Source organism: Rhincodon typus, chromosome 19 (assembly GCF_021869965.1).
Source record: "Rhincodon typus isolate 14 chromosome 19, sRhiTyp1.1, whole genome shotgun sequence".
NCBI lineage: Eukaryota > Metazoa > Chordata > Chondrichthyes > Orectolobiformes > Rhincodontidae > Rhincodon > Rhincodon typus.
In genome coordinates this window covers 26,917,566-27,061,744 of record NC_063350.1, presented here as the reverse complement: position 1 = coordinate 27,061,744, position 144,179 = coordinate 26,917,566, and the positions used below count along the sequence as shown (strand labels likewise).

At 39.2% G+C, this 144,179-nt stretch overlaps 2 protein-coding genes across 2 annotated transcripts in view; one reads left to right on the top strand and one right to left on the bottom strand.

The window, feature by feature from the left end:
- The window catches only part of LOC109930785 (sodium/potassium-transporting ATPase subunit beta-1-interacting protein 3-like), a 179,394-nt gene extending 162,476 nt beyond the window's left edge, over positions 1-16,918 (bottom strand). The window contains exon 1 of the mRNA XM_020530212.2: positions 16,651-16,918. Coding sequence (XP_020385801.1) covers positions 16,651-16,704 — 54 coding nt within the window. The 5' untranslated portion in view covers positions 16,705-16,918. The remainder of the gene's footprint in view (positions 1-16,650) is intronic.
- A 17,217-nt stretch (positions 16,919-34,135) lies between these two features.
- si:dkey-70p6.1 (uncharacterized protein LOC570575 homolog) lies at positions 34,136-128,076 on the top strand. Its single transcript, XM_020530210.2, has 8 exons — positions 34,136-34,417; positions 76,270-76,445; positions 94,846-94,897; positions 95,397-95,484; positions 99,115-99,695; positions 100,944-101,087; positions 118,077-118,136; positions 127,352-128,076. The coding sequence occupies exons 2-8, from the start codon at positions 76,297-76,299 to the stop codon at positions 127,847-127,849; spliced, it is 1,572 nt and encodes a 523-aa protein (XP_020385799.2). The 5' UTR covers positions 34,136-34,417; positions 76,270-76,296; the 3' UTR covers positions 127,850-128,076.
- The last annotated feature ends 16,103 nt before the right edge of the window (positions 128,077-144,179 follow it).

Genomic DNA, 144,179 nt, shown 5'->3' with positions numbered 1-144,179 from the left:
TCTATGAATGAATATACCATATATTATTTAATATAAACAGCATGCTTATTTGATACTGTGAGTGTATCACCTAGCTGGATTGGAAGCAGCATTTTACGGATTGCAAAATTTTAGATGGATGGTAAACAAGTCCAGCTACAGGCGAGAACACATTTTACACAGCTCCTCTGAGGAAGTCTGAATGAAAATAGTATGCTTCAACTTCTAAGGTTATTTAATTAATAGTAAAAAGTACTAGAGTCTATGTCATGTCCACAACACTAAGTATAGATAATTCATTATTTTTGAAGTCCTGCGAAGGCAAACATGGTTGTCAATTTTCACACAGCAAGATCCTGCAAGTACCAAATGAAATGAATAGCCAGATAAACAGGTGTTAAATTAGCATTGATACTAATAGCGTATGTAATTATTTATGTGTAAATGATGCAGCAAGTACAAACAGATGCTAGTTGTGCAGTGAAACACAAATATCTAAACATAGACATACAAGTTGCTGTATTCTACAATTAATTTCACATAAATGGCATCTTGCTGTCCACCTCACTATCAAAATGCTTTGAATGGCATAACAAAATACAACAACTGCATATGCTGGTCATCTGAAACAAAAGCAAAAATTGCTAGAGAAACTCAGCAGATCTGGTAGCATCTGTGGAGAGAAAATAGAGTTAGTGTTTCGAGTCCAGAGTGGTTTTAACTCTGCTTTTGTCCCACAGATGCTGCCAGACTTCTGAGTTTCTCCAGCAATTTCTGTTTTTGTTTTAATGACATAATGTTGCTTTAGTTGCACCATAGATAAGAACCAAATTCACCACAGTTACATCTTACCCATTTCCATCAAAATATTCTTTTAACAATGTGGGAAGTGTTAATTACTGCCACAAAATTTCTTTGGTGCTAAGAAGTAACTAGTGCAATTCATTCCTTTAAGATTTGCATGTTAAAGACTTTAAAACATGCTTTCTTCTTTTCATTTCTTGTCTTTCACTCATAATCCAATCTTCTCTCCTTCTCTTTCTTACCTAACTTGACGTTGAATTCTCCCTCTGCAGTTTATAATTCTTTTTCTATCCTTGTGCTATTAAATTACAATCCTTCAATCTGTCTGCTTAAGGAGATCCACAGTTGCTTGCTCTGTTCACTGAGGTCCCAGATGTGCTGGTTCTTTTGCTGCAATGTTATCAGCTTGCACTTTCAGCAGGTGCCGCTCAAGTTTTTCTTTTCAATAAGTGAGAAAAAGCAAATTTAACTTAGGGTAGATGTCATTAAATTCTCTCTTGGAGCACAAACTGATCTATTGCAACCAATGAAATACTTCTGAAGTTTTAATATTGTTGTAATATAGGAAATGCAGCACCCAATTTGCATTCCACAATCAGCAGTGTGAATATGACCAGATAATCTATTTTAGTAACCTTGAACTGACAAATAAGTATTCACGAAGACACCCTGGGGAAGCTTCCTGCTTTTCTTCAAATCAATGCCATGGGATTGTTTTATATCTATGTAAGTAAAGCAGACTGTGCCTTGACTTCACACCTCATCCTAAAGACAGCACCTCTGACAGTGCAGGATTCTCTCAGTACTGTATTACGGCATCAGCCTAGACTTTTGTGGTCAAGAACTGGAGTGGGACCTAAATGTAATATAATGACATTTACATATATCATGTTGATGTAATAGATCATATAACCCCAACATCAACAAGAGGCAAGACACCAGTCTAAAAAGAACATATGACAAGAAAGGTCTCATACACTACATTAGAGAGCTGTATTTGGAAATTACTATGTACAGATGTAAATGTAGGAACATTACAGAACAGTAGAATTTGAAGAACATTACTTAAGGGTAAGGAACAATTAGTCTCAGGGATAGCATTTGTGCAAACGCCTGCAGCCCAATGCATTCTAGAACAGTGGCTCAATGTGCAAGTAGCAGTTTTGTTTTATCGAATAAGTTAAAGCACGGAATACAATCTTTTGACTCAAAACAGTAGGTGCTAAGAACTGAGCTACAGAGCCATGGGATCATGTAAATCTAATTTCAGTTTAACAAGTTTTTGAAAGCCAGCATCTTTAATGATTCATTTCATTAGGCTCTGCGATTAGGCATGAGGCAAGATTATGTGCTCAAGCACTTGATTGGTGCTTATATCTGCACCCTCCCCAGACAAGAGAATTGCCTACTGAGTCAAACGTACAATTCAATAATGATGAGCAGATGGCCAATTATGGCAGAATTTAATACTTTGGGAAATGCTATCCCAAAGCTGAGCAGAGAATCATAACAAAATATGTTTGGACTAAAATTAAATTAAATGCGAAGGCCTGGAAACTCATAAACAGGCAGCTAAGTATCCAATAAGATTGACAGAACACAAGCATTCATTAAGCATTAGAACTGTGCTGTCTACCTGGCAAAGGCAGTTGTCCAGTGTTTCACCTGAAATACACATTTGGATGTAATAGGTGATTAGGTCTTCTTAAGATCAGATTGTCCCTTACCATCATTTGATTTTATCCAACTCCTCACTTTCGTTACAAAAGAAAATTCCAGATCATCTGGACAAGGAGATGCTGAATTGTGGAATAAGTTGGGCAAGAAGCCCTTATTGCTTTTAAAAACATTGAGATATGCATTTGAGGTGTCGTAACTTATAGAGTTAGGAAAGGTGGATTAGGAAGGGTCATTACTTCTTAGCCTGCATGTACACAATGAGCCACATGGCTCCTTCTGTATTAGAAATCTTTTTGTGATTCTGCAAGAAAATGGGCCATTGTTGATAAAGTACATGTAAGTTCAAACTAATTGCAGCTTCTAAATCCCATACTTAAATGGAGTGGATGGACTCACTACAGAATTACATGAGGCTTAGAATGTCGTGGATAGCACATTTAGTAAGTTGGTCACACTACCAGTAAGGGCTTGATGGACAGGAAAGTACTGGTTGACCACCAGAAGGACTAGAAAGCATGTGCAGGCAGTGCAGGAGTCTTCTGTGGTCATTCCCCTCTCAAACAGATATTCCGTTTTGGATACTGATAGACGGGTTGGCTTCTCAAGGGGAAGCAACAGCAGCAGCCATATCCATGGCATCATGATTTGCTCTGTTGTACAGCAGGGAGGATCGAAGTGTAGACGAGTGGTAGTGATAGGGGACTCTATAGTCTGGCGCACAGAGAGGACGTGCTGCCTCCCTGGTGCCAGGGTAAAAGATGTTTCTGAGCAGGCAAAAGATATTCTGAAAGGGGAGGGGGAGCAGCCAGTGACCGTGGTCCACATTGGTACCAATTTCACAGGCAGACAAAGATGAGATCCTGCAAAGGGAATTTAGGAAGTTATGTAGGAATTTGAAAAGCAGGACCTCTAGGGTAGTAATCTCAGGATAGCTCCCTGTGTCATGTGCTAGTGAGGCCAGAAATAGGAATATAATACAGTTGGCTAAAAGGTTGGTGTAAGAGGGAGGGTTTCAGATATCTGCATCACTGGGATCTGTTCCAGGTCAGGTGGAACCTGTAAAAGAAGGATGGATAAATTGGAGGGGCACCAATATCTTGGCAGGGAGGTTTGCCACTACCACTCAGGAGGGTTTAAACTAGTGTCGTAAGGGTGTGGGAAACAGAGCAGTAGGTCAGTGTGTGGAGGGATTGAGGAGAAGTTCAATGCTAAATCAAGCAAGTCTAATAGGAAGAACAGGCAGGACCAGGTTAATGAACAGAGCAAGACTGGCAGTCTTACTTTAATGCAAGGATTATAACAGATAAAACAGATAAGCTTAGAACCTGGATTAATATATGGGGTTACAATGTGGTAGCCATTACAGAAATTTGGTTGAGAGAAGATGGGACTGGCAGCTCAACATTCCAAGGTTTAGATGTTTCAGGTGAGATAGAGAGGGATGTAAAAAGGGTGGAGGAATTACATTGCCGATTAAAGAGAATGTCACAGCAGTACTAAGAGAGGACATCTTGGAGGGCTCATCCACTGTGGCAAAAGGGTAGAACAAAAAATAAGAAAGGTGCAATCGCTATGATGCATTTATACTTTGGCTTCCCAATAGCCAGTGGATGATAGAGGAACATACATATAAGCAGATCAGGGAAAGATGTAAAAACAACAGGGTTGTTGCAATGGGTGATTTCAACTTCCTCAACATTGATTGGACTCCTTTGGTGCCAAGGGTTTAGATGAGGCAGAATTTGTTTGCTGCATCTAGGAAGGCTTCTTGAAACAACATGTATATAAATCCAACTAGCAAAGGGGCCATGTGTTGGGGAGTGAGCCAACACTCAATCGAAGTTTCAATGGGGGAGCATTTTGGGAACAGTAATCATAATTCTGTAAGTGTTAGGATGGTTATAGATAAGGCTAACACTGGTTCTCGAGTGAAAGTGCTGAACTGAGGGAAGGCTGATTACAAAAGTATTAGGCAGGAACTGGAAACATTAGATTGGCAATGACTGTTTGAGGGTGAACCTGCATCTGACGTGTGGGAATCTTTTAAAGGCGAGTTGATCAGAGTTCAAGACCAGCATATTCCTGTGACCATGAAAAATAAGGATGGTGAGATTTGGGAACCCTGGATGAAAAGATACACTGAACGTTTCGTCAAAACGATAAGGGAAGCATAGGCAAGGTTTAGGAAATCGAAATCGAACAATGCCCTTGAGGAGCATAAAGGAAACAGAAAAGAATTTAAACAAGAAATTGGGAGAGCTTAAGGAGCCACCAAATGTCCTTGGCAAGTAGGATTAATGAGAATCCCAAGGCACTTTATACATATTTTAGGAGCAAGAGGGTAACTAGGAAAAGATTCGGTCCCCTCAAAGACAAAGGAGGGAATTTATGTGTGGAGTCAGAGGAAGTGAGTGAGATGCTTAATGCGTACTTTGCATTGGTATTCACTAAGGAGAAGGTCATAGATGGCAGTTAGATTAGAGAGGGATATGTTGATATTCTAGGGAATATCAATATTAAGAAGGAGGAGGTTTGAGTGTCTTGTAAAACATTAAGAGCCTGATGGGATCTATCCCAAGAACCTGAACGAGGCAAGGCAGGATTGCTGGGGTCTTGACACAGATCTTTATATCCTCTTTAGCCACACGCAAGGTCCCAGGAGACTGGAGAATAGCCAATGTTACTCTTTAGTTCAACAAGGGCAACAGGGATAATCCAGGAAATTACAAGCCACCGAGCCTTACATCAGTGGTAGGGAAATTATTGGAGAAGATTCTTAAGGACAAAATTTACTTACATTTGGAATAGAATGAACTTATTAGGGATAGTAAGCATGGCTTTATGCAGGGGATGTCTTGTCTCAATAATTTGATTGAATTTTTTGAGGAAGCAGCAAAGATGACTCATATGAGTAAGGCAGTCGATGTGGTCTACGTGGGCTTTATTAAAGTATTTAACAAGGTAGACTGGTCCAGAATATTAAGTTGCATTGGATACATGCTAAGTTGACTAACTGGATACAAAATTGACTCAGTCATAAGAGACAGAGGGCAGTTTTGGAGGGGTGTTTTCCTGAATGGAGATCTTCAACCAGTGATGTTCCGCAAGGATCAGTGTTGGGACCTCTGCTGTTTATAACCTACATAAACAACTTAGATAAAAATGTAGGTGGCCTCAGTAGTAAGTTTTCAGTCAACACAAAATTTTGTAGAGTTGTGAATCGTGAGGAAGGTTATCAAAGAATGCAGCATGTTATGGATCAGTTGGAAAGTTGGACAGAGAAATGGCAGATGGAGCTAAACCAGACAAATGTGAGGTGATGCGTTTTGGGACGTCAAATGCAGGAGGAAAGTATACAATAAATGGCCAGACCCTTAGGAGCTTTATTATACAGAGGGATCCTGGCATTCAAGTACACTGCTCCTTGATAGTGGCAACAGAACATAAGATGGTAAAGAAGGCGTACATCATGTTTGCCTTCATCAGTCGGGGCACTGAGTATAAATGTTGGCAAGTCATATTGCAGCTGCATAAGAGTTTAGTCAGTCCACATTTGGATTATTGTGCGCAGTTCTGGTCTCTACACTATAGGAAAGATGTAGAGGGTGCAAAAGAGGTTTACCAGGATATTACTTGGATTAGAGTATATTAGCTATAATGAGAGGTTGGACAAACTGGGATGGTTTTTGCTAGAGCATCGGAGGCTGAGGGATGACATGGTCGACAAATATAAAGTTATGAGGCATGGATAGGGTGGATAATCAGAATCTTTATCGCAGGGTGCAAATGTCAAATACTCGGGGGCATAGATTAAAGTTGAGGGGGAAACATTTAAGGGAGGCATGCAAATTTTTTTTACACAGAGGGTGGTAGGTGCCTAGAATTCACTGCCAGCATATGTAGTAGGATCAGATACGATAGCATTTAGGCAGACATATGAACAGGCAGGGAACAGAGGGATACAGACCATGTGCAAGCAGATGGAATTAGTTTAGAATGGTAACATGGTCAGAACAGATATGATATACAAAGGGTGTATTTCTGTGCTGTACTGTTCTATGTTTTATGTTCTAAATCAAAATACTAATAATACAAAATGGTATAACTGATTTCAGATTAAGTTATGTGAAATTATTTGCAGCTTGACAATAGGCTAAATCTAAGCAACATATTTTAAAACATTAAACTGAGGCAAGGTCTTAACACAAAAAATGTTGATTGGCAAAACAAAATAACTGTAATAAGAGGATAACCCTTGTTCCAGCGAGTTAGCAACTGGATGGCACTACAAGAGACTGTGGCGACAGCAGATGTAATTGTGGTTTTTTCAAAATTGAATTGAATAGATACAAAGAAAGAAAAAAAGAAATAGGTTACGGGAAAAGAGTGAGAAAGTGGAACTTGATGAGTTGATCCTGCAGAGAGCCAGCTCAGACATGGCAGGCTACATGGATTCCTCGGGGGTTGCAACCATTCAATGCTTCCATGCTTCTTTTCTAAATGACCTGTTTATTTTAACTTAGGGTAACATTCCAAAAAGTAAACAGATAAAAGATTATTCTAAAACTGATTTCAGTGCATATTAATATTCATTCAATGTAATTTCAAGGCCAATGTGTTTAGCTTGTTGGGATAGTTGACAGGGCTGACCTTGCTTATTTAAATACACATTACAGGTAATGTTCAGTCATAGATTGCTCTTGCGTTGTACCTTATTACTGTAAAACTAGAAGACATAGGAGTGTAAGAGGCCATTCAACCCATCAAGTCTTTTCTACCATTCAATGAGATCATAGCTAATCTGATCATCCTCAACACACTTTCTTGCCTTATACCCATAAACCCTGATTTCCTTATTGATTAAAAACCCAACTCAGCCTTGAATATACTGAATGACACAATCTCAATAGCCATTTGCAGTAAAAAATTCCACAAATTCACAACTCTCTGAAAAAAGAAATTTCTTCTCATCTCTGTCTTAAATGGGTCACCCCTAATTCTGAGATTATGTCCCTCTGGCCCTAGACTCTCCTAAATGGGGAAGCAACCTCTTTGCATCCACACTGTGAAGCTCCCTAAGAATCTATATCGTTCAATAAAGTCTCCTCCCATTTTTCTAGATTCCATGGAGTACCAGCCCAAATTAAACAACCCATCCTCATAAAATAATATCTCCATACCCAAAATTAACTAGGGAATCTAGGAGTAGGACTAACTTCCTCTGGAAGTTAATCCTGGTCTCAATATATGATATATGAACATCGTACATACAAACAAGGAGCAGGAGTGGCCATTCAGCCCCTCGAGCCTGCTCCGCCATGGCTGAGCTGATTGTATCCTCACATATGCATTCCTGCCTACCCCTGATAACCTGCACCCCTTTGCTCAACAAGAATAAATCCACCTTTGCCTTAAACATATTCAAGAACTCAGCTTCAATCTCCTTCTCAGGAAGAGAGTTTCAAAGATTCCTGTCTGTTTGAGAGAAATATATTTTCCTCATTTCTGTTTAAAATGGCCAACCACTGATCTTTAAATAGTTGAACCATCATTCTTGATTCTCCTATAAGAGAGACATCCTCTCCACCTCTACCTTGTCAGAACCTTCTTATATGTTTCAATCAAGTCACCTTTCCTTCCTCTAGACTCCAGCGGATACAAGCCTAGCTGTCCAACCTTTCCTCACAGGAGAATCTGTTTATTCCAGGTATTCATCTAGTAGACCTTCTCTGAACTGCTTTCAATGCATTTACAACATTTCCTAATAAGATGGACAGTACTGTGCACAGTGCTCCAACACCCTGCATATCTGAAGCATAACTTCCTTACCTTTTGTGTTCAAATCCCCTCACAAGAATGGAAATATCCTATTCACTTTCCTCATTACTTGCTGCCCCTGCACACTAAGCTTTTGTGTCAATTAAAGTTATGCAAAATGAGAGGTAGTGTAAATAATTTCATGGAAAATTTCCAGGTTACTGTATTTTTTCAGACTTCCAGAACTTCTTGTTATTGCTAATTGGTTTACTTCTCAGTTCAATGGTCATGTAAAAAATGGTTTTGTATTTTGTTCTAACAGACAAGATTAAACAGATATTGCTGTCACACACAGTTTGCAACTTTGTAAATATTGCAAAGTTTATACAATACAAGATCTGTCTTGAGCTCATGGAAGCAACTATGAGATACGAAATGAAGCATTACAGCAGTCATGGAATGGAAATGTTTTATTTTATATCAATTATGCATTTTGTAAAGAAATGCTCCAACATCCCTTTATTTCATTATGAGCATTTCGACTGAATGAGATTTGAAATATGAGGACAGCTCCATATCACTTGTCACCTAATGGTCTGGCTAAAAGAGCAGTCCAAACTTCGAAGGCAGGCTTGAAGAAACAGCCTACAACCTCGTTAGATACCAAGCTATCATGGTTCTTATTTGATTGTAGGACCACCCCACATGCGACTACAGAGACAGAACTAGTAGAGTTGCTCATGAGTTGAAGACTCCACACCAGGTTAAATCTGATCTTCCTGGATCTGGAGGAGGGGGAACAGTGAAACGACATCACGAATGCCGATGCCAAACACAACACTCGGCCAAGTGAGAGAGACCGTTCGATACAGGGGACAAAGTTTAGTGTAAGAATCATGGAAATGGCCCTGCATGGACATCATCGATGTGAGGTCAGGACCAGTGACGTATAAAATGATGGTAGATATGACAGTCCGGAACAAGCACATGGGCCATACGAAAGCCACAAAGTCTCAAAAAGTGTGGGAGCAAAACATGCCCTGCTCCTCGGAATAGTCAGAAAGGCTTCTTGACAAACAGGGTGCACCCTCTCTGTCAAGCGTTAATGAGTCCTCTCCATCAGAGATGGACATGACAGAAGTAACTGCCTCGATGCCTTTGCTGCCAGAAAAAGAGACTGAAATTCTACCAAGGCGCTCCTGGCACGAGAAGCAAGCTCCCGTGCATTACATCAGAAGGCAAGTTGGAGGAATCTGACATAGTGCTAAAACGTCCCAGGAGGCTCTCCAGGAAAAAGGACCGGCCTATGTCCTTAGATTCAGAGTGATTGTAACGAGGTCAACCAGTATGGAATGAGTTCCCTGACTGGTCCAATCAGGGACCCCTGGCTGACAGACAAAAAGGGAAGTGTCAGAGATTTCAGCACTCTGAGAGCTGATGCTGAAGAGGCTTCACTAGAGTCAAAGACTGTTCATGTGTGAATAAAGGGTGACTTGTTGATGAGATACCAACCACTGTGGAGTTATTTCATTCAGAACGGATGAAAAATGACCAGTTGTGGAATTCTATTGAAGACAATGGGAAGGAAAATTGACCAAGTTGTATTACAAGTTGACAATCAACTAGCAGATGTGCATTAGGACTGGGAAGCAAAAGATTAGCCATGGTTTTATCAAATAGTAAAGTGGGCATTTTGAACCATAAAACCCACTTCTACTTATTAAGTTTCTTATGATCTTATACTGCAATTGGCTAAAGTTATAATCAGCCATGATTTTGTGGTTCTTAGTTGAGATGCAATGGTTATACTGTGTTTATCTCTCAGGAACGTTAAACAGGAGGAATTCCACCCCTAAACAAGAAAACACTGTACACTATTGGTTACTTTCTTGTTCTTTACCAATTCTTCAAGAAGTCATACTTTAGGTTTATCAAATGGGCTTGAAATGGCTCCTCAGAAAATGAAGCAGTCCATGCCTGTATGCAGCAAGGGCTTGGCATTATTCGGATTTGGGCTGGTAAGTGGCAGGTAACATTCATGCAAATGCCACCAGACAATGACAACTTTCACCATGTGTGAGTCTAACTAAGCCCATCATCCCTTTGACATTCAATGGCAGATTCCTTGACATCAAATCCTACAACTGAACATTGACCTGAAACTTAATTACACTGACCGTAATGCACCTGCAAGGTAAGGTCAGAGGCAAGGAAATCATAATCAGGTAATTCATCTCCTGACTGTCCCAAGCATTTCCATCATTTATAAGGCATAAGTTAAGAGTGTGATGGAATATGCTCCATCTTTTTGAATTAACACAGCTCAAAAGCACTCAAGGGGCTCACCAGTAGCCAAGACAATACAGCCTGCTGAGGAGTATTCCATCCACATTTATTCCCTTCACCATCAAGACAGTGGCAGTTTGTAACATCTAAAAGATACACTGAAACTACTCTCAAAGGATCCTTTGACAATACCTTCAAAAACTATAACCATTATCACCTTGGAGGGCAAAGGCAGCAGATACATGGGTGCACAAGAACTGCAAATTTTCTTCCATGTCACACAACATCTTGGTTTGAAAATATAATAGCATCACTGCATCATCTCTGGGTCAAAATCCAGAAGAAGGTCCTATCTCTTGGCACTATGGGTATACTTACAGCATATGGGCTCTAGTGGTTCATAAAAGTGGCTCTCAACAAACTACTCAAATGCAGTTAGGGGCGCCCTTGTTGGCACTGCCCACATCCCATGATTTTACAATGAAAAACATTCATGCTAATACTACCAGTATATACTTCCCTCATCATTAGACATATGATAACCATGAATAAAGTATATACATAAATATAAAAATCAAATAACAGTAATTTCACACCCAAAGTAATTCTTTGGCTGTGAAGCCTTTTGGGAATTCCTGAGGTTATGAAAGATGCTGTATGAATCCAAGCTCTTTCCTTGTTTCTTTAAATTGATTTTCCAGAATTGCATAAGTAAGAGCTGTGTGAAAGCTTCATTTTAACAACTACAGCAGTCATTTACATGGTTTTTATTCAGTGATGTTGTTGAAGCAAGTACACTCATTGTTCCTTTTAATTAAAATAAAGCCACATCTTACATTAGACAATAAACCACTGAGAGAAATGAACTATTACTGGTCTGTTCTCAGTGAAGAGATACAGCAGAAAAGACAGTAAACTGTTTAATCATAAGTCCCATGATTTCAGCCCATAACAATCAAGACCATTTCATGGTAAGTCATAATTGTAACAGAATCTGGTTTCTAAAATAGATCATAATTTATAAAAGATTAGTAAAAGTACAAATACAACATGCAGCAAGAAAGTATCTGTCAATACAAGTCTACAATTTATATTTACATCCAGCAGATAGCCTTCCCACCCTGCCATCAATTATCCTCTTAAGGACCTCAGCCCACTATTGCTGATATTCATCCAATGGCAGACAGGGCAGTCTCCAAGCTGGGAGACCACAACACAAGCCCTCTCAGGATTATTATGGACCTCCAGGGAGTTTCTCATGCAAAGGCTCTTTGCCTGATTAAGGAAACTGGCAACAGGAAGAAGAGGCTCAGCAATGGAGAGGGGAGAATTGCTGTGAGCCATCTTGCTGCCAACCACACCCTGTGATTCTCCATGATACCCCTCAGTCACCATTCACCTATGACCTGGATCCACAATGATCCTGGGCCTCCAATGGGTGGAGTTCTGGCAGAACCCAGTCCAAAACCCCCATCGACTCCATTAAATAATTACCACATTTCTTGAAAGCATGCATCTTAATTATATCAATAGTCACATAATTGCCACAGTTTGAAATATTAGTGAGACTTAACTTCGCCTATACGACATGTTATGTTTTGGACAACGATGTATGCTGACATGGATATTCACTGTGCCACACCACAATATTTACAGTGCACACTGTCACGCTTTTGTTATTTCATCAGTGAGCTTCACAGTCATTTTGAAGACTTGTGTGTGATTTACTAAAGACCACACTGTGAAGTTAAATCAACTTACAAATTATATCAAAGAACTCTCTTTGGTCATGGGCATAACCATAGGGATGCGCCTGCCCCAAATCATTCTGACATAGTTGCTTTCTCTTCCTTCCCACTGTAAATCCCAGAGATTCCCTCGATATTCCCCTGGTTACTCACATGTGGTTGCATGTCTAACAATATCAACCTATATGTTTCATCAGACAGCAATCAAACATTTATTGACTGCAAATACTTACAAATACATGTGAATGGTCAGTGAGGGCTTTCTTTTATTGGGATGCGGCATATTGTCGATTTTATTTTCTGCCATTAATAGCCTGGTAATGATTTGCAATAACAAAGGGTTTTGCAACATATAGCAACTGATTTTAGTTCTCATTCCAGAGCCCCTACCGCTGGAAGTAATGTGGTAATGGATTTAAAATTGTAACAAAGAACTTGTTGCTTTGCTTTCGATCCTTCAAAATACATCATTTTAACAGCCTTCTGAACGTTTGAGGTCAGGTGACTGCAGAGGCAGTGGACAGGAAGTAAAGGAGCTTTTCTTCAGAATCCTACAAAACATCCAATAACCCCACCTCCCAACTACAGCGATCACAACCACCAGCACTTTTACGTACCTCTATTTATCCTTTTCCTGATCATTCTTACTGCTGAGATTACCCAATGTTGAACCTGGCTGGAATGGGTGGATTACACACCCTGGACAGATTTTGTAACATTCATTAATGAGGTTTGGCTCTCAAGACAGACCAAGACATGTACATAAGGCACAGGGCTGCCAACCTGCCATCTCCACTAAAATCAGTCTGTTAGTTAAAATCCAAACTGCAATTTCTGCTCATGTAATTTAATTAGCAGGTTCAATAGTAATGAGGGGAAAGTTATATCCTTCATAAAGAGAGCAATTTTAACACAAAATATATAAAACAAATAAGATTGCATACAAACATAGAAAATAGGATATAGGAGAAGGAATAGGCCGTTCATCCCCTTAACTTGCCTTGCCATTCAATATGATCATGGCAGGTCATCCAACTCAGTATTGTGTTCTCGCTTCCTCCTCTTTGATCTGTTTAACACTAAGAACTACATCTAACTCCTTCTTGAAAATATTTAATATTTTGACCTGAACCACTTTCTGTGGCAGAGAATTCCACAGGCTCATCACTCTCTGGGTGAAGAAATTTCTCCTCATCTCAGTCCTAAATGGCCTGCCCCGTATCCTTAGAAAGTGACCCCACTAATAATGCCTGGTAATAATGCGCCAATGAATTCAACAATAATCTTTGTCGACTTTTGATCAGTTACTTTTCCACTTCTCCTCCTTCCTTTTCTTTCAGATTCCCAACATTGTGTACTATATCACTATTGATGAAAGCAGTTTGTCTGATCATAGAACATTGACAATTAAGTTTTCAGCATATATTATGAGGCTCAACAAGGCCTGGAACATTGGGAACCAAAACAGCCGTGTTCGGTTTCAATTTCAATGTTCTGTCGAGAGTCATATTGGACTCAAAATGTTAATTCTCCTTCTCTATCCACAGCTGCTGCCAGACCTACTGAGTTTTTCCAGCATTTTCTGTTTTTATTTCAGATCTCCAGTTTCCCAGTACATTGTCTTTATTTAAACATAGGGCAACAGTCAAGTTCAGAAAGGATCAATAAATTGAACATTTAAACAAATTCTAAAAGATGACTGAAGTTGAATTGAATGTATTTAATCCGTTGAATAGGAAGCATTATATCTGACAAAATTAATAAAATCTCTAACATATTAAAAGTGCAGGTATGTTTTTCTGTTAATGAAACTCATTTTTAATCCTTTAACGTGCCATGCTAAACTTCAAGAAACAAAGAATATGCTAAATAATAAGCAATATAACAATTTTGCTCACATTTGGGGTGGCACGTTGGCTCAGTGGTTAGCACTGCCATCTCATCGTACCAGGGACCTGGGTTCAATTCCACCCTCGGGCGACTGTCTGTGTGGAGTTTGCACATTGGCCCCGTGTCTGCGTGGGTTTCCTCTGGGTGCTCCAGTTTCCTCTCACAATCCAAAGATGTGCAGGCTAAGTGGATTGGCCATGCTAAATTGCCCAAAGTGTTCAGGGACATGTAGATTAGGTGGGTTATAGGAGGATGGGTCTGGGTGGGATACTCTGAGGGTCAGTGTGGACTTGTTGGGCCAAAGGGCCTGTTTCCACACTGTAGGAATTCTATGATGGCAATGTAATGTGTTTGAAATTAATCATTCAGCCCAACAAGTCCACACCACCCCTCTGAAAAGCATCCCACCCAGACCCATTATCCTACTCCTGATTTCCCATGCCTAACCCACCCAACCTAAACATCCCTGGGCACTACGGGCAATTTAGCCATCCAGGTTCAATCATAATTTCAGGACCAAAATGTTTAGGGGCTATGCATTCTTCTTTTTATTTAAATATAGCAACCAATGTCTTCTGCAGAATGAATGTTTTACGAGAAGAAAATGTTCAAAATGTCCTATATTGCAACACTACCCAGTAAAATTGTACATTAAACAATGTGAACTAAATATTAATTTACTTCCAGACCATAAGTAATATTGATACTATATCCTTAAACTAAGACTAAAATGCTACACATTTCTTTGCTGAATCGATCACACAAGGATGATGTGCAGAATACATTCGTGAATTGGTTTAGTCAATAATTCAACAAGCATGCCTCTTAATGTTCAAATAGTAAAAACAAATTGCTAAACATCAAAACAACTTCTACTTTTTGAAACAGGTGGTACCACGGAGCACTTCCAGCTCAAGGACAGCACCAGGTGTCAAGTTTCCTCTAGGCAGGACAAATAAACTCCTCACAGTGCATTCTAATAAAAGTAATGTGTGGATGTTGGAAATCTGAAAGGAAAGCAGAAAATGCGAAAGAAACTCAGCAGATCTTGCAGCATCTGTGGGGAGAAGCAGAGTAAACATTTCGACTCCAATCTGACTCTTCTTCATCTCTTTCCACAGATGCTGCTAAACCTGCTGAGTTTCTCCAGCACGTTCTGTTTTTACATCAGAGGGCAATAGTGTGATATTTTCATCTTCTACGGTAACCATCATTATGACTTCTCCAAATGAGATTGCAAATTCAGTGTTGAATTATGAGCAAATATCTCTTTGAATCTTGCTCTATTTAGGACACAAATCAAAGTGACTACTGTTGCCTCTTCTTGCGACAGACTCCCATGCCTTCCAATATATGTATCTCTCCGGACCATTGTCCATGCAGCGGGGAGCAGCATGCTTTGAAAAAACTGTTCAAAGGCCTTTCTGTTCACAAGCACTGTAGTTAAATTTGAGTGTATTTACTTTCAGTTCTTAGAATTCTTTCATCAGCTCCTCGTGATCAGTTTGATTTTGAGATATTTTAATGACTTTGAACCAGCCATTGAATGACATTCTCACTTCAAAGCGCTGGTTAGTTTTGAAGTTGTGAAATTAACCCGGGAAGGCCAAGTGGGTAAAAATAGTTTGAAACGCGACGGAGGGAGAGAACCGTGTTTTGCATCGTGCGAGGGGCAACCGTTTGAAATGCTTTTGGGTGGTTGTGGGGGGGAGGTAAATGCAGGAATTAAGTTCTCCTGCTGTTTTTGTGACAGTGATTAAAGCCCCAATACCAAACGCGTGGAACCGCATGTTATCTCACGCTGCCTGAAGTGACAAATGACCAAGTCTGCGCCGCAGACCTGTCGCCTTACGCTAGAAATGAAGGGTTCACTCTGAACGTATCCTGTGCAGAACACGCTGCCGTGTCAATTCAGGGAATTGCACGAATTTGAAATACTATGAGGTTGTTCATTAAAAACAAAGTCGGATACCGCCTTGCCAATGTTTTTTTTTCTCTCTCGCTGAAAAGGATCCTTGCGTCACCCTTTCTGTTCGCTGGAACAAAAGAGAGAAACAGCCAGCTCGATAGATGCGCCAGATCGCCCGGACAAACCCAGGACAGACACAACACAGCACTAATCCCAAATAGCTGTGCCACAATAACCCGCTGCTTCAATCATTGCTTTCCCACTGCATGATATCGATAGACAGGGGTCTACATATTGCAAAGACTCTGGTAGCACAACGCTTCGCACTGAGATACTCAGACTTTTGTATGAAGGCATGAATAAACCTGTCGGCTGTTTTCCAACCCGCTTTTGAACCTTACCATGAGTTACTGCAATTTCATCATGTTGTAAAAAGAAATTGAATTAAGTACATTGACCCAACAATTGACTGACTGGAAGTTCTGATAAATAAATCAGAAAAATATTAAAACAACCGACTTTAAAAAAAACCTACTCAAGAAGACAATGCTCCACATTGATAAGTGACATTTTTTTTTAGAATGATTTTACACTCACCAGCTGAACGATACATAGGAAGATGAGGGTACACCGCCCTGTACAACAGCTCATCCTCAAATAAAGGGAGAGTAGGACAACGGGAATGAAATAACGAATTAAAAACTCTTTTTGTTGTTGACACACAAAGCAGTCAGCGAGGCTGGTCCAGCGGCATAACGAACATGGGGAGATAAGTACAACGTGAACAGCTTTCAGTGCTGGGCTGTAAGGTGCTTTCTGTGTAGGAGACTGCAAACTCAGTGGAGGGAGCGCTTGGAGCTGCCTTGTGGATTAGAAAGTTCAGTTCAATCAATGTGCCAGGCTGACAGAGAGAGAGAGAGGGAGGGAGAAAGGGAGGGTCACTAACGGACGGAAGTTGTACACTTGAAGACAACAATCTCCTAGAGAATGAGGAGATCGCCAGGCATCCCCTTTATTATCGATATCAATCAATGTTTTGTTTCAAGCCCCCGGCACATTTTGATTTCCCACCGCCCCCCCCCCACATCAAAACTTTTCTCAACCCACGTTCCTTGAAATAAAGGAATATGCTTTCCCAACTCCTAAATTCTAACCAGCTCAGTAAATATTTCGCAGGAATTTAAACTTGATCCAGTAAATCTAAACTTCAAGGTAACTGTTAGTGGAATTAAGGCATTCCCAGTGAGAGAAGCTTTCTGCATTTGTATCCATATAAATTTGCCAGGATATTGCAGCAGTGTCCATGTCCGACCCACGTTGCTTGAAAGGTTTCCTTTGGTCGTGTATACAGCATAGGATTTCGACCAAATCTTTTCAGAAATTCGTTTGAAGGATGCAAGAATGGTTGAGCTACCAAATGCAGCCTGAAGGAACTTGAAAGTTAACATTCACCTAAGTTTCAGTGTACAAATGTGGACTTTATTTTGCAGCATCTTCCTGCTTTAGATATGAAAAGGTTTTCTTTTATACCTCTTAAAACTTTCGACATATGTAAACTGATGATTTACAAAGTTCCAGTGTTCTGCATTATTTCCTATTATTCCTAATAACAATAGTCACCGTAGCAACCGTAGCCCGGGAGGGTAAATGCATTAAAAGCAAAAGTACTTTTCCTCGTTGGTACGTCCTAAACATTGAACAATCTTGCTTCACTGCTTCTCCAAATTAGTAGATTTCATTACGTTTCTGAGACGCCGCTTTGATTATCCTTCCAAAAATATTTTAGTAATAAGGATTTTAAAAGTATACCCATGAGGCCCCCTGGTGGCTTTCATTACTCAATGATCCTACATACAGTAATGTGTAAGAATTCAGCCGAGGACTTACTGTTATCGTTTTGTAGCAATTGCCTGTTCTTATGTGGCATACTCTGTAGGCCTAAGAAGAACGATTGGCACATGTTTTGCCAGGTTTATTTGGGTCAATTATATGTCAACTTGTACGTAAGCAAGAAAGAAATCCTTGTAACACCAATCTATTATTTTGTATGATAATTATGGACATCCCATAAATCTATCAGGCGACATAAATGCTGATAGTCCCCTGTCCCACATGTCTGCCATTGACACAGCCATAGCTCATGGGATCAAGGAGAATGCCCTTAACTATCGTGCGAGGTGTGGGCCCTCTTTGGCGCACATATAAAGTGTTCACAATTGACACGCACTCAGCAGGGAGTACTGGAACAGAAAGCAGAAGCATCAGTCCTCTTCTCATCCACCCTCAAATCAGCAAGCTACTTCAAAATAAAATTATGTTCAAATCTTTGGGGTCCATGCTTTAATTCTACCCATGGGTGAACCAAAGCTAAACGAGTAGCCATAGGTGTGCAGTCAACTTGAAACCCCTGAAAATTCTGCAGCTCTGTAGAACTTGATGGCTTATTCACTTCTGTGTCACTGCCTAGTGTCAGGCTTGATGAAGTGGGCAATAGCAACTTGCCTTCTGTTCAGCAGCTTGTTTGCAATTTTTTGGTTGCCAGGCATGTTAATTTGAGAGAATAATTGGAGAGATGTTATATTTATTTGGTGTCTCCATATAAAGGAAAAATAAAATGCTGCACAGATATCATTATATTGTGGCCATTCAAAATTAATGACTTCTCAAGTGTGCTGCAGCAATCTCCTATCCTATTATGCTATACAAATACACTGATACAAGACATGTTCAGAGTTTATTCCCCCACCATTTTTTCACATCAAATTATGGACTTCACAAAACTACATGTGCGCTGTATTATGTGCATACTTATTTCAACACTGCAGTCTTACTTCAGAATATTTGTCCTACCTAAAATGTAAAATGAATATCTTCCTTTAAAAGAAAATATGTCACTATATTTTAAAGGCACTAAATACACGCAAGTTGTTGTTTGTCTGAATTAAGATACTCTACTGATCTACTCTACTATCTACTCACTAATTAAAATGACCTATGCAATGTTCATACATAAATATAGATGTCACAACTGGTGCAAAGGATGAAACTTGAGGGATTACAGAGAAATATTTAAAATAAGCCAGTGGTGGTTAATGTTGTTATATATGGATTTTAGTTTGTTACATTTTTGGTAGTTGGAATTTTGTGTATAAATTTACACTTAAGAGTAAACTAGACTTAAAGCTAAACATAATTATAATTAACTGCTAGCTAATATGGCAGTACAGTTGGGGCCCATCACATACACGTGATTTCTGTATCATCCACTATCCCTGGTTAAACAGTCTTTGCTCCACAATCTTCTGCATGAAAATATTTTTCCCAGTCCCTCCATCACTACCTTAGTGACAATTTCAGTTGAACAAGATAGCAATTCTCCAAACAAAATTGGCACTAAATACTCTGGCACTGAAATTAAATCTGGTTCAGTAGCCAGTATGTTCATCTGAAATTCCTGTCTCTGCCAATTTATTGGAGGTGTTAACCTGTCTAAAATGAATGGTTTAATGTTTTTAATAAATTAGTAGGAAGACCATTTTCAATCATGCAGACATTCTCACATTAACTTATTTCTCTTTAATTTCAGGATTTGTGTGTTCTTTTAAATAATATTTTGGAATCATTAGAATGTTTTCTGTTCAGTGCATGCAGAAAAGCTTGCATTAATAACTTTGGCATCATCAATCCTTACCCTGCACACACAGCATATTCATTACCAAAAACGAAATATTTAATTTTAAATTAAAAATACATGTAAATAAGTTACTAAGTAGTAAAATAAATTATAATCAAAGGTACATCAGAAACTTTTGCATTCTGTATATGTATCAAAAGTGTGGTCTCAATAATAGTCCAAAGATGTGCAGGTTAGCTGGCTTGGCCATGCTAAATTGTCTGTAGTGTCAAGGGATGTGCAGTCTAGGTGGATTAGCAATGGTAAATGCAAGGCTATGGAGATAGGATAAGGGGCTAGCTTTGAGTGGGATGTTCTTTAGAGACTCGGTGCAGACACAATCGGCCAAATGGCCTCTTTCCACACTGCAGGGATTCTATGATTCTTTAATAATGAACAGGCTTTTTAGACACTTCAACTGAAACTGGAATAACATTTGCAGTTAGTGGTGAGAAAAATAGTTTTCACTATCTCTCACCAATGGATACGAACAATCAGTGGTCCTCAGTGAGTGACAGCAATAGTTAATACAACAGGGAATATTGTCTGGAAAGAGAATATATCCTGGAGTAAATTGATGCATATGTTTTCGAAGGTACTTGAACATACCACACTACCTTGTATGATCAAACCGATCAAACTGTGAAAATGGGAGGTCAGTAATTTTAGTTGAAGACTTTGAAATGCAACCTATTCAACAGTCTTCCCTTCCCCCTTTCCTTCAGAACATGTTCGCCATTGTATAAAACTGAAGGCCAAAGTAAGCACTGGAGTCATAGGATCATACAGCATGGATAACACTTTCATCTCCATAATCTTCTGTTGGCTACAGCTGATCAGAGTTTAATGGTATATGTGGATTAATAACCTGTATTGTTGGTGATTGTCTTTGGGAATTGGGATAAATTTAATAAAGCAGACTTTTTTGAAAATCTTACCTGCATTTGGATTGTCTCCCTCAAGAAATCAAGTAGAATGGATAGTAGCCACAATAAAAGAAATTGTTTTAGGAAACAGGTTTGATGATCTATACAATTTTGTTTTGCTCCCTGCTTCTTTTCTTAAATTGAATGATTAAATTTACCAAATAAAAGTGAGAGTTGAAATTGGTCCTTGTTGCGTCTTGTTGTTTCTAAGTGGAAAACAAAAGCAAAACGAATAAATTTTGGGAATCATTGTTATATTTCTTTTTAATTCATTCACTTACGGAATATGGGTATTGTTAGCTGGGTCGTCAATTACCTTCTTGAACTATTGCAGTCCATTTGATGTAATACACCCACAATCGCATTTGGGAGGGATTTCTAGGATTTTGACTCATCGACACTGAAGGAACTGCAATACATTTCCAAGTCTGAGTGGTGAGAGGCTTGTAGAAGCTCTTGCAGGTTGCATTGCTCCCACATATCTGCTCCCCTTATCCTTCTAGATGGCAGCAGTTGTTGATTTTGAAGGTGCTGTCCAAGGAGCCTTGGTGAATTTCTGCAAGGCATCTTGTAGATGGTACACACTGCTGCTTCTCAGCATCGATAGTGGAGGAACTGAATGATACTTTCAGTATCTACAGTGCTCAAGTGGCTGCCACTTGGCAAAGGCTAGTTTGCAAGTATCCTCAGTACCCAGAGATAGGGCTATGCTACTTCCATGTGTAGATTTCAGATGTTAGTTTGGATTGACTGAAGTGCTGAACCTTCCTCCCCTCAGTATTCACGGGCAGTCTAAGCAGTGCGTCCACCATCCACACAATCAGCCTCTGCCCATTGCCACTTCACCCCCCCATCACTGGCTCACCATTGTGTTGGTAGGACAAGGAGAGCCAAATTTGATCTTAGTAAAGTGTTAATTTTAGCGCTATAGAGGCAGAACAGGTGCTAGCAGTCCATGCAAAAATGGCAAGGGAGGCCCAAGGGCCAATTTCAAATCAACCACACACCCTCAGCTTGGAATGTGTGTTTTTGTTTAGGGACTCAGCGTTTCTGTCCTGTATTTTTAGCACTAAACTAAATGCAATTCACATCGTTTAATGCCTATTACAGCTTTAGTTTTGCTATATATTACAACTTTAGATGGCCCAGAGATTGCAAAGCAGAGGGTTCACAGTACACAATCCACCTTAAAAGCCATCGAAATTGCTTTAGCATACTATGTATTTCATAGAACACAAATTTGCAAACATTCATAAGCAACCATGTGATTCAGGCACTTGCTTTGCCTGGGCATGAAATCTCCAGGAGCAACATGCACTTGGATGACAAATGAGGGAGATTGGTGCAATAAATCCACCACTATAATTTTAACTCTGCTATCGCACTCTTTTTGTCAAGCAAAGAAAGTTAACAGCATCCCCTATTGAGCAATAACTACTTATTCAGGGACAGCATTGCATTCCCATGAAATTGCAACTTCTACAAATGCAGATTAACATGGAGATTAAAACATAGAATGTGAGATCACTTTCGCCTGGGACTTGAACTGATAAGCATTCTTTATCACTTCTACAATTACACCATTGTAAGAACTCCTTTTCAGAGTTTCCAAAAATAATGATCCTTTTATTTATCTAATGGCTCTTGGTTTCTTATACAATTGCATTAAGTAAAGACTCTGCACCACTTGGTACAAATCAACACTTAATTGTTCTAATAAGTATGTTTCAAAATGTTAAAATGTTAATCAGTGTGAGATATATTGCGAGATTTTTAAAAATATTCATGGGTGCATTAATCTTGTAGTTTTCCGTGATCAGTAACATCTTCCTATGTTTTGCTGTACTGCTTAGAAAAACTGTTGCTTTTTAAACTGAGCAATTGACTTCCAATTCTACACACATATCATCAACATTTCAAACAGTATCTAAACTCTATATTTCAAAAGATAGATCTAAACATTTAATTGGAAGTTAAGAAATTGATTTATTAAGATGAACTTCCATACAAAGGAGCTAAGGAGCTGGTATCTGTCACAGTGCAGTTCCATTCGTTGTAGCCATGAAGAATGCAAAATAAAGTTGCAAAGTGTTTTATTTGACCGTGCACACAAATACAAACCTCAACTACCTTTAAACTATTTTTCACAAACTTTTTGTCCTTCCTGTTACCCAATTAAGCTGCAGAACAGATGGTATGATATCCAGCTGAAGAAACCCATTTTGCTTTTTTTATCTAAATGCCAGGTAGATTTTGGTCATGCTGTTATGCAGGTGGTGAAGCATACTTTAATTTATAAGCGAAGCAACAAAGCAACAGTTTTACTAGCTCTTTAAGAATTTCGGCTATTCAATGTGACAGCTGTTATTAATTGCACGTCCAATATGTTCAGTACACTGACAAAAAGGAATTCAGGCGCATGCAGACTACTCGACAAGATATTGATGACTCAGCACAGTAAGCTGGTTTTATTAACTGGTCCCTACAATAAACCTGTATCTCAATTCTACATTGTATAGGGCAGTCATTTGTAGTATATTTTTCAAGCATAATGTGGTTAATTTTGAAAAGTTGTTGCTGTATTATGCTACCAAAAGATTACACATAGCCTATCTCCCAAAGTGAGCACAGAACATGGAACTGGAGCTTTGCATTCGTGTACGCAGTTAAATAAAACAAAATCCAACTTTATTTTGTGTTTGTCATGGTGATAATGAATGGAACTGCATGATGACAGATACCAGTCCCTTAACTCCTTTGTATGGAAATAATATTTGAAGTGTTGATGATATGTGTATTTTTTAGTTGTTAATCCTGCCTGTTCGTTTATGGTTGTTACTCAGCTACTTCCTGTGGGGAAGTGGTCTAACTCGATGCATCCTGAAGTTAGAGACTATTTTTTATTCATGATGTGACTTACTGCAGAAGTACCTCTCTTAGTGATACACTTTAGCACATTCTGCAAAAGAAATAGCCACAACATTATTTTTGTCATTAAATCCAAACTACAATCATTCATTGTTATTAAGGAATAAATCAGATACCAACAGTAAGTGACCGAATATGTGCAATTAAACATGGGAATCAGGAAGTTTGTGACTGAGATATCCTGCTTGCTGCATTGATATTTCATGAGAGATAAAACATTGAAGTACGGAAAGATTGTGAAGTTGCTGGACTTGGCTACTAAATGCACAGAAATCATGCCAAGAAATATTGTTCAAATGTAAGTGAGCTATAAACATGTGGCAAGTTTTAATTACTTCCAATCAACCTCTCTGTCACTGGAAATTAACTTTTACAAATATGGAATCTCATTTATTCAAATTTTAATGAATGTTGGAGATTTTAAATAAATTAATTAAAATGAAATGTTTATTTTACAATTTTTTCCTTATATCCCTTTCTTTCTTTCCATCCTTTGTTTCACTTTCTGTACTGTATACAACTTGACATTGAATTAAATATTATAATGTACATTTTCTTTTCAAACTCTGCTTGTCTCAGTAACGATTTTTCAATCTCACTGATTAAGGAGGCACAATGTTGCCTGCTTTTCTCACAGATTCAAGATCACTTGTAGAGGGCACCACACTGTTTTGTGTCTCTAATTACTGCAAGTTACTGCAAAATAAAAAGTGTAAGGAACAACATGCATCATTTATCTGTCAATGATTGCTCAAACAAGGCCAAGATGCTGCTGTATACAAATAAGTTATTTCTTTACTTAATCTCCCTGTTAGATATTTCTGTAGCTTGGTAAATCAATGAGGTCTCCAATTAGGAAGTATAGTTGTCAGCGCGGTAAAACCAGCAGGAAATGGGTGGTATTCTTATTCTGCATATTTGTCTTTAAATATCTCTCTGTTTTGCTGGTTGTTATTTGAGGCAAAATAAACCAGACAAATAATGCATGGGGGTTTATATACACACACATTGGATTCTGATTGAGAGACCTATTCCCATTCTAAAGTCATATATGTAATGCAAGATATTGCATTTTGGTAGAACAAACAAGGGTAGGACTTATACAATTAATGGTAGGGTCTTGGGTATTGTTGAAGAACAGAGGGACCTAGCGGTTCAGGTACATAATTCTTTGAAGTTTGCATCACATATAGACAGGATGGTTAAAAAGGCATTTAGGACCTTTGCCTTAATTGCTCTGTCCTGTGAGTATAGGATTGGGAATTCATGTTGAGGTTGTACAGGACATTGGCGAGGCCTCTTCTGGAGTGCTTTGTCCAGTTCTGGTTGCTTAGTTATAGGAATGAAGACTGGATAGGCTCGGATTTTTTTTCACTGGAGCTTAGGTTGTTTAACGGCGACCTTATAGAAGTTTATAAAATAATGAGAGGTAGAGATAGGGTTAATGGCGGTTGTCTTTTCCCTGGGATGGGGGTATTCAAGACCAGGGGGAGCATTTTTAAGGTGAGAGGAGAGGGAGATTTGAAAAGACATGAGGGCGAACATTTTGTACAGAGGGTAGTTCAGGTGTGGAACAAACTTCCTGAGAAGTGGTGGATGTGGCTATAATTACAACATTTAAAAGATATTTGGATAAGTACATAAATAGGAAAGGTTTAGAGAGATATGGACCAGGAGCAGGTAGGTGTGACTAGTTTAGTTTAGGATTATGTTTGGCATGGACTGTTTGGACCGGAGGGTCTGATTCTGTGTTGTATGATTCTATGACTCTATGTTATCATTATTAATATAACACATTTATTTTATGATGTTGTTTACTTATTATTCATAGTCAAATACCAAAGTTCAGATAAATTTGGAATTAAAGAATCAGAGCTGGTTGGGAGTACACAAGCTCCTGGAAACTTAGGCTTGGTAACTGGGAGATGTGATTCTTTATACTATTGTGCTTTCACTGGTGAATGACTGTAATTACAGCTAGATCAAACAGGCAATTTTTGAACACAGAAAGAAGTTTTACCATAACGGGTACACAGAGCTGGGAGGACAAATCTGGTTGTAAACCTACTTGTTCAGGTAGGTCATTTTACATAGCTCTACATCACAGGTTTGAGGTTCGCCAAGCAATTAGAGGACGGGCAGGAAGATACACCATATATTTCAAAGGAAGCATTCCTAGTTTAAAGGACTTGTAACAGGTAACAGATTTGAACTATACATTAATTCCTGCAGCTTCACGAATCACAGGATGGAAATGAGAACCAGGGACTCTACCCCATTGGTGTTGCTGCTTCTCTTGTTCCACATCGGAGGCCTAAGGACTTTTGCATGAATTGTTCCCACACTTTAATAAAGGCTGACAGAAGGGAAATGAAGATCAGAGTGAGTAAAGTCCAAGACAGATTTGGAAAATCCATGTCAAACAGTAAATGCACACTTTGAGGAGAAGTGCTGTAATCAGCAGCCTCTCACCTAGGGGTGACAACAATTATTCAGTTTCACCATTTAAAGTCTGTCCCTTTCATTAGAATAGCACTCCCTACATTGTACTGTTGACTGGTTGGATCTGGCAAGCTCCACACAATTCAGAAAACTGATGCACTGACCCATAAAGTCCAAATGCTGAGTTAAATCCTGAGCTAATTGCCTCTTTTGAGTATTTTAATTATTTGCCTGACAGCTCCATAGGGGTTCCCCACTTTCCTGGAAAACCTCCCAGGCTATATTTGGAAGAGTGCATGGTCATGTTAGGTAACTGACTTGATGCCATTTTTGGGGCTTTAATGTCTCTACACAAACATACATCCCACCCCGCCTTGTACTTCACATTCTGTCTCCAAATACTGAACAGCATCAGTAAGTGCATTTGTAACAGACACTACAACTATGTTCATCACATGTATGCCTGTGGGCTGTATGCTGCTCCCGGTAGTCTGCAGAACAGAAAATCTTTTGCATAATATTTCCTAACAGTGCATCAACTGCTTGCATCTCACAATTGATTTATCCACCTGTGTATGCTACTGAAATATTTTTCATTTCATCACTGGGCTCATGAGATCATGTTTCACAAAGCCATTGAGGAGGACCTCTGTCACACTATGTCTCCATTCTACAACAAGTGCACAAACCTCCGCCAACGCCATTGCCTTTTCCATATCTGTGAAGAATTCCTCATTCGGTGTTTCCTATTTTAAGTCACTAAAAGTCTCCAGAGCGTATAAGTTGGGTACTTGAAATAGTGATGATGTAATGTGTGGTGGGATTGTTGCTCTCCTCACTCCATAAAGCTAAGTGAAAGGAAAGTAAAAATACACCATTTGTCATTCTTCTCTTTTCTGTTGTGCTGGCTGGTAAAGCTGAAAGTTAGAGATACAGTCAGGACCCATGCTGTTTTCAGACTTCTACATACTTAAATATATTTTCTCAGCTTTGGTTAGGGTCAACCATTTTAATTCTGCTAACATATCGTGGGTGACTATCCAGATAATAAACTCTAACACATAGCTGGAGACTTTTTCAGAGGCTTCAGGATGTGGGATAATTGATCATCGGAAGTTTAAACGTGTTGGAGTTTAAACTCCCACGGAGTCAGTGAGCAGGCCTCCTGAGGCATTCTGATATGAATCTTGCGAGATATTCTGATCTTCAACTATCCAGAGACCAGAAACTCCATCAGAGAAATCTGGGTAACTTGCATGCAAGTAAATAAGGGACATTTTAATTGCCCAACTGTCTGGTTTCTGTTCACCTGAAAGAGTTGAATCTTTTTATACTTACAGAGAAGAAATCAGGGACAGAAAAACAACCAGGATACGAAAGCATTTGTGCTCAGTACAAAAAGGAAAATATATTCACAAAGGTATCAAAAAAGTAAGGTATTTTACAAACATATCAGTAAAAGAGAATGTTAAAAGTTAGATGGGACCCATGAATGGAGATACTTGTCAATTTGAGAATGATCAAAAATAACAGAAATATCTAATAGATACTTTGCATTTTTTTTTGCTAAAAAAGGAAGGAGGTAAATTTTGAGCTGATTGAGATGAACAAAGGTCTGGTGGATTCAGATTTTTTTTAAAAATTGATAAATTAAATAAGTAAAAGGAAGACAAAGTACTGGGACCTGCTGAGGTACATCATAAGACACTGAGGGAGTTGAGGGAGAAAGTCCGGAGGCCCTAGAGGTTATAGTTCAGGGGTTAATTAAATGAACAAATATAGCAGATGTCTGAAGGGTGACTAACAAAAGACCCATATTTGAAAAGGGTGACAAAGCTAGTCCAGAGCATTTAGTTTAGTGTGGTCAAAAGAATGTTGAGTATTTAATTGAAACTGTCAATTATCTAGACAAAGAGAAGTTAGTTTGAAACAGACAGCAATGTTCAAAAGAGATGATCATGCTTCATAATGCTTATATGTTTTGAAGAGATAACTAACATAACATATATGAAAAATGTGATAGAGTGCACTAATCTCCAGGAAATCCTTATGACAAGATATGATATGAGACATTACTAGTGAAGAATTAAGGTTAATTGAATTAGGAATAAAAATTGTTCAGAAAAGTTAAACAAACAGTTTGGAGTTAAGGGCAATAGTCATTTGGAGATTGGCCTAGATGAGGTGATTTCAAAAATTTCAGATGGTGCAGATTAAGTCTATAGTTTTATGTTTTGTAAAACCACAGGAAACTGCAGAGGAACATAAATGAAGCAATGGACTTAAAAGTAACAGGTGGAATTCACATATGGTTATATTTTGCTGAAGATGAAAAATCAGCAATTATTTATTCTAAATGGAAGAAGACTTGGTGCTCTAGAAGGGCGGTGGAATTTGGAAGCACAGGGTCAATGGATATCAAATGCAGGTCCTCAGATTGGTAAAGACCTAACAAAACTGTCAGATACCTAAGCTCAACTCTAGATGTATAGAACATAAAATTTGTCAGATAATAATGAAACTTTACGAAGCCTCAATAAAACCTCAGTGAGAGTATTGTGTACAGTATTGGACCTCCTATAATAAGAAGGATATTGTGGCTTTGGAGACATCATAATATAGATTCATAAGGATACTGTCTGACATATGAAAATACAAATGTAAAGAATGACTTGAAAAACTATGTTATTTTCATTCAACCCTTGCAGGCAATGTGACTGAAATGTTCATCATTATAATAGGGTAGGCCATGGTAGACAAAAGTAGACAGTTTCCAGTGGTTGATGAGTCTTGCACAAAAGGCCATAGATTTGAGATTAAATGCAAAATATTTACGACAAAGCAAAATAAATTTCTTTACACAGAGATTTCTGAGACTTAAGGAATTGGAGATCACTGGATAATGGAACAGGATAAGTAAATGCGATTAGAACTTTATTGCATGAAAAGCAAATGCTGATACGGATTGGTTGGGCCACAAGTTCTGTTTCTTTATTGTAACTTTGACACTTTTCCACGTATTGGTCCAAAAGAGCTGAATCCAACGATACATTGTATGGCATTAACAAAACAATGCTAGCTAATCTAAGTAAATATCAGGCTAATGAAAATAGAAAATGCCAGAAATACTTGCAGGTCAGACAGCATTTGTGTAACAGAAAAATGCAGTGAATGTTTCAGATGGATGATCAGAATTGGAATTTTTTTAATGTGAAACAGGTGAAAGAGCTGAGAAAGCTGGGAAGGATGTGTAATGGAGAGGAGATTATGTCTGTAATATAGTGTAAGGTAGAAGTAATGAAATGACAAAAGGGGTGATTATGTGAGGCAATGGGGGATGGTAACGTGACAAGTAAAGAAATTTTTAAAAATCCCAAAGGTGTAAATGTAGAAACTAAATTTATCACTAACTGCTGCTTTAGTGAAGGTATAAATGGAAAAGTGACTTGTTTTTGCTTTGTTCAATCTCCTCCCCCGTACATCCATGCCTCTTCCAATATTTTTTCATAATTTTAACAGTTTCCAATTTCCTAGCCCTCACTATTTCTTTTTCACCATGTATGTCCAATCTCTCTACATCATTCGACTTCATCAGGATAGTCTGAGGACACTGCCTCTTCCTTGAACAAAAGTCCAACCAGCCTCAACTGTACTTTTCTGCTTGCCTGAACTTGTTCTCACACTTAAACAGTTGGTTATTCATAACTGGACCAAAACTCCTCTTGCCTTTCCAAGAGCAAGCATTTTGTTTGTTGTTTCTTTGACTGGCTGAATACAAAGTGAGAAAGTTTACAACTAGCTACCAATGGATACAGAATCCTAGTGAGGACTATCCCTATTGCAGCTTATGGGTCATATGAAGCTATGGTTTCTGACAATTGGTTTTCAAATCCCATGTAATTTGGTTCTACATGTGCTTAGACTTGACACTATGAATTTTGCAGGTGCAAATAGATGGAATGGTCCAGTTTTACTCCCTATTTGATCCTTCTTTTCTCAACCAGAACACCAATATCTTTTGGTATCAGCAACTTAAATTCACGAATATGAAATAAAGGTGTTTCTAACATAATCATTCTTTGATTGTAGGGAACATCTATTACCTCAACTCTCGCTGACCTGAGAAAGTTATGGTCACATTCTTAGATCACTGCAGAACATTTTTTTGGTAGCTTATTGTCGCAATTAAGAGCCTTGTGGATGACTTCAATAGCAATTAAGAGCCACACATCAATGTGAGATTGGTGAACCACAGAGATTGGATAATGATGTAGATATTAACTATTTTTAACATTTCTCTTTCATATTTGGTGAATTGGTTTCTGCTATGTTTGTATTTCTTTCTATTCATTGATGAGTGTGTCATGGCATAAATGTGGCCAACTAGTATTATGAATGCACGGGATCATATATTCATATCAAAGGCTATCGCTCAATTCAAAAATGACATCTACTCAGAATTTTGAGATTTTGCTGTGGATCTTCATGTAACTGAATAGATTGATTCCTGAACCAAAAATCACAAGATAGCAGTGTCTCAAATGCAGGATTTGCTTCCTCTTCTTTCATTCTCAGCTGCTGCCCTGCCTCATCTCTAAAGCAATTGGACTTGAAGTGTAATGCAGCTCGATAGACAGGTTGTCGCCATTTTGAATGATTCCTTGGCACAGTCTTGTTTGACACTAGTCTGGAATATGAAGGATCTGTTTCAGATTCCCCATTGAAGATTGCAGTCATATCATTATAAAGCACTTGCATGGTTGTGATGAATTTTCTTGGACACCCAAATCTCTGCAGAACAGTCTGCAGAGACTGGAGATTTATCAAATGCTTTGGACAACTCAATAAGTGCCATGAAGTGTTTATTGCCTTGTTTTCAACTATTTTCTTGGATTTGCCCAGCAACATAGGTCATAACAGAGGTTCCTCTGAAAGGTTTAAAGCCACATCTTTATCTTTTGCAGGATTTCCTCAGCCATAGAAAGTAGAATCCATGTCAAAATTTTCCTTATTTTATGGGTAGCAGGGATATGCCTTAATACTTTTGATGGCATGGTTTCTCTCCAAATTTGATGATACTCATAATTAACATAATTCTGAAGTTGAGGATAATTATTTTTTTCTTCCAAATCCATAGAATTGAGTGCGTGGAATTTTGATATAAACACCATCTTTGAAGATTGCAGCTAGAAAATCATTAGGGCTGGAGGCTTTGTTGTGTTCCATCTGTTTGATTGCTTGTGGCAGGTCCCCTATCTATGGTGGTTCGCCTGTAGATTCTACCACAGGATAATGAGGCACAATGTGAATAGTAACAACTGTCACTGTGAATTCACAGTGGAGAAATTGTTGGAATATTTTTCTAGCATTGTCAGCCTTAAGTAGGGAGACACGATTCTGCAAACAAAGTGGATTTATCCATTTGGCCTTTGTCTCTAAATGCCCTGCAGCTTCAAAAAAGCTTTACACATTGTAGTGGTCAGTATACTGTTGGAATTCTCAGACCGTCTCTTTGTACCATTTGTTTTTTTCATATTCTAGATTAGTCTTTGGCCTTCAGCTTTGAGGGATTGGAATGCTGCCTTCTTGAATTGCAACATTGGTTTGTCTCACAGGCAAAAAAGGCTGCTTGCTTCTCTTTCAGGCAGTCACACATCTCTGCATCATTTTTATCAAACAAGTCTTGGTGCAAGCAACGTTCAAACTTAATGATCTGGACACATATCCAGTACAACTCACTTCTCTTGATCCCACTGAATTGATTTGGGTGCATGAAGATCTTCCATATTAGTTGTGAGTTGCTTTAAGGCTTAACCCTGATGTTCTTCCTCTTACATTTGGCTGTTGTGATGTCTTTATGCTCAATGGATGATCTAACCAGTATGTATCAGTTCTCTGCATGAATTGAGTGATAGTGACATCACTTAGAACTTTGACAGAGAAAAAAAACACAATACAGAATATATTGGTGTTTTAATCCAGGATGTTTTACGTGGTTTCATGTTTGTCCTTCTTGCAAAAGACTAGATTGTTATAAGGAGGCCATCTTAAACAGACTTTGTCATCAGTAGGACATCATTTGTATTGGTCTTTCCCTCACCATTGTTCTCAGTACTTCCTCTTCAAATATTAGAGTCAGGGCCAACCTTGGCATTAAAGTCCACAAGAGGATGATTGCAATGAAAACTTCACCATGTTCAAAATAGAACTTTTCCTTGATACCTTCATCTGAGTCAAGGATCAGGACATAAGTGCTGATGACTGTGGCATATTGATCAGGACTAAAGTGGAGATGAGGTGTTATGAGCCTTTCATTTACGCAACTGGGGAGTCTGACAATGCACCCAAGATCCTGCTACAAAATCATCAGCATGAATATGAGGGTTACTGTCAGTATTGTCATTTCAGTAGAAGGTATATCCCACTGTCTGTTTTTTCACCTGCCCCTGCCCAGAAAGGCAGAGCTCACTAAAGGCAGTAATGTCAGTTTGGGTCTTGATAACTCACGTGATAGGATTTCAGTGCTTCTTTTCATATGGTGAGACCTGAGTCATTCACGAATGTTCTAACATTCCAAGTTTCAAAATGTAGAGTTTTATTTCTTTGACCATAAAAATCATGATCCAGCTGGAGGTAGGTTACGGGAAAAAGTGGGTCAGAGGATATGCTGAAGGGATATTCTCAATTACAGATGCTGCCACCCAGAAATTCTTCTGTCCCAACACAGGTGCTGGTGGAGAGGTTTATGTGCTCTGACACTCCTTTGAGTGTCAGGACCCCCTTGCTCCTGGTAGGGCCAGGAGAGTTACCAGATAAAGAGCAGCCCAAAGGGACTTGAATAACAGGATAGGTGTAGGAACACTGTGCGTTTTGCTGACTACAAAGACAAAGGAAGCTAGTCCTGGTCATTCTGGCTTGACATGTCACTGAAATCTGATCACCAACCTGTCAAGATTACATGCAAAATGAAGGTGCCCAAGGTCCCCATATTAAACGAATTCATATGCACGGTTGCACCAGAGTCCATTTGCCAGTCCTGTGATGATGGTGACTTGGTGACAGGGCCAGATCTGAGAACTTGACAGTTCCTGTTAGGAATCTGGACATGATTGATATATATTCACTGCTGTGTAGGGTACCATTGCCACATTTGCGTTAGTAGCTGGTGATATATGTTTATTTTTTGCATGTTGCTTATTATTATTGGAACTATTTCGCACACACTAACTGCTTGTCATACATGAGGGCTGCCTCCATTCCTCCCTGCCCATGTGTTACTCAGAAACTTTCATTCCAAAATTTCAATGCCATTTACTATAGTTTGATTCTTTCCTGTATCAAAAATATCACATCAAAGCTTGATGGGCCTTTTGTCATGATTGCTTCATTTACCTACCTAGCTGCCAATAATTGCGCTTCAAAATGATTCATTGTGCTGCTGAAACGGATACCTAGGCTATACTGTTTTTATGCCAGTCCTATTTATTTTATATCCCCCATAAAAAGTATTTTAGAGAGACATGTCACATCTTTTATATAACTGCAACTCTTTCTTCCACAGAGTTCTAATGAAGGATCATCTACCTGAAACACGACTTGTTTCATTCCACAGATGCTGCCTGGGTTGCTGAGATTTTCATGGGGTTTTTGTGTTCTATTTAATGAATCCAAATTCTCCCACACTCCAGTGTATAATTACTCTTTATCCTAAGATCTTTCAACCACTCAATGTTCTGATGGGCAAGAATTTAAACTAGGCTCAACCCCTTTAAGTAAACAGGTAATATCATCGAGTATAAAGGTTACTGACAGACTGTAAAGCATGTGTCTTTATCTCCAAGCACAATTAGCCATAGTATTATATAGACATGGATTCATTTGTCTTTCAAATGGCTCTAGAGTTATGCAATTTGATATTTTTCATATTTCTGTGCAGTGTGGTGAAGATTGATCGAAGTGAAAACATTCCCTCGCCATTTAAAAGAGCAGGTAACAAACCACCAGCAGACCTATATTTAGACGCGGCTGATTTGAATATTTTTGTCTAATTGAAATCACTGTAGGGGACGCTGCAGTTTTCTTTCAGCCGCGTTGTCGCTTCATTGCACGTCTTCCCAGGCAGAGTTTATGAGTCCTATTTGCTGAAACGAGTGAATACGCTAGCTAAAAGCTGAACATCCGTACAGCATGAAGTGATTATTACTGTCCTCGAGCGTTTAAAGAGCGTTGCAATTGTGCGTTATTTACTCCCTAACTTGAGAATGCAAAGCAATAAATGTGTTGGAACTAATACCGGACAATGCTCCTGCACTAGAAGTATTCACTTCAGGGAAAGTGAAAGCTATATGACGCTGACATCAAGAGGCGATTCATCACTTTTACAAGATTTCTTTTTGTGAGTATTCCATTTACCAGTCTTGTGTGCACTGCAATGGCCCAATTTTCTATCAATCGCATTGTCTTCGTAAGAGAACTGTTTTAGACCCTGAATTGAGAGGCGAAGTTTCCAACCTGTTAACCCTTTGATGTATCACGAGGAACTAATTCCTTGGCATCCGTTAGTTAACTGTTTTGGGAGAAATGTCCAACAGTGAGCTCGAAACATGGTCGGCAATGGACTAGTTGGGCCAGAGGGTCTGTTTCCATGCTATATGACTCTGTGACTGTATAACAACTCATTTCTCGTTTAATGGTGTGTGTTTTTAGACAGCCAGATATCCCGGTCTATTTACATATACAAAAGCGGGATAGGTAGATAGCAATGGATAGACAGTATCGTTTAGAAGTATGCAGTTCTGCATTAACCAATACAATGTGGAAATGATAGAGAACTTATTTTATGCAAATATATGTAAAGTAAGGCAGACCGTTGTCGTCAGAGTACCCAACAACGATACCACACGATTTATAACGTAGGTAACTACCCGCCAGCCGAAGCTGCTTAAAATGTAACGCTTAAAACTGATTTTTCTCGAGTATCTTCCTGAAATCTGAAGAAGCTCTCGAACATGAATCTGTCCTGTTTGTTCGGCTTGGAAGTCTTAATAAAACTGTTGCAATCGCAGCATCTCATTGAAGTCGACAATCAGCAATTCTGAGCGTTTTCATCTGCAGCTGTTTTCTGGTGTACTGTTCCTCTTCAGTATAGTTGGTCCTTCATTGTATTGTTCACTCCGTCTATTAATAACTAGCCTTTTTAAAACAAACGATCAGGTGTTGACTACAGAACGATATTTTCCGCTTCTGTGTTATTGAATGCAGTTACAGATCAAGTCATTCATTTCAATTATCTGAGATTAGGAAATGTCAACTTCTCAACTCAGTGTTAATTTCTATTTAATTAGGGAAAATCGAAGCGCTACACAAGAAATGATATCTTAACTGCACATAATTCACAACATAGGAACAGGCCAATACAGGCCAATATAGTAAAATAAAGAACTGTCCATAAAGTGATAGAGTCATACAGCATGGAAACAGACCTTTAGTTTAGGTCCGACCAGTCCATGCCAACCTGCCTGCACTTGGCCCATATCCTTCCAAACATTTCTTATTCATGCACTTATTCAAATGTCTTTTAAATGTTGTAACTGTACCTGATTCCATCACTTCCCCTGGAAGTTCATTCCACACAGGAACTACTCCCTATTTATAAAAGTTGCCCCCATGTCTTTTTAAAATCTTTTTTCTCTCACCTTAAAAATATGCCTCTTCATCTTGAAATCCCCAACCATAGAGAAAAGACACCTGTCATTCACCTTACCTATATCTCTCATTATTTTATAAACCTCTATAAGGTCACCCCTCAACCTCCAATGCTCCGGTGAAAGAAGTTCCAGCCTATCCAGCCTCTCCATATTACTCAAACCCTCCATTCTCAGCAACATCCTGGTAAATCTTTGCCAAACCCTCTCCAGCTTCATAAAAGCCTTCCTATAACAGGACGACCAGAACTGGACACAATACTCCAGAAGAGTCTGCTCCCCCTTATCGAAGACTTCGCATTCTGGATCACCCCACAAGGGAAACATCTGCTGCACATTTAATTTGTGAATCCCCTTTAGCATCTTTTATCCCTCAATTAGATCTCCTCTCATCCATCTAAACTGTAGCAATTATCGGCCTAGATTCTCAATCTCTTCTTGATAAGGCTTTCATTTTTTAAATTAATCTAGTGAGACTCCTCTGAACCTCCTCCAATACAGTTATATCCTTCCTCAAGTAAGGGAGCCAAAACTGTACACAGTATTCCAGATACAATCTCACAAATGCTGATACAAATTCCAATAATACTTGCCTATTTTTATACTCCATTCTTTGAACAATGCCAAGATTCCATTTTTACCTGTTTATTACCTGATGTACCTGCATGTTAACTTCCTGTGATTCACACATGTGGACAGCCAGATCCCTTTAAACTAAAGCATTTTGAAGTTTTTCTCCATTTAAATAATTTGCCTTTTTATTCGTCAAACTAAATTGGATAACCTCACAGTTATCCATGTTAAAGCCCAGCTAACAAATTTTGGCGCATTCACCTAACCTATCCAATACCCATTTGCAATTTACTTTCCCACCTATGTTAGTGTCATCTGCAAATTTGGCTATGGTGCATTGTATCCCTGCATCTAAGTCATTAATGTATATTGTTAATAGTTGGGGCTTGAGACCTGAGCACTGTGACACCCCACTAGTCACAGCTTGCCAACCAGAAAAAGGCCCATTTATCCTGACTATCTGCTTTCTGTTGGTAAGCCAATCCTCTTTCCAAGCAAATATATTAACCTTAACCCAAAGTGAGCTCACATTGTGAATTAACTGTTTGTGTGACACCTTATCTAATGCCATCTGAAAGTCCAGATATACCACATCTACAGGACACCCTTTATCCACTTTGTCTGTTCAATCTTCAAAGAACCATAGCAAATTAGTCAAACATAATTTACCCATCAAAGAACCATGCTGAATCTGATTAACTGAGTTTGGACTTTCCAAATGTCCTTTTACTACTGCCTTGATAATTGATTCCAACACTATCATCTAACACAGTAAAATATTATAATTTTTTCTCCCTCATCTTATTAAACTCATCCTTAATGCATCTACTTTATGTAGTGGCAAGTTCCAAGTTTAAACATGGTATATTTTATTCAATTTATTAGTAGTAATCTTATAATTGAGCCTTCTATCTTAGAATCTTCTCCAAATGGAATCATCTTTCTTACATTTACCTCTTCAAATCTTTCCATAGTCATAAAGTTTTCTCTTAGGTTACCCAACAGCTTTCTCTATTCTAAAGAAGAAGTACAGGCTGTTCTGTGGGTTTAAACATCAATGATTCACATTCACAGGAAAATAAGCCATGATTTAGAGGAACTGAGATACAAAGGCAGGTCAGTTTCATGGGAGTGAGATTGTCTTTTATGCATTGTTCACTTTGAAGATAGTTGTTACATTCATTCCAAGATGGTATAACTTGCACACAGAGACTGTTAAACTCACTTTGATATGTTACTGCAGAGCATGAGAACGAAGAGCAGAATTCAGTCCATGAATATTTGGAATTAAACGCAAGCAGGAATGTAAAATTTGTGTCTTGTTTACCCCACTTTAAAAGTTGGCTTCCTTAATTTTACAAATTTAGCAGGAGAAGAATGTGACAAATATTGGAATCTGAATGTGGACTGTAATTGCTATACATCTGAAAAATGCTAATGTTAAGGAAATACTTATATTTCAGTTCAATATAAAGAACGAAAAGTATTCTATGAAAATGTCAAACAGAGACAGAATATAAGAAGGTGGCTGAAAGCTGAGCTGTTTGGTTTAGAGGTTTGCAGCCTGGAAGGAGAAGTATGGTTTTCTGATGTATGAGTGCCTTCTGCTGAAATTCTGCCTCAGGTATGTCAGCAAAGGCATTAACCAATTCGTTAAAAATAAAATCAGGTCAACATTTTTGTTCATAAACTGGCATGCAGTCATGACTTTAATCATAAATTGTTGCTTGTGAAGCTTTTGAGGTCACGTTACATGGTGTTATTTAAAGACAGTCTTCTTCAAATTCACATACTGCAGTTTAATTTTAGTTCCATTAACTTTGTATTTATTACTAATATATTTAATTATTGTAGAGTATAAACTACATTTACATTTAGGTGTTCCATACTTTTGAGATTTTTAGAAAAAAGTGTTTGTTTTGAGGTATTTATTGAAGATTGTTACTAGAAAATGTCAGCCATTTTTAAAAAAATATCCTCACTCTCCCTCCTTACACCATTTTCTTGTGTGGTCTACTTACAGGTCAATTCTAGTTTGGCTCTTAAAATCAGCAATAAGAAGCAGCCAAGAGTGAAATTGCAGTTAGTGGGGTGCTACTGAGTTGCTAATCTCAATTGCATTTTCATAGGAATGGACTAAGCACAAACCACGGTAGATTTTAGGAACTAGATAAGAATTAGTGCTTCAACTTAATATTCCACCATGCGACTAAATAAAATATTTTTCTTACCGAATTTTACAAAATCTTGTCATCAACTCCTTACTACAGATTACCCCACTCCAGACTAGAAATTACTGTTGGTGATAAAGACAAATGAACAATTCTTTGTAAAATTCTTCTCTTAAATAAATGGCATTTTAACCGAGTTGGTGGCTTCAATATACACAGAGTGAAAGATTAGAAACAAATCTTTTAAACATTTATATAAAATCATCATCCATAACAGTTCTAGACTAGGCTTATTTTCATTTCCTTAAAATTGTTATTGAAGTTTTTGTTTCATTTATACATTGAAAAACATTTATGCTATACTAAAAATTAATGCAATCATAGATTTAGCAGAATTTCTGCAATAAGTCATAATTTGAAATGAATTTTCATGAGTAGTTTAATGGAAAACCAGATGTACTTTTGTGAGCTTCATCATGAGAAAAAGAGTGTGACCCACATCAAAGTGTAGATCTTATCAATCTCTAAATTAATGCTGAGGAGCATCAACAATTATAAAAACATACTGATCCATAATGAATGGGGCATTCAGTTAAGAATTCCACATTGAAAATCCATTGCATTAGCATTTCTTTTTGAAGATTATTTATTTGGAAAATATTATACTAATTTTGGAATTCCAGAACAGAAAAGTTGTAAGCCTATCGTGTCTGAGCTGATGTCAGCTCATCAACTGGAGTTTATCTTTCTAACTCTTCCCTGCCCTTCCTCAAATTCTGTGATACCTTTTTCTTCCAAATACTTATCCAATCGCCTTTTTAATTAATATACAATGCCTGCCTCAAAATTATTTGTGGTAAAGATTTCTATTTTCAAAACGCTAATATTTCTATAGTTTCATAAAATTCAGGATGGATCAAACAGATTATAAGAATGGTTTCTTCTTCTATCCCGGAAAATAATATGACAGAACCTTTTCTCACTACATCCTCTTCTCAGCTCTCCCATTGAATAAGGAATCACTTCTACTGTTGATTGGTAACAGTGACTTATTCATTGAACTTTTAGTTTATTAATGAGATAACGTCATTTGGGTCTGAGTTCACACAAGGTTTAAGGCTCATGGGGCAAGGGTCAGGATCTCATTTTAAACTAAACAGTAATCCGTATTCATATTACAGTTTGTGTTGGCCTTATGAAGTCCATGAGAGTGATCAGTAAATTTTCAGTAACATGCAGGAAGCTAATAGTTGCTATTTGAAGCTTTATACATTTTACAAAACATCTTTGTTAGATCTCAGAAATAGTTAGAGTTGAAAGGTTGAATTGGCTTGTGAGACAGTTGGATGTTATCTTATGTCCCTCCTTGTTTTTTTTAAAACTGAAGTACTGTAGCAGGACATTTAGTATTTTCTTTCACAAGTAAATCATCTTCCAGAATCTATTAATGTTCCTTTCAGGGAAAAACCATGCTGTTAAAATATTGGCTGAGATGTGTATGTTGTAAAGAATCAATGTTTGTCTGTATAAAGGCATTTGCTATATATTCATTCAGACCAGATGATGTTTTGTCACTTTTAATATCAACTAATTATTTTACAGAAGTGAAGTGTAATCAACTAGGTTAGTCAAAACTGAGACAGTGAATGAGAGCAATCAATGCTAAATAAGGCACCAGTTTTTCGTTGGATACAATGTGAAGCTGATTTTGGCCAATGATTATTGTAATGATGAAAAAATGCAATCATGAGGGTTTATTTTAATGAAAATCAATTGTTCTGTTCTCATTAGATAAAGAAATTGAAGATTGAATTACCTAAATACTATGTTAAAGATATGCTAGTGTTAATTACTACCAAAGAAACTTTCTGGCACTGAAAATTAACTGCTTCAACAGCTAAAACTATGTCAATTTTATGGTTCAACAAGTCTATCCGATGCTGTACGTGAAATATCTCCCATTTTAAAGAAGCCATCTCCTTTCAGTTGTCTTTTCAATAATGGCCAAGCTCCCAGCTGTCAAACAATATGTATGCAACTAATAGTGCTATTGCATTGTGCTTTGAAGATTATATAAATGATCAAGAGGGTTAGATATATTTATAGCAGGTCTATAAGTACCACTTTTCACAATGGTCCCATAGGTGTGTTTTCCACGAAAAATAATCGCACTTTTTTTCTCTTGACATAAAAGTTTTAGTTTTAGAGTACAGTTCACCTCAGCTATGCATTCACTAGACTAACTACACATGTGACTGGTAGTTTTCAGCGATGGATCACTCTTGAGTTTTAATCCATGAATAAATAGCAAACACGAATTGCAGCTAATTATGTGATACTGGCCCATAATGTATTGTCAAAATAATGGCTATGCTCATAGCATTTGCTGTTGTTAAATGCAAATGTCCAAGAATTTCTAGTGAGGGGCAGGTATGCAGTTGAACATAGATATGGAAATGCTGCTGTTGGAGTTCTGTTCCATTTTTAGCATTGTGAAAACTGAATCTTGGTGTCTGGTTCATCATGGCAACTCCTTGAATGTTATTGCTGTATTTGGAGTTGTTGGTTTGTTCGCCGAGCTGACTGGTTTTCACGCAAACATTTCATCTCCCTTCTAGATGACATCGTCAGTGAAGCTTCAGTGGAGGCTATACAGCACTGACGATGTCATCTAGAAGGGAGACAAAATATTTGTATGAAAACCAGTCAGCTCGGCGAACCAACCAACAACTCCAACTGCAACCCGAGCTACAGATCTTTGTGTGGTGGATATGAACTAAACTTGCCACTGAAAATTAATTTGGTCCATTTTAGTCTTTAATCCTATTAACAATATAACAGCTAATTATTATAAATCAACATTTCTAACACTGGAAGCTAACTATTACAAATGTAGCTTCAGTTCTTCATTACTGATATGACCTCTTAAAAATATAGAAACTAAAACAGAAAAGAAACTTTTCTGTTTTTTTCTCTGTTCCCTAATCTAATCTTTCTCTCCATCTCTTTATTTCTCTTTCTGTCACTAAATTGACACTGAATTTAACCATTCCATTTTACATGGTCCTTCTTGGTGTCTGCGCTGTTCACTTCACAGCCCTTAGATTCATTAGTAAGACATGGAGTTGCTTGATCTGTTCACTTGGTTTTCTGATGCCCTGTTTCCCTTGATGCAATGTGATCAGCTTCAACAATCAGCAATTTTATAATACAAAAAAGATTAAAACACCTAGACTAGCAAGTCAAACTAAGAAGAGACATCATTAAATTGATTCCTACAGCAATTTATAACTGATAACTAATATAACTTGTCTCACCAAAAAAATTACAACAAAAAGTACAGATGGATATTTTACTTATTTTAGTTATGCCAAGTAAAAAGATTTATACTTTTGAATCGCTACATCTAACTGTTGCATAAATATTTTGCCACTAATTTGTCTGAATGTGTATTTCAGGAGTTAACCACTCTTTAAGTGAAGAAATCCCATATCAAATCTTAAAACTGGCCTTTTACTTGATCAAAGTTTGAACTTTTAATCTTTGTTCTCCTGTGAAAGTTTAAATTCAGACAGCGCATCGCATTCACCTTCATGTCATCATGATTCCATTCCCATCTACCTAATCATTGTAAGAGAATCATCAAGGAATGGTTTATCTTCACACACTCTGATCATTATCTTTGATCTCCCACAAAGATCTGTCTTTGACCCCTGCTGTTTTTCATATGTGCTTCACCTTGCCAACATTATCCAAAAACAAAGTGTCAGCTTCAATATGTACACTCACAACACCCAATTCTATCTCACTGTCACTTGTCCCAGTTGTCTTTGTTCAACATCCTGTGGTGAATGTACAAAAATTTCCTTCAAATAAACATTGGGAAGATCAAATGACAAAGTATTCTCTAGCTATCATTCTATCCTGCTCACTAGAAACCATCTATAGCTGAACCAGGTTATTCATGTTAGCATTATAGTTGTCCCTAAGATGACCTTCTGACCATATGTAACCCCATCACAATGTCCACCTAGTTCTACCTTGGTTATGGTGGTCAAAACCGTTCTTCCCTCAGGTCACCTGCTGCTAAACTTTCAGGTTTTAATTCACAATAAGAAACGAAAGAAATGCAGATGCTAAATCAGAAACAAAAACAGACATTGCTGGAAAAGCTCAGCAGGTCTGGCAGCTTCTGTGAAGAGAAATCAAAGTTAACTTTTTGGGTACGGTGACCTGTCCTCAGAACTCAGTTGCCAGAATCCCAGTGACTTTTAAGACATAGGAATTATTTGTAAAAAAAAATTTAAACTAATTCTGGAGTGGGATGACACTCTGTGATTTTGAGGACAATTTCTTAACTTGCATTGAATATTTTCATTTTTTCAGCAATGTCCAATGTAGCTTTAACTAAATAAGGTGCAGAACACAATGACTGCACCATTGAAGCTCCCAAATGTATGCTGACAACATCCAGCTTTACCTCCCCTTTACTTTTATTGATCCTTTCACTGCCTCTGTGTTGTCAAACTGCTCAACTTTGACATCCAGAACTGCATGAACTGTGAGTCACTGCAACTAAATGTTGGAAAGATCAAAACCATAATTTTTCCTCCCTACCGTGAAGTCGTACTCTTCTAACTAATTCCAGTCCCTCCCCAGTCACTGTTTCAGACTGAAACATATGGATTTAAATCCTTATGACCCCATATCCTTGCTATCATAAATATCCACTTACTTCCAACGTGTAACATCAAAAACTTCCAATGCTGCCTCAGCCCATCTGCTACTGACACCTTTATTCATGCCTCTCTCACCCCCAGACTTGACTATTGCAATGAGCTCCTGCATCAAACTTCACTCTTGTTTAAAATGACCATCCTTTATTTAAATTCCTTCACGGCCCTGCCACTCTTTAACTTCACTTACAGCTCCATAAGCTCTCCCTTCTTCTGACTCTGGCCTCTTGTGTGTTTCCCCCATTCATCACACTGTTGATGACTGTGCAATCATCTGTCTCACCCCTATAATATGATATCCTCTCCTACACCTCACTGAGCTCTCAACATCCCCCACACTCTTTTAAGACTCCTATTAATGAAATGACCAAGTATTCTAGTACCTTCCTCTATGGTTCAGTTTCTGTTTTCTTTGATCATGCCTCTGCTTTCTTTGTTAAAGATACTGTTATCAATGCAAGCTGCTATTCATATTGTAAAACTACTTTGAATGCACACAAGGCCAGCAGGTAAATCCACCTCTGTGTGTTCTCCAATCTGAAAGATTTAGCAGCAAATATTACAATACCATTTGTCTAAGACAGAAAGAGAGCTGCAAGGTTACTGCAAACCCAAATGTGAGAGAGGCTCTTGAATCTTAATCCTGGACAGGTAATCTGATGGAATTGAGGAACAGAGATGGGACCGGAGACAATATTCTGCACGATTTCAATTTTCCACTGCCACATTAATATGAACCAGAATTGTTAATGTCAAGCATCTGGGAGTTCAATGCAGAATCAGTGTAAAGTGGTAAAATGGCAAATTAAAGCAAAACACTCAGATGAAATTTGGGAACAAAAACCATAGCTAGCATTGAGAGATGTATTTCTAACATTGTCAAATAAATATTTTGAGTTTAATTCATAAAAATGGTTGTGTAAACCTGTCATATTCTGTACTTTTTAAGTTGTAAATTAATAGGAGAAAGAATTAATGCAAAGAATAATTTGACTACATATGGTGCCAAGTTCTAATGCTTTATGTGCAACTTAATTTTATTTCATGAGTTACATTCAACCTTGGGAATCAAGGTTGGAAACAAATGCAAATTACAAAAAGAAACAATATTTTTAAGCTATTTTCAAATTGTTCTCTGCAAAGTATCATAAAGAACAGGGATACATTTTTCTAAATAATTTTGAATCTATGTTAAAGTGAAAGGGTATTGTGAACACTATGGTTGAAGTATTGTTCTACTAAACTAAAAGAATATTGATCTTCTTTATTTAAATGTAAATAGGTAATGGATTATCGTCAAATTTGGATTTTAATGACTGCTTTAATGCTTTAGAACAAGAACACCACTTAGCATAGTGCTGTCAAGCAGATATTGCCAAATAGCTATAAATGTGGCTATGGTGACACCATTTTACTGAAATACACTAATTTTGGTTAAAAATACCTCATATACATCCACACAACATAGATAAATGCATTCCATGTGTATATTTACTTCTAGCATCACTTAGAAATTAAAGAAATAAAACTCCCAATGATCAAAAGATATTCAAGTACTCCATGTTTTGGCCTACAATTCTACCAAAAAGCACACAAGAGGTTTAAAGTTCATGTACATGTGTTATGAAAATATAGGATTTGAGATCACATGCCAAATAACAGTGCGCTTTTTGATTTTTATTATTTACTAATCTGAAATGCTGTTAGCCACATCTGGATTCCCAATTAGCCACACAAGGGTTGTGGCTAACATAGTGGACAACACTGCTTTAGCATCTCTTATTTATAATGCCAGCAGATCTTTTGTAGTGTCACTTACAGGGAATCTGCAGCACAGCAGTGGAAGTAGAAATTCTGCTATAGATCAGAATATTTTAGATTGAGGAGTGGAATTTGGGGTGATGTCGCCTGCTGAACTCACTGAGAAATCACAATTCAGGGCAGTAAACAATTATGGTGAGGCTGACGGTAAAACTATCTCTTAAAGCTCTTATCCTTTGATACATGGATCAGATCAATTATGGAACAGAGAAGAATTGCAGTGTCCCAACAGAGCTAATCCATAAGAAGCAGCAAAGAGACAGAAGCTAGTCCTTGCCAGTCAATGACCTGTTTCCAAATTTCGAGGTAGGATCAAAGGTTTCATCCTTTATAGCAGCTAAGTGGAGATTCCCAGCATTCCTGGACCTATTGTGTTTAGTCACTGACACAGTTGATTCATTTTAAGGCTGTTGAACAAGTATTCTTTGTGAGAAATTGAAAAAATAAGTTAATCCATGTAACCATTGCTTTCTGTAACTGTTAGTATGAATCAGAGGGCAGCTCTTACTCTTTGTAAAGCAGAACTTGAATGTATGAAGTATGCCATAATTTCTAAAGATGTTCCAAACCACTTCACCTACAACTCATGAATATAAAATGCAGTTATTGTTGAGCAGGTAAACATAGCAAGTGGATAAGAAGTTCATTCATGCAGTAATGTGGTGAATGACCAGTCTGTTTTGGTGGTGTTCGCTGAAAAAACATCGTAACATAGACACTAGGAGAACTGGCTGTTCTTTTCCAAATGATACTATGGAGCCTTGAGTTTCAATTGAGCAGGCAGACAGAGTATGCCTCTTGAAAAAGACAGCACCTCCAACCATGCAGCAATTTCTGAAGTGTCCACCTGGATTATTTGCTCAAACCCTTGTAGGTTTCTGGGTCTTGTTCAGATAAGGAGCATCTCTCGTGGCCTATTATTTTATACTTTGCTACCATCTGTAAAATATTAAAATTAGACTTCTGCGCCATAAAATGAATTTCTGTAAGGAATTTATTAAGTGGGAAATTAAGTGAGATGTGAAAGTAATAGTATCGACTCGAAGACGTAGTGTCATACAGCATGGAAACAGACCCTTCGGTCCAACCAGTCCATGCCAATCATAATCCCAAACTCAACTAGTCCCACCTGCCCACACTAGGCCTTATCCTCCAAAAATTTCTTATTCATGTACTTATTCAAATGTCTTTTAAGTATTGTAATGGTATCTGCATCTACCACTTCCTCCTGCAGTTTATTCCACATATGAACCACCCTCTGTGTGAAAAAGTTGCCCCTCAGGTCCCTTTTAAATCATGGATGGAGTGTAACAGGTTTTCAGTGCATGAAGTCCTTATATTCTACCTCGTCCATTGGGTCTCCTGTTAGATTGCTATTTAAACTCCTATTTAGAATATAAAATTTAAAGAAATTGTGTATTATAAATTGAAAACCAAAAGAACTGTAGATGCTGGAAATCAGAAATAAAAACAGATATTGCTGGAAAAACTCAGCAGGTCTGGCAGCATCTTTAGAGATGCTTTTTCAGTCACTGAACCAAAAACATTAACTCTGATTTCCCTCCATAGATGCTGCCAGACCTGCTGTGTTTTTCCAGAAATTACTGTTTTTATTATAAATTGATATTGGAATTGGGCAGAGAGTGATTTTTCGTCATGATAATAGCAGTAAGAAGCTATCGGGGCTGATTTTGCCTTCGGTTTGGATGGTAATTGTTGTATAAGGTGAACCCTGTGAAAGGGTTAATGCTGCGGAGCACATTATGCACCACCCAATATAATGTCAAACAGATTCAAGTGGGAGAACAGCTCTGGATCTTGACGCTGAGTTGGTGGTGAGGAGGTGATGTCAATAGGTTAGTAATCCACAGCGTCAGGGAATGATCTGGGAACATGGGTTTAAATACCGCCATATCAGCAAATGGAATTTGAATTCAATCAATAAATCTGGAATATAAAGCTAACAATGAACATGAAAAACTATTATAATTTATACAAACCCATCTGGCTCACTAATGCCTCTTAGAAGGGCAAATCTGTTGGCCTTACCTGGTCTGACTGATGTGACTCCAGACCCACAGCAATGTGGTTGTCTCCTAACTACCCTCTGAATTGTCTGAGCAATCTATCAGTGGGAAATGAAGGATAGGCAGCAAATACTAACAATGTGCACATACCATGTAGCAATTACAAAGGAAAGCCAAATTGTCTCTGCTATTGAGACTGAAGGCAGCTCCCAGTCTGGGTAGCAGGAGAACAGTGAACATCCCTGGCTCCAAGAGGAAAACTTAGACAGGATCATGGCTAGCTGAGCAAGAGTGAGTGACTTCAGAATAAGAGAGAATACTAATCAAATAAATGGGAAGAAGTAAAAAGGGTTGTGCATGATCTTATTGAAGGAGATAGCCCAATTATCTAGGTCTCCCTCATAATCTTAGTAACAAGTTTGTTGTTTATCTTAATCATATAATTAAAACTTGATTGCTATTATGCAATAAACGACATCTTATTTAAGACAGGAACTGCTTGTCAATGGACTATCAAGTGTTTTCTTTCTCTGCCACATGAGACTTTTTAGGACCTTTCTGTTATCTTTCTCCAACTTGATTGGTGGTAAGGATCCATCACACAACATGGTGAGCAGTGGTACAGATTCCAGTGAGCTTTGAAGAAATCTTCAAGCACAGCAAAATATGAAATAAACACAAAGAAGTTAATGAGGTTAAACAAGTGACAACAGAAGAAAAGCCAAATGTATTCCTAGGGGAATTAGGTAATTGAAACCAAATATTTTGACAAGAAGATATTTATGTCAATAGACATCTCACTAATTTTAAATTTGATACAGGGGTGGATGTATATTAACAGACAGTAGATCAGGACCGATGAAACACTGTTAATAATTTGCATTATACACAGGCCTGAGCAGTGTGTGTGCCACTCATACCTAACACTTTTCCCACCAGGCTGTGGGAACAGGCCTATTCATATTTGGCCAAAGGACTTACCATATTGCTATTGACTATTTTTCAGAGAGGGTGGAGGTGAAAATATTATCAGCTCCCAGTATTGATGGAGTGGTCAGTGTCTTGCACGAAATGGTTACTACACAAGGGATCCCTGATCTGCATGTAGCCAATAATAGACCACGGTTTGTTAACAACTTTCAGCCATTTTGCAGTCATTTCTGGAATTGAATGTCACAAGTTCTCTAAGGTACCTCAAATGAGGAAATCAAACATGAGGTCTGAACAGCTAAGTGACTTTTGTGGAAAAATCTCGACTTTTATACAATGTTACTGAAATACCACCGCACCCCACTCCAATGTGTGGCTTATCCATGTCAGACATGCTGACGGATAGAAGCCTGAAGACTCGGTTTCGTATCGTACCAAAGAAATTGACCCTGCAGTTAAGTCCATGCGACTCTAATGATGAATGTAAGATGGAATAGTCTTATCAGGAGTAGCAGGCAACTCACTATAATGGTCCTCATCAAATTCTGTAAAAGAGATGATGCAAATCAAAAGTGAAATTTGCAACATGTTAATGTGCTAATCTTACCAAATGGAAGCATTTTATGCAAAATTAATCTGATATGATAATATTTCTTATTAGTCCTCATCATGCCCATTTGAACATTTGGCAAAGGGCATCAGATAATGGATAATGGACTTTTAATAAGAAAAGTACAGTGATTAAAGAGGCAGCAGAGGATCGTATGTCATTTGTGCAGCTGAAAGAGTTAAGAAAGAAGTTATGAACAAGACTCAGCCATTCACCCTTTTTGAGCCTGCTCTACCATTCTATATGACCTTGGCAGATCATCCTGTACCTTGTTCCTGCTTTTGCCCCATACCCTTCAATCCCTTTAGCCCCAAGAACAAAATCTAACTCCTCCTTGAAAACATTCAATGTTTTGGCCTCAGCCACTTTCTGTGGTTGAGAATTCACCACTCTCTGGATGAAGAAATTTCTCCTCATCTTAGTCCTGAGTGGCTCATCCCATATACTTATTGCTGTACAAATAAACAACAGGAACCTTATCCCATTGCAGATCAATCAGCCACAAAGACATGACTGTAACAAGCCCAACAAGGAACATCATCATATAAATGACTCACCAATAACACACTTTTAAAAACAGGACCAGGATCAACAAACTTGAAGATAAAGGACCACCAATCTTCCAAATCCTAGATGAACACATTCAAACAGAGTAGTAAAACCACCAGACCACCCATATTTCAAAATGCGGTAGTGATTAAATTCTTTTTAAAGTTTATTCTTTCAGCAAATACAGGCATCACCAGTGAGGTAGGCATTTGTTGTCCATCCATATTTGATTTTGAACTGAGTAGCTTGTTGGTCCATTTCAGAGGGCAGTTAAGTTTCAATTACATTTTTCTGTGTTTGGACTCTCAGTTAGGCCAGACCAGGTCAGGATGGCACATTTCCTTCCCTAAATGACATGAATAAACAAGATGCGGTTTACAGCAATCAATGATGGGCTCATGGTCACCTTTTATAGAGTGTAGCTTTCAATTGTAGATTTTATTCATTGAATTTCAATTCCACCAGCTGTCACATGGAATTTGAACCCATGAGCATTAGTCTGGGTCTCTGGATCACTAATCCATTGCCATTGCCACTATAGCATCAATGAAAGGCTCTGAAAAGGTTAATGCTGAGGAGTGCTTTAAACATAGCTCAAGTGATGATGTAATGTTGACTTGGGCAGGAGAATAACTCAATCTTGAAGGAGGTGGACAGATCATTTCAATCTCCCTCATAGACTCAATAACAATGTCTATCAAACCACTGTAACTTGTATCTGATTAATATCATGTAATAAATAACATCTTATTTAAGACAAGACCCTGTTCTCTCTAGGCAACAAGTGTTTTTTGTTCTCCACTGCACCAGTCAAGTCTTTTAAATCCCTACCTAAAAGGAGGGGAGGGCAACAAATTCACCTGATAGAGCTTTGTCAAACCGATTGAGGTGAGGATTTCATACAATATGAATATGACAGAAATGAGGCTAAGATAACAGTGCAGTATTTGACCACATTGTCCCTACCCAGCACAATTTTAGAATTGATCAGGAAATAGTGTATAGTGACTCCACCCAAAACAGGCAAGGCTCATTCATCTGTGCAAATCAAGGCCTAAGATTTAAAGGGATGACTGAAGGCGGCTATAAATATGCCCCATATAAACAATTTTTTAAATGACATAATGGGAAGGAGAGTATGTACATAGATGCATATTCACTTGCTGACATTACAGACTCAGTGATACAGTTTGCCCACATGGGACTTATGCTTCCAGCACTATTGCCGTTTAGACCCATAGTAATGCTGTGCTACATAGAGGCATTCTTAGCAGAAAAAAATGATAATTTTTCTGTAATTCTATCAGTTAATCTGTGGAAAAGATCTGTCATTATTCGTAACGAACTTGGAAGCAATACAGTGTTTGTTTCACTGTCCTTTAACAAAGAGTCTTTAGAAATAACATGCCCTTTACCAAACACCAACTACAAAGGGAGTGGTGCTTGTGAATGTTCAGATAAAAATTGTAATATGCCTAGCTGAAAGTTCTTGGCTTCCATACACCAAATGTTGCTCTCGTTTTTATCTGCAGCAGTAGCACCTCAGTGTGCAGTGCCTCAGAGCAGATGCATGGCCCTGTGGTTATCTGTCATCCATCGAGTTGAGTCACATATAGACACCTGGAACAAATTCTGTAAAGGACATGATGCAAATCAGAAGTGAAATTTGCAACAGGCAACGTGTTAATTTCCAATTCGTACCAAGCAGAAGGATTTTATGCAAATATAATCTGATGTGATACTCTGCTGTATGGACTTGATAGTATATGTAGAAAAATATTAGGCTGGGAAAAAAAGTTTCTTCAGGAAAGAAAGAAAGCCACTCCATTTATATAGTGCTGTGATACCCCATTATCTCAGGTGATCTGATACATGGAAACACCAGAGACCAATTTTACCTCCCTCTGCTGAAAAGAAGTGGAGCAGGAATTGCCAAAATGGCTTTGAATATTTACAAACCTGTCATTTATATTTAGTGTGCTTTATCATTGCAGTTACTTACTGCTGTTAACACTGCTGATCTAGCCACTGCCATTTCAGGTCGTGTACCATAAGAACGAGAGACCTTTGCATAAATAAGACAATGATTGTAGACTTGATGTACAAACAGATGCAAACTATGATGTCAGGCTTTAAGTTCAGTCAGTTCAACCGAATCTAATGCTAAATAAAAACCAAAAGAACTGTGGATGCTGTAAAATAGAAACGAAAGTAGAAATTGCTGGAAAAGCTGAACAGGTCTGGCAGCATCTGTGAAGAAAAATCAGAGTTAACGTTTCGGGCCAGGTGACCCCTCCTCAGAACTGATGGTAGTTAGGAAAATGTTGGTTTTTATGCAGAAGATAGGGCAGGGGAAGGGGGTAAAGAGTGAATGAGAGGTGGGGATGGAGCCCAAAGAGAGAGAAGAATAGTTGGACAGACAAAGGAGTGGATAACAATCTTGCTAAGAGGGTGAATAGCTGTTAATGGAGACTATTAGTGGTTAACAATGGGTAGTGTGTAATAGCAGACGAAGTGATCACAAGGCATGGTGTGTGGGGTAGGGGGCAAGGTCACAGGACAGTTCAAGCCCTAAAGTTATTGAACTCAATACTGATTCTAGAAGGCTGCAGGGTCCCCATGTGGAAAATGAGGTGTTGTTCTTCCAGCTTGCACTGAGCTTCGCTGGAGCACTGCAGCAAGCCTGAGACAGAAATATTGGCCAAGGAACAAGGTGGTGTGTTGAAGTAGAAGGCAACTGGAAGCTCAGGGTCATTTTTGCAGGCAGAACATAAGTATTCTGCGAAGCGATCACCCAGTCTACTGTTTCGTATGCCCAGTGTAGAGGAGACCATATTGTTAGGCAGCAAATGCAATAGACTAGATTGAGTGAAGTGCAGGTAAGATGCTGCTTCACTTGGAAGGTATGTTTGGGTCCTTGGATACTGAGGAGGGAGGAGGTAAATGAGCAAGTGTTACACCTTCGGCGATTGCAGGGGAAGGTGCTGAAAGAAGAGTGGACCAGAGTGTCCCAGTGGGAACGGTCCCTGTGGAAGGCGGACCAGGGAGGGGAGGGGAATATGTGTCTGATGGTGGCATCTCGCTGGAGGTAGTGGAAATGATTTTCTTGATCTGAATGCTGGAGGAATGCTAGGTAAGGAAAAGGGGAACCGAACAGCTATTGTGGAAGGAAAGGGAGGGGGCGAGGAACAAAGAGCAGGAAATGGGTTAGACCTGGCTGAAGGCCCTGCCATTAATGTGCTGGGGAATCCTCAGTTGAGGAAGAAAGTGGACATTTCGGAGGCTCCCTTGGCATCATCAGAACATACGCGATGGAGACGGAGGAACTGGGAGAATGGAATAGAGTTTTTACAGGAAGCAGTGTGCGAGAATGTATTGTCCAGGTAACTGTGGGAATTGGTGGGTTTATAGCAGATGTTGTGGCCAGTCTATCCTCAGAAACTGACAAACTTTTCCAATTCTGGATGAGAGAGAGAAGCAGCACTGATGATATCGATTTCACTTCCAATTTCCACCCCGCCCTCACTTTCTTCTGGTCCATCTCTGACTCCTCCTTTCCCTTCCCCACAATCTCTGTTTCTATTTTTGGGGATAGACTGGCCACTAATATCCATTATGAACCCACTGACTCCCACAGCTACCTAGACTATACACTTTCCCATCCTCCTTCCTGTAAAGACTCCATTCCATTCTCCCAGTGCGTCCGTCTCTGTCGCTTATGTTCCGATGATGCCAACTTCGACAAAGAAGTCTCCGAAATGTCCACCTTCTTCCTCAATTGAGGATTACCCAGCACTGTTGTTGACAGGTCCCTCAGCCGGGTTGACCCATCTCTCACACTTTTTGGCCCACACCCCTCTCTTCCCTTCTGCAACAGTGATAGGGTTCCCCTTGTCCTTACCTACCATCCCACCAGCATCCATATCCGGAAGATAATCTGACGCCATTTCCGCCACCTCCAGCAGAATCCCACCATCAGACACATATTTTCCTCCCCTCCTATGTCCACAGGGACCATTCCCCCGGGACACCCTAGTCCACTCTTCCTTCACTCCCAACATGACCCCACAGCCCAACAGCACCTTCCCCTGCAATCACCAAAGGTGTAACACTTGCTCATTTACCTCCTCCCTCCTCAGTAGCCAAGGGCCCAAACATACCTTCCAGGTGAATTAGCACTTGACCTGCACTTCACACAATCTAGCATACTGCATCTGCTGCTCACAATGTGGTCTCTTCTACACTGGGGAGATGAAGCATCGACTAGGTGACTGCTTTGCAGAACATCTACATTCTGCTCACAAAAAAGACCCTGAGTTTCCAGTTGCCTGCCACTTTAACACACCACCCTGTTCCCTGGCCAATATCTCTATCTCAGCCTGCTGCAATGCTCCAGTGAAGCTCAGTGCAAGCTGGAAGAACAGCACTTCATTTTCCACTTGGGGACCATGCTGTCTTCTGGACTCAATATCGAGTTCAGTAACTTTAGGGCATGAACTGTCTTGTGTCCTAGCCCCCATTTCAACAAACCATGCCTTGTCTACTATTACACATAACCCATTGTTAACCACAACAGTCTCCGCTAACACCTACTCACCTAGCAAAATCGTTATCCACTTATTTGTCCGTCCAAAAACAGAAGTTGCTGGAAAAGCTCAGCAGGTTTGGCAGCATCTGTGAAGAAAAAATCAGAGTTAACGTTTCGGGTCCGGTGACCCTTCCTCAGAACTGGCCTGTACTTTGTCGGTCCAACTGCTCTTCTCTCTCTCTGGGCTCTATCTCCACCTACCATTTACTTCTTACCCCCTCCCCGATCCTATCTTCTGCACATAAACCAACATTTTCCTAGCTACCATTAGTTCTGAGGAAGGGTCACCAGACCCAAATTACTAACTCTGATTTCTCTACACAGATGCTGCCAGGCCGACCTGCTGAGCTTTTCTAGCAACTTCTGTTTTTGAATCAAATGCCTTATGTTTTAAATAACTGCCGTAGCCCTAAAATTTCTATTTTATGTAGTTAACCTCTGTGGAAATAATTGTAAAACAGTTATATATAAAAGATATAAGTTTTTTTCTAGGTTAAAGTTGTCAAAAATCTCAAAGCATGACAGGAAGCATCAGACCATAGCATACACAAAAGTAATACATATCAGGAGTCAATGGCATAGTGGTAATGGCTCTGCATTTGTAACCCAGAACCCAGACTATTGCTCATGGCAGACAGTGACCAAATATCACCATCTTCAATGATAGGGAGCCTCATAAATTATTGAAAATGACAAGGATAAAATATTTGCATCTATCTTCAGCCAAAAGTACTGAGTGAATGGTCCATCTCTGTCTCATCCTGAGATTCCCAATATCATAGTTTCCAGTCTTCAAACAATTTGTTTCACTCCCTATGATATCAAAAAATGGCTGAAGACAATGGATATTGCAAGGGTTATGGGTCCTGACAACTTCGATGCTGAAGATTGAAGTAATGAATTGAAGGGGAACTGGACTCAAAATGTCAACACTGCTTTCTCTCCACTGAAGCTGCCAGACCTGCTGAATTTCTCCAGCAATTTCTATTTATGTTTGGTCCATTACTTGCCCATTAACTATTAGCAATAAAACAATGGAAGGCGTCATCGATACTATGATCAAGCAGCACTTGGAAAGGAATAACTTGCTGTGTGACACAGTTTGGGTTCTACCAAGGCTACTCATTTCCTGATCTCATCACAGCCTTCATCCAAATAGGGACAAAAGAGTTAGACTTTAGAGGTGCAGTGAGAGTGACTGACCTTGTCCTCAAGGATACCGAGCAAAGCTGGAGTCAATGGGAATCGGGTGGGAATACACCACAGGTTATAATCATAACTATCATTAAGGAAGATGACAGTGATTGTTGGAGATCATCAGTATCCATTATAGGGTATCTCTGCAGGAATTCCGCAGGGCAATGTTCAACCATCTTCAGCTGTTTCATCAATGACCTTACCTCCATTATAAGATCAGAAGTAAGAATGTTTGCTGATGATTGCACAGTGTTCACCACCACTCAGGTACTGAAGTTGTCTTTGTCCAAATGAAGAAAGACCTGGATAACATCCAGAGTTGGGCTGATGACTGGCAAATAACATTCACACCACATGAGAGCCAGGTAATAACCATCTTCAATTTGGGAGAATCTAACCATTGTCCCTCGATGTTCCATCACTGAATCCCTCAGAGTCAACATCCTCGGGTTACCATTGACCTGAAACTGAACTGGACCATCAATATCAATACTCTGACTTCAAGAGCAAGTCAGACACTAGGAAACCTGTGGCACACAACTCATTTCTTCTTGTTCCAATACTTGTCCACCATCTACAATGCACAAATCGCGGGTATGATGGAATACTGTCCACTTGCCTGAATGGATACAGCTCCAAAAATATTTGAGAAGCTTGACGCCATGGAGGACAATGCAACCTGCTTCATTGGCACCATGTCTACCATCTTCAAAATTCAATTCCTTCTGCACCAGTACACAATAGCAGCAATAATGCTATATACAATGTGCACAGCACAAACTTACCAAGCCTCCTCTAACAGCCTCTTCTGAGCTCATGACCTCTTCCACCTAGGATGGCAAGGGCAGCAGGTATATGGGAACACCACCATCTGCAGTCCTTATCATTTCCTCTTTAAACGTTTTGCTTATCAGATGATCTATCCTCCCATCTTTTGATCTGTTGGCATTCACCTCACCCCTTCATCCATTCCCCCTCACACTATTTCCCTCTAATCAGGTTCGTTCAGATTTCACCTTCCTTGTTTACTCCCCTGAAACTACGCCATGACAATAACTCTCTTCCAAAGATATCTCACAGCCCTAAGTGCAGATGCTTTCAACAACCATTGATCATATCACAGGCATACAACATCCATCACAGGCAGGATGCTCAACATAATTTAAATAAACATTGAAGTAGAATGCTGTAATTAGTAAAAGCAGAAATCTAATGAAGGTCCAAATTCCATCAGCGCATTTCATTTTTCTTGTGTATCTTTATATTTGCAGCAAAATAGTTATAGATGTTATCAAAATATTACAATCAACGCCTAACTGATTAGGCTTCTGAAACTTCGGAACTTAAAGACCCTGGATTTTTTTTAAACATAATTGTGGCAGTGTAAAACAGTAGTTAGCAAATCTCAATTTTCTCTCCATTGAGTTAAAGCAGTATGAAGTCAGTGTGGTTTGCTAAGTACTCATAATAAGATTTTGTGAACTAATCTTTGCGAAAACTCATGAAATTAGGTCTGAGATCTGTTAATATGATCCATGCACACCAGGGGTAAGATATCTTCCCACTGCTTCTGAAAGCAGCACAGTAAAAAAAATTAACAAGTATGAAAATTGGAACTTCAAGGATATTCAATTTTCGAACATGCAACCACTGCCCTGCCATGTGAGCAGGGCCTTGTAAAATCTTATGCCAAGTAACAGCAATTCCATTGTGATGTCCAGTTAAAAGCAGGTTTGCAAAGTTATTGTGCAGACAGAAAACAACATTTATAACCTCTAATATTGATGGTCTCATTGACAGCAGCAGTTAGTTTGTTAAGTGAGAAATGGGTGTACAGAAACAAGATATAATACATGGTGTAAATATTTATTAATACTGGAATGCAGCAGAACCCTGGGCCATTCTTGTTGTTTCACCTATTTAAAATGTCAAATCTCATTTAGCAACTGATTTCATCCATACATTGATGCAGAATGGTGCAATGTCTCAGTAGCTCAACATGAATCAAGTCAAATCAGCTTTTCTCAAAAAAAGAAAGAGGTGTAGCTGAGAAATAAATATTTAAAAAGGAATTCAAAGTCCCTTTGCCTGGATGAAAATCTCACTTTGTGCATAAAAATACATAGAAGCCAACTAATACAGTATTCAATATGATTAGTCCACGGCAGTACTTAGCATCCACACAAACCTCCATCAATTCTACTTACCTTACCACATTTTGTCTAATATTCTCCAAGTTTTCCACTTGCAACTATCAAGCCTCCCTTAAATGTAGCAATGCAGCCATGCAGCGATACCATGTAGCAATCAGCCCCACGTTGTCGTTACTCTTTGCGCAAAGAAATTTGTCCCAGGTGCTTTAAAAGATTTGCTAGTGACATCCTGTTATATATGCTCCATTGTCCTGGTCTCAGCCATAAGTTGAAATACTTTCTGTGTGTTCACTCGATTGGACCCATTGCATAATACTAAAGAATTTACCAGACCTCCTCTTAGTCAAATGGACTTCATCATTCTCAACTTTTCCTGACAGTTGCATCCTTCCAATTCTAGTAATGCTTTAAAATTTTTGTATAGTTACTCCAGTGTTTCAGTAGTCTTTACAGTGTGGTTTCACCAATGTTTTATAGAAACATCTACAAGACTGTCTATTCCTTGATTAATGAATCATACTTGCGCACTTTGTGACTTTATCAACTTGTGTTGCTACTTTTAGTGATTCATGTAACTGTTTCTCAGCCATTTAGATTATTTCTAAAGGGATAGATAGCTTCAATCTAACCTACAGAAATGGATCGACTCACATTATGTTGTATTGGGTAGTTTTAACATGGTTTCCTTCAGTTTTTAAATAGAATCTATGTGATATAAGCTGCAGTAGTGTAGAAGAATCTGTTTATTGAGTATCTGAGATCTTTAATATTGGTTTGAAAATCATTTTACCTAAAGCCAGCCCTATGAAAGAACAGCCATGCTCCCAGATTGAAAAAGTAGGAGGCACATTTCCACTGATTGTGACAATTTGTGGCAGTTTCATCCAGGCTTTTGGAATTGTGATTTTTTCACAGGTGCATAGGCACTTACAGGCTCATTTTAAAAAAATGTTTTCATATTAGAAAAGGACTTGCAAACATTTTATTTTCAAACAGTCGGCAACTCAGCTCCGTAAGCCTGCTTTGCAAATCAGTAAGATCATGGCTGACCTGATTCCTTCATTTTCTCACCTACCCCATAACCTTTCACGCCCTTGTTTATGAAGAATCCATCGACATCAGCTTTTAAAATATTTTTAGCCTCTCCTGGTTCCCCACTTTTGAGCAAGAATGTTCTGAAGACTCATTATCCACTTTGAGAAACATTTCTTCTCATTCCGTCTTCAATGAAGGGTCACTTCCAACAGTGACCCTTAGTTCTAGACTCTCCCGCAAGAGGAAACATCTTTTCCACATCCGTATTGTCAAGATGCCTCAGGATCTTGTATGTTTCAATCAAACAATTTCTTACTCTTCTAATCTCCAAAAAAGTAATATCATTGTTTAGCAGTAATGTCAATACTCTCACAAAGGCCCTGGCTAAAGCTTTGGCTGCAAATCCCACCATGACAGCTGGTGGATTTTAAATGTAAATAATACATCTGGAATATAAAATGAGTGTCTGTGTTAAGAACATATAAAATAGAAGGTCAGTATTCCCTCAAGACTGCCCTGCCATTACAATTGTAGATGATCTGTTAAAGCTTCAACCTGCCTTTCATGCCAACATCAGAATCATTGAATCATAAAGTATAGATGAGGCCCTTGGCCCATCAAGTCTGCACTGCTGAAATATACTGCTACCTACACTAGACCCATAGCCGTGAATGATATAACACTTCAATTGCTCATCCAAGTACTTTTGAAAGGTTGTGAGGTTTTCTACCTCAACTACCTGGCCGGGCAGTGCATTCCAGACACCCACCACTCTCTGGGTAAAAACGTTCCTCCTCAAATTTTCCTCCCTCTCACATTCTCATCTACACCATTATAAATATCACAAACAAGAAGAGACCCAGCGCTAATTCCTGTGGTATGCCACCGCACACCGTACTCTAGTCACACACAGCCTCCTACCACCACTCCCTACCTCCTGTCATTAAGCCAGTTCTGGATCCATCTTGCTGAGTTACCCGGGATCCCAGGAACCTTTACATCCTTTATAAGTTTCCCACACAGGACCATTGTCAAAGGCTTTGCTGAAATCCATTTAAACTCTATTAACTGCCCTATGCTCTCTTCCTGAAAAAGTTCCACCAGATTTGTGAGGCATGACTTCCCTGTGACAGAGCCATGCTGACTATCCCTGATCAAATATTGCCCCTCAAAATGGAGATTAATTTTCTCCTTCACTATTTCCTTCAATAGTTTCCCAACCACTCGTGTTAGACTTCCTGGTCAATAGCTCCCTAGTCTATCTGTACAGCCCTTCTTGTAAAGGAGAACTACATTAGCTGTCCTCCAGTCCTTTGGCACCTCCGCTGTGGCAGAGACGATTTAAAAATTTGGGTCAGGGCCTCTGCAATTTCCTTCCTCATTTCCTACAGCAGCCTGGGATTAAACTCATTCAGACCTGTGGATCTGTCGACTTTTAAATCTGCCAAAACCTCCTCACTTCTCTTATCAATCTGCTCTAGAATTTCACATTCAACTTTCTTGAGTTCTGTACTTGCATCTCCCATGTAAAGGTAGATATGAAGCACTCAGTTCCTCACAGCTCTCAACTCCCTAATTACACAAAAATATAACTCCACTTTACATACTTTCATTGACCTAGTCTCCACAACTCTCCAAGGAATGCTAGTCATAAAATACCCTCTGGGTGAAGAAATTCCTTCTTATCTTAGTTTTAAATGAATGTCCTGTTATTTAGTAACTATGCCCCCCAGTTCGAGAATCCCCCATGAGTGGAATTCCTTCTTAATATCTACCCTGTCAAGCCCCCTCCCAGAACCTTGTATGCTCCACTAATTCTTCTAATTCTCATTTCTCTAAATCTCATGAATAAAGGCCTAAACCGTTTAATCATTCATGATAAGTTAATCTGTTCATTCCAGATGGTTACCATGAAGCTGTCATTGATTGCTGTGAAAACCTATTTGGTTATTAATGTTCTTTCGGCAAGGAGATCTGCTGTCCTTTTCTGGCCTGGCCTGCATGTGACTCCAGACCCACAGCTATGTGTTTGACCTTCACCTGCCCTCTGAAATGGCTAGTTAGCCATTCAGTTTTCAAAGACAGTTACAGACGGACAACAAATGCTGGCCTTACTAATGATTCTCACGTTTCAAAAAATAATTTTCAAAAAACACAGGTGAATCCTCTGCAAACTTTCTGCCCTTTTTGAAGTCGTCAATTTACTCAGAAAATGGCTGGTGTACATGAATGAAGCTATTAAATGGTACAACACAGTGTGTTAAGTCAATTTCAGTGTTTTAAAATCATGTTATACACAAGTTGAAGGCCAGACATTAACTTATGTTTTATAGTCAACACATTCTTCAGCTTGATTGATAAAACTGCAGTAGATCAACAGTCATTAATGCTGTTAATGAATATTTTTACATAAAGAAAAGTATTATTGCGTTCTATTCTGCTGTCAGACAACACTGGCCAGTGAAAGATTTTACACTTGTGATTATGCAAATTAGTATTAGCAGAAACCTGAACTGTGTTTTAATGAACACAAGCTCCAGCCCAACTTGCACCTAGTTTCACAACTGCATTCAAAGCACTTACCCGCATCATGTCTATTACATCATTTATCCACTAAAAACATCAGTGTGGTGCCAGGTGTTAATGCATTGGTTTGTCTGTTTAGGGTTGTTCAATATGTTTAAGGCAGAGGTTGATAGATTCTTGACTAATGGTGAATTATTAAATGGCAGAGCTGATTCAATGGACCAAATGGCTCTTAACTGGTAAGTTTTCATGTGTGTAACGTGGTCTGATCCTTCATCTGGGGGAAAGCAGTCATGGGTTCAAACCACATTCCTGAGGTTTAAGGGCATCATTTAAGGTGACTTATTTGTGTTGACACCATCTCTATTTTTCTTTATTTTTCTCATTTTTTCATTTGAACTGTAAGCTGAAATTGAGTGCTGAATTTTGGACTTTGAACAGCAGCTTCTTTAAGAGCAAACAAACTGATGTTTGTTTGTGGGAACTGGCCTGGAAAGTTAATTGCAGGTTGATTATTGTTCTAAGAACGCTGTTTGGCACCTGATATGTATTACGCTCAGGGACTGGCAACCTCTTGGATGTTAGAAGGGTCAATCAAAAGGAAGCTGATGCTGGTCAGTCAAAAAAAGAAAATGTTAAAAAAAATAGAAAGAGAAATAATGAATTGGTTTGGACTGGGTTTTGGGCAGAAGGCCTTGTGGCTGCAAAAACTGCTGGATGGAGTTTTAATTGCACTCAGGATTATATCCAGTATACAAATTATTAAAAATTCTGAGGAAAGGAACCCTAGTCTGTAAGACATACGTAAGAATGTCTAGCTATCTGTGAAAGCTGTTTGCAATGACCAGTGACTTCAGAGGTATACAGTCCCATGTGTCTGTGAACAGTTCATTATCTAAACACTGCATGAGGGTTTAGCAACCATTGTTCAAAACTGCTGAAGTGAACAACACTTTTTGTTATTTATTCCTTAATTGTGTCTATATGTGAGGGTGGGGGCTGGAATCAAGGAAGATTGGGTTTAAATCATAAACATTAATTAGATTACCTTGTTGTTTAGCTTTGCTCTGCTAATATTAAGTATTAATGATAAATTGTTAATTTCTGTTTAAGCTATGAATTTGGTGTCTGATATAGTTATTCATAAAGTCTCCTTAGGAACAATTGGGCAATTTTCAGGGTCATTGAATATTTTAATTTCATTGGGTTGTGATATTCTGTGGTAGAGAGTCTGATTTAGACTGGCTTGCTGTCCCTGTGTCATAACACTGGGCAGGTGATTTTCTGTTATATGGCTACATTTGAGTTGAGCCGTTAAACTGAGGCTCCATAAGCTCTGAACTCCTGCTCCTCCGCTTCTGTTGTAAAACGGTACTTAGATCAGATGGCCCAAGGAGTGGCAGATGGAACTTAATTTAGGTAAATGTGAGGTGTGCATTTTGGTAAGGCAAACCAGGGCAGGACTTATACAGTTAATGGAAGGGCCCTGGAGAGTGTTGCCGAACAAAGAAACCTAGGGGTGCAGGTTCATAATTCCTTGAAAATGGAGTCACAGGTAGACAGGGTGGTGAAGAAGGCTTTTAGCACACTTGCCTTCATTGGTCAGTGCATTGCGTATAGGAGTGCGGAAATCGTGTTGTGACTATACAGGACATTGGTGAGACTACTTTTAGAGTACTGTGTTTAATTCTGGTCTCCCTGCTAATAGGAAAGATATTGGAGGCTTTGAGCTACAAGGAGAGGCTGAATAGACCGGGGCTTTTTTCTCTGGAGTGTCGGAGGCTGAGGGCTGACCTTATAGAGATTTATAAAATCATGAGGGGTATGGGTAGGGTGAATAGCCAAAATCTTTGCTTAGGGTGGGGGAGTCCAAAACTAGAAGACGTAGGTTTAATGAGGGAGAGGGAAGACTTAAAACGGACCTACATTTTCATGCAGAGGGTGGTGCAATTATGGAACGAGCTGCCAAAGGAAGTGGTGGAGGCTGGTACAATTACCACATTTAAAAGGCATCTGCATGGGTACATGAATAAGAAGAGATTAGAGGGATATGGGCCAAATGCTGGCAAAAGGGACTAGAACAGTTTAGGAAACCTGGTTGGTGCAGACAAGTTGGACCGAAGGGTCTATTTCCACGCTATATAATTCTATAACTAATAAGAAAGAAACAAAAGATAATAGATGCAACACATTAACAGCTGCAGATGCTAGAAATCTGAAATATAAGCAGAAAATGCTGGAAATACCCACCTGGTCCATAAAACATTAACTGTTCTCCTCCCTCTATTGATGCTGCCTGACTTGCTGAGTGTTTCCAACATTTTCTGCTTTTATTTCAGATGGGAATGGACAATGGCTATGAAATTGAGTAATGAAGTGTGTGGGTTCATTCCTCTCCTCCAAAAGGGTCTAATCACTGATTAGGGTCTGCCCAGTGACGGTGCCAAATAGATCAGCAGAGAAAATGGAGGCTATATGGCAATTTGAAACAACAGAGGAGAATCCCCATTTTGCTTGCAAAGGACATTTAGTTGTCCTGATTTATACCTTTTTTTATAAGTACACTAAAAGAAACAAACCAATTAGAGCTTAAATTTATATAATTTGCCCAAATTAAAGGCTTTCATGAATAAGTGCAACAAGGGTATTTGGGAATGGAATTCAATTCGACCATGTTTATTTTTAAGTACTTCACCTTGTTCAACAGTACAGAAAAACTAACATATTTTAGAAGACTGAGACTTTTAACAAAAGAGACAATATCAACTTAATGCTTGGATGCAAATCGTGTACAAATTGCAAGTCAATTCCTGGAGTGGTCAGTGTAGGGAAAATAATATAATTAAATATTTAAGTAGTAAGATGTTGCTGCCATTAATGCACAGAGGAGATTATTCTCCAAAGATATTTAATTTGGTGCCTGAATTGATGAAAAGGAGAAACCATTTCCCAGTGCTAATAGACTGATTGATTGGCTATGTTATAATTGTTGAATCAGTTTTCAGCCTGTTTTCAGCACAGGACAATTTATATAACAGAAAATGCCAGATTTGTTGAAAATGTGATGGACATATTACTTGATACAAAAGTCATTTAGCTTTATTTCCACAGTCAAAATAATGTGTTCTTAATTCATCTTCTCTAGATAGCACCCACAATTATCCGAAGGCTGTTAAACTATGGCTTATGCTGTGATTTCATATGGCAGGCCCCAAGTCTTGTCAGCCAGAACAGAGAGCAAACCCTGTGTTTTTGGCACAAACTAGCTAACAGCTCCATGTATTCTCAATGCTTTTGATTGAATTGGAATTTAAAGTGCAGAATGCCATTAGACCTATCATACATGAGCCTGTGCTAGCTCTTCAGGTGAAGCTATCCACTTTAACCCTATTGCACTGACCTCTCACAGTATCGAATAAACTGTGTTCTCCTCATGAATCTGACCATTCCTTCAGTATGGTACCCTAGGCAGCAAAGAAATCTGAACATTGGTTGTTGTTCCATTATGATCGATTTATTTTGAGTGAGTCTTCTTTGACAGAGGAAGTGGTTCTGTGCAAATCATCATGAAATCAACCTAGTCTTTGAAAGGGTTATGCAGAACCTAGACCACATTCATGCACATTACATTTTTTGCAGGTAGAATTTATCATGCCCTATCTGTGCAGGCATCTTGTTTTGTCCCAAATTCATAGCATTTCTAAATGCAACAAAGCGAAAACCACAGATTTGGAAAGTAGGTTGTTACAAATGTACAGCTGTCAAGATACACAGTATTTACATAGCCTGTGTCGTTTCAAGGAATTTTCCATTGTTGTGATAATTAAAAGGTGAAAGTTTTATTGTAGTGATAGTTCTTAAGTTATTCCAACAAGAGCATGGTTTAAAATCGGGTTCAGGTCTTTAGCTTTCTATCCCCTTTCTTGCCATTGCAAGGCAAGGAATATAATCATGCAAAGTGCAGACAAAGGGTGGTGGAGATTGGATGGATTGCAAACAGCACTCGAGTTACCTCACTCTGGTCAGCTATTCATTGTGCTGAAGCAAAAATACCATATTTCATGTCCGTTAATCTATTGTTATTTAGCAGATTTGCTTTAGTACTCAAATAAGTGTTTAATGCTTCTGCAGTGCTGACGCATGCTGTGAGTTAGTGCTATCCTGATGCCCACTGTAGATCCACTTCTTCTCATTCACCAATAAGGAGGCATCACATACAGGCAAGCAGTTGGACAAATCCAAACATGAGCTTTTATTCACAGAAACCAAAAACAAACACAACAAACTGAACAGAGAATAAAATCTCGCCTACAATGCAAACCAGGTTTTGGCACAATAATTAGCAATTATTTTACAGTCCATGGTTGTCTGCTGCACCCAGCTCTTATCTGTTGGAAGCATGTGTTAATGAGTTTTTGTCTGGCCTGTGGCATCAATGCATCTGCGCTCTGTCTTAGACAGTCACAGCTTCCTCCTTCCCAATGTCATCATCCTCCTCTTTGAAGACTGCTCCCATTCTCTTAGTTCCCCTGCATCCAGCACATCACATTGTTAATTGCTCGAATTGTACAGAGTACTGTATGCCACGGTGATGCAGCACAGTCTGTTCAGACTATACTGGAAGGGCCTTCTCCAGGCTAGTTCCCCATGCAGTGGAATCCTATCTTCAACAGCCCAATCATGTCCTCCACCACAGTCCAGTCAAAGCGTGTATCTGAGTTCATCATCGATCAGGAGGTTATGCAATGGTGTCAGAGGCATGATCTGTGGGTAACCTCTTCCTCCAGTAAACATCCTTGAAATCCACCAGGTACCTGAGAGTGCTCCAGAATGTAGGAGTTGTGGCAGTTTGTCAGTGTAGTGGGCACAGCCCATCAGAAATGGTAACAGTGATCACAGATTAATCAAATGGACCACTTCCTGGTGATGAATTCCACAGTGTTGTAGTACGACCCTCTCATTGCCGTGTTTGTGCAGTTGATAGCACCCTGCACCTGGTGACGATTAATGGTTCCGAATCCTATTGCCAGGTCTGCAGCACTGACCTCATCATGGGAGAATGAAATGAACTGGGGCAACCCACACAGAAAACTGCCCTGATGCAGCTGTGGGTGTATGGCTAAGAGAGAGCTCACGGGTTACACGTTACTTCCTTGCAAATTCAGTAGCTTAGACATACAAGCTGGCAATGGCTTTCGTAGCCACTGGGGGATGACAGCCTCAGCTCTAGCATCAAGTACAGTTCCATCATTGTGCCCTGGGACATACAGAGCCTGCTTTGGCATTGTGCCTCATTCATGCCCAAGAACTAGAGTGAAGTGCAGATAACTCCGAACCTCCAGTGCACTCCATACATCGTGAGACACCATGCAGTGACGACCTCTCCCTGGACAGGGTGCACTTTGTCCCCCATGGCGGCCTGTTGCTGCTCTTGAGCTTGCTGCTGACTCTGTTCCTCCCTTTGTATCCATGCTCACCTTCTTAGGAAGGCATCCACAGTGACCATCATGCACCTGTAGCAGGGCCATGACTTGGAAAGAACCAAAAATGGAAAGCAAAAGAGTTTCTCAGAACAAAAATAATTGATGGTGTACCCTCATCACTTCACCACAGTGAGACATGTCACTCCCTGATCCATCCACATTCAGGTTTGGCCTGTGCAGTAACTTGGTGAAGGTGCCACACCAGCTGAGTGACCAGCAATGTCATCAAGAAGGGAGAGCCTGCAGTGCTCTGACACCATTCCTACCCGAGAGACACATCAGTTCCTTTTTTATACATTCATGGACGTGGGTGTCACTGGCTAGGCCAGCATTATTGCCCATGCCTAATTGCCCAAAAGACAATTAAGAGTCAAACACATTGTTGTGGGTCTGGAGTTACATATAGGCCAAACTGGGTAAGGATGGCAGTTTTCCTTCCCTAAAGGGCTTTAGTGAACAAAATGGTCTATTTTTCCCAACAATTGGGCAATGGTTTCATGGTCATCATTAGACTCTTAATTCCGTATTTCTTTTTTATTGAATTCAAATTCCACCAGTTGCCATAGTAGGATTTGAACCCGAGTCTCCAAAATGTTACCTGGGTTTCTGGTCTAGCGATAATACCATTAGACCATCAGGACCCCTCAAATGCTCAACTTCCCACTGCACTTAATACAGAACTTTGTTACACATACATGATAGGTAAAGAATTGAGGTGTGGCTCATACAGGCGTTGGACGAATAGTGGTTGTCCTTCAGCCATCATTGCTGCTAACTTCAACATTATTGCGATACCCAAATTCAATTTGCAAACACCATTGGCACATTTCAAATCACCTTGGACCAGCATCTGACCCGTAAGCACCTTCAGTGTGGATACAGAGAAATGGGCAAGGAGATGATTGCAATTTAAATGTAGCTGGGCTTTGCAAATAGCTTCATTATTTATTTGTTCCTTCAATGATCTAGCAAATGTGGATCTCACACTTTCCCAGTCCATAAATCTGACATTTACTCCACCCACTTTGGTCACAGTCCCAGCCATATTCCGGTAGCACTTCACATCTGAAGAACAGAAAGTGATGGCATGGAATGCAGCTTCATAGATTGATGGAATCATACAGTATGAAAGAGGCCTTTCAGTCCATCAAATGGACCTCGGATAGTCACTAGGTAATTCTTCAGAGGTTCCCATGACCACTTTTACCTTGCAGTACCCAGACAACCCATTTGCACCCATTCTCCCCACCTCAGTTTTGGAGACCCACCACATTAAACTTTAGATCCAACTGCCCTCCCTGCCCCCGAGCACAATAATTGTACCTGATTAACAGGCAGCACAGTGGCTTAGTGGTTAGCACTGCTGCCTCACAGCACTAGGCACCCAGATTCGATTCCATTCTCTGGTGACTGTGTAGAGTTTACTCATTCTCCCCACGTCTGCATGGGTTTCTTTCGGCTGCTCTGGTTTCCTCCCATAATCCAAAGATGTGCATGTTAGGTGGATTGGCCACGTTAAATTGTCCATAATGTCGAGGGATGTGCAGGCTAGGTGGATTAGCCATGGGAGATGCAGGATTATGGGGATAGGGTGGGAGGTGGGGATGGGGTGGGAGGTGTATCTGGGTGGGATGCTCTTCGGAGGTTCGGTGTGGACTTGATGGGCCAAGTGGTCTGCTTCCACATTGTATTGATTCTATGATTAATATCCACACTGCTGGGCACTATACCCTCCCTGTGAGGGTCATGGTATGATCACTGCAACCTATGCACAGCCCCTCCTGCCCTTCTGTAACCTGCGGTGCCCTCTGATGTAGATTTCCATGCACCCAACACAGTGATTCTTCCACCATCACTGTCCTTGGCCCCACCTCTGCAACTGCTTCAGCTTCCCCTCACAGCCTTGACTCCTCCATTCCTTCTAGCAGTGATCCCCCTCCCACCCCCTACCACTGCTTCTATGCCTTCTGCCCACCCACCTCAGGAACCCCTGTGAAAGATCAGACAGATCCCCTTTATTGGACTTAGAATGAGCTCCCACCAGTTTCTGCCATGGCCATTTGTTGAATGAATGTGCAGTGTGTTTGCCATGGAGGCAACTGGCACATGCTATGGATGTTAGATTGATGCCTTGGTGTTGCGTACAGAAACATGTCCATCTCCATCTATGTCCCTGTCCTTAACCCTTCCCCTTCTTCCTTCATAGACAGATCCATACTGACAAGCAACCCATCTGCATGACTGTACTAAAGGCCACAATAAGCAACAAAGCTTTGCTTTGGCAGAAGCATGAAAGCATCAACAGATATGGTATAGCATAGCGTGGCAAGGTATAGATGCTGTTATCATGTAGGTAGGTGCTAAGTTAGTAGACACTTAGAGAGCAAACAAGCATCCTTGAGAGGCAGTCTGTGCAAAGTATCCATGCTACAGCATCTCCATGCTCGTTGCTGGTATGCCCTGCAATGAGAGGCTGATCTTCCTAAGTGGCCTGCTGGTGTATCAGAGAGTTGCCATGGTGGTTGTGATGGGTTGGCAGATCTCAGAAGCTAATGTCCATAGATGAGGTGGGTGTGTGCCTGGTGACTGTAGTTCATGCTCTGAGATGCAGCTTGATTGAAAGTAACATAGAGGTCGTTTGGAGCAAGTGGTGAGCTGCACTAGTTTCCACGTTGAGTTTTCATGATGTCCAGCTTATTTGGTGAATTCGGTAAGAAAGAAAGCTGAATGCCATTAAAGTAAGTTGGGGCATGAATTTAGCAAGCAATAATCTTCCTTAATTTGTAACTGTCCTCTACTGAGATAGAAACTTGCCAAACCACTCCTGAACAGCATAAAGGCTGGAGTGATATACTCCCAATATTGAAATTGGCCTCATCAGCTTTCTCATCCATTTCTGCCAAAAATCTTGCCATTGCCATATCACTCAGACTCCGATTAGATTCCAGCTATAGTTCTATATTGTGTAGAAACGCCTATTGAGAAAAATTTTGACTTTGTGTAATAGTTTATCTTTACAATGCTCCAGAAACTACATGGGATAAAATGACTTCAGAACATAAAAGAGATTGCAACAGCAACAAAAAAGAGAAAATCAAGCCGTTAAATATAGTGAAGCAGTGGAAAATCATTGCTCTTATTACACATCTAATCCGGTTCAGTGGTGAAGTAATCATCTAATTTCTGTCAGCATTGGTTATGCCGTTGGTCTGAGAGTGAATGGGGAGTGAGGGTGATGCAAGCTTCAGGTAGCTTCTAATCCTTGTTTGCTCCTGAGGCAATTGGTCATCTGATTTTCCTGGTGATTTGTTTGGGGAATGGGGAATGAAGTACCAATAGCCTTGATTTTAACCCTAAGCAGGTGCATGCTGTGTGACACAAACTTTCCTGATCTTAGCAGCACAAGAACCAAAATATTCTTAGACTAGAACTGCAGGCCTTTGGTATAGCATCCCAGCAAGAAGCTGCAGGAGATAATGCAATGTGAGACAGTATGGCCAACACTAGGAATGGATTCCATCTGGACAGCTTTCATTGAAGGGACTAACAGGAGGTTTCGCTTGTGAGCAAGAAATGGGGAAGCCTGGGATTGGGAAGGCATAAACTTTCCTTTTGAGATCCAAAGACTAGTTTGTTCATGTGCTGACCTCACAATGAAAGGGAAGATACTTTCTGGGCCTCACGGCCTTGACTCATTTTCGAACATAATAGTCGTGAAGAAAAGCTGCAAAAACTTTTCCACTGAAGCCAAGGTTAAAATAAAGATTGGTCCTTGCTGAAAATGATTTGTGATGAGAGAGCAGGTTTATGAACATTATATATATGTCAGGGCAGCTTTTCTTTCTTGATGCTTTTCAAGTCTGCAAGCCTGAATATATTGTCCCAGTGACAGGCATCTGAATAAGGCTTTGAAGAAGATTTTTAACAACTTCATCAGGATTCACTAAATTCAGTAATCCAGTTATCTCAATTGAAAAGACTCAAATAATTCATGAAATGTACTCTGAATAATTTCTGTTCTGTGAGGTGACCATAGATCATAAGCCCCAATCACCTAAAAACATAGTGAACTTTTAAAAGAGGACTGATAGAGTCAAAGTGACTGTAAATCCAGTGGCTGTGTGGAAAGTACCTTGGAAATATCACACCTGCAGTGTCAAGCTTCAAAGGAATAAAATGCATTACAAACTGTATTGTAATCTTTTGGAAATGATCTCAGACTGTGAACATGATAGAAAAAAAGGAGAGCAGTCTGTGAAAAGACATGTTTCAAGTATTCCCCAGTCAAGAATACACAAGAGCAGGAGTTAAAAGCCAGTACAAACTTGGTCTGCCTGTGCCAATGGAAGCAGGTGTTCTACTGGGAGATATGCTCGTGGAAGATGTGCTAGTCAGCTTGAGATACCCACATGCACTAGCCTGAGTTTGAGCAGTGGTGTGCTATGAAGGTTACATTTGAAGCACCACCAACTAGTTACCCTGTGTTGCATGTACAGAAAGAGAAGAGATGTTCTCCCCTCTGCGTGCCGCTAGCCAGCCACTGTCAAAAGAAATCTGGACAAAAGAATTTTAATCAACCTGCAAAGCCAGTAATCCCAAACTTGACTGTTGAATTACTAATATTGATGCTACCAATAACATCCACAGTAACAGCCACAACACTACTCTACCAACATGTCACAAATGACCCCAGTACTGACCAATATATATTTTACCTTTTTATCTTTTTTTTGGACTCACTTCTCATTTCTAACTTATGTGTACTTTTTTATTAATTCTTTTCATGTTCACATAAGTTAATTTGGTCTAGGAGCAAAGCATCCATTAGAAAGTGATTCCTTTTCCTTTGTAAATGAACCTTGTTATGATGGACTGAGGGAGTGGGTGAATAAAGAAAGGGAGTCAGTTCATCATTCCTAACCTGGGAGCTTGACAATGTGGGGGAGCCACATAAACTGTGGAAACTTGCCCAGGGTCTGATCATTGCATCTGTCATTAATAAACCTTTACACTGTGAGCATGCGTCAACCAGGCCATATTTAAAAATTAGCTTTAATACAATATGATGTTAGAACATCCAACAACCAAAAACATTGCATGCCCACTCTCAACCCCAGCCCATGAATTGGAATTGTCTACCAAATCTCTCTGTTGAAATTGTGAGACTGCAGGAATTCATTCAAAACTGTTCTGTGCTTGATTTTCAATTCCATTGCTTCAAAAGTCAGTTCCACGTATTTGAAAAGACTCCCAAGTTGAGAATAAAATCTAAAAGGTGCTGTTCTTCTTTCAGACCACAGGTGTCAGTATTTCTTCACATATCAAACACACGAGTGTCGGGTAAAACATAATGTTCTTTGGTACTTTGATTGAATTAGGACCGGAAGAATTGCAATTGGTACAATTTTCATCCATTAATTTTAACATGCAAGCTGCGAATCAGCTCATGGATCACATCACTTACATTCCTGATGCGTCGTTATGTTGTACAAAGTTCTGAGCGTAAAATTGAGATGGAAAAACATACACAACTAGTCTATCATTATTTGAGAAAAGAACAACCAGGTGAATACCTCGGATGTAGACATGCCACTGGGACACTTCTAATGCAATATGTTTTTTTTCCCAGCATTGTCAGGTTTTTCTTGCCAAGTCAATTACGTGTTCCAACATGAGAAACGTTGCATACACAAAAAATCTTCAGGAGTCACACAATAAGCTAGAGTGTTATCATTTATTTTAAGCATTACGCTGGCAAAATCCTGGCACAACTCTTGAAAATTGAATGACTTACATTTATATTGCATTGTTCATGACCGCAGGACGTGTCAAAGTCGTCGACACCCGATGAAACACTGTTGAGTTGGAATCATACGGTCATAGAGCTGTACAGCATGGAAACAGACCCATTGGCCCAATTTGTCTATGCCGACCAGATATCCTAGATAAATCTAGTCCCATTTGCCAGCATTTGGCCCATATCCCTCTAAACCCTTCCTATTCATATACCTATCCAGATGCCTTTTAAATGCTCTAATTGTACCAGCATCCACCACTACCTCTGGCAGCTCATTCCATACATGCACCACCCTCTGTGAAAAAGTTGCCCTTATCTCCCTTTTAAATCTTTGCCTTCTCATCTCAAACCTATGCCCTCTAGCTTTGGACTCGCCCACTCCAGGGAAAAGACCTTGGCTATTCGCCCTATCCATGCTTCTCATGATTTTAAAAACCTCTGTAAGGTCACCCCTCAGCCTCCAACGCTTCAGAGAAAATAATCCCACCCTATTCAGCCTCTCCCTTTGGTTCAAATCCTCCAACCCTGGCAATATCCTTATAAATCATTTTTGAACCCTTTCAAGTTTCACAACATCAGTCCTATAGCAGGATGACCAGAACTGAATGCAGTATTCCAAAAGTGGCCCAATTAATGTCCTGTACAGCTGCAGCATGACCTTCCAACTCCTACATCCATCGCATTGACCAATAAAGGCAAGCAAACAAAACACCTTCTTCACTAGCCTGTCTACCTGCGACTGCACTTTCAAGGAATTATGTATGAACCTACAGTCCAAGGTCTATTTGTTCAGCAACAGTCCTCAGGACCTTACCATTAAGTGTATAAGTCATGCCCTGATTTGCCTTCCCAAAATGCAGCCCTCACATTTACCTAAATTAAACTCCATCTGCCACTCCTCGGCCCATTGGCCCATCTGATCAAGATCCTATTGTACTCTGAGGTAACGTTCTTCGCTGTACACTCCACCTCCAATTTTGGTATCATCTGCAAACTTACTAACCATATCTCCCATGTTCACATCCAAATCATTTATTTAAAAGATGAAACACAGTGGACCCAGCAGTGATCCTTGTGGCACAGCATTTGTCACAGGCCTCCAGTCTGAAAACAACTCTCCACCACCACCCTGTGTCTCCTACCTTCAAGCCAGTTCTGTATCCAAATGGCTAGTTCTCCCTGTATTCCATGTGATCTAACCTTGCTAACCAGTCTACCAGAATCACTGTTGTAATGGAGGAAATGTGGAAACCAGTTTGAGTAAAATTTGAGGAAGGGTCACTCAGCTCGAAACGTTAACTCTGATTTCCCTCCACAGATGCTGCCAGACCTGCTGAGCTTTTCCAACAACTTCTGTTTTTGTTTTTGTTTTTGTTTATATAATGTTGACTGAGGGGTAAATATTAACCAAGGCATTAGGAATGATTCACATCTCTTCTTTAAAATAATAATTTGGATTTGGTTACCTTTTCCCAGTGAATTATTTACTTAATTGTGAAATCCTGTGCAATGTTATTTCTTTTTAACATATTTTGTTTTGGTTTCCAGAATGATCTTTAGCTATAGACTTGGGAGCATCACTTGGAGAGTAAAATAGGAAGATTAGGAAAATGTTTCCAAGCATGTTAGAACATCAAGTTTTTTTTTTAAAGCATGAGAGGATATTGAAGCCCATTGCTCAGGGTTTGAGTAAGTTATTGTAAAGTAAAAATGCTGAACAATATAAAATCAAGGGCATGGAATATGTTGAGAATAGACAGTTTTAAGTTGAAGAGCTGACACTGGTAATGGCACAATGAGCTGGATGGTCAATTTCAGTACTGTAATGTGTAGAGTTCCAAAAGGGCAATGATTGTCTTCAGAGATGTCAAGGTAACTCATCGATTCTGAACCCCAGCATTCAATCAGTTCAAGTTAGTTTCCTTACGTCAATGCAATTCCCTACTGCTGTTTTGTTCTGCTTCATCAGACTGCTGACCTTTATATAGCTAGACAGCTTAGTGTTGGCTTATGGCCAAGGATTACAATGCCTAATGGTTTATTTTAGCACACAGACTCCATAGTTTTCTGGACAAATTCACAAAAGTACTAATGAACTCTAGACCAAGTAGAATAAAGTGTACTAACTTTAGGATTTGCTTGATTTCTGGGAAAACCACTTAATTTTCTTTGGTGCTATTTTGATATAATGATAGCACAATGTAGCAGATTTGTCATCTTGTAATCACCACATATCTGTTGTTTTGGAATGAATTCTGATCCTTGCGTCAGAAATTTAGTAAGCTTTTAATAATACACATTTAAGCCGTCTTCACAGGATTCACTTCAGTGAACATTTATTTAGACAACAAAATCCCGTCTAATCTTGTCTGAGATGAGATTAATTTCCTATGATTTTGAAAGTGATTGACAAGAGATGGCATGGAACATACACAAAGACGACTGGTCATTAACTTTGATAATGTGATGAATGAGGAGTGTCCATATGGTGCCCCTGAATGGTAGCAAGCTGGCTACTGAAGTGCAATTCGATCTTATTTATTTGTTACATGCCTGCTTGACCTAATTTAAAATATGTACTTAGAGTTTGGAAAGATATATTCTTAGCAATCGTATCATGGGTTAGATAAATCCTAAGTCCATTCGCTAGGATTTGTTGGCATGGGTGTACAAATTAATAGACGTGTAGATTTAAAAACCGCGTGTGTAACAATGACAGCATCCATGTTGTGTACCTGCATAGCCCATAAATGCAAGAGACTGAACATTGTGTTTTTGTTAGCACTTGCTGTGTATTCAAGTTACTTTTGCCTCAACTTTATCACAACACTTTAGTATAATTAACTTCAGAAATTTGCAAATTGTTTCACATGCTGAACTTTTTAACTCTCAGCCGTAAAATTTAATAGTAACTATTGGCGATATGGCTGCAACAATATTTCTAAATTGACTATATGTGACGTAATTTGAAACAGTTTGGATAGTTACGATAAAAGGCCAGATGAGCCTTTCCTATACATGGGGATCAAGAGGTACCAAAAAGCAAGCAAGATTGCTGGAAATCTGACCCCTAGTTTTAACTATTTGGTGAAAAATGGCAAAGTGATTACCCGTGGGTACCAGGAGGCTTAGCCAATTATCTGTGAGCTTCATTAACATCAGTCAAGAAGTTGGCAAAAAGCAGCAGCCTAGAAATTAACATAAAGTAGTAGGTGGTTGCCATGCTAAACAATGGCTAACAGTACCTTTTACGAGATGAATCCAATATGAGGAGGGACCAAAGAAATGCTTGAACCCGGCCCAGAAAAATAAACTAAAATATAAAGTAAATGCACTGGATGTCTTCTGGCCTTTATTGGTTGTACTTGGCAGAAAAGGACACCTGAGTTTAGCCATTCAGGTCTATAGTTAGAATGGATGACTAGGTTCTATTAACATCATTGGAGCTCAATCTGCATCTTCAAAGAAGATTTCATCTGTTTGAAGTGGAAATGCTTATGCATGCAATTTAAAATGGCAGCTTCCTAGATTAGGCAGCAAAAGGACTGGGTAAATTCACCTTTCATTTTAATGGTTCTGTCCTGCCTGATTTCCATCAGGTTAAGGGCACTACAAAGCAGAGTTAAAAAAGATGTCAGAATAATTCAATGGATTAATTACCTAAATGCAACTTTTGAATTTGATTAAACACTGCAAATAAAATAAAGACATGCATTTATATAGAGCTTTTTATGATGACTGGACATCTCAAAAGCTTTACAGCCAATGACATACCTTTGAAGTTTAGCCTCTGTTGTCATGTGGGAAATGCAGCAGCCAATTTGGACACAGCAAACTTCCACCAACAGCAATGCGATAAAGATCGGGTCATCTGTTTTCATGTCATGATTGAAGGATAAATATTGATCAGGACACCAAGAGCAACTGCCTTGCTCTTCTTCAGAATCTTTAGCTTCACCCAAACAGGCAGATGGGGCTTTGGTTTAGCACCTCATCTGAAAGACAGTGTCTCCAACCCTGCAGGACTTCCTCAGTTCTTCACTGGAGTACCAGCCTTGACTTCTATGCTCAGTGCAGCCCTGGAACAGGACCTGAACACAAAACTTTATGACTCATAAGCATGAATGCTTCCCATAAAGCCACAGCTAACAAAACAATTAAGATGTTGCAGTGAAATCATTAATAGATCTGTAGCTTTGATATGACACTGTCTGACATTTCAGCTAGTGTTTAATTTGTGACTCAAAATAGAAATAAAGCATATAGGTCAAATGCTGATATCCCTGCAGTAATTGTAAAATGTGGCTACTTGGCAGACTCATGACATATTGGTTTATTGTTTCACAGTTAACAGAGCACAACTAAAGGAAGATCATGGCACCTTCTCCTCTGCATGTGTTTAAAAAGGAGACTGGATTTGCACAGGAAAGCCAGCCTCAAATCCTGGTCTGTGGTTTTTTAGTGGCTGGGGGAGCCTTTCTGCTACTGGTGCTGCTCGTGTTTCTCTGCAATAACTGCCAGAGGTAAGAAATAAAGATTACCTCAGCTCCACTGTACATTTATTTTTTCTCAATCTGTCTGTATTTCTGCCTTTTCCATTACTGTTCAGGATAGACAAAGTGATCCCTAGTGGGATGACTGAGTGTGGTGGTTTACACAAGATTTTGTTGGTAAATATATGTAAAAGCCAAGCTTGAGGGTTACCGGCTGCATGCAAGCAAAGAGTATGTTTCTATTGAAGCAACTTGTCTGAGATTGCTAATCGCAGTACTGGCCCCACATCAGGCAGTATCTCTTTATTTTGCCTGATACCAACAGAAATTCTCCCGATCAGGTCAGATCTACCCAATGTTCTTTACAGTTCTTCCCCCATGGTTACAATATAAGTACTTGGAATCGATGCATAAGAAAGCGCACAAGGTCAGAGGAACTCTTCTGGGATATATTACACTGGAATTGCACTGAAAATGGTGTCACGCTCAATTAGTGTGAGATTACCTGCTTTCAGGACTTCGATCACTTCTGTTCAGGATCAGGTCAGTCAGTAACTGCAGACTTATTCTGCAACTTTAACCTTGCTACAGAACATAAACCATTTCACAGAGATGAAAACCAAACATGGATGTATCCTAAGAGGAATATGAATGCAATGACCTCCATGCGATTGGAAAATGCAGCCGAAGAGATTTCAGGGTGCAGCAGAGAAATATTTTATTTCTGGATGCAGATGGTCTTGTGACCAACCACATATGCTTGGTCTGTACACTATCTGAATCCACAGTGTGGGCAGTAGGCATTTGGATTTTCATTGAGTTGGAATGACTTGGGAGCCCTTTAAAAATGGCAAGTGAAGTTGGTTAAGGACGAGAGCTGGTTTAAGTTGTGAACTCACATCATTCACTCCCGATCTGCCTGTATTTGTTGAGAGGATATGTGTGTCCTAGTCCTCTGCAATTGTCATGTAGTTAGGCCAGGTCTTCAAAACATTGTGCTCCATGGCAACTCTGAGACGTAATGAACTGTAGTCCTCCCAAGGAAACCTGTCAACAATAAGTTCAAAATGTCCTCCTCATGGACCCCAGCCCCATGCCAGACTATGACCCACTACCCAAGCCCCAGGCCGTGCATACTCCCCACACTCAGCTATGACACTAGCATGCCCATTCACCCACTACACACTGCATAAAAACAATTAACTCAAGACTGATAATAGAGTGTATTAACAGTAAGGTTTTAAAATGTCATTCCTTACCTACCCATGGTTTAAAAGAAAATTCCTTTCGCTGCAAGGTAGTAAAAGTGTCAATCATTCAGAACAAAGCTGCAAGCCCTTGAAGCCACTATGTTGTATAAATAAATTTTGTGTAATTGACAAAAAAAAGATCAGGGAGCATCAGTTGTCCATCAAGAAGTTTTTTCTATGGGTTCAGATGTTTTAACAGGCTAATGGATGGCCAGGCTCCTAGCTAAGCTTCGTTATGCATTCTTGGGTGAAAGCCCAGCTATCCATCAGAAGCTAAAACATCTGAGCTCCTGTTTGATGGACAGCTGTGGCTATCTGATGGCTGCTCTCAATTTCAAAATGTTTATTTACATGATGTTAAGTGGTTTCAAGGCACTTGAGGTTTCAGGTATTGAACTCTAAATGTCTGGATGATTGATACTTTTATTGGGACGGCAGTGAATTGATTTTGTTTTAACATGGTGGATGTTATGAATGAATTGCTTCTTTTAAAAGTGTTTTATTGCACTATGATATTTTCACTATAGGGCTCATTGCTTCTATATATGCATAATGGGTGACTGAGTATGGTAGTGCCATAGCTTGGCATGGAGGGCATGAGAAGCCATAAGGATGCATAGAGAAACATAGCTTGGCATGAGGGTGGTAACAAAGTGACTTGAGGTGGTGTGAATTTTGGCATGGGGAGTGTGCAAAGCGGGAGGAAGTGTGAGGACTTACGTCTACGGGATTTTCTTTCTCATTATAACTGGGACAAAGTAACACAGCACTAATCAATTCTTCAAAGCAGCTCACTTTGACATTCAGCAGTGATGCTCTGGAGGGCTACGTTATACTTTTCAAGGGCATTTTTTCATTCTTACTAACTTTTTGATTGGCTAATACAGTCATGTATTAATATTACCTTCTGAATGTGTTTGATCGGTCGGACATTTCAAAACAGAAGCGGAATTTGAAAATTTCACTCGATCTTCAAATAAAATTAACTTCCATCAGACTGAAAGCAACAATACACAAGAAAAGCATTAATTTCCTAGAGACAACCATATTTAAATTGGCACAAGACAACAGACATACATTAGCAATAGACAATAAAATAAAATTGACATGCTTCTGCACACAAGAAGCCATCACTCTGAAAACGTCCTCCACAGATTGGTGAAATCATTGATGATGTGTCTCCATTGTACGTGCACAAAGCTAGAATATTTTAACCAGGCAGTTAATACTTTTCTTTGTTGCAACTCAGATTCCAGTTTCAGATTTAAATTTAACAATTGACACAGACTTTATTACTTTAGCATCCATTGCATTTCCCCCCATTACAACTCTTGAACATATTCAGTCTTAGGCTAGAAGCATCAAATTCGTTCCAAATAAATCAGTACCTTAATGGTTCAGGATTTTCTATTTACCTGAATGTTCAGTTGTTGAAATTGAAACTGTTTTTTCACCTTTACATCCGCATCCTCTGTCAAACTCCTTACGGTTTCCCCATTTTCCACCAACACCCACCCGGAACCAGCAGCTTCTTCAGCTGAAAGAAGGCCCTTAACACCCCATCCTGATATCAGTAAAAAGGCTTCTCCCTAGCTTCCTATGTTTCACAACATTTTCTTGGTGCAAAATTGAGTGATTTTGTAACAGCTTCTATTTCGTTCGAGACTTCTAAATCAGGTTATTACAATCTCTTCTTAAATGTTGGGTCATGTCATTTCAGGATGAAAGCTTCAAAGCTTGCATGGAGATGAGGATGACCCTGACTAGAGTGTTCACTCTTTCTGTTAAACATTTGAAGCACCCACAAATGACAAATAATTCAACAGATTGCAGATTACTTTTCCTCAAAAAATTGTCCAAATGTATATAGTTGGGTCTAAAAATGTTAACCACGTTCAAGCAGTATAGGAATGGGGAGTTAACAAATTACACTGAAGCACTGTACAAACAACAGAAGATGTGAACAAACGATAGTAATGTTGACACGTTAAATGAACGATACAGTTAAAAAATCAGATTAATTCAAGTTGTCATTGAAATCCTGGTCCACATATTTACTGCCAAGACTATTATCAGTATTCAGAAGTCTCTTCTTTGCCATCCAAAGTGTTTGGTATTTTACATGCATTGTATTGGAGTAGCTTTTCCCTACGGTCAGGAATGTCTGCTTATTATACTTCTTAGAAAAGTTACTCAAATGTTGCCTCAGTCAGGCTTGCTTTATGAAACATAACCAGATTCTCCCTTTTCTGGACTTTGAATACTGACCTCTCTTTTCTGGTCACAATAGTCCAATTCAGAAATATGCTGAAATTCCAAAAACACAATCTTACAGTTCACAATGAGCTGATCAAAAGACATCTGTATAAAAATTTATTCATACAGTGTTAGAAAGAAGTGAAATGCGCTGTTCCAAAACACAATGGACTTATATCAATTGAAATATTTATAAACACCTAGGCACTTGGGAAGGAAGTGTTTATTTTTTTCTTTAATGGCATGTCAGTGTCACAGAGAAGACCAGCATTTGATGTCCATTCCTAATTAGAATACAATAGAATAGAATTGCCCTTAAATTGGAGAAAAGTTAATTAATTGATGATTTTAGAAGGCAAGTATCTACCATAGGCAAGTTAAATGGCAGAAAAGTCAGTTGATTGTTTGAGTTGATCTGAGGTTGCTAAAATAGAAGTCTGTTTTGTAAAATGTAAAAATGAATCAAGGGTACACAAGAGATCTGAAAGAAAAATCTGTTTTGTATTGCTATGTATAAAAACTTGGATTTTCTCCAAGGTTATTTAATAATAGTTGCATGAAAAATGACAAGTCTTTCTTCCGTTCTTAAGGTGAATGAAGGTTAGGATCTCATCAATAATTTTGATTCTGGATGTCTCAGATTTAATAAGAACTGATGATAGCCACCTGAGGGCACTGTTACATAGCATAAGAAAGGAATATCCTATCTATACCCACCTGAAATCTCTTCCGATTTTTAGATTGTTCCAGCACAAGTATCACAAATTCTTCATGTGTGGAATTTATGCAGTTAGAAGCAATGCCAAAGTAAATTTGACAGATTTGCTGACCCTAGTAGCTAAGAAAATCTCAGGTAAGCAAGTAGATAAAATCTCCAAGTACATTTTGCAGTCAGTGGAAAAGCAACAGCACTCACTGCTGCTTGTGAAGAAAACTGCCCCTGTAATGATCTAGTGATCTCTTTGGTGTGGTTTTCTTTTTCTGGTAGCAAGTTAAACCTAGCACCATGCCAAGGGGATGTCTTGACCTGCAGAAGTGGTGATATCAGCAAGCAGAGTAAAGCTCTCAATCACTGAAAAGTATTCTCACTCACTCCAAAGCAGTGAGTTAAAAGCACTTAATATTTCTTCAATTATATTTGCAATTTTCAAGTGTCAAAATAAATGATACTGGTTGAGTTAGGATGGAAGCTATAATATAGATCAATGTTAAAAGCTTTAAAAGATGTAGATTGTTTCTAAAAAAAAATTGGTGGAATAATTCTAGGTCTTGGAACAACATAGAAACCAAAACATCGTATTTTCCAAACAAGTCCTGGACGTTGAGTCAAGATTCTAGTAACTGGCAAGAATTCTCTTCTCAGAGATTATCACTCATTGCCACCCTCATTATTACTTAAACTTAGCCTCATTAACATGCAAGCTGGCACAGCGGTAGAAATGAAACACCAAGAATTCCTAACATGAAAGTTTGAGTGGGTACCTGGCAACTCCAGCTCACTGCTGGTTTCTCTGGACATCCATCTTGGTCACCTGATGCTAATATCTCAGGCACATCAATGGGCAGCGGCTGCATGTGCCCCACATCCACGGAGATTGACATCTGACCGGCACCAGCCTCACCACATCATGGCACATCACCAATCTACTGACAGTTTGCCTCTGCACTGCCATGCTGTACTTCCAGAACACACTGGCACCTTTCTTTGCAATGCTACTGCGAGGACACATTTCAGTGCAGGGATAGCTGCTCAGTTCACTGACCGGACCAGGGGAGTCTTAGGGCTGCTCACTCACTATCTTAGCACTCACCAACTTTGCACCTACTCTGATGTTCACAAGATCTCTACCTTGCCTTTTTACAATTTGCCCCTTCAGCCACAGTTTAGAAGTCCAAGAGGACTTCTGTCTTGCCATGCTGTTCAATGCAGATGCAAATCCAGGCAGCTTGTCAGCAGGGAATGGACAGTTTGATACACAGCACATGCTTTATCAACCTCACACCAATACCATGTGCCAACAGCCTATGCTGTAAACACACAACATGTACCTCAACCAAATAGCCATGTCTCAAAGTCAAAGGGGAGATGTCCTCAATCAAGTCATTCCCGTAGTGCCATTCAATGGCGCTATCCGGTATCAGTCGGCGATGTGGGCACAATCAGTCAGCTGTCCAGGATGGTCATGCTCAGGACCCTCTCCTCACGGGGTGGAGGAGCCAAACTTGGGCACCCCAGCATCTGCCTCGACTCTTTCAGCACTGCTGTGAGCCATTTTCTCCTGAAATGAGGCAACAGGAAAGATTCCGCTAGATGAAATTGGCTGACACAGCAGTTAGTGCTGGTCCAGGTGAGGAAAGGGTGTTGAAATGGCCAGGTCTTTTTGTGCGACTTTGCCACAAATCTCCCCATAACCTGTATTGTTCAGATCCCAATAAGGTTCTGTCCTGTTTGTTTCACCATCATTGCCATTGCCGAATCCAGGCCATTGTTCAAAAGTGATCATTGTTCATTATTTTTAAAAGGACAGCAGAAATATTGAAGAATGACAACATAGTATGCCATTTTGCACTCATAATTAACTCCAAGGGAATTAATGGCAGTAGTTGCTGTTTCCAAAAATCTATCTTATGAAATAATAGAAAAGATAATAATGTAAATTTCACTAATGAAGAATAGTTCATATTCTGGTCTCTTGCCAATTCTATGAAGTTTCAGTATGATCTCTGCGAGGAATATTTTCATGTTGATTTTCAATACAATGTTAAACAGTTTGATAACTGATGCTTTCAACAATTAACAAAGTTGTACAGTGATGGGTGGGGCAGAGACCTTAAGATTTCATTCCAAAGACAGCCATGAAAATGAACGGACCCGAAACGTTAACTCTTATTTTTCTTCACAGATGCTGCTAGACCTGCTGAGTTTTTCCAGCGACTTCTGTTTTTGTTCCTGATTTACAGCATCCACAGTTCTTTTGGTTTTTATTTAAATACAGCCATGAAAATGCTCAACTTGGCTGGACTGTATTTTTTACTAATCTTAAATGTCGTCCTTAACTGGTGATTTAGTTTTGTTGAATAAATATTGTGCAGTTTGCCCATTTTTCAATGAATGCCAAATTCCTTTCAGGCTGCAAACAGGTTGACTGCTTTAATCTCAGAAAAAGAACCAAGAGACTGAGAAGAGACATCTTTCAACAGAAAGTCAGAAATCTGAACATAGCCTCACTCTCACATGAATAGACAGGGTGTAGAAGTACAAGGGCAGCATAGAACCAAAAGGTTTTTCATTTAGAAAGGTGCCATGCCTTGGTGAGCTGAAAGATCTTGGTGGGGTGTATTGCTCTTTGTACAATACTATTAAACCAAGAAGGTGATTATCTGACAAATATGAAGAAACTAACCACTCATTATGCACCTTTTCTAGATCTTGTTATTTATTCTTAAGCTGCTACACAAAGCAGAAGTCAATCTGCCTTCCAAAGAACACTACATCTCAGTGCAATGCAAACACCGATTCACTCTTTCCCCTTCCTAATCCACACATTACTAGGGTGGAAAAGAGCCTTTTTTTCATTTTAGTAACCCTCCATCAAATTACCTAATTACAAGCACTACCTACCAGAAGCAATTTACCAATAAAGGGGAGGATTCAAAGGAGGTGACTGAATCAAAATGGAGTTGGTCAGCAAAGTCCCCCCACCAAATTGTCAATTCACCCAATCTACCAAATTATAACAAAATAAAACAAAGGACTGTGGATGCTGGAAATCAGAAACAAAAACAGATATAGTTGGAGAACCTCAGCAGGTCAGGCAGCATCGGAGGGAAGAAAGCAGGGTTAATGTTTTAGGTCCAGTGACCCTTCTTCAGAAGTAATGACAGCTAAGTATTTATGCTGAAGACAGATTTGGTGGAGGGGGGAACGGGATGGGAAAAGGAGTAAGTAACAGGTGGAGACAGAACGCAGAGGGAGAGAAAGACAGGCAGACAACGGGATGGATAATGGTAAGCTGAAAGAAGAGCTGCTATTGGAGACCATAAGTAGGTGAAAATGAAAGCAGCCCACGTCATTATAGGGCCTGGGGTGTGGGGGTGGGTAAAAGATATGGAAAGTGTTCAGGCTCTGAAATTATTCAACTCCAGGGTGCCCAAGCAGAAAATGAAATTTTGTCCTTCCAGCTTGCTCCAAGCCTCACTGGAGCACAGCAGCAAGCCTGAGACAGATGTTGGCCAGGGAACATGGTGGTGTGTTGAAGAGGCAGCTGAAAGTTCTGGGTCACCTTTGGAGACAGAATGTAGGTGTTCCACAAAGCAGTCACCCAGCCTGCATTTTGTCTCCGCAGTGTAGAGGAGAGCACATTGTGAGCAGTGAATACAGTAGAACAGATTGAGTGAAGTGCAGGTAAATCACTGCTTCACCTGAAAGGTGTGTCTAGGGCCTTTGATAGTGAGAAGGGAGGAAGTAAATGGGAAGGTTTTATACCTTCTGTGATTGCAATGGGTGGTGCTGTGGGGAGGTTTTTGGAGTTGGTCAAGGTGTTCCAGAGGGAACATTCCTGCGGAATGCTAACAATGGAGTGGAGCGGGCTCAGAAACTTCCATCCTTTTCCTCAACCATGAACTCCCCACGACCATGGTTGACAAGCCCCTCAGTCATGTCTGACCGATCTCCCGAACTTCTACCCTCACTCCTTCTCTTCCCTCTCACAACAGCAAAGGGTCCCCACTCCTGGCTTACCACCCTACCAGCATCCACCTCCAAAGGATCATAAGAACCATTTCTGCCACTTCCTGTAGGATGCCACCACCACCAGACATATATTCCTCTCTCTGTGAAGGGCCCAAGCAACCAAATTGCAGAACACCTCCAGCAATTTCTGTCTTGGTACCAAATTACAACCACTGTCCACCAGGGGCAGCATAACAACAAAAACAAATAGACGAAGAAACCAAGACAGGGGAATCATTGAGAAGCCAGTTTTTTTAATACTTCTAAATATCCATCACCAAATCACCCATTAACAAATAATAAACACTGCCAATGATGGACAGTGTAACAATAATAAGAAAGCTTAGGGGAAGAGGGAGAGGCTAAATCAAAATGGAGTTGGTGCAGGAAATACTAGGAAACCAGCCCTCTATTTTGAAAAGGTCCATCACCTAATTAAATTACAAATTAAACAAACAAGTTTCAAGCAGTACAACTAGAACACAGTTAGCTTGACAATAGCCATGGGAAAGATATTAGAATTGATTATTACAGGTATTATAACTGGGCACTTGGAGAAACCCAAGGTGATCGGGATGAGCAAGTGTGGTTTTGTGAAAGGGGAAATTGTGTTTAACCAATTTATAGGTATTATATAAAGGAGTAATGTACACTCTGGATAATGTTGAGCCCATTGATATGTTGTACTGGGATTTCCAAAAGGCATTTGACAAGTTTCCATATGAAAGGTTATTGTGCAAAATAGGAGTTCATGGTATAGGGGATACCAGCATCAATTGAAGTTTGACTGGCTGGCAGAAAACAGAATGTACGTAAATGAATCTTTTTCAGATTTGCAGGATGTGATGGATGCTGAATTTTTTACAAATTAGATCAATGACTTAAATGAGAGGATCAAATACATGGTGGGGCTAAATTTTGCAGATGGCACAAAGATAATTAGGAAAGTATGTAGTGAAAGAGACATAACTAGACTGCAGATGGATATAGACAGTTTATATGAGTGCACAAAAATCATTTTTGCGAAAAGAATACAAATAAGTAGAGTATTATTTAAAAGGAGAATGACTATAGAATTCTGAGGTGCAAAGGAATTTAGGTGTATGATCACAAAATGTTAGTATTCAGGTACAGTACATAATCGAGAAGACTACTGAGGTGCTGTCCTTCATTATGAGAGGGATTCAACATAAAAGTAAAGATGTTATGCATCAGTTTTCCAGAGCTTTGAGAAGATCACATTTTGAATGCTGTGCACAGTTTTGGTGTCCTTATTTAAGGAAGAATATAAATGCATTGGAGGTGGTTCAGAGAAACCTTATTTGGTTAATACCCAGAATTAGTGGGTTCCATTATGAGGAAGTATTGGACAAGCTGAACCTCTTTCCAACAGAGTTTAGAAAAATGATGGTTGATTTGATTTAAATTTATAAGATCCCAAAAAAATCTTGTCAAGGTGGACAAGGAAAGAATGTTTACTCTAGTGGGTCAGTCCAGAAGTGGGGGCACTGTTCAAAAATTAGGGGCCACTCTTTTAGGACTTACTTTTTTTAATTCATTCATGTCATGTGAGCACCATTGGCTGGGCTCGCATTTATTGCCAAACCCCTGTTGCCCTGGAGAAAGTGATGGTGAAGCATTGGTGATGATGGAATTCTTTTCTTACAAACGATTGTGTAATTTTGGAACTGTCTGTTTCAGAGGCTGAGGAGGATTGAATATTCATTGAATATTTTAAAGTTACAAGTAGAAAGGCTCTTGTTAAGCAGGAGAATGAGAAGTTGTCGAGAGTAAATTGGAATGTGAAATTCAAAACATAGATAGGTCAACGATGATCTTATTAAATGACAGAGTAGGCTTGGAGGACCAAATGGCCTACTTCTGCTCCAAATTCTTAAGGTTGTATGTTTGTATGCAATCTGAAGACTAATTTGCAGGCAAAATTTTTTACTGTGTCTATCACATGGGCCTCAAAACTTCTATTTTGTAATTATTTTAATTTCAGCAATCAGTCTAATTACTTGTTTTGGCAGCTTGTGAAACCTTTAAGGGAATGTGTGCGTTTATTAAAACAATGAAGATATCAGATCTAATTAATCTCTTGCCAGGATTTTTTGTTCTTTTATTAGTTCATGGGATGTGAGCATTACTCACTGGGCTAGCATTTATTACCTGTCCTAATTTCCTAGTTGAGAGTCAACCACATTTTTGTGGTTCTGGAGTGACATTACTTTCATTGACGTCAATTGAAGTAAAATTTTAGGAGATATATAAAGTGAACTGCCAAATTTCTACCATTCGTTTCACAGCATGTTGCAAAGTCAAAATCTGCCTCTGTGTGACAAGCCGGTTTACCACGAGAAGATCAAACCTGTGAAATTGCAGAATTAATGTAAATAATGACTGCACCCTAAACCAGTTAACAAGACCACATCTCGGTTTCAACAGAAGCCATATTATTTTGGAATTTCACTAGACAACAGAAGCAGAGGCAGACCAGTGAGATGTGCATCAGGGACATGACAATCAAAACAATATAAAGAAGTTAAGGCTTTGAGAGTAAAGGGGAAGAGAAGCATTGCCAGTGCTTTTACTTTGCATATAACATAAACACAGAACATAACAGCTGCATTTTAAGGTTGATTGATTCAGTTTTACCCACTGTGCAAAACTAAACAAATATTAATTGGCATTGAAGACACAGCTACTTTTAAAAGAGGTCCACAATTCCCAGCATCTGTTCTGTCAGCAAATCCCTCATTAATTGCTGTCTTTGATAGGGTTCCAAATGAGATATTTACTGGCTTCTTTAGTGCCACAGTTAGGTTCATACAATCTGTAGAGGCAACATTTGATTTTTACATTATCACATGGAATTCTGTTTTTATTGTAAGGAGATTATAATTGTTTCTTTCATACTTAATATGAAAATGTTCTTCGAATCCATCTGCTGCTCACTGAAGCCCCTATAATTACAGCCATTAAATAATCTACATTTCCTGTCGGCTGCAAATTTCATGAATGAGTTAACCGTTTATAAAATTGACATCACGTTTTGTGACAGTTTCAGGGGAGCAACAATGATCTTGAAGTTTATAATGAATGTAATGTCTTCTATATTGAGTGAGTTCTGCATAACGTACTGAGCCATTCTCTGCAATCACAGTAATTTGTCTCTGTCCATGTGGAACATTTATCAAACGGCATCTTGGAATTAGAAAACACAAACAAGAATCAGAAAATATATTCAAATATAACAGTGTCATTTGTACATACAGTGTCAATATGTTTATGAACTTTTTTTCAAAAGAGGTTGTGGGTTTGATAATGGTAATACAGACCTGAACCAGCAGATCCTCACAAACTCTGTTCCCAGGCTTCTGTGAACTGTCTAGAAGATAGCAGCCTCTTTTCCTATGCAGCAGTGAAGGAGAGCAATTAGAAGGCAAGTTAGTATATGCTATTCTTGTATACTACCTTGGGGTTGGCTCCAATAGCAACAGTTTTGAAGTAGATTACTTGCCCACTTCCCGAAACAGGGAATGGTTGTTACCAAAAAGGCATAGAAGATATGTTCATACCCAAGCAGTTTGATATAAGTTTTTTCTTTAGACCATTAAACATTATTACTATTAATGATTTTGCATTCCAGGAAGGTAGAAACAATATTTTTTATTGTCTGTTTTCTCCCAATTTGAACTGAGTGTTGATGTACAGAGCAGAGTTTAATGCCCCTCCTCCCAGAAATGGGACAGAAGGCATAGGTGTATTCAGTTGGATGGGCATTGCTATGGGTGGAAACCACACCGTCTTTCTGCCTCTGCCTGGAAGGATCAAGGTCTGCCGAATGCTAATTGGGCGCAACCAGATCCTTAAGTGGGCCATTGATATACAAACAGTGGCAAGTAGGAAGTTGGCTTGCATGGAGCCTGAAGCAGGCTTCCAGCAGATCCTACCGTCATTTACCTGTGACCTTGGTCCCTCATTGATACTAGGTCCTTGGCAAATGGATTACCAATAGCAGCCATCCCAGCAATGGGCAAAGGCAAAGAATATCTGCCTGGCCTCTGATCAGCTAGTACTTATTGTGGGATGAAGGCAGGAGAAATGAAACTAAGTCCTGGGAAAGGACCAGTACTGACCAGATAAGATCCAGTGAGTCTTCCCTAAGGAAAACATTGCATTCTTGCCGATTCTGCAGCCAGCTAGTGAGACTCCTACTGCCAGCATTGAATTTCATCCACAAAGTAGCTGTGAAGTGTTTGAGACTTACTGAGGTTACAAAGGTTCTGATATAATGCGTGGATATTATACGTGGAACAGTCTCTCTTCCACCGCTACACTAGCAATATCCCCCACCTCTTCCTCTGCTACATCGAAGACTGTATCTGCGCTGCCTCGTGCTCCCACAAGGATCTTGAACAGTTCATCAACTTTACTAACACCTTTCACCCCAACCTGAAGTTCACCTGGACCATCTCTGATACCTCTCTCTCCTTCCTGGACCTCTCAGTCTCCATCTCTGGTGATCGCCTCGAAATCAATATCTATTTGAAGCCCACCGACTCCCACGGCCACCTAGACTACACTTCCTTTCACCCACCTTCCTGCAAGAATGCGATCCCTTACTCCTAATTCCTCCACCTCCGCCACATCTGCTCCCAAGATGGGGCATTCCACTCCTGAAAATCCCAGGTGTCCTTGTATTTCAAGAACTGCAGCTTCCCCCCCTTCAGTGGTTGAAAATGATCTTGACCGCATCTTTTGCGTTTCCCGCACCTCTGCCTTCACATCCCCACCGCGCAACAAAAACAAAGACAGAATCTCCCTTGTCCTCACGTATCATCCCACTAACCTCTGGATTCTGCCACCTTCAATCTGACCCCACAACCAAGGATATATTTCCCTCTCCACCCCTATCTGCCTTCCGTAGGGATCGCTCTCTCCGTGACTCCCTCGTCTACTCCACACACCCCACTAGTCCACCACCCCCAGCACTTTTCCCTGCAACCGCAGGACGTGCTACACCTGCCCCTACACCTCCCACCTCACCTCCATCCAAGGAACCAAAACAACCTTTTACATCAGCCAGAGGTTTACCTGCACATCCGCTAATGTGGTCTACTGCATCCACTGTTCCCGATGTGGCCTCCTCTACATCGGTGAGACCAAGCAGAGGCTCGGAGACCGCTTTGTAGAGCACCTGCGCTCTCTTTGCAACAAACAACAACACCTTCCAGTCGCGAACCACTTCAGCTCCCCCTCCCACTCTCTGGGTGACATGTCCATCCTGGGCCTCCTCCAGTGTCACCATGACACCACCCAGAAACTGGAGGAGCAGCACCTCATATTCCGCCTGGGAACCCACAACCCGATGGTCTCAATGTAGACTTTACCAGTTTCAAAATCTCCCCACCCCCGGGTTCATCCCATGACCAACCCTCCCTCTCATCCCTACCTCTTTGACCCAAAACAACCTGACACAACCTGTCCATCTTCTCTCCCACCTATCCGCTCCTCCCACCTCACTGACCAATCCCCACCACTGCATACCTGCATTCACCTATCACCATCCTACCTACCTTCCCCAGCCCCACCCCTCCTTTCTCTATTTAATTCCCAGCTTCCTTCCCCTTCCCCGTTTCTGAAGAAGGGTCCCAACCCGAAATGTCAACTTTCCTGCTCCTTTGACGCTATCTGGCCTGTTGTGTTCCTCCAGCTCCACACTGTGTTATCTCTGACTCCAGCATCGGCAGTTCTTACTATCTCTGATATAATGCTAATTCTTTTTGCTATTCTGTATATATAGTTCAGCACTCTGTTTGTGTGGTTGATCTCTGCTCTTTATCTAATAGTAACACTCACTATTTAAGTAGTTGGACATCAAGCTTTCTAAAACTCTTTGATCTTTGATTTCATCTTCAGTTATTTTGACACAGTTTACAGTATGTATATGCTCATGTTTCCTATATGCAACACTTGACATTGAAGAATATTAACTTCTAAGAGAGACAGGTAAATGAGAGATAAGTATGGTGCAAAAGCAGTGATACAAATAATGTTAATTAAATCAATGTTGATTGTCAACTGCATCAAGAAATGAAATTACGTGATAATTAAAACAGGGCCCAAACAGCAGACTTGTTTAGAAGATAATTGATTAGCCTCTAAGATCTGTACTCTTTGTCACTCAATCTTATTCTTCAATTCTGTCTTTCTTTCTCTTTGTCTTCCTCTCTGTTTCCTTTTTAAGTTGTGTTTTTAATGGCACCAAATTGATAATTTCAAACTAGAGAGGCCAAAAGAATGTCCAAATCCTCTCCTGCAGCTGGAACATATGGAGCCGTGTAAGGGGAATATTTAGTTCAAATTCAGTCTGTGTTGTGTCGAATGCCTTCACATCCATTCCACATGTAGTTCCCAGAATTGGACGCAGCACACCAGTTGAGGTCAAACAGTGCAGCCTTTCAATCAGCCCTGCCAATGATTTATGCACATATAGTCCCAGGTCCCTCTGATGCTCCACCTCTTCTTGAATTATGCACTTTTTTAGTTCAAATAGCACCACATCAACTGCATTAATGGGGTCAGTTAGCTCAGTTGGCTGGAGAGCTAGTTTGCAATGTATAATAACACCAACAGCATGGGTTCAGGTCTCACACAAACTGAGGTCACCATGAAGGTCCTGCCTCCTCAACCTTTCATCTCACCTGAGACATGATACCCCTCCGGTTAAATCACCAGCAGGTATAGTTCGTTAATGAGAGAACAGCACTATGGTCCTCCGAAACTATGTCAACTTTACCTTTACCCTAATCAAATTCTCTCTCTGTTACCTCATCAACAAAACTGTATCAAGTTAGTTGGACACATTTTTGCCTTTATCTTTGCCTTTAGATTGTTTCCCTTAATTAATTCACATTTGGCCAAGTAACTATTAGATTTGTGCTTGATTATCTTTTCTCAAAGCTTTCCCATAATTGAGGCAAAAGTCACTGACCTGTAATTGCTGGGTGTGTCCTGTAATGTAGGGTGTGTGATTTATGTATATTTTAATATCAGTTATTCCAAGTTTGGATTTTTGAAATTTAAACTGGTGGCATATGGATTTTCTGTGTGTCTGAAGGAGTTTAATGATTAACTTGTAAGTATTTCTGTACCATGTTGAGTTCAAAAAAAAAAATTGAGAGAGATAACCTCCAAGAACTAATAGGTTTTGTTTACATTCGGAGAGTTTATGGATGAATGAAGTATACAATGGAGTACAACAGATTTTCTGAAGGCAGATTCTGGACCCTTAATTTTAAGTTGAGGAGAAACACCCAAAATTTCAAGAATAACATTTCATTTTTAGTTTCAAACTGGGGCAGTTATGCAGGGCTTTTAGCTGAAGATCGATGTGTAACGCAGTTTCTCCGAAGAAAGGGAGAAGATAGTTTAGCTTAGTTAAAAAATAGATTGTATGAAGGGTCCAGATTCTCCAAACTGGGAGTTGAAATCACAACTAAATTAAGCCTATAGAACATAAAACATAGAACATTACAGCGCAGTACAGGCCCTTCGGCCCTCGATGTTGCGCCGACCTGTGAAACCAATCTGAAGCCCATCTAACCTAAACTATTCCATTATCATCCATATGTTTATCCAATGACCATTTAAATGCCCTTAAAGTGGGCGAATCTACTATTTTTGCAGGCAGGGCATTCCACGCCCTTACTACTCTCTGAGTAAAGAACCTACCTCTGACATCTGTCCTATATCTATCACCCCTCAATTTAAAGCTATGTCCCCTCGTGCTAGCCATCACCATCCGAGGAAAAAGGCTCCCACTGTCCATCCTATCTAATCCTCTGATCATCTTGTATGTCTCTATTATGTCACCTCTTAACCTTCTTCTCTCTAACGAAAACAGCCTCAAGTCCCTCAGCCTTTCCTCATAAGACCTTCCCTGGTAAATCTCCTCTGCACCTTTTCCAATGCTTCCACATCCTTCCTATAATGCGGTGACCAGAACTGTACGCAATACTCCAAGTGCGGCCGCACCAGAGTTTTGTACAGCTGCAACATGACCTCATGGCTCCGAAACTCAATCCCTCTACCAATAAAACCTAACACACCGTATGCCTTCTTAACAACCCTATCAACCTGGGTGGCAACTTTCAGTGATCTATGCACATGGACACCGAGATCTGATAGAGGTGATAGAAAAGAGACTCTCTTTGCTATGAGTATTTCAAAGAGTGTTTTTGGGACCTGCAAAGAATGTTTTAGGGATTAGTAAAGGAGTGTTTTAGGAAGTAATGGGATTATCTTTTTACCCATGTTTCAAAACATTTAAACCTGCGTAATATGCAAATTGATCAGTTTATTCCATTTTTATCTTCATTTCTTCTTCACAATAAATCAATTTGCTTGTCAAACCCAAATCTGCAATAGTGTATGCTTCTGTTTCAGTGAGAGACTACCTCATTAAAATCAAATATAAACCAAATATAATCTATCAAGCCATTTTTCAGTTTCAGATCTGACTTCTCCAATAATAATATCTATTGGAATCATAACCCTTACGACCGTTTTTCAACAAGCTGTAATATCTACAATGCTCAAATCTCCTAACACCATCTGTATCTACGGGTGGGATCAGAGGGTCACAGCCAATGTTTCTTCAACCTTTACCCATACTATTGTTAGCCTCCTCAGATGCAGCTCATCTGACCCTAATGACTTATTAATTTTAAATATGCACTTTTCTAATATACAGTGTCCTTGTTTTCAGTCTCCCTTTTTAATGTTTCTTCACATTGAAATTGTTCCTTTTTTACATTCTCTCTCATTACTGAAAATACCATTTCCCCATTTTAATTTCCCTTATTTCTTGGTTGCTTCTGGCATCTCACATCATTCTGCCTCTTAGATCATCAAGTGAACTCATGTCATCACATCTTCAGTGAGGCTCCATGATTGTGCTGCTAGTGTTGGTACCATCGTGTCAGCACTCTGCAGTCGAAGATCTTCGTTTTCTTAAAACATTCTCTACTTGCATACTAAAAGGAGCTGCACTTTTGAATCTTTCTTTTTAAATTTCGCTGCAGTTTGTAGCCGTAGTATTAGAAGAGCTGTTGTGGACTTAGTTTTTAAAGAGAATTTTCTGTTGTACTGTCCTCTGAAGTACTTTACCCTTACAGTACAATATTAGGGGAGGTAATGGCCTAATGGTTTTATCGTTGGTCTATTAATCCAGAAATCCAGGTAATGTTCTGGGGACCAGATTCATAATTCAGCCGCAGCAAAAGGTAGAATTTGAATTCAATAAAAATCTGGAATTAAGTTTCTAATGAAACCATTGTTGATTGTCAGGGGAAAAAGCATCTGATTCACTAATGTCCGTTAGGGAAGGAAACGATCATCCTTACTTGGTCTGGCCTACATGTGACTCCAGATCCAAGCAGTTGACTGGGTGGGCAATAAATGCTGGACCTCATCCTGTCAATGAATTTAAAAAAAGTTGAGAAATGTTTACCTAACCTGTAATGTACTCTAAATTGCTATCAAGACTTCTTTGCAAGCAAAGATTTTGTTTTCTTCACTGCTACTTTCCTTGCTGTGTTTTTCAACTTATTTCAGCTAGTAATTACAATGCTACATGTTATATAACAGTATTTCAACTTTTACATTGGCTTTCTGGGCAAAAATTCTCCTTAGAAAGCTGACTGTAGCTTTGAAGTTTAACTCCTATGGAAAACCATGCTTCCACTTGGAGTTGCTACGACTAAATTTGTGATTCTCAAAAATACAAACCTAAGTGAGGAACAATATCCCTCCTCTTTGTCAATTTATGATCCATCCAGTTTCTCAAATATTGTGCCTACTTTCTGACATGACTTTGGCAGCATCTTCTTTACAGTAAAGACAGATGAAAAATGCCTACTTAGTCTCTCTGCCATGCCCTCTAGCTCCATGTTTAATTTCCCTTCGTAAGGCATGAATAAGCACAACCCATCCTTTTAATAACATTCTACAACTTAAATGCCTACCGAAGACTTTTGGATTTTCTCATAATTTTTGTTGGACAAAGTTCAATGAGACATTCAAAATGAGAAAAGAGTTCTTTGGTATTTAAATGAGGGAAAATAGGTATTCCCAAACGTTTTTGAATGCGATTAAACAAATTTCTATCTTCTATATTCAACAGAAACAACAAAGAAAAGAAAGTCAAGATTGATGGTGTGAAGTTAGTTGGTATGGTAAGTACTTTTAACTGTGAACCCAATAGAAATAAATTGTAAACTGTATTTCTCCAATTTGTTTAACCACAGTTTTAATTTGATAGCTTTTACAGCAACTCAACTCTATTAATGTTTTCCTAAGCTCAGGACGATAAATATCAGAATCACAGTTAGTCTGAATGAGAGTTAGCCCCACCTTCTGACACAGTTGAGTATTGTCTTCAACTTTTTTAAAGCAAGGTAACACCTGTAATTTGCATCATAAACTCCTGTTTCCTCAGAGGACAGCGAATTGTTTCTATGATCAAAAACTAGTGGCACTGTGTCCAGAGACAAAATAGTGGATGGTTTGCAGGAATTGAGTGGATGAACACTAAACCTAGGGTGACCACATTATGAGTTACCCATTTTTTAAGTCTGTTAAGCCTTCGTCCCCATCCTAGTTTTAGGATATGGTGAATAAAAATAATAGAGTAATTGGACCAAATATGTTTTAATTCAATTTTATTGTATTTAGTCCGTAGGGCACATGCAACAGCTTCGACCTGTTAATACACCTGAACTGGGAGTACGCAATCTTAACAGAATGTCTTACTATGGTGAAAGTAAGTAAACTACAAAATGTGTTTTATTAAAATAGAAAGAGGTAAAAGGACAAAGTCAGGAAGAAAAGTCAAAACAAACTTGAGCTCTTTATGCTTGAAAGGAGGTGAACCAGAGTAGTACATTTTACACTCATAGGAATAAAAATAAAAATGCTTATTTCTGAACACTATTTTAAATTGAATGAAGATTACAAGAGAAGGAGACATGGTAAGATACAAGTTCAAGGCTGATGTCTAAAAGCTGCTCTCCATATATGTGGAGTTGATTTTTTTTAAATTCATTTATGGATATGGGTGTCACTGGTTGGGCCAGCATTTATTGGCCATCCTTAATTGCCTTTGAGAATGTGGTAGTGAGCTGCCACATATTTGGTGTGGGCACACTGACAATGCCAGTGAGGAGGGAGTACCAGGATTTTGACTCAGCAACACTGAAGGAATAACACTGAAGGATGGTGAGTGGCTTGGAGGGGAACTTGCAGATGGTGGTATGCTACTCTTGTCCTTCTAGTGGTAGAGATTGTAGATTTGGAAGGTGCTGTTTAAGGACCCTGGAATAATTTTTGCCGTGCATCTTGTGGATGGTAAATAATGCTGTTGCTACTGAGTGTAGGTGGTGAAGGAAGTGAATTTTTGTGGATGTGGTGAAAGTCATGAGGGTTGCCTTATCCTGGATGGTGTCAAGCTTTTTGAGTGTTAATGGAATTGCACCCATCCAGGCAAATGGGGAGTATTCAATTGCACTCCTGACATTGCTTTGTAGATGATGGACATGCCATTCATCTGGAATTATTTGCGGTCCAGGGCAGTAGAAGCAAAACTTGAAAGCAAAGAAGCGATTATATTGTACTATATGAGGGTTATAGGTTTCTTTTAAAGGATTCAATTCAATGGGCTGAATTTTCCCCAGCATGTGTAATGGCGAGTCAGTTGGAAAAATATAGCAAGGTTGGAAAAATTAGATTCTCGATGATGAGCATGTAGACCTATGTAGATGCATTCCATTGTCGTTCTTATCAGAGTCCTCCATATCACACTGTTTCAAGGGCTCGGCTAAATGGTAATTTATGAGTGATGTACATGCGGAATGCTCACATTACTAAAACTGTTCTGTTTCTGGTATTTTCCCCACATTGATTCATTGGAAAAGTGACCAATGGATCCAGCCACAGCAGGGTCATTATCATGTGTCTAAGGCACAGAAATAGTGAGGAGGAGCAGATATGTCAGCAAGCCTAGGACCAGACGCAACTTTCAGTAGCTGCCCATTAGCTTCCACATGAAGAGGTTGCAATTAAAGGTCCCCTCAGGATGTGGAGGATATACAGGAGGGCAGAGTCTATTGTCCTCATTGCCCTATATCCTTGAGAACTCTTGTGATCCTGCCTCATTGCAAGGGTTGGATACCTTAAAAGGGTGGCTACATCCTGGACACAAAGGCTGCTCTCTGCATCCATAGTTAGTAGGAACTGCCGATGCTGGAGTCAGAGATAACAAGGTGTAGAGCTGGATGAACACAGCAGGCCAAGCAGCATCAGAGGAACAGGAAAGCTGACGTTTTGGGCCTAGACCCTTATTCAGAAATGGGGGAGGGGAAGGGGGCTCTGAAATAAATAGAGAAAAGTGGGGGTTGATGATACAAGTAGATAGTGGAGCGGATATTTGGGAGAGAAGACGGACAGGTCAAGGAGGCGGGGATGAAGCTAGTAAAGGTGAGTGTAGGTAGGTAGTGGGGATGGGGATTGGTCAGTGAGGAGGGAGGGGCGGATAGGGTGGGAGAGAAGATGGACAGGTGAAGGAGGCGGGGATGAAGCTAGTAAAGGTAGTGTAGGTAGGAAGTGGGGGTGGGGATTCGTCAGTGAGGAGGGAGGGACGGGTAGGGTGGGAGAAGAGTTGGATAGGTGAAGGAGGCGGGGATGAAGCTAGTGAAGGTGAGTGTAGGTCGGAAGTGGGGGATTGGCCAGTGAGGTGGGAGGAGCAGATAGGTGGGAGAGAAGACGGACAGGTCAATGAGACGGGGATGGGGGGTAGGTGCTGGTCTTGGGATGAGGTCAGGGGTGAGGAGCTTTACTAGCTTCAAATTCTATAAGGAGAGGTAGCCTGTGTAGCTGCAGTTACAGTGACAGTTGCTCAGACAGGGATAACGTTCAGTAACAATACATTTACAAAAGTATGCTTCTATTTCCAAGGAAGTGTCTTCTGCCCATCTCTGTGCCCTCAGAAGCATTTTTTTTTAAATTTCCTCGCACTACATATACTGTGAAGGGCTATTTGTGGCTGACAACAATTGAACTGGTGCATGGTTGAAAATTAAATATGACACCGGTGGCACAAATCCCCGAAAACCTGTGCACTGGTGATTACTTCCACCACCGGGATAGTATGAGAAGGGTACCAGTGAGCTGTAGTGCACACTTAATGAGGTGAGCAGCAAAGAATTGGGTGACATAATACACTAGAGCTCACGGAGAGAAACCCTCCAGGAAACTCCCCAAAATTGACTATTTTGGCAAAATTCAACCCAATGAGTTGAATGACCTCTATCATCCAGAGGTAACCTGACTTTGATTGGATGCCATAGCCAATGACAAAATTGAATGTAAATTCACATTCAACAAACGTGTATTGTTTTATTATTGATATAACTCCGCCTCCCTTTGCCCTGACTTTAATTTTCTTCACCTGAAATGGTTGAACAGTTGCTGTCAAAGAGTTTTTGGATAAAAACTGGTTATGACCTGGTTTTGGCTGCGGAACTAATGACTTGGTTCAATAGTCTGTGCTTCCCACCTCCGTGTCTGCCCTACCTTTGCCACAACATGCTCTCCCTGTCCCCTCAAACATTAGTCCTGGGGCTCTGTGGAATTTTTTCCAACATGTTGTTTCATGCCTTGTTTCAGGAAAGATGTGGAAGTGTTGGAAAAGCTGCAGAGGAGATTTACCAGGATGTTGCCTGGAATGGAGTGAAGGTCGTATGAGGAAAGGTTAAGAGAGCTAGGGCTTTTCTCTTTAGAACGACGAAGGATGAGAGGTGACTTGATAGAGGTGTACAAAATGGTCAGAGGTATAGATAGAGTAAACAGCCAGAGACTTTTTTCCTAGGGTGGAGGTAGCTATTTCGAGGGGGCATAGTTTTAAAGTGAGTGGAGGTAGATATAGGGGAGACATCAGAGGTAGGTTCTTTACTCAGAGAGTGGTCGGGGCATGGAATGCATTGCTGGAGAGGGTAGTGGAGTCAGCCTCATTAGGAGCATTTAAGCGGCTATTAGATAGGCATATGGATGATAGTATAAGGTAGGGGTGGAGGTTAGATAGACCTTAAGATTATAGTAAAAGTCCGGCACAACATCACGGGCCGAAGGGCCTGTACTGTGCTGTACTGTTCTATGTTCTACGTTCTATGTTCTATCCCTTCCTACTTTCAAAAATCTCCTCAAAATATTTCTTGAAATTTTGGATACCTACACATGCTCGCCTGCCAAACCCTGCTTGATATCCCAATGATAAATTTGCTGGATAAGCAATAATAATGTCTCGCATAAATTCTTTCCTTAAAAGATTGTAAGAAAGAATTGCTCATGGTACAATGTTTTTCGATATAATTATTTGATATTATCACTTGATGTGTAGATGGTCTCAGAAGTTGGTCAGCCAGTATGGATTACCTACATCCACTAGGAACAGAACATTTGGAGGAGGGAGCAGGTGAGGAGAGAAATTCAAGAATTCAACAGACCAGAGAGTTGCCCAGACTTCCTGAAAATAATTACAAAGATGGAAAGCTGTCTGCTTTGAGAAATACAGCTGATATGGATTGTATTTATGCCAATGCAGAAAAATATCCTTGTCAGGAGAACTCTATTGAAGACTCATTGTATGAAAGTGTTGGAACCAATCATGAAGTAGATCATAATAATCTTCAAAGTGTTAGGCAATCAAAACTTGAATATAGAGCTAATGAAATAGAAGCATCTTTAAAGTCTCAAAGACAACTGACACAACGTTTTGAGGAGTCACCTGGAAACATGGACGTACCAGAATATGCCTCAATTCGAAGAATGAAGAAGAAAGAAAGGCTGCCAAACCTGGAGGGTGTACAGGAACAACAACCAAGAACAAATGTAAAGAATGGTAATGTGGTGTTACCAGGACCTAGAAACTATGGGAAACAATTAAGGATTGAAGAAAAATCTACTTTATTACAGACTGAGGTATATCATTTTTTTCCTTACTTAAAATTACAAAGTTAATTTCACAAATTAATTAATTTTTGTTCAATGAAAGTGTACAATTGTACACCCTTTAAACAGCTGTACAAAACAAATTGTAAGGTGTCTGGTTATTTCAAGTTGGAGATATATGATGGCATCAGGATTATTTTCACAATCTTGATGTGTGTAAACATAGTATACATAATGTAACTGACACTTTGAAAGAAGTTGTATTCTCATTCTCATTCCTTGGTCAAGGGTGATATATGACACACTCATATTTAAAACATGACATTTACTATCCCAAAGCAACATATAATTGAGTTATCCATTAAATCTTTATGCCTCTGCTCTCAAAATGGTTGCATTGCAATAATCCTCAGGTAGACATATCAGATCTAGTGAATCATATGAAAGGTCTCTGAAATGCAAACAACATTCCTTTGTCATCTCACTACATGCTCACCAGGGGCTGTGTTTGCCATTTCCATTGCAATTACTTAATTGAACACCTATCAGAGGAAATCAGACAATGACATGGTCCTTTTACATTAGAACTTTCTCCCTTTAGTAAGCTATTTCCTTTACTGCCCTTCTTACTTTTTAATAGCCATTATCCATAACAAATTGGTTACAGTGATGTCTTGTTACTTCACATCGAATTAACTGAGAAGAAATGTCTTTCTTCCTCGGTTCCTGTAAAAAGGGTGAATTGGCTTACATCTTGACAAACATTTCGTTCAGAATGGAACATGATTTATTTAAAATTCTACGACAGGAATACAACTCTATAATTATGAATTAGCAAAAACACGCACATCCCTGATGGTAGGTTATCAACACTTGAATTTATTCACTCAGCAGATGGAATTCCTATTGAACTATACTGTATGAATCAACTGAAACAGAATCATTTGCCTATTCTCCTACTAACACAGAGTGGTGTGTATACTACCAGGTTGTAATTAACATGCATTTTTAGAAATGGCCAAGAGGAATTGTTTGTCTTCTGTATTTCAGAATTAGAACATCTTCTTGAATCTATTGCATTAAAACAGACAATGAAGATTATAAAGTGCAAACCAAATTGCATAGTCCTAAATTAAAGTGTGTTTATATTTTATCCCTTTTTGTTTTAAAATGCAAGCTTATTTGCAAATCTCATTTTTTCCCTTTTGGCATAACGGCTTTCTTGTTAAAATGGTAATCAGATGTTTGCAGCACCCTTCAATCTGTTTCACATTCCAGAATCACAGTTCTGCGATACAAGGCAGCCTGAAGTCTATCACAGAGTGTGAAGCAACAAAATCCCTAAAAGAATGTAGGGAGGAGAGAATTCCATGTGCCAATCTAACCGAAGGACGGCCAAGTGCTGATAGTGCCTGTTTTAAGGTATGTGCACAAATAAGACACAAACCTTTTAAGGAGTATTGCTGATCAATTAGACTTGGCTGAACTGAACAGTACAGAGCCCTTATTTTTATGTTGAAATTAATCTTTTCTTAAGATTTCTTGTGCAACCAATTTTGGTTTATTGCTTGTTATAATTTGATTTATTTCTTGTCATACTTTGTCATTTAGAAAATTTGATGAGTAACAGAATTTGGGAAGCAGTGGTAGAATGATCCCCAGCCCATACTGTTATCCATTGTTACAATTTTGATCAGTTTGGAAATGACAATCAAACTATCAACATAATTTCTCAAAATAAAATTTAAAAGCCTCATGAATCTAGAACATATTATGGATAAGATTAGTGAATGAATCTACAACCCACCACAATAATTATTTGTCACTGACCCTAACGAAAAAACTATTCCATTTTCTGTAAATTGCCTCTGCTAATATATTGGTCAGAAGGCTATCATACGAACATCATTAGTTCCCTTTGCCAATTAGCCTGTGCAGTTTCCAAACTGCTTGAAGAACATAATCTTCATTTATTAGTATTTTGTTAGTTAGATATGAAAAATCCAATATTCCAAGTCCAAGTTGCCAGCTGGGACATCAGGGAATTATGGGATTGCTATCTTTGCTTTCCACTCAATTATAGTGAGATTGCCAGAAGGGAGAAGTGAGAAAGTCAAATGCACTGACAGCAGATGAGGAACTCCAGGTGGAGATATACACAAGAATATAGATTCAAAGGAATATCAGGATGCACCTGCAAACTAGAGGTGACTATAAAAGCCCATAGAAGGTTTGTAAATGAGGGCAAGTATATTACACTGGGTAGTCCTTCACCAAGAGATGGAATAACATGGGAAATAATCGTTGTGTTGTTATCGTGTAATGGGACACCATTTAAAAAAGCAGGCGGAAAGGGTGCTCAATGATACTGTTTAAAAAGTGGGGCATCAATTAAAAGAACCTGAATAGTGAGAACAGAAGGAACCAACTTAAAAGTGCACAAGGAGTGAGAGTAAAGAAACACAATTTTAAAAAATCACAAAGGGATAAAGCAGTGGGACACCATTTAAAGGGGTGTGAGGAAAAGGAGTGGGACACCTTCAAAATGTCTGGCCAAATTATGACTCCTGAGTGAGTTGACTGAGTTTTGAGAAAGCCAACATGTAATGTCACAGAGAAACAGGTAAGTCATTAGTTAATTAGCATTTTTCTTGTTTACCTCAGGTTATTTATTAACAATTGTAAAGTTTTATTGATGGTAAAGTGTACTAGTAATAGTAAAGCTTATTAGCAATAGGATTTATTTATTGTAAGTGAGTTATGGAAAATAAATTAATCAACATATAATAAGGATAGCAGGGCAGGTGATGTGTCACAGCTGCGGTATGTTGGGGTTATTGGATGCAATATGATGCAAGGTAGCTATATGTAACTATGATACTGCAATAATAAGTATGTTTAATCGACACGCAAATTGAACAAATCAGATTGGCAAAGTAGCCTGGAAAAGGAAATCATAGTATTTTTGGAACAATTTCTTAGTGCAGTTCATTCAGCACCAATCACTGCAAGCTATTCTAGACCCAGTATTGTGCAGTGAGACAGGATTAATCAATAACCTCATGGTAAGGACCCTCTGGGCAACAGCAATTATGTTGATAGAAATTCACATTCAGTTTGAAGATGAGAAGTGTGGGTCTAACAGTAATACTTTAAACCTAAATAAAGATTTAAGTAAGACTTATGGAGCAGAATTGGCAATGTTGAACTGGGAAACCAGGTTAAAAGGCAAAATGATAGAAATACAGTGGCAATAGAAATACAGTGACAGACCTTCTAAGAAGGTACTTATAAACCTCAACAAAGATTTGGCCTAGTGAAAGAAAGGCTCTGGAAGAAAGCATCTTCCATGGCTAAATAAAGAAGTTCACAATAATATCAAATGGAAAGAAACACTGTACAAATCTAAGAATGTCCATGTTAGGTCTGAAGATTGGATAGAGTTTAAGAAAAGAATGACAATGAAAAAGTGGGAGAGAAACTAGAATATGAGGGAAAACTAGCTAGAAATATAAAATCAGATAGTAAGAGTTTCTAGAAGTTTTAAAATTGCTGGAGAAACTTAGCAAGTTTGGCAGCATCTGTGCAGAAAAAAATCAGTCAATGCTTTGAGTCCAATGTGACTCTTCTGGTTCTGAAGAAGAATCATATTGGACTTGAAATGTTAACTAATTCTTTCTTCACAGATGCTGCCAGACCTGCTTTTTCTCTCCAACAATTTCTGTTTTTATACTTAATTCATGTATTAGTTCTGCAGAGGTTGAATTTGGGGAGTGGTTATGGAAAATCAGGAAATAGTGGAAGTGTTAAACAGGTATCTTGTAGCTGTAGACAATTTAGAAAACTTCAAAGGTACTTTAAACTCAAGAGGTGTATTGAAGGCAAGAGTTTAAAAAAAAACACCTTGACCAGAAAATACAGTACTGGGAAAACTATTGGAGATACAAGCTGACTAGTTCTGAGGAGTTGATAGCTTGCATCCTAAGGTCTCAAAAGAAGTGTCTGCAGAGACAGCTGTCAAAAATTTCTTAAATTCCAGAAGAGTTGCAGCAGAGTAGAAATTTGTAAATGTAATACTTTAACTTAGAAAAGGAGAGAGACTGAAAGCCAAAGACTGTAGGTCAATGAACCTAAGACCAGGCATAAAGAAACTGGTATAAATCCACTACTAAGGAGATTTTAGAAGGACATGTAGAATACCAGAATGAAACCAAGCAGAGTCAATATAGTTTTGTGAAAGAGGAATTGTGTTTAACTAATTTATTGAAGTTCACTGAGGGCATATCAACTTATCTGGATCAGGGGAACCTCTAAATGTGGTATACTTGGATTACCAAAAAGGCATCTGTTAAAGTGCCTCATCAAAGTTTACTGCACAAAATCATGGTGTAGGTGATAACCTATAAGCATGGGGAAATGAATGGTAGTTAACAGGTAGCAAAATAGGGATAAATGGGTATTTTTTGAGTTAGGAGGCTGTATGAAGTGGAGTACCTCAGGAATTAATGCTGTAGCATTAACTAGTAACAATCTGTACTGTAGGTTGGATGAGGGGTCTGAAAGTTTGGTAGCTAAATTTATCGGTGACACCAGAATAACCTAGAGAGCAGAAGAGGCTAGGTCATTGAATATATTTAAGGTAGGCAAGCAAGACAGATTTTTAATCAACAAGGGAAGCTAGGATTATGGGAGGTTGACAATAAGTTTTCAAGAGGAAGTAAAGAACCTACAAAGGAATACAGATAAGTTAAGTAAGTGGTCAAAAATTTGGCAGATAAAATGTAGAAAATGCCTTGTCATGAATTTGTGCATTCTGGAAGGAAGAGTAGAAAGGGAGCGCATTACTTAAGACTGAGGAATTGCAGAATTCAGTGGTACAGAGGAATCTGGGTCCTGGTACATGAGCCACAAAAAGTTACTATGCAATTAAGCAAGTGATTAGGAGGTAAATGGAATGTTGTTTATTGCAAAGGGAACGGATTTTAAAACAAAGAAAATTTACTGCAATTTTACACGGTCTTCGTGAGATCACGTCTGGCGTACTGAGCTTTGATCATCTTATTAAAAAAGATGTCATTGCTCTAGATGCAGTTTGGAGAAGGTTTCACATGACTCATTCCTAGGATAGAGAACTTATCTTATGAAGGAAAAGTGAACAGGTTTGGCCTAAACCCATTTGGATTTTGAAGAATGAGGTGGTCTCATTGAAACATGTAAGATCCTCGGGAACTTGATAAAATCAGTACAGTGAGGGCCTTTCATCTTTTGGGAGATACTAGAACTAGAGGACACAGTTTAAAATTAATAGGCCTCCCCTTTATCATTAAGACAAGGGGTATTGTTGTGTCTGTAGAATTTTCTAACCTAGAGAGCAGAAGAGGCTAGGTCATTGAATATATTTAAGGTAGGCAAGCAAGACAGATTTTTGATCGACAAGGGAATCCAGGATTATGGTAGGTTGACAAGAATGTGGAGTTGAAACCACTATCAGCCATGATCTTATTGAATGGCAGAGTAGGCTCAAAGTGCTAAGCTCCTGCACCTTAATCCATTCCTGTTCCTATATTATAATGTTATAAACATGACAGAGCATTTACCAGTATTAATACATCAATAGCCCAGAACACAATAGATTGAGAATTATACAAGCTTTGAGCACGATGCAAAACATCTGCACTGAGGAAGAGAAAGTGAACCATTCAAGAGTCCACAATAATTTGGCAACATTAGAGGCTAGTTTGTTTGTTTAGCCAACCTTTTTTTTAAATTTTCCTTCATACATCTTCCAGCAGCTGGCAAATGGAGGAATAAGTTCTTAATTCCCAGGTTGAAGTGAGCAGAGAAACAAAAGAGAGAATCATAAAGAACTTGCAAATAAAATTCCTCAGCATTGTTCCCAAAGTTGTTTAAATATTAATAACTGAAAGCAATGCCAGAAATAAATGGTTCCTGAGCAATTGGAACATTTTGAAGGCCTATAAATCAAATAGCATATATTAGAGTTTGTAACGAAATAAAATAGCAACTGAAGAGAATTGGTAAATTTGAAACTGGTTGGTTTTTGTGAGAAGTCAGAGGATATGATTGCAAAATGAAGAAATCATTCATAAAATGTTTAGTAAGAACTCTTTTACATTAATGGTTGTAATCAGACTGAAAGAACACAGATTCTGCCAAGGAAGAGCTGAAATGTTGCTGGTTAAGGAAAGAGTTGATGTTACCTATAATCAAAATCTTACTTTTACATTAAATTTACTCAAAGAACTGAACCACAAAACCACAGTCATTTTTAATCAAACGTTTAATATTGAAGTATAAAGAAATATGTAAAGAGATATAAGTATTGACTTTCGGGAACTTTCTGTCTCATTAATCTCAACCGTTGCTCTTATGACAGTTCTGCATTTGTTGCCAGTTTAGCAATAGTGTGACAGTCTAATGGAGAACTGCTGATCCTTCTTGATAGGAGCAAAGGTGGTGGGCAGTGCTTGGGTTGGACGGATGACAAAGATATGACCTGAAGACTCCTTTTTCAGAGTTCATTCTGATGTTAACACATTTTCAATTTTGGACTTCAAATCCTACATTGTGTACAAGGTCGAGTGATTTATGGGCTTCCCTTAACCCTGAAAGTCCAAGATATGTCAGCGATGCAAAATTCCACAGCAAATATTAAACTCTAATTATAGGACATGTGAGAGCGCAAGTGAAAGTGTGAATGTGGGATGTGTGTGAATATAGAGTGATGCCAATCTAAGCAACTTCTGGGATATAATCAAATACCCAGCCTGTGTTCATTTTAAGTATTCTATATTTATTTACCATGCCAAAGGATATTTTTGTTGCTAGAATACAGCTGTTGTAAAATGTATTTGACAACTCTGAGTAATAATTTTGGGGGAAGGGGGGAAGTTTGCAGTAGCAACATTTACTTGTAGTTATGAAGCTATACAGATTGTATTTCAGCATTGTACCTTTGCTGTAAATAAACTTTGGCCTGTCTTTTCAAGAGTTCAAATTTGAGGAACTATAAACTAAAAAGAAAATAACATGACTTTGACTTTAGTCAGTCCAGTATCAGAAACCAAATTCACCCACTTCCATTAGAGCCCGGCTTCCTGTCCTTGTTTCCTCCCAAGGTATTTCTTTTGCAATAGTTACTTAGTGACAGAAAAGGGTTATCGTGCTGTGTGCTACGGATGGGTAGTGGAGTAAGGAGATATAGACAAGGAGGTGTGTGCGCGCGCAGAGGGGCGTTGTGTTGTTAATCGTGGGAGAGGGTACCAGAGGATGGGGATTTAGGTACCCTTGTTCTCCTTGCATGCCAGCAGCCCAAGCAGTGAGATCTATATGATTTCACAATTGACACTGATGTCCGTCCATCAAGAGAAAAATGCAGCAGAAGTAGGAAGAGGCCCTTAAATGGCCATTAATTGGCCCACAAGCAGACAGGCCACTGACATCTCACATGCTGTACTTAAGATGGCAGCAAGGTAAGGAGAAGAAGGAATGGCAATACTAACATACGATCATTTGAATTAGAAGCAGATGTAGGCCATTCAGCCCTTCAAGCCTACTTTTGTTTATGTTCGAAATTCCCCTTCATTCCTGATAATTCCTGGTTCCCCTGTCTTATAGGGTTCTATCTCAGCATTAAAAATATATTCAACAACTCAACCTCCATCATCTTCCAAGGCAGAAAGTTTCATATGAGAAAGTTTCATATGCATACAACCCTGTGAGAGAGAAGAAAAAGTTCCCTTCCCTCTGTATAGAAAGGACCGCTCCCTATTTTTATGTGCACCCTAGTTTTGGACCCACTTGCAAGAGTAAACATCCTCTTCATGCCCACTCGTCAAGATGAATCAAGATGTCATAAAATTAAATAAAATCACTCCTTGCTCTTCTAACCTGTAGTGAAAACAGGCCCAGCCTGTCCAAATTTCCTTATGGGTGGCACAATGGCACGGTGGTTAGCGCTGCTGCCTCACAGTGCCAAGGACCTCAGTTCAGTTCCACCCTCGGGTGACTGTCTGTGTGGGGTTTCCACCAGGTGCACCAGTTTCCTCCCCTTGTTCAAAGATGTGCAGGCTATGTGAATTGGTCATGCTAAATTGCTCATAGTGTTCAGGGATGTGTAGGTTCGGTGTGTTAGCAGGGGAATCCTGGGAATGCAGGGTTACAGAGAAAAGGTAGGGGATGGGTCTAGGTGGAACCCTCTTTAGAGGGCCAGTGTGGACTTGTTGGGTCGAATGGCCTGTTTCCATACTGTAGGGATTCTGTGGTTCTAAGCCAACCTGTTCAGTCCAGGTGTTAGCCTAGTAAACCTCCATTGAACTCTGTCCAATATATTTGCATCCTTCCTTAAGTAAGGAGAGACAAGAAGCCAAAGCTTTTTGTCTTACACTCATCAGACCCGAAAAAAAGGGACATCACTATGAAAACACATTTATCCTGCATAAAATGGTGCCTCTGTTTTCAAGTTTGTTTCTTGCATCTTAATTTATAATGAATGCAAGACAAAATACTTCAACTTCTAATCCCTGTTTTAGGAACGTTTCAGTTCTGTACTGCCCGGCAATATTTAATTAAAGAGGCCAAAACTATACACATGTCCAATTTTATGAACCCCACTCCACCCTGCTGTCTGCCATCCTACTCCCAGTGAGTGTAAATTCCAGTCTCAGATTATTTTTAAAATTATTTATTTAGAAAAAGGAAAATAAGTTCACAGTGGATTTTCAAATACATAAAAAATACAAACTGAAATTTTGGGAATTTCAAAGCCTATTGATACATAGTGGACCCTTTAGGTTATGTTTCTTTTGGAGTTCACTAATGTATTGATGTTTAGAAATTAAACTTTGGTAATCAGTCAGATTGAGAGATGTCCTTGATCACCCTGTACTTCCATCATAAGCCAAAAGTTCTTATCTTTTGGATACAGATCAATGTCGGCTGGTTTGATAATATATTAATCTCCAAATCAAATGGCATATAGATTTAATTTCAAGTAACATTACTGCTCTCCATATCTAGATGGCTATTTATAGGAATTAGAAGAAGTGACTCATAATTGTATTTTTTAAGACAGCAGTATAATGGTAATGTTATTGTACTAGAAATCCAGAATTGCAGGTTCCTGTCCTGGGGTTTCAGGTTCAAGTCCCGTCGAGGCAGATGGTGAAATTTGAATTCAATAAGAATCTGGACAAAAAGCCCAGTCAAACCCCTTCAAAATATATTCAGAAGAGAGCCTCCACCCTATTTTTTTCTGTCAGGGTTCAGAATTAAAATATAAAAGGAGCTACAACATTCAGCATCTCACACACTGTCAGCTCATTGACCTTTCATCACAACTAAGAGATGTGTAAGAGGCAACATCATGCTACACTGCTTGGTGCAATGAAGTGACAGACACTAATTACACTCGAGATGTCTGACAGAGTTGCCTAGCATCTTGTGTGTGATTATCCTCTGCATGGCAACCATATCCTGATACTCACTCTCCTAGGCAAACAAAGCATTGTGTAGACATATACTATGGCAGAATGTAGTAGATCATTCTTCCTCTTGCAGTAGTGGAACCAGGTCTCTTGAGCCACCAGCAACCACTGACCTCCATAGCCACCTCTGTCCAGTCTACCTTAGTCTGTCAGGATGGCCTTCTATTGCCTTCTATTCGTAGGGAAAAGAACTTCGCTTCTCTCCTAGTCAGCCTTCAGGAGAACCTCTAGTGGATGCTACTTTTTGCCTATTCTCTGACATCTCCGGGGTAGGTGGGCTGATGAGCAGAGGTCGAGTGATGCTGTTGGGTTACAGAGAGTAAGGTGCTGTCTGGGTGCCTTTTAAATATGGCAGCTGAAAGTGGGTCATGGTGGGTGGCAGAATTTTCTGCCTGCCCTTAGAATTTGTTATTTTACCAGCGTATGCTTTTACAATGACGCGAGAGAAATGTAATGATGCAGGAAAAGCCCATCTGCTCTCAAGCAAAGGTACCTCCGACTCCTCAGTCCCCACACTCAGCCACCAAAAAAACAAGACTCCACCCCTAATTACAACATCAGTAATAGGGCCCATTTCATACTTATTTCTTTGCCCAGTCTTGAAGTTCTAATCACAATGCATGACTGACCACAATTTTTACCATCAAACTAAATCTCAGAAGCTGCAAAATCCAAATGAGGAACTTGCGCTGTTGAATGTAGCAACCAGAAACATGTTGCACACCAAAGATTTACCATTCAACCCTCTCTTCCCTCATTATACGTCTTTCTTCACACCATAAATCACATTCAGTACCTTCAAGGTCTCAAGGACAATGTCAAGTGGTGCCAAAGGAATATAGAAATAAGTAAATCTTATTGTAGTTTTAACTATTTAATGAAGCCAAAGAAAAACATTATCCAGAGCATAAACCTGTACATTTTTCAAACTGTACTATTAAATGTTTATGAATGAAATGGTTCTTTTCAACAATAAAAGTTAGATAAGTGTTTGAAATAATTCAATGCTTCTAAAGTAACCAATGTTTCCTGACATCCAACAACTTCATTGGGGAAATGCTGGAATCTATTATTAAGTAGTACCGGGATATTTAGAAAACTATACAGGTAATACATCAGAGTGAACGTGGTTTTGTGAAAGGGCAATTGTGTTTGATCAATTTATTAGAGTTCTTTGAAGATATAAGAAACCGGCTGGACAGAGGGCAAGCAGTAGATGTAGGGCTCTTGGATAAGATATTCAATAAGATGCCACATAAAATGTTACTGCACAAGATATGAGCTCCTCATGCCAGGGTAGTATATTAGAATGGTTAGAGGATTGGTTCATCATAGAATCCCTACAGTGCAGATAGAGGTCATTCAGCCCATCAAGTCTGCACTGACCCTCTGAAGAGGATCCCATCCAGATCCATCACTCCAGCCTATCCTTGTAACACCACATTTGCCATGGCTAATCCACCTAGCCTGCACACAATGGGCAATTTGGCATGACCAATCCATTTAACCTGTATATCACTGAACTGTGGGAGGAAACTGGAACACCTGGCAGAAATGTACACAGATACTGGGAGAACATGCAAACTCCACATAGACAGTCACCGAAAGCTGGAATTGAACCTGGGTCTCCGGTGATGTGAGGCAGCAGTGCTAACTATGGAGCCACCATGCCACACCTTTGTGCCACTGCGCCAACCCTTAACTCACAGGATACAGAGGATATAGATCAATGGATCACTTTCAGATTGGTAAACTGTAATAGTGGTCGATACTGATGGCTTAACCACTAAGATTAACCACTCATTAATGACTTGGATCAAATGACTCAGTTTATTGCACCTAAATTTGCTGATTACAAAGATAGGTTGGGAAACAAGTTGTGTAGAGAAAATAAATAGTCTGCAAATAAATATGGATAGGTTCAGTGGGTGGACAAAAATTTTGCAGATGGAGTATACATTGGGAAGATAGCCAAAGTAGTAGGAGAATCAAAAATAAAAAACTGAAAAGGAGAGTGAGAACATAAATGTTCTGAAGGCGTCCTATCAGACTTGAAATGTTAACTTTATTTTTCTCTCTCCACAGATGTTGTCAGACCTGCTGAGTTTCTCTGGCAGCCGTTGTTCCAGATTTCCAGCATCTGCGATATTTTGCTTTTATTTGAGAACAGGGAGGGTTCTGGGTGTCTGCATACACAAAACACAAAAGTTAGAATGCAAGTACAGTGAGTAATTCAGAAGATACATTGGCCATTATTGTAGGAGAGATGGAATATAAAAGCATGGAAGTCTTGATACAGTTATACAGGGCACTGATAAAGCCACACCTAGGATATTGGGCACAATGTCACTCTCTATGTTTAAGACATAATTCACTTACATTGGTCTTGGAGAACTTGATTCCTGGAATGAAATGCTTGTTTAATGAGGAAAGGTTAAGTAGATTGGAGTTCTCGTCAGAGTTTAAATGAATGGAACGTGAACTTATGAAATATAAAATTTTGAATGGGTTAGACAGGATAGATGCTGAGAGAATGTTACTCTCGGCGGGGGAGTCTAGAACTGAAAGCACAGCTTCGGAATACGGTGGTCACCCATTTAATGTGGAGATTAAATGGAATCTCTTCTCTCACAGAGCTATGAATCTTTGAACTTCTGTACCCTAGAGTGCTCTGCAGACTGAGTAATTGAATATGTTATGGGGAACAGGCAGGAAAGTGGAGTTAAGGCCAAAATCAAATCAGTCAGGAACTTACTGAACAGCCAAGCAGGTTCGAGAGAGTATGTGGCCTACTCCTGCTGTTATATCTCACATTTTTATGTTCAAATACTGTTCTGCCTCACCTTACATTCTAACAGTGGCAGCACTTCAAAGGTTTCTGTCTATGAAGTCTTTAGGGTTTTCCTAAATGTCATAAAGGCTGTATGTGAATCGTAATTTGATCTGAGAAGTGCTTGGTATTCCTCAAATAACCCTGGAAAGCCAAAGTATCTAGATACCACCTTCCACTGGTGTTTCTGACATGTCCTCTTCTTTTCCTTACACAAGAACCATGGTTGACAGGACCTCAATCGTGTCTGGCTCATTTTTTGCACCTCTGCCCTCACCCCTTCCCTTCCTAGCAGAAGAACAATAGTGTTCCCCTTGTCCTCACTTTCCACCCCAGAAGCCTCCATATTCAAAGGATGATCTTCTGCCATTTCCACCTCCTCCAGCAGGAGGCCACCACCCAACATACCTTCCCCCTCCCCTCCACTGTCAACATTCTGTAGGGATTACTCCCTCTGTGATCCCATGGTCCACTCTTCCATCACTCCTAAGAGTCCTCACTCCCCCCATGACACCTTTCCATGCAATCACAGAGGATTTAACAATTACCCATTCCCCCTCTCCTTCCTCACTGTCCAAGGCCCCAAATATGCCTTCCAGATGAAACAATGTTTTACCTGTAGTTCTTTTAATCTAGTCTACTGTATTTGTTGCTCATAATATAGTCTTTATACTGTTAAGACAAAATGCAGACAGGGTGACTGCTTGCGAAATGCCTCCAATTTATCTATAAGAATGACTCCCAAACTTCCAGTACCTTGCCATTTCAATAAATCACCTTGCCCCCATTTTAATATTTCTATCCTTGACCTGCTATGTTGTTCCAATGAAGCTCAAACAGGTTGGGGGAACAATACCTCATTTTCCAGTTAGGAACTTTACAGTCTCTAGGACTCAATATTGGGTTTCACAACTTCAGAGTATGATGACTGCACTCATCTTTCTTACAGTGCCCACCCACCTCTGCTGCATCTTGCTTGTGCCTTGTTGGCTTTGCTTAGTAGCACAGACCCACTTTACCAGAGCATAATTATCAAAAAAAAAGACAGATTAGTTGTATGATAAAACAAAACTTGATTATTACCAAAAAGAGACACACATTGCTGGAGCTTTTTATTTTGCACTCATCAGGGCTAATGCACAAGTACCAAATTTCTAACAATCATAACAATTTATACTACAGAAGAAAAGGGTATTGATTAGTTGATAAGTCAACTCTGATTGTCCAAGGCATTGAATAATGAGAAAGATAAATTATATGCTTCCAGAACTTCCACATAATTCGAAGGCACAAGATTTGAATGTATTCCTAAAGTTGAATGTGTGAATGGTTTGGCCTCTGTTTGGAGTCAGCGCAAACACATTGAGCCAAATGGCCTCTACCAACATTGTAGGGATTTTGTGAAATAGACATTTCCATTAAATGAGTAGGTGGAGCTGTCCATCTGCACACGTCTCATTTTGAAAATTATAGTTTGGGCAATCAGTCATGCAGCACAATACTGATAATGTTCTTATCTAACCAGGTACTTTCAAATACCAAGCACTGACTATGGGTGTACCAATACCCCAAGGACTACAGCAGTTCAAGAGGGAAGATCATTACCACCTTCTCAAGAACATGGTGACACGGTGGTTCAGTGGTTAGCACTGCTGCCTCACAGCACCAGGGACCTGGGTTCAATTCCAGCCTCGGGCGACTGTCTGTATGGAGTTTGCACATTCTCCCCATGTCTGCGTGGAGTACCTCCGGGTGCTCCAGATTCCTTCCACAGTCCAAAGATGTGCAGGCTAGGTGGATTGGCCATGCTAAATTGTCCATAGTGTTCAGGGGTATGTAAATTAGGTGGGTTATAGGGGAATGGGTCTGGGTGGGATGCTCTCAGGGTCGGTGTGGACTTGTTGGGCCGAAGGGCCTGTTTCCACACTGTAGGGATTCTGTGATTCTTCTATGAACATTAAGGAATGGACATTAAATGCTGGCCTTACCAGTTATGCCCATATCCCAAGAATGTTTAAAAAATCCACAAATCCTGTATTGTAGATTGTACACTGTTGAGAAAAGCATTGTAATTCATTCCTCATTCTAAAGCACCAGAACAGTTGCAGCAGATTTCCAGACTAAATTCAGTAAGTATGAGGGATGGAACCTGTTGCAGTTTGCGGTTTCAATTTTTTCTTAACATTCAGATTAATCGATCTGTAACTACCTACCAGCAGTTTTGTTTAGCCAGCCAGACTTACAATGATTGTACAAGCCATAACTCTGTTTAAGAGTTACCAACTTAAGCAATTGAAAAATCCCACTCACTTAGCTTGAGTGACAATATTATGGTTTTAAGTGATGTGTATTGTCCTTGTTTTTGAAGAGAAGTTTTAAGGCAGAGGTACCAAGCTGTAGATTGAAAGCCAATAAAGCTTGTGAAGCCTTGTTTTTTTAAAAAAATAGGAATAATAGAAGCAGCCTGAATGGGTAGGGCAAGCTCCCACAGAACCAGGCGTTTTAGTTTTTAGTTTTCAGTAGCAGCAGTCTTAAAGCTGGGTGCAAACTGTAGTATATCTCCCCCTGCCAGTCTGCCTCTCTCTCTCTCTCTCTCACACACACACACACACACACACACACACACACACACACACACACACACACACACACACAGATTGTTCTCGATTTTTTTTTTCCTCCTGGACCTGACTGTGAGACAATCTATTTTACTGAACTTGCTTTTTGCCAAGGGTGTGTTTATGAGATGTCAGTACATTGGAACAGTTACTGTTTAGTAGTTAAATAATCTATTATTCTGTTAAGTTTTCCAATAGAGTTGTTATTCCAATGTGTTCTTTCTTTTGTTGTATTTTAACTATAGTGTATGGATAAAGTGGTTTTTCCTTCAAACCTGGTAGTCTGACCAACTGAATTGCATCCGAAATGAAACGTTTGGCACTTGCCTTTAAAATAAGAAAAAGTTAGAGACTAGGATATCCTCTTAATGTATCTTGAGGGGGTCTGGTCTGGTCCATAACACAAGTCACTGGACTCAAATCTACCAAAATTAGGTGCAGATGGCAGCAACATGTCTGAGGAAATCCCCAGAGTAGGAATGTAGCATTAAGGCAGCTGGCAGTTATAACACTTACCAGGACAGATCACTAGTAAGACCCACACTGCTTGTCCAGCAAGGATTAACCGACCAAGCTCCTGCTCTGTCGTTCTGAATAAACAAAAAACGCTTTGTAACTTAGTGCTGTTCTTCACCATTTTAGGTCATGAATATTTTATGAGATTAACGCCCTTTCCATGGTTTACTATTTAGCTCTTTGAATACTTTGACAGGTTTAAGTGTCAAAAGGAGAATTACACTCAAAGGCTCAGATAAGATCAGGCTTGGGAAAAGCAGATTTAGGACCGATGTCAAGGGGCTATTTCTTTGGACAGAGACAGATTTAACAGCTGGAAAATATTGCCAAGAAGCGCAATTGAGGCCAGAACCCTGCACTCATTTAAGAAATGGTAAAATGCTCTAATGGGGAGATAGCAAGATTGCTACCCTGTTATAACAACAAGAACTTCAATTTTTTATGGCACCTTTAATGTGATCAAATGTCCTTCACAGAAGCATTATGAATCACAATATGACACTGAACCACGTAAGGAAATATTACCGTTGTTGACCTAAGACAGGACACAAAGGTAGATGGGATGAGATTACAGTAATTAATATTCCAAAAGTGAAAATTAACATAAACCTTTTTGAAAGGGGTTTCATGGTGGATTGGTAGAGTTCCAGAAGGTCTAAGTTCAAGTTCTCCCTGCCCAGGAGGTGCTTCATGACATGTCTAAGCAGTTTTTTTTAATAAAAAGAACTTCCTTGGGGTCAGAATACTTAACAAGATAAGAACATAAGAAGTAGGAGCAGGAATAGACCACTCAAACCTTTGAGCCTGCTTTCTGTTCAATACTATCATGGCTGTTTGATTGTGGCATCAATTCCACTTACTTGTCAGCCCCCAATAACCTCGATTGTCTTGTAAGAATTGTCTGACTCAACCTTAAATATATTCAAAGATGCAGCCTCCATTGGGATAGAGAATTTCAAGATTGATTGCCCTCTGAGAGAAGTTCTTTCTCATCTCCAACTCAAATGAGAGCCCCATTATTGTGAAACAGGTGCACACTCAGTTCTAGATTTCCTCACGTGGGAAACATCATTTCAGCATCTACAGAAACTGCCGGAAAACCAGAACTGTTCTGAACAAGGTTTACTAGACTTGAAACTTAACTCTGCTTTCTCTCCACAGATGCTGCCAGATCTGTTGAGTTTTTTTTCCAGAAATTTCTGTTTTTGTTTCTGATTTACAGCATCCGTAGTTTTTTTTTATTTCCACTCAGCATCTACCTGGTCAAGACCCTCAGAATCTTAATTTTAAGAGGATTATTTTCATCTTCTAAATTCAAATAAATATAGGCCCTAACTGTACAACCTTCAACCTAGAAAATCAAACCAGGGAACCTTTAAGAAATTTCTTCCAAAGGAGACCAGAAGACTATTTGGGCTCTAGGTATGATCTCACCAATGCTCAGTATAGTTGTAAAAAATAATTCCTTACTTTTATGCTCCAGGCCTTTTCCAATAAAGGTCAACCTTTGATTTGCCTTCCTAATTACAAGTTTTCTAATGTTCCGTTTGCTTTTCTAATGACTTGCTTACATGAAAGAGAAAAACATTACAGGGATACAAGGCAAGAGTAGGGGAACAGGACTAAGAGGATTGTTCTTCAGAAGGGTTGGCACACACTTGATGTGCCAAATGATTACCTTATGTGCTGTACTTTTCCGTGTTCCTGAAAACATGTTCCCAATCTTCAGTCTATCCTTTATGTTAGCAAGGGGATTTTTTTCTGTCTATATTAAAAGGATATGCTGTGTGAATGGTTCTTTAAGATTTCAGTTTTATGATCATTTTAGATATCAACTGCAGATCATATTTGTGCAGTGATGATATGACCTTGCATGTTGAGCATTCAACATGGTTAAATGCTCCAAATGGAGTAGAAGGAAAGAAATAACAGATTATTGAGAAACACTATAACATGTGCTTGGGACAGCTATGTTAGCATGGCAAATTGATCTGTAGTTTTTTTCTTAGAGGTTTGTTTAGGTCTGACTCTTTCCATCATATTAATGCCGGGTCCTCTCAGTGACAGAGGAAACATTGACCTCTTCCATGACCTCCCACCAAACTTGCTGGTTTATTTCTTTTTTTAAAAGGTGCCTTCAGTTAATATGAAGATTTGTCCTTATTTCCTACAGCCTGATGAAGTCTATCAGAACAAAGTACAAAGTACTAAATCACTTCTAAATTGAATTTCAGGACTTGCCAGTGGGCATGAGTGACCAGCTCTGCAACACTAAGCTGGGCTAAGATTATCACACTTTCCTGACTGCTATAAATATTGTGTTGCCTGTTTGCAGTTCTCAAATAGATTCTTATACAGACTTTTATTTTGTTACAGGCAAACAATAACATAGTGGTAATATCGCTGGATTAGTAATCCAGAATCCGAGGTCAATATTCTGGGAATATGGGTTTGAATCCCTCCATGGCATATGGTGAAATTTGTTTTCAATAAAATCTGGAATACAGAACTAGCATAACGGCGATCACATAACTGTCAATTCACATAAAAACTCATCTGGTTCATGAATGTCCTTTAGGGAAGGAAATCTGTCATCCTTACCTGGTCTGGCCTTCAGGTGACTCCAGATCCACAGCAATGCAGTTGGACCTATAACTGCCGTCTTGGCAATTAGGGACAAGCAATAAATGCTGGCCTAGCCAGTGAAAACCACATGCTGTGAATGAATAACTTTTCAAAAGCTGATTATACAGACAAAATTCAAGCACCAGCGCATGGTACGGGATATAACAGTATAAATGTCATCAATTCTGAAGTAGGTTATACAGTTAAATTCAACTCTTTGTAAATTGTAGCTAACTATAAAGCATGTTTTGAAGCAGTGAATTCTGTTAAAATGTTCTGTTGTACTGTACTTATAGAAATATTTTACAAATTACAGGGAAAAGGTTACAGCTTCAATAAATCGCATGAACAACTCCACTCACTCACAGATGAAGAGGTTTGTAACTTCCCAATCTATGAATCTGTCAATTTATTTATACATTTAGCTATTTAACTACATTTATTGACAGAGTTGTAAGTTTGCTTATGACCTATCTATATTCATTTATAACTTGAGTCTGCATATTGTTTTTGTTTTTACCTCTCTAATTGTTTACTTGCCATATTTATGTGTGGTTGCATACTGGCCTCTAAGTCTAAAGGTATGGCTTCAGGCCACTTGCTAGGGGCTTTGGGCAGAAGTTGACAGAGGGACAAAGTGCCAGCAATCAGATTGTATGGCAGCTCCAGCAGTCTTGGCAGCCCCAGAGCTCTGTCGTGGGTGCTGCCAGAACGGCAGACAATCCCAAAGATGCGGTCCAGTGCATCCCCTAACACAGGTAAGTTGAGGGCATTGGGCAGGGAGTATTAGGTGACCTTAGAGAGAGGGACAAGCAAGGAAGAAGGAGGGGTTTCAAATTCTGTGTGGGGAGAAAGGATGGGAGGGGTGCTACTTTCTAGGGGTGTACACACAATGTGCAAAAGGCTCTCCTTGAAGATGATATTTCTCTATGACCCCTACCCCACCAGCTTCTTTCCCATGCGTTTTTTAAAAGCTTGTAAAACAAAGCCCTCCCACCTACCTGCCTACCTACCTCAACAACATTATGGAATGGGTAGGTAATTATTTTTAATCAACCTGTTCAAACATGTCATGAGCTCCAGACCTTTTGATGTAATACTAGGGTCAATTGAGCTTTCAACAAGCTCATTCAATCCTTAATTATTTATTTTCATATGTTGGGTAAACTGCCAGTTTTAGCTCCCATCTATCCTCAATATCGCGGGAGTGGGTGGGAAGGTGATGGGCTGAACTTCTGCCCTACTTTCTGTGGCCCAATCATCAGTAGCAAAACAAATGACATGAACGTTTATTTTATTGTCAATCATGGGGATTTGCTATAAGCAAATTGATGACACACATCCTACATTACAATAATTACTACATTTCAAGTAGTACTTCATTCATTGTAGAGCTTTGTGATGTCCTAAGGCAAATGAAAGGTGTTTATTTTTGTTTTGATCTATCCCAACTCCTTCATAAGCTTACTACACAATAAAACTCCGCAATCCCATTCTAGGATTTGATTTGCTATAATTTTGTGTTAACAATGTATCATAAATACATATATATATTAAGATTACTACAGGTTTTCTCTCCATCAGAATACTAGACAAGCTTAATTAGATCTAATGGATAATTCTTTTTAACAATGGTGTTTTGAATTAGAGTTCAAAGGGTAACTTTTCAAGGTCATAAAATTTAATGTTATTGTTCCACCTCTGATTCATTCATGTCACAAGCAAGAAGAAAAGCAAATTTCCCATTCTTAGAATATGCGTAGACTGCTACTTTCACACAGCCACTTAAATAGTGGGCTATCTCTGGAGACAAAACTATTTGAACTGAAGACATTGAAGCCAAGAAATCTGTTCCAGAAACTTGATTTTTAATGCCAATATAGCGTAAGTCAAGTTTAAAAAATGTCCAAGTGGTGTATTGGGCTTCAAATATAAATTGTGAATTTATTTCAAAGTCCTAACAATGCTATGGTAATTCTGCCAAGATCCCAGAACAAAATGTGTGTCAGCTGTGTTTTCTACAGCAATCACTCTTGTACCTTTACGACAGTATCAGCAAAGCTTTTAAGCTTTGGAGTTTGGAGAAGTTTTGAATTAACAGGAACAGACTGATTGATTGTTACAAGATAACATTCCATTTTCATTTTTCAGTCATTCTAGGCCAGAAATGAAAGCACAATTGTCACATAGACTATTAAATTATCAGTTAAAGAACAAAACTTGCAAGTGACATACGGGCAGAATAAGTGTTACCTATTAGTGTTATCAGTCAAATGCTGCATGACAGATTCCTGTTTCTTGTTGGTTTTATGGAGATATCAATACTTGTAGCTTATATTAACTGCTTCCTCCATTCAAACAGCAGAGTATGGGAATTTATGAATTTAAGTATTCCTCTGGCATAAATGAAAAGTAAACAGATTGTAATCAGCTTGATTCTGTTAGTAATATCAAATAAATCAAATCTTTTCATCCTGCACTCATCAGGATAATTCACAAGACATGCCCAGATAAAGGGAAAATAACAGTTATTCTGTATGGCAGGAGAGTGCTGATTGGTTGGCAATTGGACTCTGATTGGTAGAAGCATAGGCATGGATAATGCACTAGCTAATGGCGTTCACAATGGTATATGAATTTCAGTGCCAATGTGATGCCAGGAATGTAGGTCATACAACCCAAAGACCGGCAAATTATATCAAACAGCATATCCCTTCAAGTGTTTGTAACAAGCAAGATACTGAATCTACCCAATCAGCCTGCAAAACTCATGACACAGTGTCCAAATTAGATATGATTCCATAATTGGACAACATTTGATAAATAATCCTGAGTGTGCAACAGATGACATTTGATAAATAATCCTGAATGTGCAACAGATGACGCTGACAACCCAGTTATGACTGTCAGTTGGACTTGCATTGTGGCATACTTGTCTATACTGGAAGCTACTGCAATTAATATTTAAGGTCCCATTCTTTGTTGACAAGAGCATGTACATACACTACACTTGCTTCACCTTAACAAAATAGGTGCCATCCATTCTCTAGATAATTTTTCAGGGCAATGTCTTAACCAATCAAAATCAACTTGTCTGGTTTAAAGTTAAACAAAACTTGGCAATTTGCATTCATTGGTGCATTCTCCATGGCAACACCTTTACCAGTAACAGTCCTTTTGCTTACTAATCAGTATTCTCCTCCCATACAGCGTAAATGTTGTTTTCCCTTTATTTTGGTAATTTTTCCAAATAGTCCAGTTGAGTGCAAGGTGAAGCTTCATTAATTGTGTCTTTTTAGAGCTCTGTTCGACCAAATGAATATCAACTATCCAAGATACTGCAGCATCATATTTTATGTTCATTCCTGCATATATATCCTATTTTCTAAAATGTGTTTGAAGAATAATTTCTTTCAGATATAAATTACCATATTCAAAATGTTAAATTTTCAGTTGTTTAGCCAGCAATTTGATCTACATAGATTTACATACAAGTGACAACACCAGAATGAGAAATTCAATCAAACCCATCTTTATTGGTGTTTATCTTCCACATCAGTCGGAGTTCTAACCCCATTCTTTCCCATATTGCTTTATTAAAACTTCCTTCAACTACTTAATGCGGCTATTCTTTAATTTTGACAAAGAGCCACAGGAATGGGACAGCTTGATAGATCCTATAGCTGTACAGGGAAGTGACATTATAGATGCATGAAGCCTTTAAGGGAGAATTTTCTTCTTCATTTCTTGAGGAACAAAAATCATTTTAATTTTAGTTGGTGTTCAATGCTATTAGGTGCCCCTTGCAAATATCTTTAAATCTAAGTCTAAATCTGCAAATTCTTTACATAAGTGCTCCTTTGGAATATGCCCAAGCCACTGGAGATAACTGTGTTTGAGAAAAGTTATTAGATTTGGCAATGTAGTTTTTGCAAAAACTTTGGTGTCGGGAGCTTTGTTTTCTGAATTGATGCTTAGCATATAGTCTTGATAAGAGGTGTGGAAATTGGTTAATTTACTTCCCTGCTTAATATAGGTGCTCTAAATCTTACTGACAAGTGCACTGTTATTGGACATGTATCTGTCAGATCCACATCGTGGTATTTAATGTTAGTTTCCATTATTATAAGAGTGACTACTTCAGACGCACTGCACTGGCTGTGAAGTGCTTTGAGACATTTGGTGGTCATGTTAAAATGCTATATAAATGCATTTCTATATGCCTATTCCTACACAAAGGTAGTCAATTAGCCAAATGTGGTTGCTCCCTTTTCTATGCGGGAAAGAAATAACTAACTTACATTTATAAAGTACTTTTCTTGACATTGGAACATCCTAAACTGCTTTAAAGTAAAGTCTGTACTTTTGAAGGAAATTCATTGTTGTGATGTAGGAAATGCAGCAGCCAAAACTACACACAGTAAGCTCCCAAACACCAAAGAGATAATGACCAATAATCAGTTTTAGTGAAAAAAACAGAAATTGGTGAAGAATTTCGGCAGGTGTAGCAGCATTTGTGGACAGAAAGCAGAGTTAACATTTGAGTCCAGTGACCCTTCTTCAGTTTTAGTGATGTTGACTGATTGTCACATCACCAACCAGACTTCTACCTGCACTCCTTCAAATCATGCCATTCAGTCTTTCATATTGCATTTGAAAGGGCAGCTAGGACCTCAGTTTAACATTTCAGCATTATCTTTGGCAGTGAAGCACTCTCTTGGAACCTTATTGGAGTGTCAGCTTAGGTTATGTGACCAATTGTCTTGAGTAAGGCTTAAACCCATCACCTTCTGGCTGAAAGATAAAAATGCTATCACTGAGCCAACACTGCCAACCAAGAGTTAATTATATATACAACTAATTCTCAGTAGGATAACGTTTATTATTTCTAATACAATGTTAGCGACTGAAGCTTTTGGTTCAGTCTCTGTAGGGTCAAAGTCATTGTCTTTCAGTCTAATAGTTAAATTGAATTCATCACAAACCAAATAAAAACTATGACAAAGTTGTTAAGTTTTACTTTACTGAGTGTAACAAGCTCTGCATTCTCACTAAAAAAAAAATTGCATGTCAAGTGATTTTGATTTTACGTTTTTGTCTTAGGCATGCAATGGTAAAGAGGTTTCCCTCTGCTTTTGTATGCAGTAATACAGTTTTGGGACTAGATAAGAAATGTAATGAAGCATCAAAGATTGAAACAAACCAAAAAGGGTGCCAATTTAATACTACTATTGATTTCCAGACTGTTAGATTGTTTATTGTACTAGATTATACCATTTAATGCCATCATTTAAAGACCTAATCATTCTGACGACTGTTGTCAGTTGGAGTAGATGAGCATTGATTCTGCACACCAATCAGAAATTGCTTTTAATGATGAACTAGGAAGACGTAGCTTAAAAACAGTCCAAATTGGGGGAAATGTACTGTGTACAGAAGTTAAAATGAGCTAACAGGGAGGCTTCAAAAGTTAATGTTGTGTGGGTTTCAACTATCATGTGCTGTTTAACTGCTTTAGTGCATATGCAATGACTTCTGGGATGGATAGTTGCCGAACTTGTTCACCCAATAATTAATAGCTGTTGACTAGATGTTCTACTGAAAGTACACCTGTAGCTTACTACATTAACTTAACAGTATTTTTTCCCAGTCTTTCTGTTGCCAATAGAATAATTTCTAACCATTTCCACTTTAGTAGTGTTGTCACCAGCGACTATTTATTTGTTCTGAGGATCCCCTGCCACTGTGACAGAGAACCATGTAAATTTTTAAAAGTCATAATATATGATCAATCATTTAGAAGGTAAAATTTTTTTTAAAAATAAAAATACTAACAATAAAAAATAAAACCAGAATATATGTAAAATGTGTGGCTGATCTGCACATGTCAGTTAACTGTTGAGTTCATCAAAATTAATTCAGGTTCTTTTGCCCTGCCACATCTCCTGCAGCAGAAGAGTCTAATCATGTAGTCATTATCCACTGTCTAGAACTGCCTCTGAAAAACTTCCTCTTCATTTTCAAAAGTCTTTCCAAGTCATTTTTTGTCCCCCAACATGCCTCAGTCCATTTCTTACTCCACTCTCACATGCAAGGTATTTTGGCTCAAATTGAAGAAGAAAGTTCATCAATACAAGGTACTCGAAGGCCTTTGTGGAAAACCTTTTCCGTCCACGAGATTTCTTCAAATACACTTTCTTGCCAATCTCTAATTGCAGTCAATTGGCTAATTACAACCATGTAGTAGATACTATGCAAATCCAAGAGATGAGGTTTGTAATCAATTATATGAAACCACAGCTGCAATGCAGAGCTGAGTTAACATTCTTACTGATATTATCACAGACAGTATTAAAAACAGTAACATGGGCTATCCAAATATGTATTTGCAAAAGTTCATGATGCAGCAAATATTGCATCTGTTGTCACATAAACTTGTTAAGTTCTACCGAAGCAATGATTCAGGACAAGCTGTCCCTGGATGTCCTAAGAACTAAATCTGTCAGATAAACATCCAAAAATATCTCATTCAAAGTAACCTTTCAAATTCGTTCTCTGGACCCAGGAGGTTTAGAACAAAATCTTAGGGAAGTTGGATGGTCATCAGATTTCACTCAGAATTCTGTGCTTTATTTTGTAGTTATTAATTTACTAATGTTAATTTACTGACACTGTTGGTCTGGTTACGTGGAACTTAGAGAAAACGCTTCTAAGTTTTCTTTTTTAAGAAGTTGAAATCATGTTTTCTGATGAATAAGAAATGGGGTCCTTGGGAGTGTGACAGTATTTGCAGGAGATCTATCCAAATAATGTTTCAAACCACAATTCTGTTTTTCATTAAAAATGATTATATTAAGTGAAGAGTCCAAAGACCAAAATAAAAGTGCAAACTCAAACGTAATAATTTAATTGGTTAAACATTAGAAAATGTCACAGAATGAATAAGCCAATACCACTCTGCAGATGGTTTTACTCTCATGCTGTCACCCTTCTAGTATTCCTCTTTTTCAAGCAATGATCTATCTTTTAATTGAATTAATGGAATCTGCTTCAATAACAATGTATGGTAGAGAATTACGTTATATAACTACCTTCAACAAGAACGAATCCAAACTTCATTATTTTGGTGAAATCCCATTTAATAAATTGACCAGTATGCACTAATAAACCAACGCATGTACAGCACCATTGTAATGTTTTTCTAACAGTTGCACTTTAATTGATATCTAAACCACCGATATTGATAAGAAGGATTACATCAACAAAGGTGTAATTTATTTGGTCACATGGCAAGTCCAAAAAGCATTAATTAGTTACTTTTAGGGCAACAGGTTCAAGCTTCCCAGAGGCCAACATTCCAGACCTGATGTGATGCATGTGACAATTACATGTGTTTTCAACTGTTAAACAATAAACACCCAAATACTTCTGTTGGTTTATGCAGAAGGATTTAAGGGTATTTGTACAAAATCACAAAGTCAAAATGCAGTTGCAGCAAACAATTGGGAAGGTAAGTGGCATGTTAGCCTTTATCATAGTTACTCAGTTGTAACCCAAATCTTCCAATGGGAAGATAGTCATCGCAGAAGCATAAACATGAATTTTGAGCATCAGGACCATGTGAACATCCTGATGCAGCTTACACTGGAGGAAGAACCCTTAAGTTGAAACTGCCGAGGGTAATTACCCAGTGTTTGAAGGTCTCTGATAAACTCCTTAAACTCCTAGACTTCAGAGGGTTCTGACTGCCTTAATTTAAGTAGTTACTAAGGAAACATTAGAGGAATTAAAACCTGTTCCAACTTCTGGGTAACTGTTACATTGACCCCCACTCATCATTGATTCCCACCTTCAATTTTGGCCTACCCCAAGGGAAGCCATTTCTCCCACCCGCAGACTGAAAAATCTTTGACCACTCCTTCCCGTCTCTCACCCACCTCACATGACCCGATACCCACCCTGCTAGACCTGACTCCTGGCTATTCCGCCAGACTGAAACTTCCCCGGTCACCAGACCTGAGAACCTGCCTTCCCCCAACTCCTTCCCACTTCATCCCCACCCTCAGACACACCACAGACAACCGGCAATACCCCTATCACCTCACCAGACTCAACCTGCCTCCAGACCACAAACTCAAATACCTCACATCCCAACCTGACTTGACCCAACCACCCTCCCCGTGATTCTCAAGACCATCTCCCCCTGACCAGATCTGCCTCAACAACCTGCAAATCTCCCAAACCCCAGATATTACTCAACCCCAGAACTACTCTGAGCATAACCTGCAATCTACCAACCTACTCCTTCTCCTTCCTGCCATCCTATCCCCTCATCTACCTGGCACATTACCTGCTCACCCCCTGCCACCCCAACTCATTTATTTACCTGGCACCATCTCCTTCCCCTAACTGACACCACACCTTTATATCCACCTGGCACCCTACACCCCTTTACCCACCTTCCATCCCAATGCCTTGATCTTTCCACACACCTTTACCCTACCCCATCCTTACCTTTACAACTTTCAGTGGTTGCGAAAGCAGCATCAAGGTCATTTAAGTTCTGAAGTGCAATAGAAAATATTATGAAGAGGCAGATTGGCTTCAGCACCAAGCCACTTTGCTGCTGGCCACGTGCATTTCTGTCCTGGACTGGACTGGACTGGACTGCATCAGCTGAAAAAGCTCCTGCTCCGGATTTCCACACAGAGGACTCCTATAAAAGTAAATGCATGTTTTTTTTGTCTGATCAGGATTGGAAAAAGGTATCCAAACTGATCAGAATATTAGAAAATCTTGCTGCAGTTATAGGTAGTCTTAGTGAGACTGCAGCTAGAATATAATGTACAGTTTGGTGTCCTCGCTGAAGGAAGGGGTGCAACAAAGGTTCATTAGATTGGATGACCCACGCATCTGAGGAAGCAATGAGAATAGATTGAACAGACGGGGACTATTTTAGCTGGACTTCCAATAAATGAGAGATGATCATATTGAAATGTATAAAAGTCTTAGAGGCCTTGACAAGGTAGATGCTAAGAGGCTATTTGTCTTAGCTGGATATTTAAGAACAAGTGTTCATTGTCTGAGAATAAAGGGTCAGCCAGTTGGAATGAAAAATCAATTAGGACTGCAATACTGAATTTATACCTCAATACAAACATTACTTTCTTGATTTTACTGTTTAATTTGTATCATTCACTTAAAAGAATCATGATGCAATAACTCAGCTGTAGTTATTATCATTATTATTTATCATTCCCCATAATTGGCAGAATAGGAATCATTCTTTTGAAATTGAGCCATGTGAACATGCCAAATTTGTAGGAATCTGGTTTTTTCTATTATTTTAATAGAGGTGTCAAAGCCTGTCATTTAACATTGACAATCAATAAATCATGAACAAATAACATTTTGTAAGGATCTTTTAAGCAATTGTTCATCATTAATCACAAGCCCAGGATCAGGGCAAATGTCAGAGAAGAATTCTGATCAACTCCTGTGATATGTTCCACAAATTTCAGTTTTAAGTTATTTCCGTCATGGAATCGATCCTATCAATATTCTGTACCTGATATACATTTTCTCTTACAGATTGCAGCAATGTATTCAAAGGTGGTAAAAAACGGTCCCAGAAAGGAAATGGCACTATCACTGAATACAGGACTCCAAAAAGGAGGCAAATTAAATCATCATTTCTGGTCAACTGGGAATTTAAATGAAGAAGAGTCAGAATATGAGTCCATCAAGAGCCCACGGTGGCACTCAGGCAATCAGATAACGGGCGACGAATCTGATTATGCTTCAGTTAATGAAAGGACCTGGGGAATGAAATTCAGAAATGAAGGAGGAGGAAGAGGAAGAGATGAAGAAGGGGAGGAGGAAGAAGAACCTGACCCAGGCTACGAAGCAATTAACATAAAATGGAAGAAAATTAATTTTGCTATTAAGAGTGGCAAAATACACAAGATTGCTCATGAAGCCCAAACAGAAAACTATTATGAAAGTATCAATGAACTGCAGCAGAGCCGTACACATACACGAGTGCTAACATCAGGTGATGGCAAAGAGGTCTACATAACAGGACTGTAGATGAGCATTTCATAGCACGGAGTAAAACTCCACTTGTGGTTGAAGTTGAACTGACAATATCCTTTTCTTAAAAGGAGGAAGTCTGAGTTATATGAAGCAGTTTGATCATTTTAGAAAAACCATGACTGATGTCTTATGCGATGGTAGAATTTTTAGATCCAGTGACTGAAATATAAAACACACAATAGTATTGATCAACTTGTTGCCAATATTAGTGGATGTACACTTACCAACAAATAGAGGAGCTAATATTGAAAGTGACTTCTTCCTGATTAGTACGTTTAATGTTCATAACTTTTAAAGGAAAAAATAATACTCATCATGAAGAGGTAAATTTCTGTAATTTACTTGACACAATAGTCTAGATCTTCTAGTCTCTGAATAATTGGAGACTGGATGTACCCAACAAGATGTATATCAGGACCATGTAGAAGTCCTGATACACTACGCAGCAATTGGCCTGGAAGTTGAAACTTTCAATGGGCAATTACCCAGCACTGAAACCCTCTGACAAAGTCTCCACCTCTGCATTACAGTTGGAGACTTCAGAGGATTCCAACTGACGTAGCCTTTCAGCTAGCCAGGAAAAGTTGGAAAAGTTAAAATCTGCTGTGATTCCAGGCTAACTGTACAACTGCATCTCAAACACTCATTGACACCCCAGTCACTCACACAGACTCCACCAGACCCAACCCCAGTGGACATCTACATGAACACGTACTGGATGAGAGTAGGTTCACTCCAAATCCACTCAACCCATAACCACCACCCCCCACCCCCGCATTCTGGATCAGACATCCCCTGTTCTTTATCCAACCCACACTCACCCCACCCTATTTCATACACCAACATCCATGTGTTGAATTAGGCAGAAAAACATATTCAGAGATTTACAAGTGCTTATGGTTTAGCACAAACATTAGTTTCTACCTATCCCTCCTGAACCCTTCCCTGTTTGGAAGCCAATAACTCACTGGGGAATAACTCAGCATTTTTTAAAAAAATTTTAAATAAACCTGTTCAGATGTGTTATAACACACCTCTGAAGTAAATGGGAATTGAACTTAGGCCTCCTTCGTGCGGATGCTGACCCCAACGAGTTTCCTCACAATTTCTAAGTGCAGGATTACACATCCGCCATCCCCAGCCTGTGCCTCATCATTGGGAAGTGGCTATACACCACTGTGGAGGAGGCCCTTCTCAATGACAGCATTCTCACCGTGATCTAGTTCTTCCACCAGGTGACAAAGGGGTTCACCTCTTGTGGGGATGGGTGAAGGGAGAGGGGCGTTGCAAAACTTGGCATGAACTTTTTGGATGAGAATTTAGGAGGCATGGTTAGTACATTTGCAGATGACACCAAAATTGATGGTTTAGTGGATGGTGAAGAAGCTTATCTAGATTACCAACAGATTTTGATCAATTGGGCCAATGGGCTGAGGAGTGGCAGATGGAGTTTAATTTGGATAAATTCAAGATACTGCACTTTGGTAAAACAAATAAGGGCAGGACTTGTATAGGTAATGGTGGGGCCCTGGGTAGTATTGTCAAATACTACAGAGACCTAGGAGGTTCAGGTACATAGTTCTTTGAAAATTGCATCACAGGTAGACACGATGGTTAAGAAGGCATTTAGCACACTCTTCATGGCTCAGAACACTGAGTACAGAAGTCGGGATGTTACGTTGCGGTTATTCAGGATGTTGGTGAGGCCACTTTTGAAGTAATGTGTACAATTCAGGTTGCCCTGCTAAAGGAAGGATATTATTAAATTGGAGAGGTTTTAGAAAAGATTTGCCAGGGTGTTGCCGGGAATGGAGTGTTTGAGTTCTAAGGAGAGGCTGAATAAGCTGGGACTCTTTTCACTGGAGTGTAGGAGATTGAGGGCTGACCTTATAGAGGTTTGTGAAATCATGAGGGACATTGATAAGGTAAATAGCAAAGCTCTTTTCCTGAGAGTGAGAGAGTTCAAAACTAGAGGGCTTAGGTGTAAGGTGAGAGGAGAAAGATTTAAAAGAAAACTGAGGAGCAACTTTTTCACACAGAGGGTGGTTCATGTGTGAAATGAACTGCCGGAGGAAGTGGTAAACACATGTAGTTACAATATTTAAAAGAAATTTGGACAGGTACACGAATAGGAAAGGTTTAGAGGGATATGGGCCAGATACAGGCAAATGGTACCAGTTTAGTTTGGGAAACTTGGTCGGCATGGATGAGTTAGATCGGAGGGTCTGTTTCCGTGCTGTTTGACTCTGTGAGATATTGGGACATTACCACTGCACTGTAACACTCCTTGGAACTCAGCTTTTTATTTTTTTTCTATCCAGAGATGCTATTATGCACCTTTGTGCATTTTTTTACCATAACCAATCACCTGTGTTGAGAGTTAAAAGGACAATTTACAAACACAGCCCAGCAGGAGCTGTTTAATAACAACAAAGGTGAGGGAAAAGTAGGGAGAGAGGGAGGGTCCTAAATTAAAATGGTGTTGGAGGGGGAATAAGACATTCTACTGCATACAGTATCCACTTCCTCTCTCTCAGGGCACTCAGGTGGGAACGTAGCAAGGAGAGGGGAGAAATCAGCTTTTAAACACTAAAATCCAATGAGCATTACTTGCTGTCAATCAACTCAGGAGCTGTTCTATTTGCTCCTTAAATGGGCCTGAAAATCCAGCTCTGACAGCCTCCCTTTCCTTCAGAAAAAAAATTGTAATTTTCCAAGGGTATGTGGCCATGAAAACAAAATCAGATACCCACTGTTAGATGGTGAGTCATCCTTCTTCTAGAAGCTTCAATAATTTTTCCGTCGAGGCCTTCCTCTTATTGAAATATTCTGATTGTTGATGATAGGATCCATCCTCTTAAGCCTATAGATTTCTTTCCACTCCACCTTTTTCCTTTAAACTGGCTCTATCTAAATCAAGCATTTTTATCATTAACACTTTTTGTAGAACATACATTATCACAAGGACCAATTATCTTTGGAATGTTCTATTTGGATTGTTCTTTCCGACCTTTTTACCTGTAACCCATCTCCCAAGATCTTAGACAAATAGATGCTATACCAACATTATCAATGACAGCCAGAGTTTCACCACTGTTCTTATTTTCTTTGCTTCCTATGCCAGCAGGCAACATTTCCCATTTTCTCCCAAAAGGAACACCACAACCCTCCCGCACTGGAAAACCCATCACCAAGATTTGCATGCAAAGCATCATTAAAAATGATAAAAGTCACAATATTGGGATCACCGAAAACTGAGCACTTCAGTCTACACTTCTATTTTCATTTAAGTTAAATTTATATTTGCTCTCATGGTATCATCCACCTTTGGATTTTTCATGGCCAGACTAAGCTTCAGCACTGCAAAATTTGCATCTGGTCTAGCCTGTGTGTTGAACCAGTTCAACTGTTCAGTGATACTCCTGAGCTATTCTATGTCATCCATGGTAGCAGCCTTCCCTGTCAGTCCATTTCTAGTATGACGAATTGCAATAGAATTGGAATTGTCCAAGTATGATTCTTGCAGAATTACATTTGGCTCACCCTGCTTCATTTCCAAACCATCACATTTCTGAATGTGACTGATAATATTTCCTTAGTCAATGGTGCACCATCTCAACTCCCCCAGCACCCCAACAAAAAAAAAGTTACCTGCATCATAAAGATGGCTGGAAGTTTTCCGTAACTTTGCCATTAGGACATCATCAGGTCCGCCTTCAGTTATGAGTACCTTAAAGTTAACAAAGCTGCCCTTTCTGAAAAATACCTTACATGAGAAGAGCAATTTAACCCATAAAGGCATTTGTTTTCTTTCCTGTACTCCTGGACTTCCTTTGGGATCTGTAAGACTACTTTCCCCTCGAGCAGATTGCCCAGAAGGAATGCTGCTTTGATATCTATAGAGGTATGCTTCATGAAAAGATTTTAAAGTAGTTAAAACATATTTCAAAATTTCCTTCCCAGCACCAGGAGAGTCTCCCCAGTCCCTCTTTTCCCTAAACTTTCCTTAAAGCCTCTAGTTACCAACCTAGCATTGGCTTTGTAGGTCCCATCTGGAAAGCCGTTTCTGTATAGCTCCACCTGTGTGACAATGCGCGTTAATCACTATCATCAGCTTTAATAGACTTTGGATTCTTTCCACTTCTGTAACTTCTTTAGTTTAGTTCTTTGTATGATACATATCTGCCATTGTACTAATATCCTCGAACACTTTGCAATTTTGGGGACTTCTCCTATTATCTATTGTTTGAGAAAGCTCTCCATTACCCATACTATCTAGTTGCCTTGTCTGGCTGCAGCCTCCTCCCAGGTTGAGATTTCTCTGCACTAATCCTGTCAGGACGTATGCTAGACATTTGAACAGTTACGTATTTGAAGTAAGTCATGAAACAGATAGTTCTGAGAATGAACATGATAAGGAAAGTGTGTGTTAGTAGACTGAAAACTTCAGTTGGTCCATGTGTATTTTAGTTGCTGACATTGACAGAAACTATATGTGACCTTTTCCACTTAAATGTATCTCCCAAATCAGTAGTAGAACTGTTTTCTAGTTCTCCACTTTCATATCCCCAGTTGCTAATCCACAACCCTCAGTCCTTGTCCCTCATATTGGACCTTTAGCCAATTCTTATATTTTCCTGTAGATTTGCCTGCACACCTGGCAATCATGGCCATCCTCCAGTCATCTGGCTCTGCTGGCCAGTAAACTATATGTGAGCATGCCACATATCTAGGGCAGATGGGACTTGAACCTGGACCTTCTGGCCTAGATTCAGCATCCTACCACAATCGACTTTGCAATCAGCAGAGCTTTCTTTCTGCACCTTAAAGGGACCTGCATTTCTAACTCTGACACCAAACCTTCCAATCTGAAAGCCACCCCCTAATAAGACCCAACTTGGCAGTTCCTAACTAACTCCCCCTCAACCTATTCTAAACACGCATATACTTACCTGACAGCCCACCTTCTGTACCCCTGGCACCTAGGGATTCTGAGTTTGATTGGAAGATCTGAGTCCAGTGCTGAAACTTATGCTGGTTTCTGTCAGAATCTTTACCATGGAAACTTGCAGCCACTCATTTGATGGCACCAAAATACAAAAACTGGTATAAAACAAGTGCATATACAAAGTCATCAATGTGAGTAGAAGTAATGGAGCTGCTGCTTCTGCCATTACAAGATACTTAAGCTTAGTGCAGGTGAGTTTATATTTAAATCGTGGGCATATCACTATGAAATTCCAAAAATCTCAGTTAATACTAGTACCTTTTAAGCCTGCTGCATCTAAAAGTTTTGACCTAAATACAAGATAGCACATCATTCAAATAAACCAGGAAACAGCAGGAGACAATCTGGAACAGGTCAGAATGAATTAATGTCCATATCAATAGTTGTACAAGAGTCTGGTGGACCTATCTTGAAAGAAACAAAAAGACGGAGGAAATTTACATGAAGCAGTGTTTAAATATGAAATCAATATAAACAGTTACACATGCATTTCCCATGAGAGTGGGAGCTTGGGGGTGAGAAGGAGAAGTTGCACTGTTACACTTACACAGTGGTGCAGCAACCTTCGAAACAATTCTGGGCTGTTTGTGCTTAACTTTCCATCATTCACTATCAGGGCAGCTTCATCTGTTCCTAAATTGTTAAAATATCTTACTGTTTGAAAAGATTTGAAGTAAACCTTATATTGCAGATCAATAATCCTAAAAATGATCTTTCTCTTTAAATGATAAGTTTTATTTCCACCTTCACATGGTTTAAAAGTTGGAGGTTCTGTTATAAAGAGGCTCTGCAAATTTATGTTTTCAAAGCCTTTTATTTCAAAACAGAAGATGTTTTCTCAGGCATGAAGTTGCTTATGAATAAGTGACTATTCTGGACAACTTTGCAATCTTATTTTTTTAATAAAGTTCATAGCATGATATGATGTTCTTATTAGATTTGTTATATAGTAGAGCAAAATGAAGGCATTCTTTAACAAAATGAATTCAATGAATCAGTATCCAGACCTATATTCAAATAACCTACAGGTCTGCAGCTATACTTTTACAACTATTGCCTGTATTCATGCAGTCCATCTCTTTCCTGTTGGAGTCAATTTGATAACTACAACTTATTTGCATTGGCTGTAAAGTTAAACTGCCATATTCTGTTGTTGGAATTAGTTTTGAAACATTTGTTTCCAATAAAATAGTTTTTGTTTTTTTCATATCATAATATTTCTTAAAGATAAATCTGCTCATTTCTAATGAGTTAGTGCATAAAAGCACAATCTGTTTTTTATATCACATCACAAGCTGTGTTAGGATAAGTTCAACGATAAAGTTTACTTTGGATAGTTGCATAACAGTGGTGGAGAAAGGATAACAATATTAGTTAGACTATCTTAGATTTTCAATCATTTATTCAAACTTTATTGCAAGTCAGTTGGTAATATGATAGCTGGGCCCAGATTATGATTTTAAAAATATATGGACAAAATATTACTCAATTAAGACAATATATTTTGACAATATTGCTTCCATGTTATTTTAAATTATTAATTATTTAAAATAAGCTCTTGAAGTATGAGACAAATGAACTCATTTAGTTTTTGGGCTGTAGCTTTTAGACAGGTAATCATTGTCCACACATATACCTCAATAGCATTTAAATATTGTACAATAAATGTCATTTTTGTTTCAGATTTTATGTTTTATACTCAGATTATCTTTCACAAAATATTTACATTTTTGTACAAGCTGTATTTTGGTAAAGTAATTTTATCAAAGATTTTTTAATGTCTAAAAGTGCATGCAACTGAGCAAACTTGAAAATGCTAAGGCAAATAAATTATGACTGAAAGCTTAAATTAGACAAGGTTTGGATTAATTAAGGGAATATAAACAGAGTACTATGCCAGATATCTGCAGGCATGTACCATCTGGAAGGAATACAGCAACAAAATGCTGATTGAAACCAAGAAAGAAAATGACAGTGCAAGAATCAGCAGCTGTTTGTTGTTTTAATACGAAACAGGAATATTTTATTTGATATGTTGACTTTTACAATATCAGTCATCTCTGCCTGTTAAATAAATAAATCTATGTTTTCATACCTAGATTATTTATAGACAATCATAACTAATGTTATCAGAATTTCTTTTGAATGGTGTTCCTTGTTGCAGTTTAAGAAACGTAGTAAAACTTAAAACCTTTGTTGTTTTGCCCAGTTCTGCAGCAAATAGCAACCCAAGTAACAATGGAAAGGTTATGTACTGCTTTTATGATAGCAAAGTGCTGTATATGTATTCATTACATATCGCTACAAAAGAAAAGCCCTTTTAATAAGTTACCAATCTTAGTTTGCTTATTCTTTTATGGGATGTAAGCATTCCTGGCAAGGCTCAGTGTTGCCCATCCCTACAGCTGCAATCCATGTGGTGTAGGTATGCCAATGTTACTGTTAGGAAGGGAGTTCCAGGATTTTCACCCAGCAACTGTGAAAGAACAACGATATAGTTTCATGCTAGGATGGCATGTGATTTGAACAAAATTTTGTAGGTGGTTGTGTTCCCATATGTTGGTGCCTTTTTCCTTTTGTGTATTATGTTGGTGGCAGAGAGAGTGAATGTTTAAGGTGGTGGATGATGTGTAAATTAAATGGACTGCTTTATCCTGCATGAAGTTGAGCTCTTGACTGTTATTGCAGTTGCACTTTTCCAGACAAGTGCAACGTATTCCATCACACTCCTGACTTGTATGTGGTGAACTTGTTTTACAGAGTCTAGAAGTGAGCTACTTGTTTCAGAATTCCCAGTCCCTGTAGCCATTGTGTTTAAATGGCTGCTCGAGTTGAGTTCAATTCTCATTGCGTAAGTATTGAACTAAGGCTGAAATGGGAGGTCAGGAGCCAAATCCTGCTGGTAGACCCAAATAGACCATAGGTGAGCAGAATATTGTTGTGTGAGTGCCGCTTGACAGAACTGACAATCGCACTTTCATCACTTTGTTGATGATGGTCAGTAGATTGAGCTGTAACTCAATGGTAGCACTTCTGTCTCTGAGTTAGAAGATAATGGATTATAAACCATGCTAAAGATTTGAACACATAATCCAAACATATGGGGGAGTACTGAAGGATGTGTCTTTTTGATGACCCTTTAGATCAACAGGGATTTCTTCTGTTTTCTGGCCAATATTTATCCCTCAACGCACACTCAAATACAGATGATTAAATATCCAATCGTTTTTCTCATCACTCTTTGTGTGACCATGTGTGCATGTTGCAATAGGGACTACACTTCAAAAGTATGCAATTGATTATAATGCATTGTGGGATATTCTGAGGTTGTGAAAGGCACTTTATCAATGCAAGTTCTTTATCTGCGTGTATTATAAAATAAGCACGAGTCCAAAACCTTGTCATTTTTAGAAAATCCTTTCTGTAACACTCTGAATTCATTTGTTGCAATGTTTTTGAAAGATAATCAATGCAACTTCTTTCTTCTTATAATCCACCAAAGGAGCAAAACTAATAAATAAAACATGGCAGAAAGCATTATGTCATTGTTAATTTCCAAAGCTGTGGTTAAGCTTTTTATTTGATGAGTATTTTAAAAGTGGAACAATAAAAATCCCCATCACGCTTTTGAAGGTAAATGAATATCATATCACCACATGACCAAACTGTTCAATATACAAAGATAAAGGTGATGAAAGCTGAAACTTATCCATATTAAGCCATAGTAAGCCTTGAAATTATATGTGATACTAACAGAACACTTCCAAATGCAATTTTTCTGGAGAGGCAAGAATCAATTTATGTCAAACAAGAAGAAAGAATGTCTGATTAACCCATAAAAAATTGTGCTGTTATTCAATGTCGTAATTCCAGATGTTAAACACATTCCTGAATGTACTCAAAGAATGATACTTACTCACTGTATTGAATCTACAGAAAGAATTAGAAATATTCCAAAGTGCTTTTATGTTCAGTTTTCAACAAAAAATAGATACAGTACAAAGAACTGGCAAAGTAAAAGTCAACAAAAGCAATTTAATATTCCCCTCCCTGAGGAGCAATTTTCATTTATTAATATTTCTCTGCTATGCTATTAAATGCTATATCCTGTCCACTGAGGAAACCAGATCCAGTTTTACATGAACATGATGACACTTCCAAAGTTCTATTTAACAATGTGAATTTCAACCAATTTTTGAAACTGTAATATACAATCAGGATTTATAAATATATCAGTACATAATGCAATTTTAATTTCAAGTTTAGAAATTTTGATTGCTTAACACACAAGGCAAAAATGTGATTTGTTCCTGTTTCAGAGTATTTTTAGTTATGTGATTCCTAATCAGCCTATATCTGAAGCAGGGACCGTGCAACGATACAAGTATCATGCCGTTACTCATTTGAATGATTGTAGCATTCAGCTACTTGTGGCCCATGGTGCTGACTGACTGAATGCCCAAATGGAGACCCAGAAGTTTGCATAGTTAATGCGATTCAGGTATTCCAGGCCTCTTGGAAGTGACTTCATCCTCTTAAAGGTGACCTGCAAGTTGCAAGGTGATAACTATCTAGTCAGGTATTGATGTAATAGAAGTACTCCAAATGGAATATGAGGGAAGAGAAGGAGTTCCCAAGTTCTCAGATGTGACAGTGGAGGCTCTATAGCTGAGAGGTCAATAGGAGAGGGGCCAGTTTCTGCAGGAAGTCAGAGCACCCTGAAGGAACACTTTCAGTTGCCCATGGTGGCCTTTGTTTTGCTTTCAAAATGAATTTTAATTATTAAATTAGGATCAGAAGAGGAAACAATCACCTTTCTATATGCCTATTTCAAGCCAAATCCCTCCTTTTTTAACAAATATAAACAATTGTAAATATTCACCTGGTCAGGCAGCATCTATGGAGAAAGAAACAGGGGAATGCTTCAATTAAATGGCCTTTAAAAAGATCCTTTTCATTTCGTGTTTGTGATGGTGATGTTATGTTTCTTGTCCAATCATAGGTGCCCTGAGAAATAAAGAGCTTTATATGGCACCATGTATGAACTGAAACCTGTAATACAGGTCATCAGTACCATGGCCCAAATGTTTTCAGAACCATTGTCTTAGCACTGACCAGTAGGTTAGGCTGTGTCCTAATGTTACATGGAGATCAGGTTGGACACTGACAATGATTGTGCGACTTTAGGAGAAGTTAGGTAGTATTGTCCACTCAGCAATTTTTGCTAAAGGTGCTGCTAACAATTTAGCTTTATTTCTTACACTCACACAAATGGTTCATCATTGTTATAATAAAATGTTTATGGAACATCTGCCCCCTTTTCCCCAGCTGTCCAATTCCATCCGTAACTGCATCTAATAAGGTTATTGCACTTTGCTGTGATCCATTGGTTGTAGGGTCTCTTAACTCTGTCCATAGCCATCTGTTTTTGGTGTTTAGCATTTAAAGAACATCTAAAGTAGTTTCATATTGTTGGTGCACTATTTAAAAGTTTATCTTCTGCATCTTTGGCACATCATTTCACATGTCATATTGAACAAGATTGATTTCCCAGGACTGAGGAATGCATCTAGCAATGACATTACAGATGGTTATCATGTGCAATTTGTTGCTGCTAAAGACCATTAACATTTCAAGAATAACAGCTTGGGCTGCTAAATCAGTCTTCAATCTGTCCCATTGACAGGTAATGCCACATTGTAAGTTGAAGGTTGTTTGGTGAGGCCAAGTCATCAACATGCCACATTCCCAGTCCTGCATTCACCTCAAAACCCAATTTTAAGGAGCATGTGAAAGCTCCCAACAGCCCAGCACCCTGATCGACTTCAAGAGGTGAATAGGCTCAATGGCACAGCTCAAAGGAGTGTGTAAGAACACAGGAGAGCAATTGCTGCAGATCCTTCCATTATCACTATACATCCTATTGAGTGGTCTAGTCAATTCAGTTGCTGTCTCTTTTCTTGCAATTTTTCTCATACTTTGCTTTTGCCTTTTGGAATTTGAATTCCCCTCAGTTTTGATAGTAGTGAAAATGTCTCAATCAAACCACTATAGTCACCTCTTCTAATCTCATTCATCATATGAAACAACTTTTCTATTCCATAGTCACTAACCTCAGGAGATTCTACGTTTCGTTTGGGTTCTGCCATGAGTTGATGAGGGTCAGCAAGATTTCTACTAGACTTTTCTTGGCCTCTTCCACCTGTTCAGGATTGAGGTCAATAGATGCCTTTCTAATCAAGAAACAAAATTATTGGTTGTGAAGTACATATGGATTTCTAGTTTAGGTGTCTTTTATGTTGGCGGGATGCTTGTAGCTTTCCTCTTATGTTAAGTGCCAATGTCTTGGACTGTGTAGTTGAACTTCTATCAGCTATAAGCGGTAGTTTGTCAACTAAGGGTCTCCATATGATAAGATTATGACACATGTTCCTGTATCTAATTTGAAATCCATGAGATGCCTATTGACATAAATGTCTACATGCCAAAATGTTTGGTTTGGGTCACTGATATCCCATAGGAAAATTTTGGGTTTATCTTCTTCTAGAGACTGTCTATGTTATTGGTCTCTTTCTATGGGTATTTCTTTGGTATTTTTGTTTCCTGCAGCTATGTCCTTCTTCAGGACATTTTTTTTTAAGTGACTTATTTACATCCAAAAAAGTATATGGTTTTAAATGCTGGGACTGTCCACGCTTGTGGGGTTTCTTTGTTGCACAGTATTGGTGTATGTCCTACTTGTTTGTTGTATTGAATTATCTAGCATTGCTTTTGCAGTTTTAAACCTTAAGGAACTCTAGATCTCCTGTTCCAAGTTGTATCCTCTCCTTTTCAGATTGATCTGTTTTGCTTCTGGATGTCTGATCACTCACCATTTGAAAAATGTTTTCTAGAGTTAGGGTCTTCTTTGAACTGTAATAAATCTGACAAAGATTCATTAGTAATGTAAACAGCAATCTTTTATGAATTCTGACATTAAGTCACCATAGTTGCATGTTTTCAATAACCTGTAGAGATCATGAATGAAATCATCTATGATTCACCTGGATGTTGCATTTTTTTTTGTGAATCTTGCCGTTATAAGATTTATTTTTGATCTGTGATTGAAATAATTGTCAAAGACTTGCAATATCTCTTTGAATATGTCTGATGTTCCATTTATTCCTTACAAGCAATAACATATCTATTCTTCTCCCAGTTGTGTACAGGTGTGTTTTTACTTGTTCAGCCTCTGTTTTACTATATAGTTTAAGAGTTATTCCTCAACTCAAAGAGTGCCATCCCCAGGATACCCAAAATTGTGTTACATTTGGCCCGTTTATAAAATTAAACCTTCCTGTCATTACTTTTTGTGCTGCAATAGCTTCCTAATGTCATTAGATATTTTATCATTTTCAAAAAATTCTGCTGTATTGGCAATTCTCATGTGCTTCACAGCTATAGTAGAGGATTTTCCAGTATTTCACAGCTGCAATCGAGGTTTCCCAAACCTCCATGGTTTGAACTGTGATTTTCCCCGTACTTTGAAGCATCATAATGCTTCTCACTGCATTCTTCTCGTTTCCCGAAAAAATTCTGAGTTAGACCACATTCAGGTTGTTCTTTATATTGTCCAACACTGACCTACCTTTAAGTACTCTGATTAAAGATATCCCCAGCTCCCCACCCCAGAATATGTGATCTTCCCTTGCAGCCCTTTTAGTTTTATTTTTTATAAAAAAATTTTATTTTTTGTTTTTATTTTCTGCCTTGTGGTATGTATGTGGTGTAGCAATGATGCCTTACTGGAGTTGCAACTTGTTTTATTTTTGAATTACTGCACCATTTAGGGTTTCCCTTTTTCACAAGGAATTTTTGGTTTTAAAGTCTAGCTAGTACATTGGCTTAACACGGATTCAGGACTATTCCCACAGACCAGCACCTTGCGATGAACCTCTGACTTTGAGGTGCAGGTTGCTTCTGTCCCTGTGAATCTTTTGTCAGGTCTGAAATGCTTTCTGTATTCTTCTCTGAAGTATTCCTATGTGTTGAATGCTGCCAGAAGGTGTGTAGGGTTTGCTGCTGTGAGTCACCACTGCTCAGTACGTTATCTGTAAGTTCAATCAAGCCTGAAGTGGTTAATTGTGGATTGGATGTCAATTTTCTGGTTTAACAAGAAGGGTCTTGTTTTTAAAAAATGGAGTTTATTGCATTCCTGCAATTATTTACAGATTACATGGCTATGTCCTACACTACTAGAAAGACTATTAGAAGCATTGTAGCTTCCAATCTGTCTCCTACAAACTTCTCTTTACTCTGACTAAATCCCCGTGAGTGCTTACGACACTCAACCATCAGTAGAGTGACACAGTCATTTTGGAGACTAATTTCTGCTTTTATATTGAGGATAGCTCCATCACGATCTGTGGTACTACACAATAGAGGGGTCAGTTAGCACAGTTGGCTGGATGGCAACTTTGTCATGCAGAGTTTTGCAAATAGAGTGGATTCAATTCCTATGCCAGCTGAGATTACCATGAAGGACTCTCCTCAATCTCTCCCCTCACCTGAGGCATGGTGATCCTCAGGTTAAACCATCACCAGTTATCTCTTTGAGAAAGTAGCCCTATGGTCCAGTAGGGCTATACTGACTTTATCTACAGTATCACATGCAATAGATTTTGAACAGATCAAGCAATTCAAAATACTTAGTCATCAGCAATAGCAGAATTATATTCAACTACAATTCATAACCATAAGGCCCAGCTTTTCCTCACCCTACCATTACCACCAAGCCAATGGATCACCCTAGGTCAACAAAGATGGAGTTGAACATGCCAAGAGTAGTACCTGGCATACTTAAAAATGAGGTGTCAAGTTGGTGAAGCTAAAATATGGGTCAACATGGATGCTAAACTTCATAATTAAAATGCAATTGGCAGAGAGAAGGGATCTCATAACCAGTGAATCAGATCTAAGCTCTGCAGTCCCTCCTCATTGAGTCATAAATGGTGCTGGACAATTATGCAACTCACCGGAGGAGGAAGATTCACAAATATCTCCATCCTCAATGATGTGGAAGCCCATTTTGCACATTAACACTAAAGACAAAACTCAAGCATTTGCAAGAATCTTCATTCAGGCATGCAAATCGGACAATACACCTCAACCTCCTTCTCAGGTTCCCAGCATCACAAATAATCTACCTTTGGTTAATTTGATTCACTCTCATGATTTGAAGAAATGCCTGAAGATACTGGATACTGCAAAGGTTATGGGTCCTGACAACAATCCAGGAATAGTACTGAAGACATGTGCTGCTGAACTACAACACCCCTAGCCAAGCTGTTTCAGTACATTTACAACACTTGCATCAACCCGGCAGTGTAGAAAATTGACCATGTGTGTCCTGTCCACAGAATTCAAGAGAAATCCAACCTGGCCAATTACAACCCCATCAGTCTACTCTTAATTATGAGCAAAGGGATGGAAGGTGTCATCAACAATGCTGTCACATGCACTTACTCAACAATAACCTGCTCAGGATGCCCAGTTTGGCTTCCACTAGGCTTAATCATCTCCTGACCTCATTGTAGCCTTGGCCCAAACATATCCAAAAGAGTTGAACTCAAGAGGAGTAGTAAAGGTGACCTTTGTCATCAAGGCACTTGCAACACTCTGAGTCTACCTACACCACATGGACTGCAGCAGTGCAAGAAGGCTGCTCATCACCATGTTCTCAAGGGTAATTAGGGATGGGCAATAAATATCGGCCTAACTTGTGATCCTGAAAGGTGGGAGGTAGTCCTCAGTCCACTATCAGTCCTCAATCAACTGTCAGTCAGGGTATCCAGGTCATATAAGTCATCGGCTCAGTCCATAAGCAATCCATTGGCTTGGCCATGGTCAATGGTCTGCTCAGTAAAGTCGCAATCAGGTGATATGTCTGACTACAGTCCATGGAGTGGCCAGTGGTCAGTCCTGAAGGACCATCAGAAGTAGTCAGGGAAATCGCGTATCATCAGTTGGGGAAACTGCAAACTCAATGCTCAGGATTCTGGTCAGTGATGTCTAGGGTATGTTTCTTGAAGACAATTATGATGAAAGCAACCCTGGGAGTCTGTGCATTGATCAGTAGGAAGGGTTCAAGGAGGCTGTCAGAGCAAAGGAGAGTTTATTGCCCAAAGGGCATGGGACAGTCAAGGAGGTGGGAGGAGAAACAACATGACGAGTTGGGAACAAGATCAGTGACAGGGTCGAAGATCAAGGCATAAGTTGTGATAGAATAACAGAGGGCATAGCAGGCTACAGGAGGAGGGCATATTGGTAGTGACCACCAGCATAACCTCCACAGGAGAGGCATGCAGGACCACAAAGGTCATCAGTAATTTATAATGTTAGGTTTGGAAGGCACTGAGGCAAGTTGGAGACAAAGTTCAATATGTTGGGTCTCCACACAGGAAGATGAGTGTAAATGGGCTGTCAGGGCAGTGCGAGGTAATACAGGACATGGAGACTATGGAGAGTACCTGGCAAACAGGCAGAGCCTGGTGTGGGCAGTATCTCGCATGAGCTATGTTCTTTGCCATCACTTGCTATTCACCTGGAAGATGACTAGTGCAAAGCCCAGGGTGTGTGAATTCATTATCATTGAAGGGTCAAATGCATGACTCACATGTTTGCAAACTGCAATTACATTTAATTTTGCAATCGATACATCAGTCCATTTGCAATGCAATGGATGCAGAGTGAATGTTTTTAATAGCATTATGCTATTGTTCCTGAAAAATAGACACTGGCATCTCAATGACCTGGGCAGGTTTCTTGAAAAGGTAGATAGAGTGTCAATATCCAAATAACATGGAAATATTAAGTATATGATTTTGTATAAGTGGTTATATTTTAAACCATCTATTTAATTCCAAAAATAGAATGAAGTTGGGGTTTAGAAGACAATCAGACAGCAGGAACAGTTATCTAAAATTGATATTTTAATTAAAAATTGACACTTTTGTTGAACTTAGAACATGGATATCACTGATCACATGATGCCAGTTGACCCTAATTTTTGAAATGTTCTGATCAGTAGTAACCAGAGGTCAAATGCATTTTTCATCCTTCTAGAAAGAGTCACTCCTTGCATCGCATAGACATTCCAGCCAAGTCAACAAAGGGAATGGTAGACAAGATGTCTACTTCAACCACCTATGAACTGGACTGAAACTGCTGGCTTGTTTGAATAGCCTTTCATGGTGCAGTTGTTGATTTCTTTTGTCAGTCAGCTTATAACACCAGCTGAAAGTAGCTACAAATAATAGCACCCTCTGATCTCAAAGG

Bases quoted from the DNA above. Each gene is read 5' to 3' on its own strand.
- si:dkey-70p6.1 (XM_020530210.2), top strand. From the start codon at position 76,297: ATGGCACCTTCTCCTCTGCATGTGTTTAAAAAGGAGACTGGATTTGCA. The intron at 95,485-99,114 runs GTAAGTAAACTA...CTTGATGTGTAG, and splicing joins AATGTCTTACTATGGTGAAA to ATGGTCTCAGAAGTTGGTCA. The intron at 118,137-127,351 runs GTTTGTAACTTC...TTTCTCTTACAG, and splicing joins ACTCACTCACAGATGAAGAG to ATTGCAGCAATGTATTCAAA.